Genomic DNA, 120020 nt, shown 5'->3' on the forward strand with positions numbered 1-120020 from the left:
AAATTTCTTCCTGTTTGATTTACTCGCACCGTGAGTTCAATCAGCAGAAACATCACACCAAGACTTCACCTCGGACTATTTTACTTGCTGTGTACACTCACCCAGTCTTCAAAATTAGCATATTTTTACTTCGCAAAAACGTTGATGAGGCCAAACGGCAAAAGTTGAAATTGCCTCGGCAATTGCTGTGAACGTTTATTACAAAAAAATTGTACCAAAACATGTAAAACGAGAAGAGAAAAAAACAATTGAATAGTCTATCACGACCGCACTGTTTGATTTGTTGTGATGTAATAATACCAAAAGTAGCGATCAACGCAACACGCACGCTGTTACGGTGATTCACGTTATAACTCATTGGGGGAGAAAAGTAAATTAATTTTGGGTTGATTCAACGTTCGAGTCAGCACAAATCGATTTAATTTTCCCGGCAAGTTATATCGCGTTTACAACAACAATGTCCAATAAGATATTTACGTTTGTTTTACATTAATTCGACATCTAGCGACGTTAAATTATCATGAAATAACGTTAATTACTCAATCAGGTACCGATAACAAATCAATAACTCCCTGCGAGAAGATTGCCTCGATTTACGTATACAGTACACTAACATAATTTCGGCACAATTAGGATACTGCGAGCAACACAAAGTCTGTTGGATAAAGAACTAGTCAGAGTCGGAATCACCGGAGGATGAGGTTTTCGCGTCGTCACTAGAATACTTGAAGACGCAAAACTGCCCGTTCATGAACGCACGATGCCATATGATCAGAAGCATTACTTTTCTTTACTGCCGAAGAACTATTTATCCAATTTTGTACCACTTTTTATATTCGCAACGACACCGATCAAAAATAAGCATTCGATGAAAGAATAACTTTTGCGTAACAATTAAGCCAGTATATATTTACAAGGTTGCAAACTTTTTACAGTTCACAAGAGCATTGTCAGCGTATAAAATAGCGTGAGTGATGCTCTGGGATACCGCCGTGTGACACATGATGAAGAAGCGCATAAAATTTCGTTTGATTAAAGCATACGGCAATTGCCGCCGCAACCCAAGGTTTGTTGATTTGGCGACGGCAATGTTTTTGCCGTCGTAGATGGAAGCTAATTTCGAGGACTGCATTTTGCATGACATACATGTACAAACTGCCCCAGAAGATGTCGTACAAGAGGAGGCCAATGATGATGGTGATGGCGACGATCCTGTAGAGGCCGTTTCAACCCCAGTAGAAGCCCTGAAGTCAATCAGACAACTAGACCGATACTTCCGAAGTCACGACGATAGCGAGCAAATCCTACATTATTTAGCAAAAGCTGAACGCTATGTGGTAGAGAAATCCGTGTCAAAACCGAAACAGCTGAAGATCAATGCCTTTTTTGCTAATAAACAATGAACTTCTCTACTAGGCTACTGTATCTGTATGTAACGAGCTGTATTGCGCAAATTTCCTGTACCTTTCGCTGTAGGTTATTTTTTCTTAAAAAATTTCTTTGTTTACTGCATTTTCTGCGTGACTTTTGTCAGTTTGATGGTACACAGTAAACCTGACTGGATTATACACCTTTTTCTTTAATCAAAAGACAGTTTTGGAATAGTTTGCGGTAGTTCGTCTATAACGTCATTTTTTGCAATCCCCTAGAGGTGCCGTTATAGGCGAATTCTACTGTAATTGTTTTTGGATGCATTTTTGTTTCTATTGTTTGTATTTTATTATAAATAAAGGGCACCATCAAGCATCAATCCATCATTCCGCAGAATAATTCTGCGAGATCCGGCTAATAAACTGATCCGTAAAAAAATGCACGATAAACAATGCGACAAAAGCAACAACAGTCAAAGGCTATAAAAACATTTCTCGTTATCACATTTCAGCAAATGTTACAGCTCTTCAATGGAAACATGAACGATGAACACAAAATTCAATTCAATTTATTTTTCTTTGTCAGAATGCAAAAGAAATGGTATTGTGAAAAAGAAATAACAGTAACAATAACAGTAACATTCCCTTTTTTCCCCCCCGCGCTTTTTACAAAGTAAGCAGCAAAGATTTTGCTCTCCAGGTCTAAATATATAAATTGGATTAAAGAAAAACTTAGGCCTGGAGAATAGCTAATTCTAGACAAATTAAGAAAGGAATTTAATTGTGGTTATTTCAGTCCAAAAATTTTCGAAATTGGTAAAGAATTTGCATAGACAGAACAATTCAAAGAAACCCATATCAAGAATCCAAGTCTGCGGTTGCCGCATGTACTGTAGCAAACAAGCAATTGACTCGCCAGCCTCAGCTTTGGAAGAATAGAAATGAGGAAAGTAAATGATTATCCAGTGAAGCAATTGAAGTACAGTACGGTAGAAAATTTATCAAACAACGATTAGTAAGCCATGTGGATTAATTGTTTTACATTCTATTGTGTAACATCTTGTTTGCTGCCCATTATCAAATCGGTTCAAAGTTTGTCCTAAAATTTTTTGTTTTAAATTTAGTTGTTTTTTTTAACTTTTCTGCATTAGCGTGTGTTGTATCGGTATAAATCAATTTAATTAAACCAGCGCAAGAGTTTTTAATGATAAATTACTTAGTTTTTGACATAAAAATCGAACGTTGGCCAGCACTCAAGCCTAGTCAGTTTTTAAGCAGAGCTGCCAGACAAGTTTGGATCAATCGCGCTTAGCCTAAATCGACAAAAATTGTTTTTTTTTCTTGCTTTTATTTCAATGCGTTTGATTTTTTTTATTTGAATTTAAATTTTGTTGCTTTATGTCAGTGGAAAAGTGACAAAAAGTGTCATAAATTGTTATTTTGGGCTCAAACTAATATTTTTGGGCTCAAACTGTAATAATACGTCGCCTGGATTTGATTTGTTAAATTTCATCTGAAGAAAACATTATTGACCTATTGTGTTATTCGGTTACACTCAATTATTTCTCATTTACATTCTATTCAATTTGTTTGTCAAATTATACGGCCTACCTTTTTTTAAACTGTGATTATTTTTGTATTGTAATGTTTTTACTCGTAGCCTTGTACTATTTATTGGCTTGAACTTTTCTTGGTTGCACTGAAGTTTAAACGCCCTTGCTACAAGAGTTTATTGATTTCAAAAGTTTTTCCTATTTTTAATCACCTGGAATAAAGTTTATATTTGAATAAAACCACAGGACTTCACTTGAGGATCGCAGCAGCACATGATTTCTTTTTTTTCGTTAATATTACTGAACATCAGCCTATCTTGTTTCAACGTAATTTGCCGATGCTTGACATTTGTCACATTAAGAACTGGGAAGCAGCTGACTCGATGACTGATATAGTCTTTCGCTGCTTCCTGTCTGTTGTGGTATTTAGATAGCTATGGTACTATTTTATTCGTATTGTGTATAATTATACCGTACTATTGTCGCAACAGACAAAATAAAAGGTTTCTCTCTCTCTAACAAAACCAACAAAAGGAAAAGGTGGCAAAACCATAATGGTTTAAGACGTGCATAAAAGGATCTAATATTGCGGTATATGCATCAATAAATATAGTTAAGCACGGCCACCAAACCTGATACATTAAAACAATTAAATGAATTAGTTAAGAATCAGTCGCCTCGTTCCTGAAACAACTGGAGCGCCAATTCTTAAAGCAATGAGAACACGACTGAACCCAACAACATCACAAAAACAAACTAATACACACATACATAATTACATATTATATAATAAAATCGGAAATTATGACTGTCATATGAGAATAGGCAAAAAAAATTAGTATCCGGGTGTGCGCTTGAGCAACGCACGTATAGGGACTGCTCTCCATTCAGGGGCATCTAACTAATGGATGGAATAATTTCCTGACAACAAGATTTCAACAATCGGAAACTTCACTCTGTCAATCTCGGTGACCGGGCCTGCGTCAGTGATTCAAAGCATCTACAAGTATGCGAAACTGCCAGGATTAAGTTCTACAAGAAGCTTTCCCAGTCCGAGGATAAAGATTCAATCAATCACAAAAATAGGTAAGCAGTTTAACAGGATAAATTCAGTCATTGCCAGTAAAACCTCAAGCCAATCAGAAGCTACGTTGTCTGTGACGTAAGAACGTAAATAACGCGCGAAAACCCAAATAGACGGCATTTGCATTATTTAGCTTCATAATCATAATTCATAGCTGGCCGCTGGCATAGGCAGGAAAACGCAAGTAGCCCACATCAATCCATCATGAATGATCATGATGAAACTCAGGTAAGGTTTCAGTTGATTGATTGAGTTGAGTCAGATCTATTCTGAAGTAAACAATAAATTCAATTTATTTTTCTTTGTCAGAATACAAAAGGAAAAGGTGGCAAAACCTTAATGGTTTAAGACAGGGGTGTGCAACCTTTATTACAGGAGGGCCAGATATAAATAACTGAGTAAAACCGCGGGCCGCACGATTATTTAACTTATGATTTTTAGTAGTTGCAGGCACAGAAATGTAGTTTTTGTTTTGTTATTCATGTTATTCTTATGGCATTATTAGGGGTTATCTCCTTGCAGAAATAATAAGTAGGACACATAAATTTCTGAAGAAAACTGCTATTCAATTTTATTGTCACACCGTCTTTCAACGAGTTCAGTGAGAAGTTTGCAGCAGGCTTCTTTTCCCGACGGCTTTTTCCAAATTTACTTTAATAGAAGTGCTCGCAATTCGAAGTCCATTTTCCAAGTGTTTGTCTGTCAGAACCGATCGATAGGGAGATTTCATGATGCCCATTTCAGAAAAAAAATTGTTTGCACAAATACGTTGAGCCAAAAAGAGCCATTTTTGAAGCAATGGATTTCTTCAAATGTGTAAAGTCATCTTGGTTGAGATGTTTTTGGTAAAAATTGCCAAGATTCATTTCTAAATAGGCCCTACTTTGCTTCCAAATCCGTTTTCTCTTGAAGATCAATCAGTTCAAGCTGGATATCAGATAGTGCTTTCAGGGCCTCTGAGAGAAATTTTCACTCCACACAACATTTTACTGCAGAGTTGGACATCTGTGCGCAATAATAGTATCAGGCTGCAATAAAACCATTATTTTGTGTTGTGCATATCATGTGATCTTTCCCTCGCCAATTTGTGTATCCTGCATTGAATTTGTGTGTCATTGTTGATGGTGCTGTTGAGAGGTGTCGCTTGTACAGTGTAGCCTACATCTTTAATGTAAAATTTTTAAATTTATTTTTTTATTTCTCTTAGATGTAGCTTATAATTATTTCTGAAAAGGACACTATGTGGTGTCGAAAACGTTGGATTTAGTAGTTTTGTTTATGTTTTTTTTGTGTGTGTTTTATGTTAAATCCTTTAACGTTCCCGAGTGTTATATGTATCTGGTACAAGCCAAGCTTTTTACCAAGGCTCAAACATAACATTTTGTTAAAACATAATCAAGTTAATCATCTGACCAATCCTAACCTTTCTTTATTAACTTTTGCATTCACCACATGCTCAGCACTAGCAGAGGTGAACGAGAGAAGTCACTTTTTTGACTCTGGCTCCGGTCCTGCTCCGAAAGTATTCTCCGGCTCCTGCTCTAACTCCAAAATTCAATTTGAAGTGAAATAAGCGTGAAACTACTTTTGTCAAATAGTTTTTAAAAACAAAACAAAAATCACCCTGGCCTTTTGCCCGGGTTTTTCTCAAACCTGCTTTTGCTACACTATGCCTCCCCCCCCCCCCCCCCGGACAGGAGAATAACTAACTTTTATGATTTAGTTTATGGTGCTTTTGACAGAACATTTTTGCACGTAAAGCATTAAATTACCACTATGGGCCCCTAATTTGCTCGCAAAGCACTCGATTACCTTTCCGGGCCCTTTTGCTAGATTACGGGCCTCCCAGGACTAAAGAATATCAACTTTTATGCTTGACATCAGTCGTTTAGGATGGTTTTAACTTTTAACTAAACATTTTTGCGCGTAAACTATTAAACCATGATCTTGAGCCAGGCGCGTAACCACTGAGCTAATGGGGCGAACCTAGTGGAAAGTGTATGCTGTGCAAGTGTGCAATCCAGTGGCGTAGCTAGGGAATGTGGCGCCCGGGGCGGATTCAGATTTTGCCGCCCCTTCAAGAAAAAGCATGTGAAAATTAAATTTTTTAATTGACTTAAAGTGGAATTATTGTATGTTTTGAACCAGTAGCGTAGCCAGTAATTTTGAAAGGGGGGTTTTAACTAAGGGCCGGCGGGCGAAGCCCGTCGGCGTCCTCGTCAAAGACGACACCCAGCGGTGGGGGGTCTGGGGGGCCTCCCCCAGAAAATTTTGAAAAATTACTTTGGATTTGGTGCATTCTGAGAGCATTTTCAACAAAAATGTGGGTATAAATCCCCTAGTATAAATATTCCTGTAAAATGGTGCTGTCAGGTGGCATAGCAACAGGATAAGATCATGTTTTCTTTGGCATTTTTCGGTAACTTAATAAAGCTAAGTCTCTATGTTTTCTTGTTACTAATTCCTGGCTGAGATATTTGAATGTTTAGTATTGCCAAAACTCGCTCTTTTAATAGAGTTTCGTTTAAAATTAGGCAAACTTTGTTTTAGAGACATAGAGACTGAAAGCATCATTCTCAATATCGTGATGTCACATGCGTGCCAAAGGAGGGGTTGTAACCCCCAAACCCCTCCTCCCCCTTGGCTACGCCACTGTTTTGAACGTTGCCATTCTGTTTGCTTTTATTTTCCGTGTACTTTTGCATTATCAACAAAAAAAAAAAAAGTCCTGTCTGAAAGAGCCGCCCCCCAGACGTGCCGCCCGGGGCGGTCTGCTCCCCCCCCCGCCCCCCTCTAGCTACGCCACTGGTGCAATCCACTTAATAAAACAATATGCAAAAAAAAATTGTGGTATATACATAACGCAATGAGCCGGTGACAGTAGCAACACTTGAATCATGATAAAAGTACTTCTTGTTGACATATTAACCTACATTTTTATGCCACTTTTTTAAATAAAAAAGTGAATACTTCTAAAAACATTACTTCCAAACCAATAAACAGGTCATGTAGTTGACATAAAAAATATTATGGCCCCCCAACAAATACAGGCCTGGGCCCTAAAGGGTACGCCGTACCCTCCGTACCCCCCTCTCATAGGCCTTGGTGCTTTGTCTGTGTCGAATGACAAAGAGAATATACCAGACAAATATTCATGAGATTTGAAGTCCTTGAAACGAGCCAAAAATTCATACAACAATTTTTCAAATTTAGTTTTCTTCTCAGGATGCATTCCACAGTCTCTCAAAGTTGGAAAGTGGAAAAGATTTAATGTCTGTATGTGAGCTTTCTAAAGTCGTAATTTGTTCATAAAGCCTTTTATGTGACCATACATTTTTACACTCCAAATTATTAAACACAATGGATTAATGGTGGCCGGTGGGAGATTTCTAAAATGGTTAACAGAAGGTGCGAAATCTATAATATAAACACGTTTCACGGGCCACACACAATTGGCACATCTTTGAGAGCCGCACAATTTTTTTTGTGGGCCGCACGTTGCACACCCCTGGTTTAAGACATGCATGAAAGGATCTAATATTGCGGTATATGCATCAATAAATATAGTTAAGCACGGCCACCAAACCTGATACTTTAAAACAAGTTGATGAATTAATTAAGAATCAGTCGCCTCCTCGTTCCTGGAACAACTGGAGCGCAATGAGAACACGACTGAACCCAACAACATCACAAAAACAAACTAATATGCAGTATACAGTTACACACATATATTGAAATTACGTAGCGGACTATCAAAACAAGGACTATTTACAGATATTATACAGAAATAAAGTGTTCGCAGCAACGATATTAAGTAGCATAATTTATATTGCAGAACAAATACACAATATGGCAGCTCATTATCAAGATAAAATAGTTAAAAAAGCTTTGTTTTTTAAATAAATTTCCTGCACATGTAAGAGCATAAGAAGCGTGATGATATAGCAGCGTGTTTTTGGTATTTCTAATAAGAGTTGAATCATCTTTTATAGCGTCAGTGAGGAATGGAGTATTTTTGGTATCGCTAATGAGAGGTGGAGACTCTTTGGTAGTGCCGATGAAGGATGTAGTGTCTGACTTGTTTCAAGCATCTTTTCCAAACCAACCTAAATAATATTCTTACGAAAAGTCAAGCGATCCTCTGAACGAACATAATAGCTTATAATAATCATGGAGTAGTTAGATGCAAGCTGGTAGTAACTTAGTGATATATTCTTATCTGACAAATATTAAATTATGCAATATGGTATTGGTATAGTAGCATAGTAGCAATGCTCCAAAAAGTGCTTATATTTGATTTAGATTGTATTTGAGTACAATATATGGTATATTCTAACAAAAAGTGGTGATGTACTTTGGAGTTCTCATTTAGCCTACTTGTTTTGTCAGCTACATGGCGTGTGGTTGCACTGTGTTTACTTGCCAGTGCATACAATTATTATTATTATTTTTGTAGTGGTTCACTTCTGTGGAAGATGGCATGAAGTCGATTGAAGACTATGCAGAGAAAACAGCAACAAAACTTCTTATTGCACAGAAACGAGCATATGGTGTGAATGTTGTTTGCTACATAACATCCTACAAAATTCATACTGAACTGAGTGTAGAGGTTTACCTTTTTTTACAAATTGTAGGGTCCATGTACTAATTTGCGACCATCGATGTGATTGTGTCCAACTGTCCATTCACAATCAATCATTTTATTTTTCGTCCTTAACGCGTCCGGGACGAAAAAGATACTAACTACAAAAATCGTTTTGACAGTAGAAATTTTTAAGTTTATTTACCTATTAATGTTATCATAACTTGTGTAAATGTTATCTTTTTATGTCAACTACATGACCTGTTTATTGGTTTGGAAGTAACGTTTTTAGAAGTATTCACTTTTTTTATTTAAAAAAGTGGCATAAAAATCTAGGTTAATATGTCAACAAGAAGTGCTTTTATCAAGATTCAAGTGTTGCTACTGTCACCGGCTCACCGCGTTATGTATATACCACAAGTTTTTTTTGCAGATTGTTTTATTAAGTGGATTGCACACTTGCACAGCATCCACTTTCCACTAGGTCCGCCCCGTTAGCTCAGTGGTTACGCGCCTGGCTCAAGATCAGGGTCCACGTCTTTTAGGCGTTGGTCAAATAGGCGCGCACACTGTGGCGCCCGTTCATTTAGGTGCTATTCCTAGTAAAGTATGCAGATTGTATCAGCTCAGTTTTGGCAAAACCTAGTTGGGGTTTTGATGGAAGACTAAATTACTCTTCAGTCTTCACTCAAGCCTACCACCCGCTTGAATATAGGCTACCGTATATTTTTTACTGATGTTTAGTGGTAGTTATTATTTGACTTATATAACTAAAAGTGAACTCAGTCATGTTCAGAAACTTGAATAATTTATTGATAAAGCTTTTGCCGATGCAAACCTGGACTAACAACAAATAAATGCCGAACATGCCCATTAAAAAAAACAATATATTTTTCTGTTCAATATAACATTTTGTGTGAAAAGCATTGGTGGTTTAAGCAGCTTCACGTACCGAAGCCATGACATATTTTTCTGTTCAATACAACATTTTGTGTGAAAAGCATTGCTTGATAAAGCTGCTTCACTAACTGAAGCCATGACTAACAACAAATAAATGCACGCAGTCGCAGATTAACAAAACAACAGATTTTTTTGTTATAACATTGTGTGTGAAAAGCATTGCCCTACCTGCCAAGCTGATACAATCTGCATACTTTACTAGGAATAGCACCTAAATGAACGGGCGCCACAGTGCTCGCACCTAAATATGCAGACGCCACAATGTGCGCGCCTATTTGACCAGTGCCTAACTGTCTGCGCCTAAAAGACTTACTCCCCAAGATCATGGGTCTCTGGTTCGACTCTCGGGGTGTACGCTTGAGCAACGCATTCCAGGACTGCTCTCCATTCAGCGGCACCTAGTGAATGGAATAATTTCCCGGCAACAAGACTTCAACAATCGGAAACTTCACTAGCTGCCAATCTTGGTAACCAGCCCTGCATCAAGAGCCTCTACAAGTATGCGAAACTACCAAAAGATTCAAAAAACCGAATGGAGAGTTGTCCTTTCGATGTGTTGCTCAAGCGCACACCCCGAGAGTCGGATCAGCGCTGTTTGGTTTTGTGTCGGGCGCTTAACCACTGAGCAAATGGGACGGACAGAGATTTGTGGCCATGTTACCTTTTCCTGTCAACATACTGGCATATCGACTATTGCAACTAATAGTATATTTTTCATTATGGACACATCAATGACAAAAAATAACCGGGTGTATTGATATGCAACATTTTGATTATGTATATTGTTTAACACATGTCTAAAATTATTTCAGAAATGTCAAACAGCATGATTTATTGGCGAGAGGATACACCATACATTAAGTTGGAATATGTCCAATTTAAATGTCGACCAAAAGAAGCTGATTCACAGAAAAGAACTCAGGACCAGGTATATACCATAGTATGTACATAGTGTCTCACTACATTTCTTCAGATAAAACCAACTTATCCTATGGTTTTCATAACAGGTCATGGTGACAAATCAGTGCAATGCCAAAGTTAAACTTCTGAAAATTGCTGAATTTCCCCAATATAAGGTAATTTATATTATTGTGTGACGTTACAGGGTCTGCTACTATTCGGTGAGAGCCTTTTTCGGTGAGAGCCCTATTCGGTGATTTTTTTGAAATTTTTTTTGAAAATTGTCGGGTACCGTAGCTTATCATTGCCGTTTTTACATCGTTTTAACGTCGCTAAACATTAAAATAAGACCGTAACCCCTACCCTAATCACTAGGGTCTGCTACTATTCGGTGAGTCCGATTCAGTGAGTTCCTAACCTCTAACCCTTATCCCTAACCCCTAACCCTAAAACGGCAATGATAATTAGGCTACGGTACCCAATAATTTTTAAAAAAAAATTGAAAAAATCCCCCCTTAAGGGATCGGACTCACCGAAACGGGCCATTCCGAACCACTAACCCCTATCCCCTAACCCAGGGGTCACCAAACTACGGCCCGCGGGCCAGAACCGGCCCGCGAACTGATTTCATTCGGCCCGCCACGTGCTGCGGAAATAACAGCTGCACTACAACTGATAAGGAAAAAGTTACCAAACTTTTTGTAAAGGACTGACGTTGCTGTTGAGCTACACTCAACCTGCTAATGATTTTTCCATATTGTTTCTTCTTATGACATCTCAACCTTTGTTGTTTAAAACACTAATGTTTCATCAGTGTAATGTTTTTCAAGAGCACGATTAGTGGTGCCAAAGTAGGGGGGTGGGGGGGATATAGCACCCCCCCCTCAATAGTTTAGAAAAAATTATTTACTATGAAGTTGTACTTCGATTTAGTTGTTTGCAAGCATCTCGAATTGTTGTTGTTTTTTTGTTATTGATGTTTGATCACAGTTCTAAATTGTCTTGGATTTGACGTTATACAATGAAGGACCTTCATTGAAGGTATTAAGGACGAGTTGGACCATGCCACAGCACTGCAGTAATGCTTATGAGGAGACTCATTGTATTATTCTCCTGTGCAGGCCTTGTGTCTCTGGTAGCCTATGCAATGGATTAATCTCCTGCGTTAATTCGCAGCTCGTAACTATAGTGTCAGCTGTTCTACTTTTACGATAATCGCATCAACAACTTTGTCCAGTTGACTTACATGCGTGTTTTGTATCATTCTATGCGCTGCAGTGCTTGATGGAGGCTCAATGGTGCAGATTGGGTGGAGGCTCGATGGCAGCTACTGCAGACACTCAACTGCATTATAAAATACTTTACAATCAGGTCATGGACAGAGTTATCTCTGAACTGACCGAACGGTTTGAAAGTAGCCTGAATTGTGTATAAAAATATGCATCTCCCCTTATGTTCAAAATCGTATAAAATTTGACAAAATGTTGATTTATCCCCCTCAATCCTCAACTAACTTCGGCACCACTGCACGATGCCCTGCAGTGTATCACAATGGAGATTCTAAATTGTTGTATATCTTTTCGCAATTTGCATTCGGCCCGCAGCTGTTAATCTCGCAGCAATCCGGCCCTCAGAGAAAAAGTTTGGTCACCCCGGCCCTAACCCTTAACCCCTAACCCTATAACAGCAATGATAATTAGACTACGGTACCCAATAATTAAAAAAAATCACTGAATAGGGCTCTCACCGAATAGGGAACTCACCGAATCGGACTCAACGAAACGGGCCATTCCGGACTTTACAAGTAGGCTATCTTTAAATCCTTTCATTTCTTGTATCATTATACAGCATCTTCAACCTAAACACTAAATGATAGCCTATTGGTTGACTTTAATCAAACCACTACTACAGTATGACATGGTAGAAACTTTTTTCCGAATTGGATCGTTAATGAATGGAATAAGTTACCCGAGAAAATTGTCACAGCACCTAGTTTAAACAGCTCAAAACAAGACTGGATCACCACTGGCGAAATAGAGAAGTTAAATTTGACCCACTTTGGTAGTCATATTTTACAAGTACTGGCCGCCTCCACCAACGTTGACATTCACTAGCCTACATCTTGTAACTTGTACAGTATGTATATAACGTATATTGCCCACTATTGTATGATGTAGTATTGACTCGTTTTTCTTGGTGTTTGTCTCTTGTTTATGACTTCCTTGTTGGTATTCTATTTCGTTTATTTATTTAATATTGCTACGTAAGTTATGAAGGTGAAAAAGCACTGCTGTGCTGGCAACACCATTATTATTATTATTATTATGGTAGCCTACTTTTCCACAGTTTAAATGATGATAGGCATGCGAAGCCGGAAGCCGAGTAACGTGATCAAGTTTAACATCTTCAAGTTTATTACATATAGAAACACAAAACTACGCAACATATTAATAAGCTGCGCCTTTTTGGGGTAAATTTTTAATTTTAATTGGGGGGATATCTAAATATCTGTGTATGCCTGAAAAATGAAGGCATGCAAAAAAAAAATTTCGGTCAATGTTTAGACCCTGCTGTCGGCCCCGGAACATTTACAGGTTACTGGAATTTTGAAATTCTCATAAAATCTTAATCTTTTGTGCTAGGTACGGCATGTTGGTATTCATTTCTATTGTTTTTGGATAATTAATCCATTTATTAAGTTTACAGACAAATTTAGACATGTTTTAAAATTTTAATTTTTGCAACGATGTCATATTTCCTTGCATTTTAAAAACAATGAAAACTATTAATACTACAAAAAAGTGCTCAATGCTAAGCAAAAAGACAAAGCAGAGTGAAGTAAATCAAATATAGTTATTACTATCTGAAGCCTTTACAAATTGTTTCACCTAACGGATCATCAGAAGGTCTTATTCAAATAGAATCCTATAGATTTAGAATCTATTAGAATCCTAATAGATTCTATTTGAATAAGACCTTCTGATGATCCTTGCACTTTATGTAAATTTTTGTGGTTTCTCTTCTGAGGGTTATGATAGTAGCAAGTTGGATTTACTGGTTCTGGTACATTCTGAAGCAATATAAATAGACTCATTAGTTAAACATTTTAACAAAAACAATGGCTAAGGAAGTCCAGATGAAAAAATAGTATTATATATTCTTATTTATGTAACAAATTACGTCACAGGCATGTAAGTATGTATGCTGTTTCTCCACCCATTAACTTGATTCCGATTTTACCTTCCAGGATACTACAAAATATACCTACCTGACGTATTGTATTGAATGTATTGTATTAGCTGAGTGTAAGAATGGCATAACGATCTTCAATAAAGGATGATCCTTCAGAAATAGGAAAGTATGAGTCACTGAAAACATCCAAACTTCCGCTTCGTTTGAATGTACTCAGACATTTTCTCTATCTCTGTACATTTTAATTTATAAATTCCACAACATCTAGTCAACTGCACAATCAACTCTACGAAGACATCATCAACATATTATATTCATCTGCAATCTGCATCTATACCAGCCGCAAAGTGCAAGAAGACCATCATAGACCAAATAAAAGAACTTGAAACCAAAAGAAAGACTGTGAACAAAAACAGGAATAAGCAGCAGATTCTTAGGTTTCTATGGAATGATATGGTAGAAAGGTACTATATCATGTGATCTGTTTAACACCTTTTGATGCAGTTACCTTTGATTCTCGTGAAGCCTATATCGTTGAGTTTGAGCTAGTCAGAAGTACTGTGCAGTTTTTGTCTTTTCCTGTTTATAGATTTAGTTAACCATTGTATTTTGTTCAGATGTAGTTAAGTTGTATGTATATTATTCCTGAAGAGGTCATCTTGTGATGTCGAAAACATTCGATACCGTACTTAGTTTGTTGCGTAGTTTTGTGTTTCTATATGTAATGAACTTGAAGATGTTAAACTTGATCATGTTACTCGGCTTCGTATGCCTATGGTTCAACAAGACAAACTCTCTACCGAAGCTCTATTAAATGATGATGTTAGCACAAAGGAATTTTTTTTTAAATTTTACCATTCATTTTTTCAGTGTGCTCCATCTCGTTTGCTTTTTTAAGGTATCCACACAAACTTCCACAACCAAAAGGGACATAAACAAACAACTCCGATTGGCTTTAAAAACAAACAAAGCAAGTTTAAGTACGACTGGATGTTGCATCATCTTTCCTAAACTAGATGTACACAACCATCCCTGCCAGGTGAATGTCCACAGTAACTTCAGTAAGGTTAAAGAGCATAGTAAAAAGGTTAAAAAGATATTGTGTCATTACAAATGTTCTTTGTGATTTTCAGAACTCTACAGTAGTAAAGACAAATGATGATACTGAAAGTCGTGCACTAGTACAGGTTTGTGATGTACGGTAGCAGTTGCAATATACTAGGGTCCAACAAGACCTTCAACAGTTCACCAACTAATTTTCAACTGTTTTACTGTTTCCAACTTTACACAATTAGTATTGCAGAACTTGAAAATAGCAAGTAAAAGGTAGCTCGAAGCTGCAGTTTTTTGTCTGACTCATCAGGAGCATTCATCAGAATAAAATAAACCTAAATGTGGTGAAGTACCTATAGACTAGTAAAAGGAAAGAAGAAAAACCGGAGCTTCGAACTATCAGCTACCTTCTACTCGCTAAACTTAGATTTGTTGCATGTATTTACATTTCTTCACTGTAATCTTATGCTACAGCATAAATGCTTTGATTGCTTATGGCAAAAAATGGGTGATGAAGATTTGTCCACTCAAAGCAGGAAATACTACAAAATATTTAACCATTGGTAGTAACTATCCAGGAGTTCATAACAAAAATGGAGAGAAAAATCTTGTCGAATGGTTTTGTAAGCTGCACGGTAGCAACTTTGAGCACGTGCACTCTTCCAATAGCGTAGACATTTCACATTGAATAGATTATTTATTGTTGTAGTGGTTGTCTTCAGTGGAAGATGCCATGAGATCCATTGAAGAGTATGAAGCAAAAGCAGGAACAAAACTTTTTGTTGTTCAGAAACAAGCATACGGTGCCATGTTTATGTTGATTTTTAACATCCTGTCATTGTAATTTACTAGTGTACTAGATGTTGGTATTCATACTGCAATAATAAGCCTTTTCCTAGTTGACAAGGATTCTGATAAGGTTTCTGCAAAGCACAGTGTTTACACCAAAGTGAAGGTTAGGCATCACAAAAGAGGAGACGGTTTACTAACTGCAATAAAAAGAATGCTACAATAATATGCAACTGTGTTTATTTTGTATATATACTGTTTTAACTGCTAAACATGTTACTACGCAGAAGTGTCAAATAGTGTGATTTATTGGCGAGAGGACACACCATACATCAAGTTGGAATATGTCCAGTTCAAATGTCGACCAAAAAAAGCTGCTTCACAGCAAAGCACTCAGGTAAATGCCATAACATCTGTATCTCAACCTTTCTTGGCCCAGGCCCCACTTTTGTTTGGAAAAAATTCAGGCCCAATCTTACGTGTTTCAAAAGCGTTTGTTTTCGCTAAGTCACTGCAATGCTTACTACACGATCTCTCTCTGTAGGTATCATGGCTGATACAGCCCTCGATGTACAATGATGTTCCAGTTTGATCGATCTCGTGCGTCTTGCCAAATTTTAGTAGGGTTTTTGATTTGTGGTTGAAAATTGTGCAAAAATGTGAATCTTTGAGCTCCTCTTGACCGTTTTCTTATTATTTTTCCACTTAAAGATAAATCTTCAAGTTCGCCTTTTCTTATGCTGTGACCCAAGAACTTCAGTTGCAGCATTTCTGTAGATCTCATTATCTGCTGCTCCTGGCCCATCTGTTGGAGAACTGCTCTGTTCTGTACTACACGATATGAACTATAAATGCACAAAGTTGATTGAATTTTGTAGCTATCTATAGGCTACTCAGTAATACCGTTAATTGGAGCTATGTGCTTGATACCAGTTAATTGTTACGTATTTGATTGATACAAAATTCCACTTTAATCAGTTTCAGTCTCAAATCACCACGTTTGGTGGTTGCTAGTCGATTTCTCGTAGCATGCAACATCACTAAACCCACATTCGACTAAATAAGATGACGGAGAATTTATCAGTTCTTGCTTTGCTAAAATACTTGAGTGAGGATTTTTTTGGGGGTTCAGAGATTCAGTCAGCAGCACAAGGCAGAAAAACCCTCTCTCCGTTTAAGAAACGTATTGATCTTGTCTGCAAGTGGTAAGTAAGATAAAATAACACAGCAAAACACGCCCCAACAAAAATGTTGCCATGTCTCGTATTGAGAACTACTGCCATGGAATGCACATTGCAGTCCTCGAAATTAGCGGCGGCACACGGCAATTGCCGTGGTAAATGCCGTCGCAAACGTCATAATGGCCATTCTGCTACGGCAATAAAAATGCCGTCGCAAAATGAGCATTAAATTCGGACAAAAATTGTTTAAAATTTCTTCCTGTTTGATTTACTTGCAGCGTGAGTTTAATCAGCAGAAACATCGCACCAAGACCTCACCTCGGACTATTTTACTTGCTGTGAACACTCACACAGTCTTTAAATTTAGCATATTTCTACTTCGCAAAAACGTTGTCGAGGCCAAACGGCAAAAGTTGAAATTGCCTCGGCAATTGCTGTGAACGTTTATTACAAAAAAATTGTACCAAAACATGTAAAACAAGAAGAGAAAAAAATAATCGAATAGTCTATCACGACCGCACTGTTTGATTTGTTGTGATGTAATAATACCAAAAGTAGCGATCAACGCGATACGCACGCCGCTGTTACGGTGATTCACGTTATAACTCATTGGGGGGGAAAAGTAAGTTAATTTTGGGTTGATTCAACGTTCGAGTCAGCACAAATCGATTTAATTTTCCCAGCGAGTTATATCGCGCAACAACAATGCCCAATAAGAAATTTACGTTTGTTTTACATTAATTCGACATCTAGCGACGTTAAACTATTATGAAATAACGTTAATTGCTCAATCAGGTACCGATAACAAATCAATAGCTCCCTGCGAGAAGATTGCCTCGATTTACGTATACAGTACACTAACATAATTTCGGCACAATTAGGATACTGTGAGCAACACAAAGTCTGTTTGATAAACTAGTCAGAATCGGAATCATCGGAGGATGAGGTTGTCGCGTCGTCACTGGAATACTTAAAGACGTAAAACTGCCCGTTCATGAACGCGCGATGCCACATGATCGGAAGCATTACTTTTCTTTACTGCCGAAGAACCATTTATCCAATTTTGTACCACTTTTTATATTCGCAACGACACCGGTCAAAAATAAGCATTCCCTTCGATGAAAGAATAACTTTTGCGTAACAATTAAGCCAGTATTTATAAGGAACTTGCAAACTTTTTACAGTTCACAAGAGCATTGTCAGCGCATAAAATAGCTTGCGTGATGCTCTTGGCTACCGCCGTGTGACAGACGGTGAAGAAGAAGCGCATAAAATTTCGTTTGATTAAACATTAAAGCATACGGCAATTGCCGCCGCAATCCAAGGTTTGTTGATTTGGCGACGGCACTGTTTTTGCCGTCGTAGATGGAAGCTAATTTCGAGGGCTGCATTGTGTCTCACACACCTACAAACTTTTAGGCTAAAATCAACTTCTATGATTTTCATAACAGGTCATGGTGACGGATCAGTGCAATGCCACAATTAAACTTTGGAAAATTGCTGAATTTCCAGAATATAAGGTAACTTATCACATACCGTATGCAATGGATTGAGTTTCGCTTTTAGCAACATTTATCACAAAGGTAGTGGGATGGCGCAACGGATAAGGCGTTGGCTTTCCAATTATGCAAACCTGGTTCGACTACCGGCTTATACTGGTTGTTGACAAACACCGCTCACCTATACCCAGGGTGTAATAAATTTGGTGGGCGTAGATGCTGAAGTAAAGGCGACTGAGAGAAAGGAACTGGCCACCCTACTCTCGTTAGTGCCGAAGGCTTAGTACAATGAGGACCTTATCTTTTCATCCCCCGATGCTTGAATCAAGTATGGGACCCACCTATTACAATATTGGCAATATTACGCTGTTCATCATTTTCGTTTTAAGCTAATTGCAATTTTCTAAGTATATACATCATCATAATCCATCGTCGGTTTGTTCCCCACTAGTGGGGGTGGCCGATTGTTTCCGCGCAGCAATTGTCTTAATCTCTTTTAATCCCGAGTATGATATAATTATATATCATACTCGGTTTTGACGATATGCATTCATATCACATTTTCTCTGTTTTTGTTAAGGTATCTACACAAACTTCTATGACCAAATGGGACATGAGCAAACAACTGCAAATAGTATTGAAAAGAAATACAACAAGGCTAACCGCGACTGGATGCTGTGTTACCTTTCCTAATCTAAATGAGCACAACCATCCATGTGAGGTGAATGTCCACAGTGAGGTTGAAAAAGAGCGTATCGGAAGATTATTTTGAGTCATCACAACTGCTTTTTATAACTTTCAGAACTCTACAGACGTTAACGGAAGCTACGATACTCCTGAACGTGACACGTTTGTTCGGGTTTGTATTTACAATGATGCATTGTGTACATGAAACTCAATACCATCACAACGTCTTCAAAGTCACTTAGCCAAGCATCTTGTGATTTTGTATTGTTGATCACGTAGCTACTTTAACTGTATGTTGTGTCCACTGTAGGTTAGCATTGCCAATTCCTATTAAATATCTTCCAGCAGAACTTACCTTCGTTTGATGAGGTTCAATCTTCAGTGCTGCAATTTGAAACTTCAACATCCACCAAGTTCATCACATACAGCAAAACTACTTGTGGTAAAGCTTGGCATGAGTGTGTAGTTTTTTTTGTTGGACAGAAAGAAAGCAGTACAATTTACATCACTTTTTCCACATGATTTGTTGTCATATGCGTTTTTTACAACAGTTTCTTTAAATGTTGTGTATGTATTGATAGATATTGCAAAGAGTCGTATTCATTGGGATCTTTCATCTGATACACCGTACATCAATTCCAGAAGTGTTGCATTGATGTGTCAACATGGGAAAGACTACAACAAAGTGCAGAACGATAGAAAAAGAGAGTTGGCCATTTCCCGAGCAGTACGTTACTTTTCTGGATTCTTGTGTTCAATAATTCACTTCAGATGTGGCTTTGCATTAATTAAAGAGAAATAAAGCATCGTAACGTTATTTCCTCATCATTAGGGCTACTATTTTTTTACCTAAAAATTGAAACTTTTGACATTAAAAATATTTTTTTGACAACTTTTGACGTATAAAGAACTCAAGTAGTTAAATTACGCATTATTGTACAAAAAGTTAAAATTTATTGTTGCCCAGTACAACGAGGGATACTTTTCTACATTTTTGACTTACAATCTACCAAAAAATTTACACGTTTTGAGGTGTGTTGAGCATCACACCGTATCAACCTAACTATTTCACCTAATGGTTTATCATTCACAATAAGTAGACAATGGGCCATTCACAACAGTATAAAGTAAGTAACAAGGTGTAAGATGTAAAATGAAAAATCACTGACAGTGCAACCTCTACGACACCACGACAATGCAGTTTGTAAATAATTTTGACTTTTTTTTGACAAGTAGTACAGTAGTACCGGTAGTCCAGTTTTAATCCGGTGATGTCCCCGTTACCGAGAGTGGCCGGATTCACCTCCAAATGCCGCAATCGCCTTCACACCCTGCCTCCACATTGATCTGTCTAACACGCCCTCTCTTGTTAAGCCCACTTTGCTGCTTTCTTCCTCAACTTGCCTTTTCTACGTCTTCTTGGGTCTTGTTTTCTACGACCCTCCACTCGCAACTTCAGCGCTCTCCTCAAAACATGCCCATAACCACCTCACTCCATTCGCTTTCGCCAACTTATCGACATTTTCGTTCAACCCAAGCAAGTTCTTCAGTATTCCTTTTGTCCATCAGCTTGACACCACACATTGCCCTCACCATCGCTCTCTCAGTTCTTAAAATCTCCAATTTGTTTTCCCGTTAGCACCATGTCTCACTTCCGTACAGCATTGAAGATCTCACACAACTCGTATAAATTCTTCTTCTTATTTTCAACGGAAGGTTTCTATCATATAACAACTCTCGACAATCTCTGAATTTCACCCAGCCAAACCTTACGCTTGCAGTCACTTCACAACCACCACTGGCATTCAATCTATCTCCTAGATAGCAAAATGCATTCACTGATTCAACTTCGTCATTCAGCTTTTCAACAGGAGTGGACCAACCATTCTTTTTCAATCTTGCATCTTTCACATTCAAAACCATCTCCGAATCTGCATGTCACTCTCTTCATCTTATCACATCTTCCATGCACCCACTTACTGCATTTCGTGCCCATAACAGAATTATGGGCACGAAATGCAGGAGCAGTTTCACAACCACCACTGGCATTCAAACTATCTCCTAGATAACAAAAGGCATTCACTGATTCAACTTCGTCATTCAGCTTTTCAACAGGAGTGGACCAACTATTCTTTTTCAATCTTCTTGCATCTTTCACATTCAAAACCATCTCCGAATCTGCATGTCACTCTTTTCATTTTCCATACACCCACTTCTTGCATTTCGCACCCATAACAGAATTTGCCATCACTCTTCTTCCACATACACCACAAGGGTCGATTTGCTCATTGTGGTATCCCCCTCCGTTTAACTTATTACGACCTTTGCCTTTTTGATGTTCACACGCATACCTTTACATTGAAGCGACTCCTTCCACATCTCAAACAAGTCAAAAAGTAATCGCCCTACTCATCATTTATTACTTTCCTGTCAAGCTTTATCGTGATTCCTTTATGTATTCTATGGGTTGTTCAACTTAGCAGTGAAAGTAATAACAACTGAGTGGAGAGTTCTTCAAATGTCGTATAAGGATTCTCAGGTTCGTTGAAGTGAGAAAAGTTATGCGATTCATGTTTTCACAGCTACCAGATCACAACATTTCCCGTAGGAAACTGTGCCCGCGAAGTTCAAAGAAGTTCAATTGCTCAGCACGCATTCATGCTAAAGAAGTTACAAAGTTTCCTGAGTTTTCGGTAAGTGACATGATACAGTACGGGTGAGTACTGAGTAGGCTTATCGCACAACAGTGGCGATGCTTATTCTTTTTATAACAATCATTGTTTCCGAAAAAAGATTTTATTTTTGCTTCAGATTTCTTCATTTCCTGTCTCTGCATCACGCCGTGACATTTGTGAACGCATCAAACGTGCGTTAGCCAGTGATGCTCAAAATGTTAAGAAAGAGGTTTACTGGAGCATCAAATTTCCTGGTCGCCATGACCACAGCGGCCATGTTGTCGGAGAGGTTGGTTCACATTCTCCAGAAAGTATTGTACAACCGTCTTTCGAGTTTGCTACCAATGTTGAATCCAGTAACCACGACGCACCTGGACCCAGCAATGCACGACCCACTACAACTTCGACATCTATGAGGGATTTTCGCGCTTGTTTAGACGAGTTGTTTAATGTTGTTTACGATATTGAAGATAACGCATTTGTAAATAATGCAATTGCTCGGATACATGCAATTAAAGCTGAGGCTCTAGCAATCCGTCAAGAGGCTGGGTTGAGAATCCGAAAAGATGACACTCGACCTAAATCTGTGAAAGCAAAGCGAAAGCGTGGAACGGATGGTAAGGTTGCTGGTGACCGACTGCCCCAAAAACGTGCGAAACCGAATGAATGAACACCGAATGCAGATGCAATGAGGGCTTCTTTTGGTGCAACATCTCTGGACGCAATGAGGAAACCAACCACATAGAATTGACTTGTTTGCGATCAAACCAGGTGACAATGAGCGAAGGGCAATCGTGATACCCCCCTATTCAGGGGTAATATGCGTGTCTGTGACCGCAGGGGACCTGGAGCCGAGTTGTTTTGCACGTTGATAACACCATGCAGCTGCAAGCACAGTAATACTGAGCTGACATTTTGAACAATTCTGTGACCTTCACACCAAGTTTTTTTTTTCAGTTGCTAACATGGCCACAAATCACAGCACATAGGCTATGTGTGTTTAACTGTTTGGTGTTAAATAACAGCCTAATGGAAATCTCGGCAACCAGAGAGGGACACATGGATGATTAGGGCTACCATATGTCCTCTTTTAAGAGGGTTTGTCCTCTTTTTTGAAGAAGAATAAATTGTCCTCCGAGTACACCCAAAAATGCTCAAATGTCCTCTTTTTTTACATTTTTAGTTTTCTTGCTCATATTTTCTACAGTATTTCATTGTTATGTGACTTTTTCGCAATTTCCAACCATTTCTGTACCAATGCAACATTCTGATTTTCAAAATAGATTTTCAAATAAACATTGACATGGTATCATACTATTTGATCTGCTGTTCTAAACAATCTTAGACGTTCATTGAAACATACCACATTGCTTTGCGATTGTCTTTGGCAAAGTAGCCAAATAGTGGTCAGCGATGAGTGCGAGTGGAACTGCAAATCCAATGCAACAATTGTGAGGAAATTTCCTCATTTGATTTGATCCTACAATCAAGGGACCTGTGATGAATTTCCATTGTTTTTAACTTTTTACAAAATGTTTAGGAAATAAATTTAGGTTAAACTAGTTCACAATAGTAAAAAAAAGGGAAACTTATGTGATGAAATAATGGATCGCTACAGTGCCGCTGAATGGAGATCAGTCCTGAAATACGTTGCTCAAGCGCACACCTCGAGAATCGAACCAGGGCTACTTGATTTTGCAGCTTCTTCGTTCACAAAGTCACGTGCTAACCAACTGAGCTATGTGGACTGTGGAGGATTAGTTTGTTCAATCGATTAATTCACTCCAAGCGTCAAACCAGTGCCGCTTGATCTTGCAGCTTCTTCGCCCACGAAGTAAAGACCATTGGCATTCTAGTAGAATAATTCTGTGCGATCCGTCTAATAAATTTTCATTTACCGTAAAACCTCTATTTCACCGCCTTGGCGCTCTATTTTTCAACTCTTGTTTAAAAGTGGCGTTCTGTTAGAGGTGACGTTCAATTAGAGGTTGGCGCTCTACTTTTCGACTAGCTGGTCAGAATTTTGAAATAAAGTTTATTTATGAAAAGAAAAAACACCAAACACATTTACCGGTATATACAGGTAATTTTTAGTTTAAAATTCGTTTGTTTTTAGTTTAAAATTGAAGCAACCTGTCAGGCCCCAGGATTGGCAACACGGCAAAGTGGTGTTCTATTGGAGGTGGCGTTCAATTAGAGGGAGGCGCTCTATTTTTCAACCCTTTAAAAGTGGCGTTCAAATAGAGGTGGCGCTCAAATAGAGGTTTTACGGTATGTTATGTTGACAACTTATTTTCCTGAAGATGTGTCGTGACTGTGCCAAATTTGTTTCAAATTAATTACTTATTTCGGTCACAATCACGTTTTAACGTTCGCCTTTTGACCCTTCTACCTTTTTCTTGATCTTTGCTATGTTGATGTGTACTGTGTAGCCTATTGTCTTTGTTGTGATGGTCAGAAAAAAAAAACTGAACTAAAGAAACAGTCAAACTCAAACAAAGTTCATGTAGATAATTGAAAATAATTAAACATTTTGACCAGGTTCAATTAAGCGTCTATAAATACTGTATACTTTTCCAATGTATTTTTCGGAATTTTCTTTATATATTCATTCGTTTTCAGCATTAAATTTCCTGTCCAGTGCTTTCAATCTCATGATGGGGCACACAAAGGAAATGTGAGCAGACTTTTATGATGTCACCAGATGTCATGGTCAGAAAAAAATCTGAGGTCTCTTTCTGTCAGACTTAGACCAGACCAGTTGAGAAATTTCAAAACATATGAATATTACAAGCGCCTTGCCCGAAATAAGCAAAATTCCTTTTCACCACTAGCGGCGCTAGTGTTGTTTCTTAATCTCCCAACCCAAGTCCCAACACTTGTTACAATCAGAGATATAAATACAAGAGATAGGCAATAGAATCCGCGTAGCCTACGCTTTAAACAGGCGGCGATGTTGAAAAGCGGTCACGGTTGACTGGATAGGGATCAAGCGGCAGCTCTCGATTCCGGCAAACTGCAAAACGTGATAATTTCACGCAGTTTACCTAGTCCTAGAGGTTTACAGGTTTAGTGAGGAAGTTCCATGGAATTTGATGATTCCAATTCAGTTTTGTAGAGCTTGCATTGGTAATATTCGTCTATTGGAAAATTAAATATGGTAGATAACTTTATTGTTATCAAGCTAAGTTACCGTAGCCTATGTATTATTGACCAGTCGGCAATAAACCTAGCAGATTACGGTAGCCCTTTTGGATTTATTGATTATTTTGCGAGTATATGTAGGAAGCAACATGCAGGTTTAGAAAGAGTTTCAGTTTTTAAACTAACTGACTAAATACTTAGTCATGGACATGGTAGTTCTTAACGCCATTTGCAAGATTAGGTTATGAATTGTGGTGTATTTTACAGTTATGAATTCTGTTGTTATAATCATTCATATTTGTTTTATAATTTCAGGAATGTTATCATTATGCTATTTATTTGCAGTTATTTATTAGATTATAAATGCCAGCTTCGAATCGTCCAATCCCTCAGTGTCACACGGATAGAAGTAAAAGGTTTTTCTATATTTAAACTGTCAATGTTTATGCGAAAGGGAAGTACAAAGTGTGGCATAATGAAGTTTTGAAGAATGTCATACTTAAGTACAGAGATAACGTGATCAAAGAGATAATATTAAACAAGTTCTTCACAAAGGAAATGCTGGAATTTGTGAGAAACACTTTGATGCAGATGACATAATACTAAATTCCAAAAGTAGCAGTAGGCTAAATCTTTGAAGTTTGGTGCCGTCCCATGCTTTAACTTGCCACGGAGGACCGGTGATAAGCTGCTGTATCCACTATGCGTCTAACACTGGTCCGAGACCGAATTACACCATCAATACATGAAAACATTGGAGATGTCAAGAAATCTTTTAACAGGAGAAAACGAATTGGGTGGCAATTTCAAGAACATGCAGATTATATTTCAATTCAAAAGAATGACCTTGTTCTTATTGTAAATATTTCAACATTACAATACAAATTTAGTGTGTCTAACTTTCATTTTAAGTGTCTGAGGACAGTCAGGACACAATGTTCTGTAACAAGCTTGGTGCCCAAAAGAATTAGAAGCACTTCCAGCAAAAATGTGTCCCGGTATTACAACGAAGCCGGTCATTGGCACTAATTGCATTGTATATTACAAAGCATAGGCTACAATGTTGACTGATTTTCGAAAAATATTTTTTGAAAGTTAACCGTATCTGTTACTGGCGTAGACCTTATGGTCTCGCCCTCTGCTAATTCAACAATTTCACATAGAAGCAGTGACGCTAGAAACCTGAGATTTCTTGGCTTTTACTTTTTTTTCTTGCCCCAACTTTTAATCCCGATTATGTTGGTATCGGATAATTGTGAAGTTCACAATAAACCTTTTGTCACAGCCAGTTATAAAATGCAAGAAATTTCCTGATATTGAATAGCTTGATTGACAGATTACTATTAGCGTGCGGTTTCATTTTGTGTCTGTCAGTCATAACACGACGGCGCTAAAATTCCATTCTCTACCCAGGCAGCAAAATCCGTCATTTTTACATTGATTCAACGTCGATTTTGCTGTCTGGGTAGGGAGTTAATCTTTGACGCGATATGAGTCATTCTTTGCTGGCAGACATCAATTAGGAAGGTAATTTATTATTTGCACAAATTGCTTTGTAGTGCAAAAAGTGCATGGAATACTGTTTGCACAAAAACGGAAAAACAAAGTTGATGAAATTCTGTGTTCTATGCAAGAGGACTTTTAAAATAAAATGTCAACTGAGAAATTTGACCAAGAAATGGCGAAAATAGGTCAAAAACCGAGTCTTTATCACCTTTTCTTCCTAAAATACACAATCACAAATATATTTTGCGAAATAAATTGATTGAAGTGATAGATAAGGCTTTTGACCAACGGCATATTTTTTCCCGTTGTTATTTGATATAAGCCGACGAAGTAATTAGCAATAAGAGAGACGTAGACCTGATGGTCTCGGCCAGTAACTCTTGACGCCAAAAGGAAGCAGTGACAGATACGGTTAACTTGGTTTGGTTTGGTTTTGAATCTTTATCCTCGGACTGACAAAGCCTTGATAGGTTATTCCTGGTACTTGTTCGCATACTTGTAGAGGCACTTGACGCAGGGCCGGTTACCGAGATTGGCAGAGTGAAGTTTTCCGATTGTTGAAGTCTTGTTGCCGAGAAATTATTCCATTCATTAGGTTCCGCTGAATGGAGAGCAGTCCTGAAATGCGTTGCTCAAACGCACACCCCGAGAGTCAAACCAGCGCCGAGTTAATCAAAAGAATTGTAAAACAAAATATCATCCTGAAATTATCCGATTTGCTCTCAGCCTGCAGTTAAAAAGTTCCTCTGCATATGATCAACTCGGATCAACTTCGTGGAGTTTTGCGCTTGCCATCAAAACGTACTTTATTTGATTATCGTCATGTGCATCAAAACCAAACCGGGACATTCAACAATCATATTCTGGATGCATTAAAAAATCAAAGTGATTCATGCAAAGATTTTGAGAAATACCTTTGTATAACGTTTGATGAAATGAAAGTACGATCTATTTTAGTATTCAAACCGGAAACCGAAAAAAACATATTATTCAGCTACTGATGCCAGACTTGAACGATTGCAAGGTGTATTTTTGCCGTATCTTAATAATTGGCATGAACAGATAAATGCAGACACTCAAGTTTTCAGGGCAATTAGAAAAAAGAAATCATATCTGACCAAACCTTTAAAGGAATGAAATTATCAGTTAATGGCATGATTGAAGTTATCGAATGCCTTTTCTTTTGTCAAACAACATGCCGTTTGTTTGTACAAAACGTGTGAGCCAAGACGTATTGGAACATATAAAACTTCCATTTTCCTATAGCCTAAAATATATCGTATGCTTTTAACCTTCGTTTTCAAAACGTGAACTAAGTGAACTCCGAAATCGAAAATACTGTAGGCTACTGAATGCAGGGACTGAATGCCTCGTAGCCTTTCCCGTATCGCTGTTGATCCATATCCACACACCGTGACGGTGACGTCATCATTTTTCAACATCGATTTAGGAATTGGCCACTTTGCCTATCTCTGTATTTATATCTCTGTTACAATCAAGGATGCCAGGTCGGCATTTTTAATACCAAATTTCACAAATTTGGCGTTTTTTATGTTGGTTGGCATGAAAAAATCCTGTTTGACTGTGAATTCCTGTGAATTCATAGATGCGTTCCAAAAAACACTCAATAAACACGCACCTGTAAGGAAATTATCCCGTAAAGAAGTTAAATTGCAAAACAAACCCTGGATCACAAAAGGAATTCTTAAATCCATAAAGACAAAAAATAGACTATATCGAGCGTGCTATAAGCACAAAGATGACATGAAAATAAAGAAATATAAAGCTTATACAATAATCGCTTGGTGCATATAAAAAGAATATCTAAAAGACAACACTACACTTATTTATTTGAAGCAAACAAAGCTGATGCATCGAAAACATGGAAAGTAATTAACGAATTGATCACTAGCAAATCCAAGTCAATGTCATCGCTTCCCACCAATATGAAAATAAATAACATTTTACACAAAACTGAATCAACCCACTTTGCAAACCTATTGAATGAGCACTTCACCAATATTGGTACTAATATGGCAAGTAAAATTAAACCAACTGGCGTATCCTCTTCAGATTTTTTAACAACAACATGCCAATCCAGTTTTTTACTTGAAGACATCAATCCCAGTGAGGTTTCAAACATCATAATGACATTGAAAACAAAAACTTCTCCTGGAATACACGATATCCCGACAAAATTCATCAAACTTGCAAACTGTATTATTTCACCCATTCTTGCTCGATTATACAACAACTGCTTTGCTCAAGAGACCTATCCAGATCCACTGAAGCTGTCTAAAATCATCCCAATACCAAAGGTATCCAATCCCACCGCTTTAACCGATCTCAGGCCAATATCTCTTTTGCCCACTTTCTCTAAAATTCTTGAAAAGCTTTTGTACGAACAAATGATTAAATTTCTGGATAAAAATAATATATTAACTCCCAGTCAACATGGTTTTAGGACAAACGATTCGACAGAACTCAGTATAACTCACATATATGATCATTTACTCAAAAACTTAAATAACAATAACTATACGTGCTCCATTTTTCTTGACCTGAGTAAAGCATTTGACACTGTTGATCATGGAATTTTATTGAACAAATTATATTGTTATGGTTTACGTGGAAAAATATGGAACTTGATGAAGTCTTATTTAACCAACAGACAACAATACACCAAACTTAACTCATTATCATCAAACTTTTCGACGGTCAAATGCGGCATCCCCCAAGGGTCAGTCCTTGGTCCTTTGTTATTTTTATTATATGTGAACGATCTACCTACTGCGTCCTCTTTCATGACCACTCTTTTTGCAGATGACACCAGCCTAAACATGACACACCACAATTTGACTTGCCTAGAACAACAAGCCAATGAAGAAATAAAAAAGATTGATGTATGGATGAGAACCAATAAATTATCGATTAATTACACTAAAACTAATTTTATGATCATTTGTAGAAATCTTCCTGTTGCAAAATCGTTCTCTCTCACCTTAAACGGCCAAAGCATTAACAAAACTGATCAAGTAAAATATCTTGGAGTAACGATGGACCACAGATTGAACTGGAACGCCCATATCTCTGACCTTTGCACAAAATTGAGTAAAGTATGTGGCATTGCTTACAAAATCAGATACTATGTCCCATTATCCACATTACGATTAATTTACTTTTCATTATTTAAATCAAATCTTCAATATTCGATAATTAATTGGGGTAGGGCCAACAAAACGTTAGTACACAAGGTGGAGGTGATTCAGAACAAATTTATTAGAGCGTGTTTGTTTGGTGACAGGAAAACTTCGACGACCTACATGTACAGCAAATTTCAGGTATTAAAAGTGAGTGACCTTGCAAAGCTGGCATATGCACAGTTCATGTTCAAGTACGAAAATAATTTTTTGCCAGCATGTTTCTCTGGCTACTTTGTTAAATTAGACGACAAACATCAACATGATACAAGACATAAGGCTAAAACCAGATTTTTTCTTCCCAGGTTTGAAACAAACTTTGGCAAAAAAACACTCCATTTCTTGTGTGTGCAAGTGTGGAGTGAAATTTCACACGATGTAAAAGATTTACCGTTCCATTGCTTTAAAAAAAATCTCAAAAACCAACTGTTACATGAATATACATGCGTACCTTAAGTGCTCAATACAAAGGATAACTTACCTTTACAGTAGGCCTATATCATCATATCGTAAGTTACTTATTAATATTTGTTCTCTACAGTTATTAGTATCAAATTGCCCTGTTTTTGTATGCTTCACATAAAAATTGTTGCAATTTGGTGGTGGTATCCACGTTTTTCCTCGTTATTTCAGGAAAACTTTTGCAAGTGTTGTAGCCTATTATAGCACACAATCACTAATTATTGGTGGTTGGTCAATTCTTGGTCGTTGCTCGTTGGTTTGAATCTTCATCCTCGGCTTACTCAGTCTGAGAATGCAGATTCAAACCAACAGTAGTTGTTTTTCAATCTCAGTGGCGAACCCTTTTTATTCAATGAAGTAGTGTGCCTGCCTCTGCACACTAGTGTGTATGAATGTGTAGTTAGATTTACTGTGATGGGGTGGTGGCTGACTAGATGACTGCTTATGGTCTTTCGCTACCATCCTGATTGCGCCATAATCTAACCAACAGTTGTACAATGCATTGTTTTGACAATTACATTTTACTCTGATTATTTGTTAATATATGGCGCTGTTAAAACAAAATAAATTGACTTGACTTGACATTTTTTCAAAAAATTTTTTACTGAAGAATACGGTACTTTCAAGAATGAAGATAGGTTGTGCAATAGCAGCAAGTGTAGGCTGAGCTTTGTTGCAGTTCTATCCATTTTTTACCGAATCCATTACGGTACTTATTAATGAAGAAACCTTCGATTTTGCAGCGCTTTGCCTATTTGGCATTTTTTAGGTCATTTGGCATTTTTGACCAGTTGTTTGGCATTTTTTCCATAAATGGACCTGGCAACCCTGGTTACAATTAAAAATACTTCCTACAATTATGCCAAATGTCTAAGTTTTCAATCTAAAAGTTGATTTTCGTTTGTGAGTTATCAGTGACAGTGAGGCATTGGATGAAAGTGTTTTCAGTTGAAATACAGCGTTCAACCATCAGGATCATGGCTTTTGGATTTCTCATGGGAAACAATCTAGGCCTAAGGGGCTAAAAAATTTGAAAACTTCTAAATTTTGAATACCGTAGGTCTAATGTCTGTAGCTAGCAAAAACATACCCTAACAAAAACAAACAGAAGCACAAACAGGTTGTACATATGCAGTGTTAAATAACAGTCCAATGGAAAGTGTCTTGGATTGAATTTGTCAGTTTCAGTATTTATGTAGATAAGCAGTCATCGTAAAAGTAAGATGGAGAAAGTAGGCCTACAGTAGGCTAATCCTGTGTAGTGGTCCAGAAGTTACTGCCTTCCAGGAGTACCCAGAGTTTTCTAACATTATATTATTATTATTTTTAAATAATTAACTTTTTAACACTTCAAAAAGTCACGGCTACAATTTTAAATACTGTTTAATCTTAAATAATAATTATCCATCGCTATGAGACCAACAAATGGACTAAATGCAGTTTCAAAATTTTCACCTTTGTATTGTGTGTGAACGCGCCTGGCAGTTCTTTGACTTCTGGTCGGTCTAGTAACTTATACTGCATTTGCAACTCTGTGCCCTGCGTTAGCAGTCCAGAAGTGACTGCTATTCGAAATTGGTTTAAGAAAACCACGGCAGCTTAACCCTGGAGAAAACTTGCCTATAAGTAGAAAATTATGCAGCTACAACTTCTTTTGCATATTTTAGAAATAGACTATAGTATGGCTGAAAAGTATAGACTATAGTATGGCTGAAAAGGCATCAATTGGCGGATGCAATCTAGTTCGTACCCTGAGCAGTTCGTACCCTGAAAAGATCGAGAGAAAAAATTCAAAAAAGCCGAAGTCGCTGATCGCGGTTTCCGCAAACATTTACAAATTTTCCCTCTGAAAAGATCGAGAGAAAAACTAGCACAAAGCCGAAATCGCTTGTCACAGTTTCTGCAAACAAACAAAAACTCTCAGGATCATTACTGCAAATTTTAAAATGTTTGCGGAAACTCCGATCTCAACCCTAACCTTTTTAAAATGTTTGCGGCATATGCGATCAGCAACTTCGGCAAATCTTAGGATCATTACCGGAAATTTTAAAATGTTTGCGGAAACTGCGATCAGCGACTTCGGCTTTGTTCTATTTTTTTCTATCGATCTTTTCAATTTGTTTGCGGAAACTCCAAACAGCGAATTCGGCTTTTTTGAATTTTTTCTCTCGATCTTTTCAGGGTACAAACTGTTCAGGGTACGAACTAGGTTGCACCCTCAATTGGCAATGCGGAAAAGTTTAAAGCTTTCATATCATGCGCAGTGTATACTGTGCTGTATGTATACTCGTATACTATATATATGTATGTATAATTGAACGGATGCGACCTAATTCGTACCATGAACAATTCGTACCGTCAGTTCGTACTTTGATCGAAAAAAAAAATTAAAAAAGCCGGAGTCAAACATTTTAAAAGGGTTATAGTTGATCGCAGTTTCCGCAAACATTTTAAAATTTTTCGCAAACAAACAAAAACTCTTAGGATCATTACCAGAAATTTTAAAATGTTTGCGGAAACTACGATCAGCGACTTCGGCAAACTCTTAGGATCATTACCGGAAATTTTAAAATGTTTTCGGAAACTGCGGAAAAACGGAAACTGCGATCAGCGACTTTGGCTTTGTTCTATTTTTTCTCTTGATCTTTTCAGTTTGTTTGTTTACGGAAACACCCCAACCCTTTTAAAATGTTTGCGGAAAAACGGAAACTGCGATCAGCGATGTTTTTTTCTCTTGATCTTTTCAGTTTGTGCGTTTGCAGATACCGATACCTAACCGATACTTCGATACCCTAACCCTTTTTAAATGTTTGCGGAAACTGCAATCAGCGACTTCGGCTTTTTTAAATTTTTTCTCTCGATCTTTTTAAGGTACGAACGGTACGAATTGTTCATGGTACAAATTAGGTTGCACCCTAATTGAACAACTAGAGAAACACATATAATTTAGGTAAAGGTTTGTTTTATATTTCAGATTTGGTCATGTTCTTTTCTTTGATTTCTAGACAAATATATCTTACGTATAAGCTAGTTTAAGTTAAGAAAAATTGGTTTCCTGAATTTGTGATATATCTACAAAAACAAAATGTTGAAGCTTTTCAAGCGAGATAGATTTCTGTGTACAAACTTTGAACTATTTTTCAAAAATACTTCATATTATATGTCAAAAATTACTGCACCTGACTACAACAAAGAGAGTAAAATGAAACTTGACAGAATGTGTGACAACGATGAGCCGTGGCGGAAGTGGTGGAAAGGTGGCAGTTTTGGAAAGCACCCAGGAAAGTGCAACTTGCCTGCAATTGCAATGCCTGACCGACTCAATTCTGCTGCTAAACTCTTTCTTAAAGACTGTGATAAAAATGTTACTTTAACTGTGGCACAAAAACTTGAAAACTTCTTATACTCACGTCGAACTTGCAAAGAAAAGAATCGATTTGTTCGTCACAAAGCTTCTTTTTTTGACAAAACTTCTGAGAGATTACCTCGTCCAAGTGCGAAAATTCAAGAACTTATGAATGCACCTCCTTTGTTATTTAAAAGTATTATGAAAGAAGAAACAAAACATGACAGAATTGCAAATCATCAGTTTCAATGGAAACAAGTAGTTTATGACAAATTAAACTCAGCCGCCTACTTGATTAGCCGAAGTCCTGGTTGTTATGCTGCCTCTCTTCGTGTTTTAAATGAAATAAAACAGAACATACCAGATTTCAAACCAACTTCCCTTTTGAATTTTGGTTCTGGGACGGGAATGTGTGTCTGGGCAGTTAATTCTCTTTGGAAGAATAGTATAAAGCAATACTACTGCATTGATTCCTCCACAGAAATGAATCACTTGGCTTTTTTTATGTTCTCTGGTGGAAACTATGATAACGCATTGCCTGGCTTATTTATACGTAAAATTTTACCAGTTTCTTTTCAAAATAATTATGATATTGTAATGTCAGCTTATGCCCTAAGTGAATTACCATCACAAAAAGAAAGACTTATGATTTTAAAATTGTTGTGGGAAAAGACAGGGCGATTTTTAGTTTTGATAGAGAATGGTAATTTTTATGGTTATTACATTATAATGGAAGCGAGAAACTTGCTTCTTCAAGGACTTGAAGGTGCTGACTCAAAAAAAGCCAAAAAATGGTCAAAAGCTAGAAAAAGTGCTTCAGTGTTTGCTCCTTGTCCCCATGAGATGGCTTGTCCAATGTGGAACACCAACTCTTCATGTGTGTTCACTCAGAAGTATTTTGTACCAGAATATGTACAGCCATTTCAAAAGATTCAAATAAAAAAAGAAAAATTTTCATACATTATTTTTGACAAACAGTGTTCTCATGCCAGTCATTCCCCACAGTGGCCTCGTGTTGTTTCTGATCCTCATGTAAATCAATGTGTTACATGTCACATTTGTACACCAGGTGGAACCATTGAGCATATGTCACTATCGAAATCTAAATTTGGTACTGATTTGTGCTACGTTGGTAAAAAGTCCTCACTTGGGGATTCCTTACCATTGTATTCTCGTAATTCAGAAAATGATGCTGATTAATGTTTTTACTATAGGATCACATTTTAAATTTCTATGTATATATATACAACAAAAACATTCTCAGAAAGCAGCTTATGTTCTCATCTCTTGTTGACTGATAGTTAGAGCTCGACCGATATATCGGTCAGCCGATATGTATCGGCCGATATCAGGTGTAGCCGATATATCGTATCGGCTATTTTTCGCCGATAAACATCGGCCAGCAAAAGCAAACTCAAAACCATCCATGCATGCCTTTAGAAGAAACACAAGTTTCTCAAACGTGCTTACATAGCACAAACAATTGCTGTGAAAATAAAATTTCCCGCCCATTCTAGTGCGAGCATCTAGAAAATGTTAATACTGTATCCCTTAGCTTCAATTCAAGCAGGAAAAATTTCGAGTTTTACGTTGCTTCAACGATTGATGACATTGAATCAGTGTAACAAAGGTGAATTTTTCGCTAAGAATCGTTGGGAGTGCGGGTGTACTTCTACACTAACCACGCACAGCTTATTTCAAGTCTTACGTCACAATGCCTGGCTTTGATCTCCGAGTGATATTGATAAGGCAAGATTCGTTACAAAATGAGATCATACGAGTAGGCTATCGCAGCAAGATGCCGCAAAATTTGTCAAGTTTTGGTATTACAGTAAGAAAGAAAAGGTCCAGGGAAAATTAACTTTTGTTCACATGACACGCAAAAATAAACCCGAAGAAAAAATCCTAGTGAAACTTTGCACAGAAGAAAATAGTAGCGTCATTGTAGAAGTTGCAAAAATAAAGAAAAAATCCTGGTGAAACTTTGCACAGAAGAAAATAGTAGCGTCATTGTAGAAGTTGCAAAAATAAGCCCAAAGAAAAAAGCCTAGTGAAACTTTGCACAGAAGAAAATAGTAGCGTCATTATAGAAGTTTTCCGATTCGTGCCCAGAGCATTGTGACGCAAGAAGCCACACGACCTCTTTCGGTGGAAGTTATGCGGCGTAATTAAACAAGCAACCACCCGCGCTGAGTCCCGGGCGGGTGGGCCGCGCCCGCCGGACATTTCAGGAATTAAAAAAAAATTAATTCAATTTTAAGTCCAAAAATTTCTGTAACCATCTGCCACCTTCTAATACTAGCCTACTTACCTTATTCGCAAGGTTTTGTCGCCATATGATAGGCCCTACTAGACCTACTGATTAAGCGATTAGTTTTCGTCAATTATTGCCATGTTACATTCATGCAACGTTAAACAATGTTGATTCGTCGTTAAACGAGCAAAAGTGTCCAGCCGCGCCGTTTGTCTCCACTCTGCCACTCGTAAGCCCAGTGCTATAAATCAAGTAAATTGTGCAAACCTGTGAGGAACTTCCCAGGCGGCAAAATCCGTCATTTTTACATTGCTGTGACGTCTGCGGACATTGAACCAATGTAAAAATGACAGATTTTGCTGTCTGGGTTCATTCGCAGCAAAAGTCTGACCGCAATTTCCACTGCTGTTACATCGTTTTAACATCGCCAGATGTTAAATTCAAAGGAGTATTCAAAGGAGTAATTTTCTTTTCAAAGGAGTAATTCAATTGGAGTTATTTCTATTCAAAGGAGTAATTCAAAGGAGTTATTCAAAGGAGTAATTTTCTCTCAAACGACGTCATCAATTAACTCTGCTGCTAAAATGCTCTATGTTGTCGTCTCAACCATCACAGTTGCGTCTGTTACGTCACTGATATTAAACGGTGCACTACTGAACAGTGCACACGTGTTGGTTTGGCCGGATGAAACCGTTGGTTGTCACTCATTAGTTGCAATTCAGCTCCTTCGTTAACTGTTCTATTGTAGATTCAATGTAAGCTCGGTTCAATAGCGCAGTTTATCGCTAAATATTTGCAATTTATAGTAGTAGGAACTAGGAAGCCTAGATCTTGGACCTTGGTGGCAGGAAAACAACAGTGGAGTTCTACATTATTATTGGTGATCACGACGTGACGTGACAGTATGTGTTCGCCCGCCCAGCTATTTTGAAAACTCGGCGCTTATGACAGCAACCAATGCATAAACTTTCTTGGACTGGTTTGTTGCTTAATAACCTTGTTGGTAACAAATTTTTCGTAATTGATATATATCGGCCGATATATATCGGTATCGGCCTAAAAATTTCATAAATATCGGTATCGGTATCGGCCTGAAAAAGTGATATCGGTCGAGCTCTACTGATAGTATCACTAATTTGTCACTAAGTCTAAATGTTTGGATTTCCACTATGACTTTATCTCATTACATTCATCGTCATCCAAATTCGGTTTTGTCCCCACTAATGGGGCCGGGAGTAGCCAATTCTTTCCTTATAGCGATTACCTTCACTCCTATTCTCCATCTCGTTCTGTGCGTCGCATCTTCTTCCGTTAGTCCAACTTTGTCTGCCTCATTCTGGGAGCAAGTCTTTTAGGCGCTGACAGTTAGGCGCTGGTCTAATAGGCGCGCACACTGTGGCGTCTGGATATTTAGGTGCGGAGCACTGTGGCGCCCGGTCATTTAGGTGCTATTCCTAGTAAAGTCTGTAGATTGTATCAGCTTGCCAGAAAATTATATAATGGCTTCCGTGAGTGAAGCTGCTTAAACCGGCAATGCTTTTCACACAAAATGTTATATTGAACAGAAAAATATATTGTTGTTTTATTGATTTATTATTGTTTTATTTGTTGTTAGTCCAGGTTTGCGTTGGTGAAAGCTTTATCAATAAATTATTCAAGTTTCCGAACATTATTGAGTTCATTTTTAGTTAACTCTTTCGCGACCACGGACGTATACACACGTCTTGGGATTTTTGCCATGATGACCAAGGAAGTATCCCTACGTCCAAGGTTAAAAGGTAGCCTATTTCAAGCAAAAAAAAAATGTAAATGATGGCAGATCCATAGTCTTTGCTTGTTCTTTTTTGGCTAATTAAAAAAAAAATATTTTGGCTGTGCAGTTGATCAGATGAGGACTTCTTAAAGATGGGGACACAGTGGATTTTTTTTTCTTCCACTTGTTGGAATTGGCAGTCAAAACTGGCTAGGCAACCCCTTACTTTGGAATTTCTCGATCAAAAAGACTGTAGGTTAAATTACGTAAACTTTTTGATTAAAATTTTCCAAATTTCTCCATAATCATTCTGCTGTACCTCCTAAAGCATTGCGCTCAGAAACGAAGTAAAATTTCTCTCATGTGCAGAATTGTTTTGGCATTCGATTAAACTACATATATTTTCATATTATTGTATCATGCTAGGGTAGTAAAGATTATAATGAAGTACACTTTTCTGCCAATTTTTATTTTTTTTAGAAATTAGAAAAAATACCGTATGGAAAGTTGCTAGTTGTACATTGAATGTTTTAAATTTTATTGCAAAGCTTTGCATCTTCGGATAGCTGAAGATGTTTGCTTTCATTTGATGTCAAGATTGTGCGTCTACGTCGATCATTGCGTCTATTATCGACTACGACTACGATTATCGACACTCATTTTTTCAAATGTATAGATGAAGCCATCAGCAGCAATTTTTTCACGATTAAGTGGAGTTGAAATAGTCGAAGCTGCCATATCAATCTTTGCTTTATGATGTAGCAAACTTACTAAACTTTTCCGTGCAAATGAAGTGCTCAGATCCAACATCGGCTTATATGCAGGGCAATTAGAGCAGTAGACCACCTGATCTCCACAGGACACGTATACTTCTGGAGTAGAAGTTGCCGGTTTAAAGGCGCAACTTTGTGCAATCTGTTACCTTTAATAATTACTTCTACTTGAGACGAATAGATCGTGTGGAGATGAGGTGCGGGAAAACGCTCTACTACTCTTGATATAAGCGCATCTCTACAGGACATTTGCAATGCATCCTGAACACAAGTTGCAGCCAGATGGAACTTTACTTAATCTGTTATCTTTCGCAATTACTTCTGTTCGGGATGGATTGGCCATGTGACGAGAACGCGTAAGATGCTCTACTACTGTTCACATGAATACATTTCTACAGGGCATATAGGCTACACCTTGGCTACAAGTTGCAAGCATAATGGTGCGACTTCGCTCGTTATTAAACCTAGTCGGGGTTTTGACGGAAAACTAAGTTTTGCTTGTTTGTTTTATTATCTTTATCCTGCATTGCGGGAAAGCGGACTTGAGCGCTATGCATCGGTGTGCGCCTTCCGACGTAGGCACCTGACCCACGCTGCAGCCGACTGCAATGTCTGTTTCCGGTTGTCTACTCTACTTATAACTTAAATTTGGTACTACCCATTACTCGAAATCGATCACTGGGTAGAGGCAATTATCGTAAAGTTTCTTGCCCAGAGAAACAACAGCAAGTGCGGGTGGCTGGAGTCGAACATGCAGGCTCTCGTCTGCGAGCCCAACGCGCTACCCGCTTGAATATAGGCTACGGTACATTTTTTACTGATGTTTAGTGTAGTTATTATTTACTAACTAAAAGTGAACTCATATGTTCGGAAACTAGAATAATTTATTGATAAAGTTTTCGCCGACGCAAACCTGGACTAACAACAAATAAATGCTGAACACGCGCATTAAAAAAACAACATATTTTTCTGTTCAATGTAACATTTTATGTGAAAATCATTGCCGGTTTAAGCAGCTTCACTCACTGAAGCCATGACCAACAACACACACGCATTAACAAAACAATATATTTTTCTGTTCAATATAATATTTTGTGTGAAAATCATTGCCCTACGCCCCTCCCTGCCAAGCTGATACAATCTAGAGACTTCACTAGGAATAGCACCTAAATGACCGGGTGCCACAGTGCTCCGCACCTAAATATCCAGATGCCACAGTGTGCGCGCCTATTAGACCAGCGCCTAACTGTCAGCGCCTAAAAGACGTGGACCCCTCATTCTTCACCTGTTCCTTCCATGATCTTTTTAGTATCCCTGTTTCCTCTTCTTATCTACCTTCAAAGTCAATGCCATTCGAAGAGAACTTTCTTCTTACATTGTCCATGTGTCTTACTCTGTTTGCCCTTGCAAGTTGTTCAATAGTCTTCCTGATCTCCAGCATATCCATCAGTTCTTCAGTCTTTTTCTTCCATGTCGTTTTTAATCCACACATTGCTCTCAGAATTGCCAGTTGACTCTCTCTTAGTATCCATGTTTCGCTGCCGTGTAATATTGCAGGCCGCACACAACTCCAATGACTTTTCCTTTCATTTTTAACAAAAACTTTTTTCATATAACATTTGCCTGCATTCGATGAACTTGCCCAACTCAGCCTTGCCCTTCCAGTCTCAACTTTCATTTATTTGATCAGCCAAATAATAGTTAAAGTTGGTCACTGTTTCAATTCCATAAAATAAATTTTCTTTGCAATCCTCAGCTACATTTTTTTTTATCATATTTCCCACAAATAAAACAGTTTGCCAGTCTTGTGGTAGCTCTCCTCGTATTGACACATCTCACATGTACCCACTTACTCACTACACTCGTTGCATCAAATTTCTCGATCACTCTTTTTCCACATATTGCACATAAGTCGACATTGCTCTTTACCACCTTCTGCTCCATCTGCACCATCAACCTTCTACATCCTTCTGCACTATCACTTTTGTTTTTTCTAGATTTACGTTCTTACCCTTTGTCTCAAATGTTTCCTTCCTAGGCTTCCATATGTTATCGCAATTTTTTCCTAGTCCCTCCATACTACCATTAGTCAAAACCAGGTCATTTGCATACAAAAGTTTGGTCAGCAACCCCTCTCTTACCTCTTCAGTCACAACATCAACCACGCTAGCAAATATGAGAGGTGACAGCACCTTGGGGTAATCTGACTTTCACAAAAAATTCATCTGAATAGGCTACTGACTTAAACCAACTTTTTCTTTTGCTACCGCACTTGCACACACCGACATCACTGCCCTTACTAACACCTTCGGTATCCATCTTCTCATTGCCCAATTTTCAATCCTTTACTTTTCTTCGGACTCTGCCAAGCATCTTCTCTAAGTCATCAAAGCACATGTACCGTACAGTTTTTTCTCCTTTTCCTTGTAAGGTTCTTGCATTGTTGTTGCAAGAAAGCAAGAAGACTGCAGAACATCAATTGTGTTGTAGTAATAGTATCTTTAGCTAGAGTTGGTTAAAAATGTGAAACATAATTATGGTAGTTTTAAGTACATGTGCTATACCACTGGTGTTGAAAAATATATATAGAATATTTTCTATGCGATTAACTACAAAACTGGTTTGTCACCATTGCTGAGTAGTATTGTTTTGTAAAGAAAAATTGTCGAGGTAAACTAAGTATGACTGCATAGCATTGTTTTAACATTTGTACTGAATTGGCAAGATTTCTTCTCTGATTTTATTCTTGATAATATTTGTTTCATTTCGCTCTTGTTTCAGGAATAATATAGGCTTGCTTGTTTGTTTGAGACAAAGTCACAGTGTTCGTAGTCTAATGGAGGACGTTGAAGTGAGTAACTGACACCGATGTCAGTAATTCATTTCATGTTTGCTATTTCATTTATATTTTCATCTAAAGCTTGTGATCAATTTAAAATTATTTCAGGCTGCAGCGTCATATGTTTGGTAGCAGCTACACTTTTTGTTTGTGTATCCACCAGCAGTTCTGGATATACACATGTGTTCTTCTTTACCAGTAGTACATATGCTAAATGTTTGTCTCCTACAAGTTACTATGAATTCTTCCAACTTCCTTTTGTCAGAGCAATACATTCGTTGTATAAAGTGGCTTTGTTGCCTTTATTCTTGGAGTTGAGAAAATTTATCCTTCGTAGTTTTACATAGCTGTAGAATATTGTAACTGCAAGTTATAACTCACAGACACTGTCTCTTAGGCACAGAACCTATGCCATGATCAGTGATACAGGTTCAAAAGGGATTGAAATATGAAACGTCTTACCTCAATAACTTGCAACGTGCTCTACTGTTTGAAAGGTTGAACTATAATAACCTCGTTTACTGTTTATCATTGAAAATGACTTCTGTGAAGAAATACTGCACGCTTTTTGTAGTAACATTTGTAATCTGAATCTTTTCTTTCAGGTTACAATTTTCTTTTTTGCCAAAAGTCGTGACTTGTTGGGCCAGAACAAAGGAGTAGTGAAAGTCCCTCGCGAAACCACGTCATCCAACTTATTCGCATTGATCCACTCAGCTTTTCCCAGGTTAGAACTAGGCTAAGGATGAACAGTTTAGTGAAGATCAAGGAATTAACTTAGTATTAGATGCTGTCTCGGTATATTCTCGCCCAGTAGATCGGTGATATCAATATTCAGTCTGTGTCTCCCAACAAAATAAGCTACATTCTCAACACTGCCGCTAAATGTAAATGTTCTTGTTCCTAAATATAAATTATTTCTTGAAACACTTGCAGATTGAAAGAGCTTCAAGGCTGCTTCGCTCTTTCAGTCAACGAGGAATACGTCAGTGTCAGTGAAGACATCCCTTTGAAGTTCGTGAGCAGCGACACTATCGCCGTCATCCCACCTCTAAGTGGCGGGTAGGACTCCCAGAGAGTTGCAAAGGTGACTACCAGGGTCGGAAACGATGCGAAGGTCAACCAGCTACCGATGAAATTTCGACCGAAACGTTGTCACAGTGACGTATGCATGAGATTGAGCAAGATCGCACATGAATCCAAATTACCACGGCTGCTTCTTTTGTATTGATCTTCTACAATCTAACATGAAGGACAGGATACTAGTCCCCACTCCCTAGGTCTGAATATGGTTGGGAAGGCACTTGGTCAGCTCTTCACATTTGAAGTGGCCGTATTACGAAAGCGGTACCAGCGCACCATCCACCTGCTTATTCACATTTTTCCCAGTGGTGTTCCTTTTTGAAAAGTAGACAATGTTTTACTTGTCATGGTTTGTTATAGAAGAAACATTGTGACATTATTGCCAACCAGAATGACGATTCCGACACGCTTGAGTGCGTCGTATGATGTTTACACAAAATTGAAAGTAATCTGAAAAACAATGAACTGCTCCCACCGCTTTTTTTCAAATTGTTGTTGGTAACTTCTTGCCTGCACCCATATCTAATCGTATTGTATGAATGGTTGTGGAAATAATATAATCCTTAATTGAGACTACGTCTTTGGAGGCTCAATCCTGCCAGTTTCGCATACTTGTAGAGGCTTTGAACCACTGACGCAGGCCCGGTCGCGAAATTTTTTTCTCACTAACTTTTTGTTACTTCGCATAGAGTTTGTATTAATACCGTGTGAATGCAAACATTTTTAATTGGCGCGTTTGGTTCAGTGGTTTCGTCTTTTGCCTTATATTCGTGAGGACATCGGTTCGACGCCCATCGAAGTCAATTTTTTTTCTTTAGGGAACGTTCAAATATTACGTAACGCCTTCGAGGGGGAGGGGGGGGTTTATGCAAAGCGTTACGTTAGCGTCACATCGGGGGAGAGGGGGTTCAAGCAAAACGTTACGTAACGCTTTCGAGTACGGAATGGTGGTTTTTTGTGCTGAATTTGTAGTGAAAAAGCGTTACATGGGGGAGGGGGGATTGAAAAAAGCGTTACATGGGGGAGGGGGGGGGTCAAAAATTCGGAAAAAAAGCGTTACGTAATATTTGAACGTTCCCTTACATTAATTTGTTGCGGTGCACAAAAACTTTTCAAAAAAAAGTAGGGTTGGGATTAATGGGTTCGGGTTAATTCTTAATCCATTTGAAAAATCTTATTTTCAGAGTGACCCGAATCAATTTCTTTTCTCAACTTTTTTAAACTTGACTGGACTAGGTGTGTCTCCAGGCTACATTTTTCTTTCAAGTTCAATGTTTGGATTTGGACCTGGAGGGCGAAAATCGGCTGCTGACTTTCAAAACCGCGCGAAAAAAATGAATTGGTAAAAACAGTTAGCCTACGCGCGGTCTAGTGACAGAAATATGCAAATGAGACAAAAAGTTCGTGGGTACCTTGTTTTTTAGGCTACATGTTTTTTTCCCACGAACAAAAAGTTTGTTGGAAAAAAGTTTTGCGGCCCGGTCACCGAGATTGACAGAGTAGAGTGAGAGTTAGTGTTGTTGTCTGTAAATTATTCCATTTCGGTGGAGAGCAGTCCTTGCAATGCGTTGCTCAAGTGCACACACCCAGTGGCGTAGCCAGAAATTTTTTTTTGGGGGGGCCAAATATTTGATGAATTGAAGAGAACAACAAAGTGTTTGATTTTAAGCCATTTCCACTTGATGTGCAGAGGCGTATCCTGGTGGGTTGAAGCAATAAAACTGGTAGGGGGGTTAGGGCACGCGTATTCTAGGGGGGTCCGGGGGCATGCTCCCCCGGAAAAACTTTTGAAAAATTACACTCAAATAATGGATTATAGCGCTTTCGGAAAACACTTTTAGGGTAATATTTGTATGAAATTTATTAGCAGATAAACAGGTACGGTATTAACTTATTAAAGATAGCTCTTACACACGAATGGGCAAAAACTGCGGCTAAAATTAGAGAACACCAAAAACTCAATAACTACACAAAAACCCAATAGAGTAAGCCATTCTGAAATTGCTTCCACAAATTAGTTCAAAGCAACGTAAATCGCGTAAATTTTGCGCGATTTACGATTTTCAAAATTTATTGGTGTCTTTCTGTGTGTCTAAAACAAGTCCTTGGGGGTATTAATAGCCAGATGTCTTGGAAAACGATATAAATTTCTACCCTGATTTCTACAAACTTTATTATATTTTCAACAAAGGGCTCAACTTCGGAATCCAAACTTGGAAAATTTGGGGGGCCATGGCCCTTTTCGCCCCCCCCCCCCGGCTACGCCTATGCACACACCGAGAGCCGAACCATCGTAGCTATCATGATGTGATCATTCCTTCAATGACATCTGGCGCTTATGCAGCTGAGCTGGAATGGATGGAGTTATCAGATTTTACTTTGCCCAATGACGTGTTGCCAAGTCATGTTGGTGGTTGGTTGGTTTGAATCTTTATCCTCGGACTGACAAAGCCTTGATAGGGGATTCCTGGTAGTTTCGCATACTTGTAGAGGCTCTTGACGCAGAGCCGGTTACCGATTGTTGAAGTGTTGTTGCCGGAGAATTGTTCCATCCACTAGGTGCCGCTGAATGGAGAGCAGTCCTTAAAATGCGTTACGGTACTCAAGCGCACACCCCGAGAGTTGAACCAGCGCGGCTTGGTCTTACAGTTTCCTTGCTCACAAAACCAGCGGTTCGACACCGCTCAAGAGCATACTGCTGTGCCTTTGGCAGGACACCTAAAGACATGCCTGAAGGTGTACACGATGGTTGCCTTCCCGTCCCATAAACTTTCAACTACCGGTCACAAGGTATGGTATGAAAAACAGAGTTTGTAACGCGCTGGAGTATTGGCAATCGGTGCTGTCGAAAGTTTTTAGTTGCCAACCGCGCTGGCCTGACCCAATGATCTAATCACACAACACCAATGTTGCTTGTCGCGTGTTGTTTATTCAGAAACGCGGCTGTTCGAACTTTGTTGCATCATGTTGAAGTTGACGTCATGCACACAACGCGTTGACTTGACAACGTAACGTTGATATTCGATAATCGATAAAAAGAAGTTTGTTGTTGGCAATGAAGTGCAAAACCTTACGAAAGACATAAGTGCAGGTACCTTGCATATTTAAACAATCTAAGAGAAATATCACACCGACTGAGTCGTGCAATACTGACAGTGCTAAGTCATTGTCATGCTATGGACTGTTTGGCACGAAACACAGTGAGTTTAAACTTAAAGTCTTATTCTTCCTCTCCGAACTTAGTGGGCAGAGGCTCCACTAGTATGCTCTCCACATATTCAAAGGCTGTCTGTGGATCTTGGTCAGCGTTGATTCGAACGGCCTGCAAAACAAACTAGAAACGTTCCTTCGGGAGAACGAGAGATGTAGGCTAAAGGGGGAGAAGGGCGCCATCAAGTGTCACGTAGAGTCATTAAAACAACCAATCACCCGACATTGCAGTGGCCAGGTCACACAATTCTCACCCTTTTTCGACACTTTTGTTGTCCCCTATCACTGTTACTGTTTTCACTTCACAAATACACAGTAGGCTAGATACAAACGACTAGATACTGCATCAGGCTAAACAAGTCGATAGTATCTACATTGTGAAGTAAAACATCGATCATGCTGCTAAAATCGAAACTCAATCTATTTTTTTTTTTTTTAGTTTCACATGATCTGGTAATGCAGCACCGCCAAGGTGGGTTGGTACAAGAATATGCCACCGGCGGCCACAAAGGCCAAACAACGACAATAACGTAGGTTACTAAACGTAATGCTGGCAAACAGATCAAATAATTTACAATCACATTTAAACCACGACGTGATTAGGTCAAACAAGTAACTACATCACCACGCACCCCTTCATCTGAGTAGTATTCCTTGAGGTCTTCAGCAAACGCGTGATACGCGTTCAACGCGGCTCGCACAGCGCCCTCACTGTCCATGGGATGTCGGACGCATCTCTGACGCACCCCCTCCGATAGTGGCGGGTTGTAAATGGTGTGGAACCTGAAGCGAAGAAAAATTACTTCCGATGGACAAGTTGAATAGTTTCAAGAAATGCTGGCTGATGACTGAGCAGCCATATTACGGTGAAGTCTGTCTTGGTATATCTTGTCCTGTAGGTATATCAGGCTATATTAGATCTTGGTTGGATTTTTAATCTAATCTTAAATTCGCAACCCAGTCATTGAAACGTCATGTAAGTGTGAAACATTCTTCGTCAGCGCAAGGGGCGAGAAGAGCTGTACCGCCCTTGGCCGGTACGCGAAATTTTTTTCCCACGAGATTTCTGTCTCATTGATTCTAGTCACTAGAGATTTTCAAGTAAGTCACTAGAGATGTCAAGTAAGATTTTCCGAAAGTGTTTTGAGAGATTGGTTGATTCAGATTGCGAAATAACTATTTGCCAATGAAATTCTGCAATGATAATAAAATAAGCTTTCCGTAACTCTACTTTTTTTGAAAAGCTCTTGTGCACCGCAAAAATTAATTTAAAGAAAAAACAAAGTTTGACTTCGACGGGCGTCGAACCCTTGTTCTCACGATCACTAGGCAGAGGATGAAACCACTGAACCAACTGTGCCATCGAGAAAATGTTGCATTCACACGGTTTTAATACAAACTTTTACCAAAATATGTAAATGAGACAGAAATCTCGTGGGAAAAAAATATCGCGCCGGTACAGATGGCAAGTGTTGAGTCGCTATTGTGTTGTTTGGATGTACAAACTTCCAAATGGTTTGAAAGACAAGGAAGGTCTCAATGAGGGAAGTGCCGTGTGACTGAAGCAAATGTCAGGCATCGTTGGTCAAGAAGATCATTGTCCAACTGCCACGTATCGGCATTCAACATGTGACGTGATGCTGCTGAGGTTTCAAAAAAAGTCGCACCGACTATTGGCAACTCCAAGAACTTACCTCTCCCCTGTGAAAGGGTCAGTGAGCCTGTAACACAATCTCTCGATGATGCAATCGTCTGGAATGTCGAGGAAGTAGATTCGGTTTGGTTTGATGCCCGCGTCCACTAATCCCTGAGGAGTGAGGATGTTTTAGTTCGGAAAAGCTACTTTCACAATGCAAGAACTGCCACCAGGTTGGTATTTTGGCGATATCTTATCGTAAAAATGATTAATAGACCTAAAATATGTATTTCTACAGTATACCTTGAGAATCTATACTGTCAAACCTTGCTTGGTTTACAACGCTCCGTTAGCTCAGTGGTTACGCGCCCGGCTCAAGATCACGCGTCGCTAGTTCGACTCTCGGGTGTGCGCTTGAGCAACGCATTCTAAGGACTGCTCTCCATTCAGCGGCACCTAGTGAATGGAATAATTCCCTGGCAACAACATTTCAACAATCGGAAACTTCACTCTGTCAATCTCGGTAACCGGACCTGCGTCAAGAGCCTCTACAAGAATGCAAAACTACCAGGATTAACCAATCAAGGCTTTGTCAGTCCGACGATAAATATTCAAAACCGAACCAACGATCAGCAATTGAACCAGATCGCCGCGAATCAAATCACGACCAGCCACTAACACAAAGAAAAAATCAAGTGTCAGGTTGGTCTGACGCAAAAAGATGCATTGTTAAGTCTTGAAGCCGATAACAACAAAACTTAGTGAATCAACTTATGGTTAGGATAGTTACATCTGCTTGATCCCTGGACAATGGGAATCCATGAAGAACCCATCCTCTTGTGGAGGCATCCAATTCAGTCAACCTGTCCACAATGATCTTGATGGCAATAGTGTCTGGGACCAGGTCCCCCTTCCACACGAACTCCTTCGCTGCTTGGCCAAGTGGCGTCTCGTTCGCAATGTGCTTCTTGATGAGAGCCCCACACGACACTGAACATATCAATATTAGAGGCGAAGGTGAGAGAGAGCATTTATAAGCTCAAATATTTAAAAGCTTGAAATAGACCCAAAAGTGAAAGTTTCTGAACAAACAATATTGCCGGAGTAAGCGAACCTACATTCTCCACTCAATGCACGAATGCAGCGAATTAAAGCTCAACCCCAACGCACAACTCTGCCTGGCAGGAGTTGCAAACCGAGCAAGTAAGACACGAAACGCTGATACGTGGTTCGCTCATGAAGAAACAAAGGTTTATTTTCGAACTGAGATAACTTTTTGGATGTTACATTTTGCACTAGTGGCTATGAAAGGTTGGAACCACAGATCGGTCATTGAAGTTGTCGTTTGGAGTTGCAAATGCCTGGCAGCCCTATTCATACAAACAATTGTTCAAGATCAAACGGATCTCCCAAAGACAAAACATCAAACAATGCAAATTCCTCCGACGATCCATATGACCCAGGTTGTTTATTTTGCAAACACAGACCAGATCTCACACTCTTAACCATTATAAAGAACAGCTGTGTTAGCAAGAGTAGCTACAAGACATTCAAAGGGCACCAGTTCAATACTCAGTGGGTACACGTAGTCGTAGCCAGCTTGGATACATAGGAATGACATGTTTGGAGTTAACGAAAAGATTGGCTTCCTTGCTTTTTATGTTTAATTACAAAGCTAGACGGTTTTGTAAGCCAGCCTACTATAAGGAAGCTCTTTTGATGGTTTAAAAATACAAGCATGGCCGCCATGATGATGTGTAGCCTAGATATATATAAAACAATCTTGTTTTCTCACCATCGACGAGTTTGTACTTTTCTGCGAGTTTTTGAGCGATAGTTGATTTCCCGCTTCCGATTGGTCCAATCAGGATGATTCTTGGAGTGCGTGGAGTCTCAGTGCGCTGATGGGTGTTGATGAAATTGAGCGCCTGAAACAACATCCCATGGTTCGAAATATAATGATGAGAAGAATTACTGCTTATCACGGTCTCTTCCCATGAGATGAGTTGCACGGTTAAACATCCGATCATAACCGCAACTATAACGATCTACCTGAGCGAGTACATCAGCCTTAGGTTGGTCGGCGTTGACTTTCTTGAGTATGGAAGGATAGGAGGAAACGACGCCATGGATGTTGCGAGAGTAGTCCTCCTGTGAAGGAACAATTATGAAGGTTTACGTGAACAATGGGTAGCACGACACATCTACGACCTACTTTGATGGGTTTAGTTGAAATATAAGCAAACTGCCTATGATCAACTCGTGAAGACAATAGCACATGCAATGAACTCGCATATTGTTATGTAGGTTATGTCTTTCTTCATCAATCAACATAGCGTTAAACGTCTATTTATTTGCATTCTTGACTGGTCCTTGATTAACCAGCAAAATGATTTTATGAAATGAATTGGAGCATTAATAGCCTCAACAATCAACATTAACTGTTTGACCCTGCGCAGTCAACTTACAAAATTCGTTGTAAAACAAATTGAGTAAATCTCATGTTTTGAATAGGATCGAAATAGTAGAGGGGTGAGCTTTAAAAAGAGTGAAAAGACCTGACCCTTTCTGTCACCTGATGATCGGTGTTCCAGCCAATCAACTATCCAATACCACTGCCGGTGGGCCAGGATTGTTATGCCTTTAATACTTTCCTTACTTTTTCTTGTTTATGAGGCAAAAACCCAGGAAGTATCCTCTTAATGTTGCAGCCGGTTTAATTTCATTCCTATAACTGATGTTTTAACGTCTGCGTTCTGTCGCTTCTACCTTTTCCAGAGCCCTACTATGTTGTAGCTGATGGAAAGTGATATGTTTCGGTTTGATAGTCGGAAATAAAACAAGAAACCGAATCTCATAAATAATCATCTTGCTTCGTGAATTGTGTGAAAATATTTGCCTTCGATTCTAAACTCACCAACTTCTTTCTCGTCTCAGCCTCTGATATCCCCTCTGGCTCCACCAGCCGGGCCTGCACTGTGGGATCTTGCGGCCACTCGAAGGTGGTGTGGTATACGTCACCGGTGACACGGTCCACACGTTTGCCAGACTGTCGCTCAACCAGAACAGTGTCAGGGGCGTCCAGGACAACTTGTGAAGAAAGTAGATATGTTGAAATTTTATGGTGAAAATTAATTGAAAAACAGCTTTGGCTCGGCTCTGTTCACCCGGTTCAATCGAACCAGGTCTTGAAGTTATCACAAACAGAGGGAACCGGTTGTTAAACAAGTATAGCTTATTGTTAATGGATACGTAGATTCTTATGCATTTAATGATAGTTGCCTATGGGACCGGTTTGAGGTTTAGGAGCGCACCACTGTAAGTAACTAAATGAGCGAGAACATTCCTCGTGAACCGAGCAAGATTGGAAACAGGTTTCTGAGCTATCGAACATTAGACAGGTTTTGCTGGTGACCATTTTAACTTAACTGCAACAAACTACAATTAAGCAAAGTGTGAAACCTGAAAGCAAAATGCATTTTTAAAAACCGTTGTTAGATCTGGTGCATTGGAAACACCAAGTGCTGGTTTACACAAATCAACCAAAGCAGCAGTGGTGCCACGCGGCATGGTGTGAACAATGGTCAAGCAGCAAATCTCCACTTCGTAAATTCAGATCTCAGTCTGAGAACCAGTTGGGTCATGGCCTCTCTAGACTTGCCTCATCAAGGCGTAACCTGCTCACTTGCGTTGAACGTTATGGTGCAGACACGTAGCGTTGAAGCTTGGCAGAGAGTTTTGCCTGTGAGTGTGGTGAAATGGTTTGGTTTTGAATCTTTATCCTTGGACTGACAAAGCCTTGATAGGTTATTCCTGGTAGTTTCGCATACTTGTAGACTTGTAGAGGCTCTTGACACAGGGATGGTTGCCGAGGTTGGCAGAATAAATTTTCCGATTGTTGAAATGTTGTTGCCGTGTTGCCAGGAAATTATTCCATCCACCAAGTACTGCTGAATGGAGAGCAGTCCTGAAAGGCGTTGCTCAAGCGCACACCACGAGAGCCGAACAAGCGCCGCGTGATCTTAAGTCGGGCGCGTAACCATTGAGCTAACGGGGCGACGAAGACAGCCCACTTAATCAAGGATTGCCCACTGTACAGACCACCTCGTGGTATGGAAGACATAGTCTCCATTGAAGATGACACCAGGAAGTGGTTAACCGACGGGTGCCCTGATATATAGCGACATGAGAGAGGAAGAAACTATTCAACAATCTCAACCAACAAAAACCATCCTGCGCATTACCGACGTGACTGAACAAGATTCCTTTCGCTTGGAGTTCGATGGCTTGATGGCGGTTCTGTGGGAAGTCCTCCAATAGATAACCTCGACGCAGACAATCCTTCCGCGTCAGCCTTTCGTGGATCAGTTGAACCTGAAGGTTACATCGCAATATACTTCATGTAAAACGTCACTGTTTCAATCTTTAGGCCACCAGTGTGGCTATAAAAGTGCCACAAAAATATAATTGCCATGACCGCACAAAAGATTTTGTAAATATCATCCGGTATCGCTGAAAACGATAGCTTGCAGCACAACATATTTACAATTCGACCTCATCTCGAAAGAAAGTTTGCTTGTAAATATTCTTTTTCCTGGTTGAGATCAGAACAATAAATTGTAAAAGTTGTCATGAACCTGTAGCGGATACAGTGACAACCCGTTGGAGGGGCTACACAGTACACAGACTCCAGAACCAATCATAAGCGACTTCAGGAAACGTAAAAACGATATACGTAAAGCTCGCAGGAGCTACAAACATATGAGACACAACTTTACCCAAATATCATCTGGGACAAGCTTCTTTTCACCCAGAAGCCTGTTAGCTTCAACTGCGGCACTGGACAACTCATCATCAAGCAGGATCGGTCTGGTGATGTGCACAGTGCGCGTCTTCGCACTCAATGCAGAACTCTGCAGTAAAAATGGTTAAATACATTTATTGTCAAAGAAGATAGGAGATAGGACAAACTAAACAAAATTAATTTTGAAAGTCAGTTTGATCTTGCACTAACAAGGTATTTTGCACTTTCCCTACATCCCTAGCATACAAAGGTGGGTTACTGGGTATCCACTTCTTTGAACGTAGCGCACTCTATTACCAGCCGAGGAAAGTAGCATGCAACCGCTCCCATGTTGCTTCTATGTACTATAACCAAGAATAGTTGGCCTTGGGTCAAGACTTACACTTTGGTCATACATAAGTTGACATTCAAGACAGTAGGGCTGCTTTAGTATCTTGTAGAATCAAAGGGATGATGAAAACAAAGTTGTTTAAAATGCAGTTTCGCAAATAGTTACAGATTATTTCCAAAGCTTTGAAACAAGTAGCTTGTTTAACAACGCCAGTGTTTCACACTAAAAACTGCAAAATTACGATTGAAGCAAAATGTGGCTGTTATGTTACTATAGCTACATTGGAAAAAAGTATTGTCGCTAGTTCAACTGCTACTATCAAGGAAATGCAGTAGCCTACTATTAAAAAGTTAGTTGTCACTTCATAAATCAATCGTAGTGGGGTAACTTGTTTATTCGTCTGTTGTTACAATTTTCTTCATAACCTGTGACATTACTTGACACAAACAGTAGAAACACATTACAACATACCAGTGCACTTTTTCCACTTGCAGTTGGACCAAGAACGGCTATTTTAGGAACTAAAAACAAAACATAAACAACATGTTGCAACCAAAACTATTTAAGGCACATGCTTCAATATTAGAACCACACTTTTAAAACAACATTTCACAAATAGTAACAAAAATAAAATACCATAAAATTGTGATAAAGACTTCTAAACCAAACTTCTTAACCAGCTCAGTAGCCGAGTGGTTATCACGTTCGGCTCTGGTGCTGGTAGATCTGAGATCGATTCAAAGTCGGGTCAAACCAAAGACTTTAAAAATGGTATCGATTGTGTTCTTTCTTGCATAACGCAGTGAAAATAAGTCAGGTAATAATGTGATGACATCATAAACTTGACGTGTAATTAAAAAAGAGCCCTGTCGCTCAAAGACCTTAGCAGTTAAAGAGCGACAAGAAATAAAATCATAACATTATTAGTATGAGTTGTAACTTCAGAATGGTTGTTTTTGTTTAGTTTAACATTTGCAGAAGTGTTGTTAGTTAACCTTATTGTGTTATTAGGTTATCCAAATAACCTAAATTATTTTTGTAAGTATATGAGTGGTGCAACAATGTCTCGTGACAAATGCACATTGTGAGTCGCACATGTTATCACATATATCTGCAGTCTGCACATTTATTCTGATGATACATCTATTAACAATGATCCAAATAGATCGTTGGAGGTTTTTCTTGTCACCTTCCAGCAATAATGATTACTAAAATACATGCATGTTGGTTGTTAGTTGGAAACATACCATACTGGTGCTGAACTAGCAGTTCTATAATCTGCGGTTATCCTTTTTCTGCCTATTTTGAACAATCTACTCTTTGCTATACTTTAGGAAGGAGTAGGCTAAACTGTCTTGGCATGATAAGCCAAATACAGTGCATGTTTTATAAAGTAGCTTTCTGTTTATCAATTTCTTTAATGATCATTAACTTGAAACCACATTAGTTAAGACGGTAATTTTTAACTGGTGTTCCATGGAACAGTAGGCAGTGCAGTGAGACAGTGTTTTGTAAAAGATTGACAGGTGTTTCACGAGAAATTTATTAGTTGACTTTGACCAGTGTTCAATGGAACACCGGTCGAAAATTATATACAAGAGCTTTGCGTTTGTCTTTCTGCTATTCCTGCCCGAATGATAACTTTGTGCTCATCCAATTGACTTAGATATCGCTCTGAGAAAAACTGAAAGTGAATAAATTGTTGTTGTGTTGTTTATTTTATTGCATCCTTATATAAAATTTTGTTGGGTGTTCCGCAAGATTGTTTTAAAGCAAAAGTGTTCTGTGGCTCAAGAAAGGTTGAAAACACTGCTCGGTAAGATAATGAAGATTACCATATATATTATATATGTCAAAGAAAAAATAGTACCAAACCTTATCATAATTTAATTAAGTGGATCCGCTCATTACGATTATTCAGAAAGTCTAGATAAAATGCACAGAAACCTTACCTTTGTTGCTATCTTTCTTCAGCCAATCAATGGCATATTGAATGGCGTCCTTAGGCTTGTCTATAATTAGTTGACTCAGCAAGCGCTGTAAAAAATAGTAAATGATTAATATATGGAAAGTGGTTTACCAACAATATTTCTATGATTAGTGCGCTACAACATGGGCAAGATTAAGTCTAATGAATTAATTTTATTTACCTTATACATGTCAAATATGCCATGTTCTTCAGCATATACAGAAAAGTCTGGAGGAATTCTCAGTGGCTTCTTTGTAGCATCCATTATATTGGAAGTTAAAACGTTGCTTTCATTCAACAAATTATTTGCAGTAGCTTGAACCTATTACAAATTATTCTATTCTATGCTCAACTAATAAAAATAGAACTTGTTGATCAATTTGGACCATGGTGATAGGCATGATAAAAGTTACATTTGTACTTAGTGTTAATTTTTTATCATGTAAAATCTCTTTATAAAAGTAACAATCTTGAAAGATAAATCCCAAAAGTGTTTCAAGATGAAAACATAAAAAACTAAGCAAAAAATTTTTCATGCTTAGACTAGTCACTAAACCTTCACTAAAGTTGACTGTTTTCATTATATATATTTTTTGGAAGTGGCTATTTTTCCACACTTGTTGACATGGTTACAATCAGGTGTTGCCAAAGTTAGGATTAAAAGTAAGGAAGGGTTAAGGTAAGGGTTAGAGTTAGGTATAAGGTTAAAGCTTTGATCTTTGCTCAGGACTAAAAAAAATTCCAAAATACAAGTTTTTTGTTTTCAACAACTTTAAACTTTTCTCAAGTTAGGGCAGAATTCCTTATCTGGCAACACTATTAAGGCTATTATTACTCTATATAGTGTAAATATAGCCACAGCCATGCTTTTTATGTTTTTTTTGGGGGGGGAGTTGTGGCTGTGCTAGCTACAGACTTATACCTACTACGTAAACTACTATTCAGACATGTCTTAAACCTTTCAAGGTTTTGTCACATTTTCCTGTTCATGGGTCACGTGGTGGTATTTCGACTATTGTAGCTAGTAGTATCTTTTTTTTGTTCCAGATCAATTAATGATAAAAAATAAAATAATTATAAAATTGAAATAAGACTTTTGTTGCCTGCTAAGTATTCCATGTGCATAAAGTGATTATTTTTATTACCACTTGTCATTTCTTAATTTATTATTCAAGCTTTAAGATCAAGCGGCGCTGGTTTGACTCTCTGGGTGTGCGCTTGAGCAACTCACGTTAAGGACTGCTCTCCATTCAGCGGCATCTAATTGATAGAATAATTCCCGGGCAATAAAACTTTAACAATTGAATACCTGAAAATCAGAAGGGCCCCAAGTCCACATTTTTGGCAAAATGAGTTATACCCACCATCGTAATACTAACGCCTAGCGCTATCTTATGAGCAAATGAAAGATCCAAATCCAGACTTTGAAACGTGTTAAAATCGAAGGCAAATAAATTTGTAAGATTAGCAGAATGGCCCAAGTCCAGGACTTCGGCCATTCATTCATAATAAATTTTTTTATATCTTACATTCTTAGGCCATATACATTCTTATTCTTAGGCCATTCTTTTATAAATTGACGTTTCAAAGAATACGATGGGACTCGTTCGAACTAAATTTCGGATCCTTAAGCCTAACGCTCTTCCTACCTTAGAAGCTAGTCAGTGCTATACTAGCCAAGTACCGATTAAGGCTGCGAAGAAGCAAGATTTTATCAAACTGAAAAAATACTTGCGCCAAGAAACAAGAGATAGACCAACTCGTTACAACGGAAGATGCATTAGTGCATTACAAATTTGTGAGGTCCTGAATATAAGAAGGGTCCAAATCCAGTGAGTTTGACGATCCTCACCGCATAAACTATAACACACAGCAACACACAATACAGCTTTTTTGTTGTCTATTCCCATGAGTAACTACCCACATTAACCAGGCTTTGATATCTTTAAAAAAAAAAAAATTGTGAAGTTTTTTTTGATTTTCTCGAAATAGTATCACTTGGACTTGGGCCATTCTCATATTCAGGTATTCAATTGGAAACTTCGCTCTGGTAATCTCAGTGACCGGGCCTGCGTTAATGATTCAAAGCCTCTACAAGTATGCAAAACTGCCAGGATTAAGCTCTGCAAGAAGCTTCCCACTCCGAGGATAAAAATTCAATCAATCAATTATACACACTTAAGGATATTCTCACAGTCAATTAGCAGATCTAAAATAAGAAGCTGACAAGATGACTGCCAGGTTTCTTTAAGAAAAACATACCAACTTTTTTTGCAATACATACCAAATCTAAATATAACAATGAAAAAAAACACAATTTGAGTCCCATGGGGTCGGGACATCAACAGACAGCAATAAAACAAAACGTATTCACACCAGTTGTACACGCTATCAACATGCTATACAATGCACAGGCGGCAAATGGCGCACTCGGAATCAATACATGTCTGTTTTAAACCTGGCCAACATTTCTTTTATGATTACCAGATCTTTACAGCATTTGTTCTATGTCATCAAAGAGGTGCAAATTCTTGTTACTGCTTCAAGCATTTTGATTCCCATACGACTTCGATTATCAGTCTTGATAGCATTGATTGGCATGCTCTTCACTAACAATAGCCTGCTGTTATATGATTATGAAAATAATCTGAAAAAAGCACACTTGGTATGTTTTGCTACATGTACTCAGCTTCCCAACTACAACAGCTCAGCTGACAGCTGTTGCTAAGCTCCCACAGCCATGTTACCAGACGTACATTATAAATTTTCAAGCATCACAACAAAATTTTTTCCATTCTAGTAAAACTTTTATTTAATTTATACACACGTCCTTTAAAGGATAAAACAATAACATTTTGAGTATAAATAAAGTTGTTTTAAAAATCGTTTTCAATTGTTTTGAACGATAAAAATGGGACCAATTTTTTTTAGAATTAGAGAAAAATGCTGTTTCATCATAACTTTTTATTTGGCAACACTATCAGAAAAACCTGTCAAAAAATCATAAATATGGTAACCTGACAAAAAAGACTTAAGATGATTCGAAGTTTATTTGTGACCATGAAAAGGTGAAAACACTTCTCTATCAATGTGAAAAAGAAAACTTTGTCAAAAAAATTTTGGAAATAAAATTAATTGCTTCAAAACGAAGCAGATTTAATTTGCTTTTTGAGTTGAATCAAAGGGTTATTTAATTTTTTAATTTCTACTGAGGTGTTGCAACTGTGCCATATTTTTAATGATTGTCCTGCTTTGGCATCATGCACATTATAACGTTTGCGTTTTGTCGCTTCTACTTTTTTCTAGACTTCTGCTACATGTTGCAAATATTTTTTTTCGTTGTGGTGGTCTGAAATAAAAACAAACTGAACTGAACAATGTTGCAATAAAACGATAGTAATATTTTAAGAAAATAACAATAACAATGTAGTTGGGAGAGTTTTCTTTCTCGTAGCCTACCAAAGACAGACAAGACACAACAATAAAACAGGGTTGAGCATTAGAATATATACAGTAGAATTCGCCTATAGTGACACCTGAAGGGACCGCGGAAAAAGTGTCACTATAAGCGAAGTGTCACTATAGACGAATGATGACGTTGTTGATAACTTCACTTGTGCAGTATCTGCGCATGCGCATCCCATGTTGGTTTAATTCAAACCCAGTCAGCAAATCAATCCTTTATGGTTCAACCTCTGCATACGTTAAATCAATGTAAAAAGATGGATTTGCTGGCTGGGAACTGGCGAATGCTGATAAGGACAAAATATGATTCCAACTTAAACTGGAAATACACCGTAAAGTGTCCTTATACGGAAATTTTTGATCCCAAGGGACAGAAATGTGGTGTCACTGTAAGCAAAGTGTTCTTATGCACGAAGTCACTATAGGCGAAGTCATTTCTATGCAAAACATATGGTTTGCAAACGGGACTTTGCAACAGGTGTCACTATAGGCGAAGTGTCACTATAGCCAAAGTCACTATAGACGAATTCTACTGTATTTATAACAATTTAAAAACATACCTGTAGCGGACGTTGTAGTCAACACGCGCGCTCATATATAGCCGTCAATGAGGACGGCGACATTCCTGGACAAAACTGGCGAGGAATGACCGGGACACGAAGTCGTCTTCTCTATAGCCTACTGCCTTGTTTATCGACTGAAGTTAACAGAATAATGCTTGATCACAAGTAGAGTTCTTCAAGACTGCGTTATTTATTGACTCGACTTCTAACTTCCAAAGAACAGAATCCAAACACACCAAAAGGGAAACACCGAACGACTAATAACTCCACCACCAAAACTTAGTTCAGCACACTGGCGTAGCCTACTCCATCATTAACTTAATTCAAAGGAAAGAACTTTAACTTCGGAATTGAAGAACTTCGTTTTCACTTTCATTTACAATTGCATCTTGATTACAAACAGAATTTTACATATTACATCTGGAATCCTAGTTTCATAGTTACGTTTTACAAGTTACATCTTACAAGTTAGCCTACGTTTTACAGGTTACATTAGAAATCATAGTTTCAGTTTCCCAAAAAGAACTCTGGTTTTGATTGGAAGGCGCAGCCACAAGCATCGCAAACTCTACACGCGACCATATAACGCAACACAACGGTAGACCTAAGTTACGTGTCGATGAAGTACAGTAGGAATGCGATTCAGCTTCAGGCATAATGCAAAAATTGATTACAAGACTGCATTCCGAGAGAGAGAGAGAGAGAAGTTCTTTTATTTGCATCAACAGCACATGTGGAAAAAACAATACAAGATTACAATGTGAACTAGGTTGTTTTAATGTTTGCTGACGATGATGGGAGTGGCAGAAGGACCGAACTGGTCATCAAGTCTGCCACACCCGTGTGGTGTCATAGCTTATTTGACATGGAACGGTGTCGGAGTTGAACGCAAATATATATTGTATACATTACAAAATAAAAAACAATACACACACGAAATTTAACAGTACAATATAAAACAGGAATACAAGAAGCGATGCAGAAATACAAAATGGCATAGGCTATACCATACAACACAGCATAGGATACTGGTAAGGAAAAAGCGAATATACAGTAATTAGCGAGATACGGTGAGAATAAGTAAAAACAGTTTGATGGCACTATATCAGTTACTTAATTTATACCCAGACATTAAGTGCAGTTTTAATTTTTTAGAAAACATACTAATTGTTTGAATTTTTCTTCGCTGTTCCGGTAATTTGTTCCAAGTGTTTGTTCCAAGAAATTTAATTGAGCGTTGACCAAGCTTTGTATGCATTCTTGGTTTAAAAAGTATATCTTTCTTAGCACCTCTGGTATTATAGTTATGAGTTTCATTACAAGGACGAAAGTACTCAGAAAAAATTGCTGGTAGATGTCCTTTATTGCTTTTATAAACAAACTTACATACTTCTATTAAAAACATGTCTTCGACTTGTAGCAAGTTGCTTTTATTGAACAGAGATTTGGTGGGAATTCTGTCCTTAATCTTGGTGAAGTTTAAACAGCGAATTATGCGATTGTGTACCAGATTTAAAGGATACAGTTCCGTTTTAGAAGCACGACCCCAACAGATGATACCATACATTAGGTGGGAGTGAACTAGAGCATAGTAAACTGCTTTTAATGTCTGGGAATTTACGCACTTTCTTAATCGATATAGAGCACCACAGCTTTGAGAAAGTTTTGTTGAGATTATATTGATGTGCAGTTTCCATGATAACGACTCATCAAATGTTATTCCTAAGTAGCCTATTTGTAGGTGTTTGTGCGTTGCAAACTGGTATTTTGAAAATTTATTTCTAGATTTAAATTTTCTCGAACAAACTTTGACCCAAACAACATGTATTTGGTTTTGCTTACATTAATTGTTAACTTGTTTGTATGCATCCAGTTTTGAATCATTAGGAGGTTAGAATTCACTTTTTCTTGCAATCTAGTAGGGCTTTTATCCTTAATACATAGTAGTGTATCATCAGCAAACAAACGAGTCTCAAATTCAGAAGCGTGATTAAGGTCATTAATGTAGATAATGAACAACAGTGGACCAAGAACTGAGCCTTGGGGTACACCACATTTGATTTCTTCATATTTAGAATTTGTAGTACCAATCTGCACAAACTGGTAACGGTGATTTAAGTAAGACTTTAATAAATTATAGGCATTTCCTCTAATGCCATAATAATCCAGTTTCCTTAAAAGGATTTCATGGTCAACAGTGTCAAATGCTTTGGCAAGGTCAATAAAGATACTACATGTAGTAAAACCATCATCGCAATTTTGTAGTAATTGTTCATAAATATCCGTAGCAGCTAATGTGGTTGAATGTCCACCTCTGAAACCAAACTGTTGTTGGGACAAAACATTGAATTTTTCAAAAAAATTTACTAACCTTTTATGAATGATTTTTTCAAAGATTTTGGAGAAACATGTTAAGATGGAAATAGGCCTGAATTGATTAACTTTGTTTTTTACTCCCCCTTTGTGAAGGGGTATCACCCTTGCAATTTTATAGCTATCAGGGAATTTACCAATTGTCATAGATTCATTTATTATAGAAGCTAAGATTGGGCTTATGACATACTTCAATCTTTTTATTGTTTTAATAGTGATGCCATCTGGACCAGTTGCTTTTTTGTTATCTAAGCTGTTGACAATGCTTAAAATTTCCATTTCATCAGTATTTGCTAGGTGCAGGGAATTGAGAAGTCTGCCTCTCATCAGGGACAATGGATTAGAAGTGGTTTTTGGAACTTTGGCTGCAAGTGAAGGTCCCACTTGAGTAAAATATGTGTTAAATGTATTACTTATTTGCACCGGGTCGGTTGTAACTTCATGACCATTACTTAATGAAAAGTTGGTTGCGTATTGTATATTATGTTTTTTGTTTGTACGGCCAGTAATTTCATTTATTATTTTCCATGTGTTGCTAGAGTTGTTTCTTTCTTTGTTTATTGAGGTTTTATAATAATTAGACTTCGATTTCTCTTTCACATGAGTAAGCAGATTTCTATATTTTTTGTACTTGGTGTATAAATCATTACTCTTAAAGTTAGTTTTACATAGTTGCTTGAACATTTTATTCCTCGTTTTGATGGAGGATAGAATACCTCTTGACAACCATGGCCTCAGATAGATTTGGCAACATCATTTACAAACTGGTTTTCATTAAAGCTCATTATCAAGACAAAATAGTTAAAAAAGTTTTGTGTTTAAATTAATTTCCTGCACATGTAAGAGCATGTGATTGTGAAACTACCAGGAATGACCCACTAAGGCTTTGTCCACTGTCCAGTCTGAGAATAAAAATTCAAAACCAACTTCCAGATTTGGCTTGTATTTCATATCCGTATAGTGGCGCTCTTGTGCGGTTGGTAAAAGATCTTTACCTTTTTCCCTGAGTGACAGCGTCATCAGAATTTACTGCCATTTGTTTATCAGCTCTCAGCTGGGTTACCATTCTTTCATCGTTGCGCAGCAAAGGCGGTAATGCAGCATAATATCACACCGTGATATTTAGCCGATATACAGAAAGAAGTGAAGCCGTAAGCATGTAAGCAATTTCAGGAAACGCCGTACAAATGTTGACTCTCCGACACTACAGGAAGTAGAGCAAACTGTTCACGTGAAATCGCAATTTATAATTACGACTTTAACAACAATCTAAACTACTTGGCTACTTTGTAGCTTCTCTATTTGCTGTTGTTGATGAAGGCAACTCCATACCCAGTGGCGTACGCAGGATTTTCTCAAGGGGGGGGCCATTGACGGTAGCGTAGCCAGGAATTTTAAAAGGGGGAAGGTTGACGTCCGGCGGGCGAAGCCCGACAGCGTTTAAACCTAAGACGACACCCAGCGGCGGGGGGTCTGGGGGGCCTCCCCCAGAAAATTTTGAAAAATTACTTTGAATTTGGTGCATTCTGAGAGCATTTTCAACAAAAATGTGGGTATAAATATTCCTGTAAAATGGTGCTCTCAAGTGGCATAGCAAAAGGATAAGATCATGTTTTCTTCGGCATGTTTCGGGAATAAATCTAAGTGTCTGTGTTTTCTTGTTGCTAATTCCTTGCTGAGTTGTTTGAATGTTTGGTATTGGCAAAACTCGCTCGTTTGATGCAGTTTTGTTTAAAATTAAGCAAGTTTTTTTTTAGACTGAAAGCATCATTCCCTAGTATAAAGAGACTGCAAGCATCATTCTCAATATCGTGACGTCACACGCGTGCCAAATGAGGTGTTGTAACCCCCAACCTCCCTGGCTACGCCACTGGCCATTGACATCCCAGACGTCTTCATGATATCCCAGTATGGTTTTAGTTTAGACTTTATCCATTTCTTTTTCACTATAATAGGCTTACAGAACACTATGTAATTTGGAAATACCTGGGGTGGGGTAGGTGGATTGGGCTATGTATTTCGTATTGGCTTAACCTATAGAACAACATTGTTAATTGCTTTGACAGTGCAATCCAAAACATATTAAATGCTTTAATCTACGTCGTTAACTACTAAAACATTTTTGAGGGGGGGGGCATGGCCCAATGCCCCCCCCCCCCTGCGTACGCTAGTGTCCATACCTAATGCACTTTATAAATAAAGCTTGAAGGTCTAGCCTAATTACAAACATATAGGCTAAGGCAGGCTAAAAATATTTTCTATTTTGATGAATCGCAAACTTGTAATGTTTTAAATTGATTCATTAGAATTTTTAAATTTTTTTGACTTATATTTTTATTTATTTATTTATTTGCATCAGACTCAAGATGGTCCATATTACACAATCACACATAGCCTAGAAAGTAGAAACAAAGCAGATACTCAACTCCGAAGAGCTGAGTCGTAATGAACCAAATACAAAGATTGATAATAACAGTCCGTTCGCATGAGTTCATAAATCCATTGATTGGAAGACAAGTTACATCGGGTTATAAACTGATGTAATCTTTTGCGAATGAGAGCTTGAAAGGTTGTGGTATTGTTAATAACGAATGCAGAGGTGATGCTGCATCGTCTCTGCAGATTAAACAACATTCTGTAACAGTTATTGTATCCAACACGTAAGCGATTACTACTAGATGAAAGATAGTTGCACCATAGTTGACATAGTTTGTCCACATAGGCCTATGCATTTTCATGTCATATCTTTCTATTTTTAATCCCACCTTTTCCACAACGAAAAGGCAGTGGTATACTAGCAGCTGCTACAATAATCAATTTACCAGCAGTAGCAGCATATCAATGAACAGGGAAAGGCTGCAAAATCTTGAAATCTTTTAAGAGAGTTCACCCCAACTGCGTTGTTTAAAGTCGACCTGTTTCAGCCTTCTGCAGTCTGCTACGGGTTCGCTGTCGTAATATCGATATGGTTTTTCACAAGCTTTTGGTTCCCTAGTTATGACGAGTGGTGCTGGAGTCGAATTATCGTCGTTGTATAAGGGATGTTTTCTTCGGCTTTAGATTGTTGTCATGATTGCCGTGTGTTGAGTTTTTATGTTGTTAAAGCGTGATTGTAATTTGTCGAATTAGTTGATTAACTACCTCAAGTCTCGGCACAGGAGATAACTCACTCACCAAAGTCACGTCACAGAGCTGCTAATCATCACAGACAGGCACGACAATCCAAACAGCAATTTAACTGTTTTTTTTTTACATTGAGTCGACGTATGCAGACTTTTAATCAATGTAAAAAGAGATAGATTTGCTATCTAGGAACTTACCTGCAGGCAACGCTTCATAATCGCTGTAGCGACTTGACAACTTGGCTCTCTAAAATCATGCGAACAACGCAATGGAGCCATTCAGGCATTGTGTGGAGTGCGGACATGAAATACCGCAGCAATACACTCCCGCAAACTTTTGTTATCTTACATTTTGACAGTTCAATCTGAGAATACTGTTGATTGTGACTTTATAGGCCCAGTCTGTGATGGAATAATTGTCGATTGGGCGAAAGTTGCACGATGATTAGCCAGGAAAGGGGAAGATACGTCTTGTGCTTCTCGTGTTCTGCGCATCACGCAGTTTTATTGAAGTCCAAACTTCTACGCATAATGCCAACTTTTTAAGCTCATTTAAAATCTAGTCATACCTTGAATACCTAGTTCTTGACTGTAGAACTGTAGGCTACAAAGTCACCTAGCTTACATTGTGTAGTCACATTATCTTTTTTCAAAAATGTACAAACTGTTTGTAATTGTTTCATTGTGTTCTGCTAGAAAGTCGATTTTCAACTACCACGTCTTCATGCCAGTATACCTTTTTAATTTTCTATTTAAAATATATTCAGTATTACGTTTCGTAGCCTACATTACATAAATCGTCAACCGCAAAGCATTGACATATTCCAAGTGTGTAGGATTTGTTTGAGCTCTACAATGTTTGCTAAAATTGTTATTGCTGTCGTTGTGTTGGTTTTGTGCAATGACGTCATTTCTCATCAATTCAAGCCATCCACTATCAGGGATGTTTCAGGTAGGAATGTGATCATTTGAAGTCGCTATGTATATTGATTTACAACTCCGTGTGCTTGTTTTATCAAAAGACCACTTGTAAGTAATTTTTATCAATATATGATTTACTGATTTTATGATGATTTTAATATCATCAGAGCAATATTCGATGAAGAGCAAATAATTATTTATACGCCATTAAGATTTAGTGCATTTAGAAATCTGCAGCTCCACGATAGCCGACATGTCAGGTTAATCTTGTATTTGCAATTTAAATGAAAACTTCTTATCCATTATTTATATTCGTTTAAGAAGCTATTACTTTCAATATCACAAATTCATCCTTTTTACGTTGATTCAACAACTACAGAGGAAGCAACATAAAAAGCATATTTTTCCAGCTGGGCTCATAGTACACTAGCCTATATCTTGGCTCCAGTGATCCATTCTTTCTTCTCACCTGGAAGACATCAGCTGATTCGAGCAATAGTAGGCAGTCACGTGATCACAATAGCGCGGCTACTGTGAATGCGGGGCTGTGGAATCGGCCAGTTATAAATCGAGGAGACGGATTCGTATATTTTTGCGCGACTCCACATTCCTGCTAAAATGTAGAAATAGCATAGCTTCATTCATTACTTAGACTAATTGAGGATGTGAATGTATAGTATATTCATGTAATTGTATTGTCATAGACAATGCCTATTGTTGGTAATAAATACGTCCTGTGTGTGATATAATGAATTGTATACTTTTAAGTTATTTTGGCAGCCGATTGTAGCATCGAATAGACAGCGATAGACACGTGTTTCGCCCATGAGGCTGGGCTCATCAGTATCGCACCGTATTTGTGTTAAACTGTTTTATTTGCATCAACAGCGCACGGGTACAAATAATTGACACGACGAGAGAGCACAAACAAACATAGCCAGGTCGAAGACTTTAAGAAACCGGCCTGCCACACCCCGCGGCGGCGGGGAGCGGCGTGATTTATGGGGTGACGATGCACCCGGAGGGTTAAGTCCACCAGCTTAGGTCGCGAGGGCCAGGCTGGGGAGTCGAGGTACCTGTGGAGGGAGAGTGTGGATCGAAAAACTATATGGCCCGTCCGCAAATTTAGAATGGCGGAGCGGGCCAGGGAGACAGGCTCTTTCTGCATAGCCCAGAAAGAAGCCCTGCGACGAACCGGGCGACCCGTCGTGTGTGGACGCTGGAACCGGCAGTAATTGACCGCCGGGCAGCGCCCACGTCTCCTTCACGCGTCCTCGCGCAGGTACTTTGACTCTTATACCCGGTCTGCCAGTAGGCAGAGCGGATAAAATTGGGGTCTCCCACGAGGAAGAGAGTCGAACCATTTAAGGATAATTTGGCTCTCGTGGCAGACGAATATTCAATAAAAATGTGGAGCAGAGGCTCGATGAATCAATATACTGTAATCAAAAAAAAAATATATATATATATATATATAGGTGGGAGTGTAATTAATACTCACTGGAGAAGAGTAAGCTTTCATTCGGCGAGCACGGATGTGCACTGGCCAGACGTTGAGGCAGGTTCGCCCAGCTGGGTCGGGGAGGCTAGCGATCGAAACCAGAGGCACTGATAGGCTGCATTACCGGTAAAAATAGAAAATTGGGGTAGAAGTTTTGAGGCTGCATCGAGTTGATCAGGGGATCGTGTTGATCAATGCATTGAAAGCGGAGCGATGTTGATCCGAGCGGGCAAGAACAGCGTTACAAGGCGAAAGCAGCGTATGACAGTTCGAAACAATTGATTGATTAGTACATAGAGAATCTAGTGAGGATTGAAATTGCTTAATTGCTATTAAACCAGTCTCAAGTCACAATGTACATGAGGTATTTTATTTCCTTCCTTTTTACTTTAGAATGGTTGTTTTTGAAGAGACTGGAGTATCATATAAAAGAAATGGCGCAGGTTTATAGAAATAAGGTGATGACATAAGGTGATCAATTTTAAGCCAATATTGTTATAAGGTTATAACGTCTAAACGGTTTGCTGTCTTGCGCGCCCGGATACTTACTGCAACGTTATTGGGGAATAAGTTTCTGATCGCTGATGTCGTCTTTTCTATGACGTAGCCCCTCCACAAGTGAGCCCGGCGTTCCAAGCTTTCCAGACGCGGAAGGATCCTTTGATTGAGAGGGAAGCCACTTTTCTAGCCACCTCTGCTACCCCACGAGTAGGAACGCCCAAGGCCGTCAGAGCTCGAGAGCTCATCGGGGCATAGCTCCCGAGGGAGCCTACGACGAACGGAAGTGACAGGACGTCCCTGCAAGGGCGCTTCCTGTCTTCCTTTATGTTGACACATAACTCGCCGTACTTGTCGTGTTTCCTGTCGGCGGCTTTTCGAAGAGAATCCGCGCCGTTGTCGAACGGACATGTGACGTCACATACGACCGTGACACCGTCAGGGCGTTGCAGGACGATGTCAGGACGCAGATCGGCACCGCCCGCTTCCACGTGCTGTGGAACCGTACTATCTATGGAAAGCCCGGGTTGCCATTCGGCAGGCACATGCCCCACGATCTCCCTTAATACCGAATTGTGTCGTTCCGTGATGACAGTCATCACGGTAGGGCAGTGATTCAATATGTGGGGGAGAGTCTCTTCCGCTTTCCCACACGCACGACACATGGAAGGTAGGTAACGGCGGCCATGGCTTGGTTTTGATTCAAGTGGCATTAGATTCAATCTAGCTTTGTACGCAAATACTCGGTCCGCGTGATCCAGGAGCTCCGGGTGCCGGGTCCAGGAATTTGAAAATCCGGACAGGCAGTGGGCACTGACCGTCTTGCCTTGGTCAGGTTTGGATTCCCACTGTCTCCTCCACCACAAGTCATTGTGTTGATGGAGGGTCGGCACCACTTTTTTCCTTATAGGAGGGGTGATTGTGGAGCTCCCCGCGGCCAACTCAAGGCCGCCATCCGGGCGGGCGGACCAACGTACGTTCAGGCGACGGGTGGCCGCCGGGACACGGCCCCACAGGCTCTCGCCTGTAGGGCACGGTTTAGGACGGGCGCCGTCAGGAGGGGGGTCACTATTCAGATAACTGGCCAGGTGGTCAGTCGTGGGATCTGGAGTGCCGAACCTCAGACAGGCATGACGCCTAAGCTGCCCGAGAGCGACGGCAGAGACAATGCTGTCAGGTGACGTCAGCATCTTGAAAGCATGAGCTAGCGAAAGCGTGTCACTTTCGCGACACAAGTTCGTCATGCCCAAACCTCCCAATGCAGGCTTACAGTAAAAGAACGCGCTGCAGGCCCACTTGGGAAGACGCCACGCCACCTTCAAACACCGCAAAACCAGTCGGTCAAGCTTCAGAAGCTCATACTGTCTAAAGCGCCGCACTCGCAGATGGTATGACGCGGACGGGAGAATGATGGAAGTGAGTGCCAGAAGTTTCTGGCTTGGGGTAAGAAAGGATTTCATCAATAAGGAAATGTGCTTCTCCAGAGTGGAGATGAAGGGTTGGGTTAGGGATGCGTCCGAGGCGTAACCGGTTCGAGCGCCGAGGTATTTATACGTCTCGCCTTTGGGGATGACTCGAATTTTCTCCCCGGCAAGGGAGAAAGGTTTCGGGTCGACCCGCAGACGGGACGCCGACACTTTCCCATAGGAAAGGGTGCCACACTTGCGTGGGTTGAACCGTAGCCCGGACCAGGAAGAGAAGGGTTCAGTAGCAGATAGAAGAGAGATCATCTGCTCGCGATCGGAAGAAACGAGACAGATGTCGTCCGCATAAGCCATACAACGCACTTTGATGTCGTCTTCTTTGGCAGGAAGGTTGTAGCCGCAATCCGTTTTGTCACGGACGCCCCTGAGGAGCACCTCGATGACCAAATTGAATAGCAGCCCAGACAACGGGCAGCCCTGACGGACTCCCCGCCCCACAGGGATACGGTCGGTTTCACCATTGCCGCAGCGGACGGTGCAGGTGTTGTCGACGTATATGTCGGAGATGCACTCAATAAGGTCTGTGGGGGCGTCGAAATGACGCAGGACCTCGGCTATGCATTCGTGCCGGACACTGCCAAAGGCGTTTCGAATGTCCAGAAACGCAACCGACACAGGCCTTTTGCGTGACTGTGCATCCGAGAGGATGGTGTCGAGCATGAACACATGCTCATAGACGCCCTCTGTGGGCATGAATCCCTTTTGCTCTCGGCTGATAACATTCCCCTCCACCGCCCATCGCTGCAGGCGCCGGGCCAATACGGCGGCGTAGATTTTATAAATGTTTCGGCAGATGGAGATGGGCCGCCAGTTGCTGACGTCGTGCAGGTCACCCTCAGGGTCTTTACATATGAGTGTGATCCTGCTGGTTCTCCACTGGTCCGGTACACGACGGTTGATCCGGCAGGTCTCGAAAAGGCTGGCCAAGAGTCCCCCTCTTGGATCCAGGGTCTTCCAGAAACCGTAGGACAATCCGTCAGAACCAGGGGCGGAACCGACATCAAGCGACTGGAGGACCGCCTCCACCTCCCGCGCCGTAATGGGACCTTCACCGTCATCGACGGGGAAGAGGTTCACACTATCATGCTCGTAACGGTGGGAGTTCATCCACTCGGGCATCTGCGAGCAACTCCCAGCTTCAGGAGCGGTCATGTCGCGTCGAAATCTCTCCTCAATTTCTTGAGGTGGGATTTCGCAACGACGGTCACTGTTTTTTCCTTCAACGATCCGGCGGACTGTTCCCTTCGCGTCCCGTGAGAAGGCGGCTCGCAACCCCACGCCCCTACAATATCGGGCTCCGTTCCCGCGCGAACCCCCGCCGTCCGACCGAGGAGAACCCCCGTTCGAACGACGGCGAGCCGCGCGAGCCCGGGCGCCACGATTGAAGCGTGGTTTGCGAGGACGTGTCCTCTTGGGCGGCGAAGTGCCAGCGGTCCACTCTTCCAATTCAATGCAGAACCGGTCGAAATTTATGCCACCCGCTAAAGTAAGGTTCACTAAACTGCAAAGAGCCCGCCTGGAGCTTTTCGTCTTACTTTCCCTGACTGGTTCAACAGGGTCTTGGATGGATCGTTGAATGTTGGGTGAGATGGACATCCCTGGGGTAGTCTGTGGGAGTCCGGAGTCAATCGTGGCTTGGTTGCATGTCATGGTGTCACTTCGGGGTTGAGTCAAGGTTTGGGAAGAGATAGTTGGCAGGAATTTAGAGTGGGTGGTTTGGGTAGGTGGGATAAAAGGTTGGGCTTCAGCAGACAGCGTCGAGGTACAAGGTTGTATAGGACAGATGGGAGCAGGATTAAAGGGTAAGGAGGAGTGAGATGAATAGCGCTGAAGAGAATTAGGAGAAAAGGTTTGCATGGGCGGCTTGGAGGAGCTGATGGGGTCCCCAGCTTCAGCTCCGGTGGTAGCCGTCAGAGGCAGAGAAGAAGAAGGGCGCGAAGCCGGCTTGGATAAACCGAGCGAGTCCACTGCCACGGCTCCGGTGGAGGTCGGCTTGCGCAGAGGTACATGTAGAAAATGGTTCGCGCTAACAGTAGGGCCGTAACAGTCCGTGGTCGGGCTATCGGGCAAAGAATTGGAGGAAGAGGAAAAAGATTCACTGTTCGACGAGTCAGACGAGTCGGAAGAGTCCCCACTTTCCGACCCAGGTCCGGCCGAAGACAGATGAGGAAGAAACAACACATCTAGGTCAGGCAAGCTGTCAGTGTCAGCAGGGCTGAGCGAAGTCTTGCCTGGATGAGATAGAACAGTACGGAAAAGTTCAGGCATAAAGTCAGGTGGGGGGGGCAAAGTGGGAGTGCTGTCTAGGCCTTGGCGCCAGAAGACTTGAGAACGGATGACAGAAGAAGGGGGAAGAGGGGATGACCCCTCGACCGATGCGCCTGCAGTCGAGGGCCGGCGCCTTCCACGCCTGACAACAGAGGTGTAGGAAAGCCCAGGCTTGGTCATCATAGGGGGTCTGGTTTGGCTCTCCGAGGGTGTCGGGTCATTGCTCAGCCAGGGAAGGCAGGTTGGCAATTGAAGGCCCTCGGGGCAGGATCGCCAATGCTCTTGGGCCCCATCCAGCTTGTAAGCTCGAAGGAGAACACGGCAGCACCTGCTGCAGGTGATCAGGAACTCGGCGCGCGAACCATGAAATGCTCGAATATGGTCCTGATACGCCTGCACATCTCGGTAAGGTTGAGATGCCCTCCTGCAAGTGGAGAAAGGACAGAGAAGGGGGAATAGATTGGGGAGGGTGAGGCGAATAGGGCAGACGGACTGCAGTCTATTCGACCTCGGGAAGGGTGATTCGAAATGGGTGGGGTAGCCACGATGTGGTGCGGAATTGCGGATCGGACACTCGTCACCGTGACGAAGTGACGAGTTCGCAAAAAGCAGTGAGTCTACCGGGGAGGCTTCACCATCTGGGTTGAATGAGTGACCACTCACAGGAACCTGCTTCCTCGTCGGCGAGCCTAAGCTAGTGGACTGAGAAGATGGAAGGGAGAAACCAACACCGGCCAGGTTATCTCTAAAAGTCTTCAAACCTGCACTACTTGAAAAGCGAGACATAATTCAAATGAAATAATTATAAAAAGCTGGTTATTACAAAGATTTAAAGTTTACGGCGACGTTTCTAAATTTAGAGATTTAAAAGTGACGATATAAGAACTGGTAGCAGATTGTGATGAAATTGAATTTAAAAACCAACGATTTACTAAAGATTTGGCTGATAAAAAGCAATTTACGTTGATTTAACGTTACAGGATAATATTATAATGTAAAAATGTTAGTGACAGATAAATAAACTAAAAAAAAAAAATTTTAATTACGAATTGGTGGGAGGAATAAGAGGAAAATGATAAAGCTTTAAGAGCAATTGAATGAATGTACAATTGTGACGTCAGTTCGTAAACTTTACTCCAGCTAGCAGAGTGACCCTGCGACGATTAATAAAATACAACAATTAAATATAATATAATACGCCAATAGTCGTTACAATTGATTGGAAATAAATCAGTTAAATGGTTTCGGATCAACGATTAAGGATTCAGAATAAAACAATTAAAAGCGACACGTAATTCAAGCTTAAAAAGAGAGAATATGGAATTGAATTTGGGGAGCACTGGCAACACTAGGTTTTTTTTTTTAAATTGATGCTAAAAAGCTATGAAGAAAATAATCAAAATGGGTGGAATTTGGGTAATTAAATGGGCAAAATAACTTATTTTTACAAAAATTTGAAGACACAACAGGCTGGTTATACAAATTAACTAAAATTATTGAAATTGGTAAAAATTGAGAGACAATATTGGTACAGAGAAGATCAAAAATTAGGCTAGGATTTTTTTTTTTTAAATATTGCAACTGTTTTTGTTTTTAAATTTACAAATCAAGGTGGAAATAAAATTAAAATAAAACACAAATAATTACGGTTTTTAAAGTCTTTTTGTCCTTTCTTCTTAAGCTAAAAATACTGTCTTCGGGGTAAAGATGGAGAGTAACAAGACCGGGCTGGAATTGCGAATCCCGGTGCTTGTTAAGGGTGGGAAAGGTTAACAAGGGTAGAGGTTGGGTACTGAAGTCTTTTCCGTTGATTGGGTAGGGGTTGATTATTAAGCTAGTCTTCTTGGTTGATTGCAGATGAATTTTTCTTGAGCTTTTTTTTTTAGTCTTTAATTTTTCCGAATGGCTGAAGACTGTGTAGGCTACTTTTGTACTTGTACTGGCAATTTTCTTTATCCAAAACTGTCTACTTTCCTGGCCAAGTTTGTTTTGCTTAATCGGCGTAAGCCAAAGAGCCTATCCTTATTATGGAAAGAAAGAGCCAACAAAACCTTTGTTGGCTCTTTCTTTCAAAAAGAGCCAACAAAACCAACAAAACCAATTACTTTGTTGGCTCTTTCTTTCCACAAAGATAAGAGTTAAACTGACTGGTAAAGCGGCGGTCGATTACTCAAGTGGCAAGAATACGGTGCGATACTGATGAGCCCAGCCTCATGGGCGAAACACGTGTCTATCGCTGTCTATTCGATGCTACAATCGGCTGCCAAAATAACTTAAACGTTTAATTGGAGGTCTTTATGGCTAGCGTGGAAGCTACACCGTTCTGGTTAGCGAAGCGTTACTGCTGCTCGCTGTGCTAGTGAGTAATCAGCCTTGTGCTGATAGCCGGGAAGAACGCCTTTCTTCACAGAATTGTATACTGTTAGTCTGTTACCTCTCTTCTAGATTCCAATAATGCGAATATCATAGCAATGGGTGATTGGGGAGGACTTCCAATCTATCCCTACTACTCTCCTTTTGAGTACGCGACAGCAAAACGCATCATGAAAGTAGCAGCTCTAGAAAATAGCGATTTTCTTTTGGCTCTTGGAGACAACTTTTACTACGATGGCGTCACAAATGAATTTGATTCCAGATTCAAGGCAAGAATATTAATATTTTCGTCAATGATATCACTTAAATATTAACACGATAACTTGGGTCATGCACCAATCAGAGACCCGGCCTCTTTAAACACTAAACTTCTAAAGACTTCTAAAGACATTTCAGAAATAGTTGGTTTTTTATTTTTTATTGTGAAATCTGCTTTTAGAAAGTTTTGTGTAGGTGAGATTCTGGAAACTCTTTTGACTTGTTGACCAGAAGAATGAGTTCTTGTGATGTAATATTACCCTAGTCTCTGGAAGCTTCTGGTAGCAAACCTGTTAAAATTAGCCGCGTGATTTGATTACAGTTATTATTAGAGTTGTGTTGAGAGTTGTACTTGTACATCATGAGGATTAGAAGTTGTAGTGAAAAGTATACTGAAGACGATTGTGATGTAGAGTTCAGCCGATTTTAAATAGAATGGAAAAGTTGAAGTTATTGCCAATTGTAAAGTAGCGGTTGCAAGTAGTAGCGTATATTTATTTTGAAATCGATGAAGATGTTTTCTGTTCAAAATTTGATTTCTTTATGTATATACTTAAAATGGCGAACCATTCCTCAGTTTCAATTTTTTTTTCATTTATCATCTCACAAGTAGAACCACTGACGGCTCATGTAATGACGCTGTGGTGCTGCATCATTTCTTTGACTCATTCTGTCCGTGATAACTCATGTAAAATTCGTCGTTTTAGCGCTGTCTGGAGCAGTGCGCCTAAGGTTGCCATATTGGCAATTTTATCGCCAAATTAAAAAAAAAAATAAATACAATACACTACGTCATCTTCCACGGTCTCTTTACCTGTAAGAACTAGAAAGAATTGCGACAAAACTGTATCAGTTCATTTACGGGTTGGTACGCGTCTCACTTCAAAGCATTTTATTGTTTAGGCAACATTTGAAAACGTTTTTGGGGATCCGTCATTTCTCCATGTACCTTGGTACGTGGTTGGTGGCAACCACGATCACAATGGAAACATGACTGGACAGATTGAATATTCCAAACATTCCACAAGGTGGAAGTTCCCCAACCTTTGGTAAGTGACGAGCTCTAAGCTTTGCAAACTGCTTTGGTGATACGCCACGCGAAACAGATCATGAAATGAACTAATAAGCCAAATTCATAAATTACGTGTTTTAGCCAGGTGTAAATGTAACACCATTATTTTTATGTTTCTCGGCAGCCGATTTGTAGCAAGAATTGACAGCGATAGACACGTGTTTCGCCCATGAGGCTGGGCTCATCAGTATCGCACCGTATTCTGCCACAAATTTATTCGACCACCGCTTTACCAGTCAGTTTAACTCTTATCTTTGTGGAAACAAAGAAAGAGCCAACAAAACCAGCAGGCGCCAGGGCAGAGGACATGTGAAGAGAGGGGCGTTCTTCCGCCTTGGGGCGTTCTTCCGGCCGTTCTATCAGCCTTGTGCTGATAGCCGGGAAGAACGCCCCTCTCTTCACACCATTATTTTTACATTTTATTTGTGATTATGTAATCGTGTGTCCATAGGCTACAACGAATTAATTCTTGAAAAGGTAGATTGAGTTTTCAGATTTTATTTTCCAACACCCACCGGCAAATGCTAACGAGACCTATCTTGTGATTGATCGATTTTGATGAATGATTCAGTGGATAGATCAGCAAACTCAATGAATGGAGTTATTCGTCTCTGAGTTAATAAACATGGGTTCGATACCCTGTGCTGTCACACCAAAGTTCTCGCAAATATGGCACTGAATCTTGTTCCTACTTTGCACTCAACCCAGTGGTAATAGATTTATGAAAATAATTTACTCGATTGCGCCTCTGCGTGGTTGTCCTGACACAGTTTGCTTTGTAAACCATTAAAAGCAAATCTGCGATGAAAACGGCCAGTAGCGTTGGCAAGAGGGGTTCCAGGGGCTACTTTTAGACTCGGGCCTAAGATTGTTTTAAGGGCTCGTAATCTTTCAAAAAGGGACGGAAATTTGACAAAAACCACAACGTACATCTTTGGATATCGTGTTTTTTTTCTTAGAAGGGCCTTGATTTGAGGACCGAAGATCTCATGGTACCGGCTCAAATTATACCTCAATTCTGGATACAGCGCTGGATTCAGATAAAACATTCTACTGTTGTTGCATTAACCAGGTACGCCATTGAGGTGAGTCGTTCCAACTTCAACATGACAATAGTCATGATAGACACAGTCTCTCTGTGCGGGAATACCCTCCACGACGACTTGGGCGGCCAACCTGATGGGAAGGTCCATCAGCCTCATGTTGTAGACCAGTTGGCCTTCATAGAAAGCAAACTGAAGGGAAATATGTAAGTTGAAGTCAACAACTCTTTCGCCCTCAAGAACGTGCAATCGTTTGTTGTTTTTATATAGCTACAGTTTTATCGCTGTCACGATTTCTTTCTATCTCTTACCAGGAAAAAAGACTTGGAAAGATTCAATGACGTAGTTTAATGGGTTATAACCGAAAAGCAGTCAATTAAATTCACGGATAGTTCTACTGGTGAGATGATATATAAAAACGCTTGAAGGACTCCAACGAATGGTTCACCACTTCCAACAATTAATCAAAGTAACAGTAAACGGCAATAGATTCCAATGCTTGCGACTATTGATCAAGTTTAACGTAATCCACTCGCAGCTTCTCATACGATTCTAATTTCAATCAGAAATTATATTAGCGTCAACTTGCTTTACTCGTATGCAATACTTCAACTTTTGATCAACAATAATCTTTGCTTTTATTACCAACTGCTACTATTTCAGCAATGATCTCTCATAACCAACTCATCATAATAATCAACTCATCATAATATAACTCCCATAATAATAATCTCAGAATAATCAGAAATACAAACTACACCACTATTTATAGTTGGCTGTTCAGTCCAGTAACTTCGAGAAGGTTACATCATAAAGAACCATCGTTCGGTCACGTAGCATTTAAAAGGTAAACAACAGAAATCTCTAGAAGGTCACGTTCGCAAGAAGATTCTTACATAATAACGATTTCGTAATCAGAGGTCCATTCGTAAACAACCTTGTGACATCATGACAAACGATATTGGCAATTGTGAAAACAACAGAACGTTCCAGATACAGAATAATCTAGAATTACGTTGCAGAACAACGACTTCACAATTAGAGGTTACTACTGGTCATTGACCGATAATAACACAACGCACCAGAATTCCATAATGAAAATAGCACATTCGTTGAAGATACAAAGCAAGCCATCGCGAGGCATTTGCACCTTGATTGTGACATACGCCCCCCCTTAGAATATTGTTGCAAACAATATAACAACACAATCAATACAAAACACACCACAAAACAATTAATTACTCAATAATCAGTTCTCATAAGTCTATCGTTGCATGATCTACCAACGATAGCTTTTCTCAAAACAATAGTCACGTTTTCTGCGAAAGTCTCCAACGTCCTCAACATTTTCAGTGCATCGGCGAGCGAGATGACCCATCTTCCTACATCGGAAACATCTCCTCTCCGGACAGTCCTTGGCGAGATGACCTTCTTTACGACAATTGTAGCAAGCCTTTTCATCAAAAGGGCAGCTCCTGGCTATGTGTCCAATCTCCCCACATCGGTAGCAGTGGTTGTCACGGCAACGTCTATTTTCCGAATGTCCGCCGTCAGCAACGCACTCCCTGGTGAAGTGTCCGCGTCTACCGCATCTATAGCAAACTCCAAATGGTCGTCGCCTGCCTCTTCTCCTCGGTTCTTCGCGCTCGTAATATCCGTCATCGTGAGATCGTTGCTGATTATCTGCAGAACAATCTCGAGCAAAGTGACCATTCTTGCCACAAGAATAACAAGTAACTTCAGAATTTCTCTCAATAGCATTTCCGATTATCAGATCAACTAAAGAGTTTTGTAAACATAACGCTTTCACAGTCCCACTACAATACGGAGTTTCGATAGATATCATCGCTAACGGTCCTTGGATTGAAGTGGTATCTATTTTTGTCACATGGCCAGTTTTTCCCGTTAATTGACTGTCTTTAACCAAATCTCTCCTCACTATTATACCAGTAGAACCAGAATCACGTAAAACTTTTACCTTTTTGTCTCCAACTTTTCCATCCACTACTGGCAGGTGATCTTCAGGTATTATTTTTCCGCAAACATCTTCATCCGGATTCTCCTCGTCAAGCGTGGGTTTAGGAATCATTAACGCACAACCGCATCGATAAACGTCCGTGTCTTCATCTTTTCTAGACTGATTGGATCGGGACAACGACTTGTCCTTGCATTCCTTCGCTTCGTGTCCTTGCCTATTGCAACGATTGCACCACTTCCTCGATTCCTGGTGATTTCTGTTAGTCTTTCTCCGGCAGTTAACAGACTTATGACCTAAGCCATTACAATTAAAACAACGTACTTCTCTTGGAACAGCACCTCCTTTAGAATTATTTGTTTGCTCCTCGTCATTATCGCATGACAACGTTTCTTCAGTCGACAACTTCTCATCATGAGCAACTAAGTACTGTTCTGCCACACTGGCTATTTCTTCTAGATTCTTTGGACTTCTCTCCATTAAATAAACAGACAGATCTTTTGAACATGAATCTGTGAATTGTTCCTTAACTATAAGGTTTGCCAATCCGTCCAATGATTGTTCGGCCCCCGAAAGTTCAAACCACTTTAACAAAAGGTTTCTCAAACGTTCAATAAATTGACCTGGACTTTCGTGTCGTTCAGGCTTTGCCTCACGGAATCTTTGACGGTATCCATGCTCGGTAAAATTGTATCGCTTTAACAGAGCTAACTTCAATCTGTCGTAATTCATGGCTTCTTCTTGTGAAAGTCTTGAATATACATCAAGAGCTTGTCCCGATAATAACATGCTTAGCTGGGTAGCCCACGTCGACTTCTCTAATTTGGCTATTGTAGCATATCTTTCAAATCTTAACAAGTAACTATCCAACTCATCTTTTTCTTCAACAAATGATGGCAAATCTGGACGTCTAACTTGCGCCACAATAACATCTCGAGCATTATCATTAGTAGAATTAGATCGCTCACCAATGTCCAGCTTTTGTCTTTCTAATTCAAGTTTTAACTTTTCCAATTCATATTGCGCTCTTCTTTCTTCAGCTTCTACTTCGTACTGCCGTTGAGCACGTTTTTCTTCAGCTTCAGCTTCGCGCTGCGCCCGCTTCTCCTCTGCTTCGCGCTGCGCCCGCTTCTCCTCTGCTTCAGCTTCAAGTTGTGCTCGCTTTTCCTCAGCTTCAAGTTCTGCTTTCCGTATTTCACGAGCAGCTCTTCTATCTTCTCTTTCGTCAGCTTCTCGCTGAGCTTTTTGGTCCATTATCTTGTGATACTCTTCCATCACAAACTGAGACTTTTCATTACCAGTCAACCCCATTCGTTCAGCCATGCTCCCTAAGTCTTCAATCATCTCATGTTTGACAGTATCCGCCATCTTGACATTAATTTATTATTCTTTCAATAAATCTTCGGTATTCTTCGGTTTTTCGGTTAATTCTTTTCGGTTTATTCCCGGACGAGCCCCCAGACTGTCACGATTTCTTTCTATCTCTTACCAGGAAAAAAGACTTGGAAAGATTCAATGACGTAGTTTAATGGGTTATAACCGAAAAGCAGTCAATTAAATTCACGGATAGTTCTACTGGTGAGATGATATATAAAAACGCTTGAAGGACTCCAACGAATGGTTCACCACTTCCAACAATTAATCAAAGTAACAGTAAACGGCAATAGATTCCAATGCTTGCGACTATTGATCAAGTTTAACGTAATCCACTCGCAGCTTCTCATACGATTCTAATTTCAATCAGAAATTATATTAGCGTCAACTTGCTTTACTCGTATGCAATACTTCAACTTTTGATCAACAATAATCTTTGCTTTTATTACCAACTGCTACTATTTCAGCAATGATCTCTCATAACCAACTCATCATAATAATCAACTCATCATAATATAACTCCCATAATAATAATCTCAGAATAATCAGAAATACAAACTACACCACTATTTATAGTTGGCTGTTCAGTCCAGTAACTTCGAGAAGGTTACATCATAAAGAACCATCGTTCGGTCACGTAGCATTTAAAAGGTAAACAACAGAAATCTCTAGAAGGTCACGTTCGCAAGAAGATTCTTACATAATAACGATTTCGTAATCAGAGGTCCATTCGTAAACAACCTTGTGACATCATGACAAACGATATTGGCAATTGTGAAAACAACAGAACGTTCCAGATACAGAATAATCTAGAATTACGTTGCAGAACAACGACTTCACAATTAGAGGTTACTACTGGTCATTGACCGATAATAACACAACGCACCAGAATTCCATAATGAAAATAGCACATTCGTTGAAGATACAAAGCAAGCCATCGCGAGGCATTTGCACCTTGATTGTGACAATCGCAGACAAAAAGTATCCACAGCCAAAACATAAAAAAGGCAAAATAACTAGTGACTGTGACACAGAGTCTAGTGATAATATCTAAGTAATCTGATCTGTAACGAGGGCCTGGTGTTTTCAAGGACGTTATCAGGCTGTTCCTAACGTTATTATAACGCTTTAGAATTAGAGTTGATTGGTGATACGGAACTTAACAATTGCTCGTAGAAGGTGCTTATGGCAGCTCGAGCTGCAGGTTTTCGTCTTCAGGAACAATTGTCTGAATAAAATAAGCCTAGAAGTGGTGAAGTATAAAAAGAACGAAATGTAAATTTGGCTGATCAGAATAATTCAAAATTAACAAAGAAGTTTTAAGGCATAAACGAATTCGTTTATTTCAATTGAAGACTGCATCACTACGATGGAAATGATAATATCATTAGTTTTTTTAAACATGTGTTCAAATATTTTAACGACCTATGTCCAGTGTTTCTACTTCTGACAATTGATAAATCCTTTTCAGTTTCCTTTCTTGTCCTGAAAAATTCCTTTTTTTTTCAGTCGGAAATCCTTCAAAATTTCCTTCATAAGCGAGGTTATTTTTGACGTTATTTAAGTTTAAAAAGGTGCCAGTACAACTTTAAAGCTATTTTAATCTTGATTTTTTTCAGTAGCACAGTTATGTCAAAGCAACGTTGTTTTATTAGAACAGTAGGCTGCACAAAAGCAGCACATATTTTACAATAACATGGTTTACTTCCTTTGTTCACTGTCCAGCCAAAAAACTGCTTGTCAGTTAGTCGTTTCTGGGACATTTATCACCTGGAGTCCTGGACATCTTTACCAATTACCACTCTCATCTTTCCCACCCGGACTCCTAAACCTATCCCTAACACTGAAAATGTACAGGTGGTAAATGTCCAGTAACGAAATATCCATTCATTACAAATTTATTTTTGTCTTTAGTTCGGTTTTCCTTGATGCGCTAACCTGATCATAATGTTCAATTTTATAGGCTAGGCTATCTCTTTTTTCTCCTTGTCAGTAACGTCTTCACAATCATTTGAGAACTTTTGAAAAATAATAATAATAAATTTTTCTTTAAAATTGCCAAAAACAACAATTCCCTGCTTAAGACAAAATTTCCTTGTAAAATTGTTAAAAATCCTTAAAAAATCCTTCCTATCTTCATTTCCTTTTTTTATCCTTCGAAACGTTGAAAAACCCCGATTTCGGGATAAAATCCTTCAAAGTGGAAGCACTGCCTACAGTGGCGTAGCAGCCACTTGGCGGTTCTGGCTCTGCGCCAGGGGCGGCAGGCTGCAAGGAGGCGGAAAAATGAGGCTGCACCGTGTACACAGCACGAGAAATGAAGTAATGCAAAAAGAAATAGGCGAAAGCTCGAAAAGTTCAATTTTGAGGCGGCTATTGATCTTTTATTTGCCTAATAGCCTACATTTGTTGTCCATTTTTTGTCTTTTATTTTTGGCCTTAACGCTGAGACAGTGAGGCTTCTTTCTCAAGCATTATAGAACTTCTGAGACGCGGCACATTATTTGTAATTATTTTTATTGAAAAGATTGCTTGACCATGAAACTATTTCAAATTTGCTGCAGTCTACTTAGGGCGGCATTTTCAACAACAGCCAGGGGCGGCAGCATATGCTCCTACGCCACTGACTGCCTATGTCGTTTGTGAACACAATTTGCGATTGTTTGGTCACATGAGCACTCTTGTGGCGTCATATTGCGCTGTCATTAATGTTGTGTGCTTTGTTGCTTCAACAAACAATAGTCCAAAGATGCATTTGTCAGCAAAATATTGCACAGACATCACCTGTGATTGTTGTCACATTGTGATATTGTCAGAATGTCACATTGTGATAATGACAATAGACCCTTATTAGGTCACAATAGCAAATTTAAAACATGGCTAAAACACTTTAGATACGATACTGTGCTTTTTAACTTCATCACGTACTAATAGAATTGTTTATCTCTTTATTATGATCAGTGGCGTTGACAGGGGAAGTCCAGGGGGTGCCTTTGGACCCTGGCGCGGATGATTTTAGAGGCCCGTAACTTTTTCAAGGGGGCTCGGTAACTTAAAAAAAACCACCGCTTATTCTTTGGATAGAGTCTGTTTTAGGAAGTGTCAATTTGTGCCCTAAGGATCTCATTCCCAAATTATCCACGACGCTGATTATGATCAAATAATTCGTTGTTCTTCAGAAACCATTACGTGTTGGTGGCTGGCCACTTTCCCGTGTGGTCCATAGCAGAACATGGACCCACTCAGTGTCTCATTGAGAAGCTCCGACCGATGTTGGAGAAATACAAAGTCACCGCTTACCTCGGTGGCCACGACCACGATCTACAGGTAGGCGGGTCTTTGCCTTCTTATTGTTGCCATGAATGAAGAAAAGAACAGTAGCGAGTGTCCACAGTCAAGGCCTATGAGAGGAGGGTACGGCGTACCCTTGAGGGCCCAGGAATGTGATTGTTGGGTGGCCCGAAATTGTGATTTTATAGTTTAGGCCTACACGCAAAATGTTTGGTTAAAACCATCCCAAACGACTAAGTTCAAGCATAAAAGTTGTTATTCTTTAGTTCCGGGGGGCCCATAATGTAGAAAATGGGCCCGGAAAGGCAATTAAAAAAGCCGGAGTAAAAAAAAGACGTGACTTCGTTCACCTCTGCTAGGCAAGTGGTGAATGCAAAGGTTAATGAAGAAAGGTATTGGTCAGATGATTAATTTGATTATATTTTAACAAGATGTTATATTTGAGCCTTGATAGAGAGCTTGACTTGTTGTAGGCTACCAGATACATACAACACTCGATCAGTAGCCTAACGTTAACGGATTTAACATTTTTTATTTAACACACAAAAAAACTGCTAAATCCAACGTTTTCGACACCACATAGTGTTCTCATTTGGAATAATTATAGGCTACAGCTAAGAGAAATAAATAAGTGAATTTGAAAATTTTACATTAAAGCTGTAGCCTACAAGCGACACCTCTCAACAGCACTATCAACAACTGACACACGAATTCAATGGAGGATACACAAATTGGCGAGGGACAGATCACATGATATGCACATTGCACAACACAAAGCACTAAATAATAGTTTTATTGCAGCCTGATACTACTATTGCGCACAGATGTCCAATTCTGCAGTAAAATGTTGTATGGTGTGCAATACGCCTAAGCAAACATCACGCGTTTTGCCCATGAAAAAGGAGGTCCGGAGTGAGAGGGGGGCCCGGAATGACTTCGCACCCTTAGTGAAAATTTCTCTCAGAGGCCCTGTCCACAGTTGTATTTGCCGATTAATTGGGGGATTATGCCATTATCCAGACAGCAAAATCGTTATTTCTGCATTAATTCAACAATTACATTGCTTTGCATTGTTTCTAAAACTAAGGTAGAGCAGGCCTGACCTACAATGAAGTGTTGAACAACTGCACAAAGAGGATAATACTAACAAAGGATTTCGCGTTGCCTATTGTTCCAAGAAGGCGTAAGTGCTGGCAATCTAACTAGTGCTTGCTAATGTAATGCCATGCGTACGCTACTCTTCATTCAACCTTTGATCGAACTATGTTTGCTTAGCGTTGCAGTGCAACCTATAACTCGAGTTTACTTTGTGGCTAAAATCACATCTGCTCAACACAGGTCGTAACTGCAAGTCAATATAAAGACTCTTTTACTTCATGCTAATTGATGAAACAGATTAATGGTTCAAAGCCTCTACAATGCGAAACTACCAGGATTAAGCTTGCAAAGAAGCTTTTCCAGTCCGAGGATAAAGATTCTCACCACCAATCAAGTTACAAGCAACGACACCACGTTTGTGTTTGCCATTGTGATGGCGCTATCGTTACCTCAATCTCATTTGTACTCTTCCGCCAACAGCACATTCGGGAAAGTAACTCAAGCGTCGAGTACTTCGTGACTGGAGCCGTCGATGTTGTTGATCCCAATACCAAACACAAGGGTTCGATACCTCCCAACTCCCTCCAGTTCCACTGGGGCGATCTCTTGGGGCTTGGAGGGTTTGCCACAATGAACGCAACAGCGGAATCGTTAGTCCTCAAGTTTCACAGCGCGACAGGAAGTCTCTTATACAAGCACGCGATCCCGCCGCGAAAGTGATTGTCTAAGTGTTGCCATTTGTATACCAGCCTTTTTATAATCTGTTAGGTTGATGTTACAAGTGGAATCGGTGAAATCTTCACAGTGTATTATCCTGACGGACGGTTTTCATATTTTTATGTTGATTTATCGTTTTCTTTACGTCCCTCCGTATGCAACTGTGCTGACAATCTGTGACTGCAGCCTAATTAGTTTTCATTTTTAAATTGTTTTTACTCCTATCGTGCTTATCATATCTTTCTGGATTGCCAGTGTTGCCGGTATTTTATTGGGTACTGTGATCACTAATAAGATAAAAAAATGCCATGAAATGCTGGTTTAATTGAGGTTACATTCACTGTTCGACTATTTCAATTAAATCAATACGTGCTGGGTGCCTAAACATTCGTTAAGTTATTGTATTTTATTATGTTTAATCATTGTGATTAAAATATGTCGCAATCAATGCCGATATGAGGATAATCTTGAACCGGTATCAATGTGAGGACCATCCAATCAGTCCACATCGGGTCTTGCGCTTACGTCATGATGACGTGTACCGACTTTTTCACGAAAAATTTTGCCGGCTTTTGGCCTTGCCATGGGCTTGTAAACTCATGTGAAACTATTTCAAATAGCAGATCTTGTACTTCAAACTGTAAATCAGCCTCTTTTCTCAACGTATTCAGGCCTTCAATCAATGTAAAACGACTTTTTTAAAAACCAGTTGTTAACACAAGTTTTTCCCGCTTTTGAAACTCCTTCAAGGCATGTGAACTTTTGTGGAACGAATTCAGCTCAGCAGGCATCCAGTAATCAGCTTCTTTTTCATGCATTCAACGTGTCCAGGCCTTGAATCAATGTGAAAAGACTCATTAAATAGCCAGTTTGAACAGACTTTTCTCAAAACTGCTTGTAAGCAGACCTGCTTTGTTGAACCATAGACAAACAAAACAAAGTTACTTTAGCGGGTTTAACTTGTTTTATTACAAAGAGATATAACATAATTGAAAGTACATACTTTTCAGTCCTGAGTGTCGTTACGGACTACAGTCATTATATAGCGCACAGTCAGATTTATGTTATAATATGTAAGTATATTGCAGATTTGAGTTATTCCTTATGAGAAGAGATACGTTGCAACATGTACGTTTTTAGCACTAGTTGCAACGTTCATCTGATGAAAGTAAAAGTACTTTCACTTTCATCACATGAACGTTGCAACTAGTGCTAGAAACGATAATTGTCCTGATGAACACCCAAACTTTTTCAGTATTCAACACATGTACGTGTCGAAAACGTTTGAGTTGATTTTTTTTTTAAATTTGTTATATCTCTTTGTAATAAAACATGTTAAACCCGCTAAAGTTACTTTGTTTTGTCTGTCTATAGTTCAACAAAGCAAACTCTCTACCAAAGCTATATCAGACCTGCTTTTCGCTGAGAAAGCAGACCCTAACGATGATTTATTGAAGCCATTCTGGACTCAGAATGATTTAAGGGGCGACCTGAAACCTTTTCAAGGGAGTTCGGAAACCTCAAGAAAACACCAAGTATTTCTCAGCTATAATTGCATCTTGTTCATGTATTTTTGTCGACAGCTCTCACTGTTTGGGGAAAACTTCCTCTCTTCTCATATGTTTACTGCGTTCGTTCATCAATTATTATTTTATGAAAATGTGTCATGTTATGAGAGCCTGAGGGTCTCATTGGTGCTTAGATAAATTTCTTCTCTCAATGGTCACAACGTACTGTACGTGTGCTGTGCCATTCTTAGTTGTTCTCGTGGGACTAAGTCGTTTCATATAGCATGGAAAACATTTGAGAATTCAAAATTTCACCATAACTGTAAAAATGTGTTACTGTTTACACATTACTTCATTTCATCAAAAACATGCATAACTAAAATGATTGTTTTGATTGTTTTTATTCTGTACAATTGTCTTCTCCTCCCTTTACGCTGACTGGACTTTCATGTAGACCTGTTCGTGTTGTTTTGCAACCAATCCCTCAATACGCCAAGGAATTTGTGTATAATCTCGTCATTATATAATTACAGCTTATCTACCTGAATACTAGCTGGATAACTAATTCGGCGTGATGACTTAGTGTAGGCTTTTGTGGATAGTGACTTTTGGTAAAATTTTGCTCTATTAGCCTTCCAGTGTGGTCCACTAGTTCGGGAACATCATGGATCTGAGGTGGTAATATGATGAACCAACGGCCCCAAAGGCTCAAAAGAAGAAGACGCTTTTGTACACTGCTTGGAGATCCTTATAACTTTATGCCCCAAGCGTTTTTGAAAAAAGCTGTTTTCTATTGTTAGTAGAGTTAAACAATCGTTATTAGAAACATCAAGTGCAAACTGATAAACAAATCGCGATCAACAGCGCAGCTAAGCGTAGGGGACAAATTTGTTTGGAAAAAATTGCTGGTGGGCGGTTGAGACAGTTTCGTGACAGTTACTCCCTCCTCCCTGATAACGTCATTGCAATAAACTAACTGTCCATGTTCACTTGATTATGACCTAAAGCATCAAACAATAAGTTACTTGATGACGCCATAAATTCACAATGCTCTGCTGTTAGCAAACACAACCACATTGATTTTATGCATCATTAAAGATGTATTTCATAAATTAGCTTGAAAATGCAACCGGGGAACTTCATTAAATTATCGAGGACACAAAGAAATATTGACAGTTTGAAGACCGCATCTATCATCTTCCATGCGATGTAGTCGCGCACTCCTCTGCATCTCGCGTCAACACCGAAGGCTTGCTTCTTTTCAAACAGGTTGCTTTCCTTGTTTTGGGAGGATATGGAATGTAATTGCGAATTGGAGGAATTTGTGACTCGAACTGTAAGATACGGAGCTTTGTTGGCAGACCAGGAAAAAAATTGAACTTATGGTAGCCTATATGTAGATATATCTAGTTATAGAAAAAACAATGAAAACTATTAACACTACAAAAAGTGCTCAATGTTAAGCAAAAAAGCAAAGCAGAGCGAATTAAATCAAATATAGTTATTACTATCTGAAGCCTTTACAAATTGTTTCACCTAACGGATCATCAGAAGGTCTTATTCAAATAGAATCTATTTTCTATTTTAATAATTTATTCTCGTCGTCGTCGGCTACAGCTCGTGTCCGAGCATTGGTTTTGTCTTCAATTTGGTTTTGGATGGTGATGTCGTATGTGGCTTTGGAGGCCCAGTCTATGATGGAAAAGGCGTGGGCAAAAGTCACATTGTATGGAGGGTGGGGGACGTGGTAGTTTTAACTTTTCTTTTCTAGTGTTTTGTTTTTCTTGGGCTTTTTGTATCCTGTTTTTTTCAAAAATTTCCGTGCCTTCCCTAATTCTTGATCTGTCGCTAGCAAGTAGTTCCCATGAATCCAGATCAATATTTGCATGGTTGAGGGAGACTTTTAGCTGATCTTTGTATCTCATTTTTGGTCTTCCGGGGGGTCTCTTTCCTGTCTCTAGTTCACCATAAAGCATTATTCGTGGAAGCCTCGTTGGGTCCATTCGTATGACATGCCCTGTCCAGCGATATATTGCAATATGGTGGCTTCTAAACTGGGCAACCTAGCGCGATCAAGGATTGCATCGTTAGTAAAACAATCTTCCCAACGAGTACCTAGCATTTGCCTTAGTTTCCTCTGCTGGAAATTCTCAAGACGTTTGATGTCACGGCGGTATAATGTCCAGGTTTCACAAGCATAGACACGGGTCTTGCTACCGGAACCCAATGTCACCATAATTCATTGGGAGACGATCATCATAGATCCGCCGCCAATGTGTGAGACCGGGCTGGAGGCTTCCAACTCTACCAAGCCTGCCCCCGTTACCCGTAATATCATCGCCATTGGACTTTGTTTCGGTCCTGGTCCAAATTGAGACAAAGGCCATTCGCTTGTGTGGTTGTTTAAGGTGGTCGTGACTACGCGAGGGCTACGCACACACTCTTGGCCAGCTCCATGTCCACTGCGGTCCAATAAGATCGGAACGTGCAGATTAAGGGGAACCGGTTGCAACGGGCTGCCGGGTGCTCTGTTCGTTGAGGCCCGCCTTACAGGATGCCTGCCCGTCAGACACTGCCCTCTTCCGCCAAAAAGAGATTGTCGTTGGGGACTTTTACGTGTGTCTATTAGCCCCAGGAGTTTCTATGAGTGAGCCTAGTGTTCAGCCTGGGTTCACCTCTACACCACGTTGAGGCATCTCCATAAGATGGGGGCTGAACAAAGTCAGCTCCCTAGACACTCCGATTTTAATAATTTATTCTATTTGAATAAGAACCTTCTGATGATCCGTTAAAGGTGAAACGGGCTGTTAAGGATTCAGATAATAGTAACTATATTTGATCTAAGCTTAGTTATAGAATATATCAAATATAGTTTTTAATTTTCAAAACCTCTACAACTTGTTTCACCCTAAAAGGGAGATCAACAGACTGTAGAGGTTTTAGAGAGTAATAACTATATTTGATTTAATTCGCTCTGCTTAGTTTTTTGCTTGGCATTAAGCACTTTTTGTAGTGTTAGGCCTAATAGTATTTATTGTTTAATTTATACACTTCTGTGTGTTTTGAAATTTAGCGCTTTCACGTTTCCATAAGTGAAATCTGTCTGATCAAGGCATAATTAAAGTTAGTTTCATATTAGTCAAATCTTGGGCACGTCATAGAAGGGTTCCATACAAACCACCCACCGGAACGAGAGGTTGCGGGCCGGCGCACATCTGCTTCCTGGAGGAATGATGCAATCGCTTGCTGAGGTAATCTCGCGTCCCTTTCGTCCAATGAAACTAAATCAATGAATTATTATATGGTAATACTAACTGATTCTAGAATCAAGTTATAACAATGAGTTCTCTAGAATAACTGATTGTTGACACTTGCTGTCACTGTTCAATCAAACCAATTCAAGTGTGACAACATTGACTATTTTAGAAACCAAAATATTTCAATAATTATTATGAAGTTTCTTCCTTCAATTAAACTTTGATGACTAGGAGCCTTCTGCTAGTGCCAAAAAATACCGGTTGCTGAATTGAATTGTACAATTGACAAAACAAACCTTATTTCTGATTATGACCAGCAATTATGATGGTTTATGATGTTATATTAATGTATTATGAATATGATGTTGTAATCCATAATTATGATGTTGTAATCGATGATTATGATGTTGTAATCGATGATTATGATGCTGTAATCTATGATTATGATGCTGTAATCGATGATTATGATGTTGTAATCGATGATTATGATGTTGCAGTTGTATTCTTGTCTTTGACAAAATTACTGTTACCTTGTTGATAGCGTCATCCAGTGTCTGTCCTGCCTTGTAGCTTGGGGACGTAATCATGAGATTTTTGAAGCGGTTCAGCAAATACACTCTGCTGGTGTTGACTGGCCTTTGAAAGACAAGTAAATTAAGCAACTATTGTGAAAACTGACAGTATATACTAACAAATACAAACAATGAAAACATTGACAATACTAAACACTCGGCATATCCTTTAATGAGCTCATAGTATAACTCTTTCACACCTTAATTCAGTTGTACCACTGAAACGTATCTAGTTCAATTGTACCAGAGGCTGCATTTTAAGAAATAAACGACCACATTTAAATAAAAGCTGAGTTTCACACTAATTTAATAAATTTAGCTTTCGCTTTTCTTTTCTTTTTAAATAAAGCTTTAGCCACACAAGTGCTAGCTTCGTCAGAACATACCATTCTTATTCAAATAGAATTGCAATGCTAATGCATAATTGGCGGTAATTAAACTTTGCAATGGAATGCGAAGCTTGGGTTAAATAAATTGTTTAAGCTGCTAACTTGCTGCAATCTTTTTTGAAAAAATATTTTCTTCCTTTTTTATTAAACTTTATGCAACCTCTTGACCCCTATACCCATACCTGACGTTGTTCACCTTTAAAATGGGGTTGATCACCCAGGGACCAGAGTAGGGGGCGGTGTTGCAAATTAGAAGTGGAACTTTGGGATAATAATAAACAAATGATTGGCACATTTCTTCAGACGTGGCAAGTCCACCCTGAGAGGTACAAAGTTCAAAAATTATAATAGATTCATCAATAAATACTCAGAAGTTTGATTGAAAGTTTTTGAAGATAGCCAGCTTTGTTATGTTCTCGAGTGTCATCTTTTTCCAGCACAGCAGAGATCATTGGTTAAAGTATATTTAGACTTCATGGGCTTGTAGACTACTATAGGTCATTGTTGCATAGCTACAAAACAACCACCGACTGCACTTTGAACTATTGTTTCTTAATTGTTTCAATTCTTTATTGATTGCTCTAAATACATCAAGAACACTCAATGAAAATGACAATACAAAAGACGACATCATACCTCGCTTGTTAAACGAAAGCTTGTATTCGCAATACCACGACAGTGTGTTGCAGTTAATATATGAAGTATAACAAAATTAGTCAGTTTGAGTATTGAGTCTTCCACTTTGTTGATAGCGGGGTTTCGCGTCCCGTTAATTATTTAACGTTTAACTTTCAATAGGCTACCAATCTCACTTCAATCATAGTTTTCCTTCCTTTGCTGGAGTAAGTACATACAACTTCCAGCCTGTCTCCTTTGAGAACTTCTCTTGGAGGATGTACCTCTCTAGTCTCCTGATAATGGAAGTCGTAAGCATCATCTGAAACCACCGGAGGAAGCTCTATACTGTTCCTGAGAGAACAATAAGAAGACACTTAAGATGTAGGTAGGCTCTTGGTAGAACTACAGCACAAATGATTCTACGAGCTACAGATGAAAGCTAAGCAGCTTGAAAAGAAAAAAAAGTCACTTGAGCTAAATACTTATTTTTGAATTAGACTAATTTTTCTAAGAGAGTAATTTTATAAAGAATATTATTTTACTGTCCTGCAAACATAAAACTTTAAATTGTCATAAAAACAATGCCATTGCTGAAGAATACAAGGAGTCATTTGAACAGGGTGCTTGTTGATTAAAACCAAGAGGTATGTTTTTTATTCATTAACACAAAAATTCAAATAATATTTATAAAAACGACAAAATTTTATATCATTATTCAAAAACATATTTTACTATTGGCCAACATAAAAATGTCCCTGATCATTGCAACGACATAATCAACTCACCGGATGTGACACAATATGGCCCTGGTCATTACAACGACATGATCAACTCACCGGATGTGACGCAATGATACCTTTTTCCCCGCAAGATGAGTGTGGAGAAACAGAGCAAAGATTTTGATGGACTCGACTCCTCCAGCCTGAAGAGCCTGCAAAAGATGGTTCGGTATTGGATAGGATCAGAATCTTTATGTAACTTATGTAATCTTTATATCTCTGTCCTTGTGTATTAAAGGTTTACATTAAATTCTTCATTGTATTATTCACCATTATATTAGTGAATGCAGGTTCGATGACCCGGTCCAAGGTTAAAAAGACACTGGTGATGTTGCAGTTTGAACTGGAAACTTTATGAAGATCTTCTTTGATCAGTAAATGTAAACAAATATGTTTGGTGACTAAATAAATATTTTCGTAGAGTTTGTGACGTCATAAAGGCAGCTTTATCAGTACTCTTATTCAAATAGAATTTACACCTGCCATTCTTCAAACATTGAGAAGGCAAAGCGAAGGTTTAGAGATATCAGAATCACTTTATTGCTCTTTCTTGATCAATTTAAATATTAAACGTTATTTCTACAAGAAAAAAGTTTGTCCAAACTGTTGTTCGGATACTTGTGAATAACTTATATGTTAAATTTTGTTTACATAAACATACTTACAATTTTCTTTAGTTAATAAATTTTAATTATTTTGTTTGCATTACATACTTACAAGTTACATACAATTAATTTTCCACTCATAAGTGTTGCCCACAACTAAGTAGTAAATTTGACTCTTTCAAAGATTAACTTTGTAGGATACTAACTCCTGTGAGACAAGATGAATCGCATCCTCCGTAAACATCAAACGAGTCTGTGTTAGGAGGAACAACTAGATTGTATCCCGCAAGATAATGACCTGTCACCATCATGCCTGCGTCATGCTGACGTAGCTGTGACGTGTATGTGAACTTAAACCCGGAGTGATCTGAAATCTCTGAAAAATAAGAATTAAGAATAAATCAATTAAAACAAACTTTTGAAAAATAATTATGCAAAATGTATTTGATTCGTGAACAATGCGCATCCTAAAATCACAAGAAAAAGAAATTTTTAATTTTTTGCTTTTGGTAATGTTTTAAGGTACATACAATACCAACTGTGTCCACAAACTCGAATTGTGCCTTTTAAACCCAACTGTGCTTACCGGCTTACCAAACCCAACTGTGCCCACTCAAACAACTGGATTTACCAAACCCAACTCATCCCACTAAACCCAATTGAATCTACCAAAATCTAACTGAGCCCACTAAACCCAACTTTCCCCACTACCCAACTGAGCTCACTAAACCCAACTTAGGCCACCAAACCCAATTGATCCCACTATACCCAACTGAATCTACTAAAATTCAACTGTGCCCACTAAACCCAACTGAATCTACTAAAATTTAACTGTGCCCACTAAACCCAACTGAAGACAGGCAAGACACAACAATACCACAGGGTTGAGCATTACAACAGTATGTATTTTACATATTTACAAAATAGTTTAACATTCGAACGTTTTCGGCTTAACCTAAGCCCTTATCAGGAATCTGAAAATATTGATAAAATGCAATAAATTTCAACTTCTTGAAGGTAACTAGCTTACTAATTGTAAGCATCAAGAACTGAGCCCAGTAAACCCAACGTAACCCACCAAACCCAACTGATCTCACTAAACCCAACTAAATCTACTAAAACCCAACTGAGCCCATGAAACCCAACTTAGCCCACCAAACCTAACTGAGACCACCAAATTCCATTGAACTCACCAAACCCAAATGTGCCCACTAAACCCAACGGAGCCCACTAAACCCAACTGATCTCACTAAACCCAACTGATCTCACTAAACCCAACTGATCTCACTAAACCCAACTGATCTCACTAAACCCAACTGATCTCACTAAACCCAACTGATCTCACTAAACCCAACTGATCTCACTAAACCCAACTGAGTCCACTAAACCCAACTGATCTCACTAAACCCAACTGAGCCCACTAAACCCAACTGATCTCACTAAACCCAACTGATCTCACTAAACCCAACGGAGCCCACTAAACCCAACGGAGCCCACTAAATCCAACTGAGCCCACTAAACCCAACTGAGCCCACTAAATCCAACTGAGCCCACTAAACCCAACTGATCTCACTAAACCCAACTGATCTCACTAAACCCAACTGATCTCACTAAACCCAACTGATCTCACTAAACCCAACTGATCTCACTAAACCCAACTGATCCCACTAAACCCAACTGATCTCACTAAACCCAACTGATCTCACTAAACCCAACTGATCTCACTAAACCCAACTGATCTCACTAAACCCAACTGATCCCACTAAACCCAACGGAGCCCACTAAACCCAACTGTCCTTCTTAAATTCTATAATTTTCCAACCTTCATAATCTGGATTGTCATAATGGATTTCCAATTTTAGGTATCTACTTTCTCCAGGAATTCCAATCGGAAAGCCAACATCTTCAGGAAAGACCATCGCCTGAAATTCAATTAATGTGGAAATTTGAAATGTTTCTCCACATAATTTATGTTACAACACACTAAATGCTGTATAGAACGTGTTGTAATATTTATGCCTTTTTTGTTTAATTTAACAACGTAAAAACAAATAAAATCCAACACTTGACATGAAAAAGATCTTGAACATCATTTTGTATTGATTCTACTTAAAAACGACGATGTACTGACGAATACACACGTGGGTGGCGAAAGCTCTACTGTAGGCCTACAACAAAACTAAATTAATTATTCACCGCCATATTTTTTGCTATTGAAAGATATTTTCTGTTTAAGAAAAACACAACTTTTTGTTTAGTGTTAAATTTACATTTTCATTGAAAAAAAAAAAGATTGTTTAAAACAAACAGAATGTTCCTCTTACCCTTCCTCCTGCTCCCCATCCGGACATCACGGTGATGCAGAATCGATAGTCCTGGATCGTTCCCGCATAACAATTTTCTCCTCTTCCCAAGTCTTCAGGACGCTGGACAATAAAGTGTTTCCATTAAAAGATGACATTGCATTGTGACGTCATTTCATCAATCGTGCATGCATCTCGATTAAGAAGCAGTAATTGTCGACGAACAGTTTCCATCTGACTTTCCAGACAAGAATGCGTTTGCCAGATAAGTTACAATGAAAATCTTTGGTACACTTTTAACTTAAAGCAAATCTATAAAATAGCTCATTCCAATCTTAACTTGTGAAAAGTTAACTGCACAAGTTATTTGTAAACATTCTTATTCAATGAAAAGTAGAAAATAGAATGTTTTGAAAAGCTTTTGTTTGCTTATTTGTCTTTCTTACTTCAAACTTCAAATGTTTTACTTCAAATACATCAATGTGAAGTTTTTTTGGGTGTCATAAGGCATTATTTTCCCACATTTCCAATGCAACATTCATCATCAGTCGTTATCTCCGCCTGCGCAGATTGCGCATCAACATGGCTTATTTGCTTCCAAGAGTGGCGATTTTGAGCCAACTCGCCCAGTGTCGTCAAGTGGAGTCCGGTCCATGATTGAATGTTGTCTTGCCATCGTTTTGGTTGTCTGCCACGTTTTCTTTTTCCTTCTACTTTGCCTTCTGTGCAAACTTTGCTGATTCCGAATTGTGATCTTTTAGTGTGGCCGAACAGTTTTAAAACTTTTGATTTTATTATTGCTGCAATTGGATGTAGTTTTGTCATAGTTAGAAGATCTTCTATTTTTGTGTGAGGCCAGACAAAACGTAGTCCCTCGACCAGGGCAGGAGAGCCCTCTAGTCCAGTAAGACTATCTCCTAGTGATGGTGTCACAAAATCAAACCACTCTCTTCCAACCTGCAATGAGCCAGCATGGAAGCAGTACGGCTCGTGAAATCACATGGAATAATATGCAACATTATGCTCGCACAAAACCATCAGCAACTGACCTGCAACACTGGAGGGCACCTGAGAATTGCCATGTGGTGGACGTGGCGTCGATTCTTCTCTTCAATCACAGGATCGATCTTAGTACAAACAGATTACAAAAAAAACTAAAAAATCTTAAGGTGCAGATGTTCGTTGTATCCAAGTTAACGTCAGGTGATCGAAGATTTAGATCAAAATGAAAAAAAAAATTGCACGCGAATTATTATTGCACGCGAATTATTATATAATAAAAGCTGCAAATGTTGTAGTGATATCTGATATTTATCATGCTTGAATGCGCCGCTAACGAATTATTGCCAAACAATAACCACTCGAAAAGAAGACAACACAGAATGCGTTGGTACCCCTAGCCTACCTTTATGATGTGGTGCTTGGAGGACAATGAAGGCATCTCGAGGATGATGCAGCGGTAGTGAGTAGAGGAGTTCGGTAGGAGAGATCCATCGTTTACAATCGAGAAGCTCTGAAGAGGTTCGTTCTTAGGCAATTGCTGCGTCATAGAACTAAGGAGGAGGATGCTTTTTGATCCTGAAACAAGTTATTATTTTAAACCTTTTCAAACGCTAACTCTTGTTTAGAGGAGAAGGAGCGATCTTCCTGGCGTCAGCACTACCTGACTACTCACTATAGAACAGCGAGCATTGTGTTTTGCTAACCATACCGGTGTGGCCTCCACACTAGCCATCAAGACTTTTCCAAAAACATGTGTTTCTCGGCAGTCGAGTGTAGCAGGAATTGACAGCGATAGACAGATGTTTCGCCCATGAGGCTGGGCTCATCAGTATCGCACCACTAGTAGTCAGATACTGCTAACGCCAGGAAGATCGCTCCTTCTCAACTGTGCATATCCTTGGCGACAGTTAGTTTAGTTGTTTTCTTTTCAAAACGGATAGGATTCAATTGACTGACAAAAGCAGCGCTTGAGAACTATGTGGCATGAATCAGTGATGCGATACCGATAAGCCCATCTTCATGGGCGAAACACCTGTCTATCGCTGTCAATTCTTGCTACACTCGACTGCCGAGAAACGCTAATTGTTTTTTAGTTACAATTAATGATTCTGGTAATAATTATCAAAAATATCAAAATAAATTTAACGATAATAACCTTCCATATTTTGTTTGGGTAGGAATTGGTTTACCCACTGCAGAAGAAATGTTGCTTAGTGTGACTGTGCCTTTTGTTTCCAGCTACTATATCTAGTGAGACTTTGGAGTGCTGTTTAAATCAAAACACGTTCACGCTGATTTTTGTTTCATCTGACCGATAGAAATGTTCTCTTGCCAGAATAGACCAACGGCATGCTCACAGGGTTTTCAAGCCTGTTATTCCTGTTTCATTGATATTGTTTGTTTGTTTATCTTTATCCTGCATTGCGGCAAAGCGGACTTGAGCGCTATGCATCGGTGTACGCCTTCCGACATACACCTGACCCATGCTGCAGCCGACTGCAATGTCTGTTTCCGGTTGTCTACTCTACTTATGACTAAAATTTGATACTACCCATTACTCGAAATCGATCACTAGGTGGAGGCAATTATCGTAAAGTTTCTTGCCTAGAGAAACAACAGCAAGTGCGTGTGGCTGGAGTCGAACATGCAGGCTCTCGACTGCGAGCCCAACGCGCTAACCACTCGGCCATTGCTGCCAAACCTAAATTACTATCGTAAAAATTTGAAGTAAAAGTTGATCATGATCTGGAACTAAGACTTGGAAAGGTGTTTCGATGTCAAAACTCTTGTATATCAGATAATTTCTCTAAAATTTGTTGTTTTTAAAGTTATAACGTAGCAAGTTAACGAGCTTCAGTACCTCTGACGTCATGGTAGTCCGTTCTCCTCAGTACGTCATCAATTGGATCAGTGTTGCTGTAGGCGTAGATGATCCGAGTGGTGTCTTCCTGGTAGACATTATGAAACAACAAAGGGTGGTTTGTTAAAAGAATATTTTGTTTTTAGTTTACCTGCAACTTCATTAAGTACAATAGCTTATAAAGACAATTCACAGCGTCTCAAGAACAACTTGTCCGCCTCCTTGACTCAGTGTTATGCGCCTGACGTAAGATTAAGCGGCGCCGGTTCGGCTCTCGGGGTGTTCGCTTGAACAACGCATTTCAGGACTGCTCTCCATTTAGCCGTCAGCGACACCTAGTGGATGGAATAATTTCTGGCAACAACAATCGGAAACTTCATTCTGCCAATCTCGGTAACCGGCCCTGCGTCAAGAGCCTCTACAAGTATGCGAAACTACCAGGAATAACCAATCAAGGCTTTGTCAGTTCGAAGATAAAGATTCAAAACCAACCAAACCATACGTCCATAGATTGCCACAGACAATCGACATCAAGCTGTGATTTATCTTATTTTTCTTGGTTGGCATCAAGCCGCAGTGACTTGAAATATGTTTTAAAACATTGTCAAAAACTCACAGTGATTGCTTTGTCTTTCTCTTGTTTGCAAACTTCGAGTCGTCGCACAAACTCAATTGTTGTCACACCATCGCATTCCCACCCTCCAAGAAGAACAATGTCCTGTTTGGAATCCAGCGGAGGGAATCCGTTTCGTTTCGTTCCATATCTGTCCTGGAATCGCAAGGTTAAATCATGGAAAGAACTGGATCAAATTTCCGCCAATCCGAGTCCTAACCGCCTGAAGCAAACATTGTCACCAATAGTTTATAGCTCAAGTTTTGTTTATCACCTCAATTAACATCGTTATTGCGGTTGACGTACAAAAGCTGACCAGTCAAAGGAAAATACAACAAAGTGCCACAAACGTTTTGTCTTGTTTTGAATAAAATTTTATATAAATACAGTAAACAAAACGTTTGTTCAGTGAAGAATTTTAAAATATTTTTTAATTGTTTAATAATTTCCTTATTACTGTAATTTGCACCATTCTCTCCACAATATCACTTCTACACTCAACAAAGTACAGTAGCATGTACTTCTTTAAGCGATGTGGGTTCCAAATGTGTAGATTACCTTTGGCGTATGAGTTTGCTTGTTGATGCTGTTTATACTAAGCAAGCACGACCACTTGTTCAAGCCGTTTTTATAATTTTGGTCTTGTTTCTTGTTATGTTTATACGTAGCACAGGAGTGTTGCCATGGGTTCTGTAACTTGTTTTTTGTAGGCACTACGCAACAATATTTGTCATGTTTGCAGTGAAATAGGGAACAATGTGGAAAAATGTGCAGAGATGTGCTGGTATACTCGGCCTTGTACTAATAGCCTAGAAGAGAAGCTCCCTTCTTCACAATGTCCTTCTCTGGCGCTTGTTGGTTTTGTTGGCTCTTTTCTTTCCACAAAAAAAATAGTTAAAATGACTGGTAAAGGCGGTGGTCTCTGTATTTTCTTGTTAATTCCTTTGTTGAATTCACTTGTTGAATTTTTCCATTGGAAATGACAAAATTACTGCATTTTCTGAGTAAATTGCGGGCCTCCTAATTAGCGGGCCCTGTACGATCGCACGGTTTGCACACTCCAAAGACTGGCACTGCTACACCGTTATGGTTAGCGAATCGCAATTGCTCGCTGTACTAGTGAGTGCTCAGCTTTGTGCTGATAGTCAGGAAGAAAGCTCCTTTCTTCACAATTATTATATAATGTCTTATTCAATAAAAACTTAAGTAGCTTATACCCTGCACATTCTTTGTAAAGCAAAAATATTATAAAGTCATAGGAGATTAACATACGTAGGAGAATTAAAATATTTTTTGCTTCGGTGAAATCAGAATTAGACTTTTCGAACATTTTAGAATCTACGAATCAGGGGTTCCCAACCTGGGGGCCATGAAAAAATTTAAAAAACATTGATTTTTTAAATTTAATATCTTTAAGTCCACTCCAACACTAATCATGTTTATTGTATTTATATCATTTTAACTACCGGTTACTGTATAAACAAGTTTTTTAATTAAAATGACGTTTCTTAATTTTTTCAAAAGGTTGAAAAAAATAAGGGGCCATTGATTTTTCAAAATTTTCAAAGGAGGCCATGGTGTAAAAAAGTTAGGAACCCCTGATCTACGTCAAACATAATCATCGATCTTGTACATGTACAATGTTGATCAACTGTCTTCAATTTCTTGAAGTTTCGTTTTTTTTTTAAATTCTCAGAAACAGATTAGTCTTGGAAGATAAGAGCTTATCCAGTCAGCAAATCAGTTCTTCCTACATTGGTTGAACAGACGTTGAATTAACATAAGATTGGACTGATTAGCTGACTGGTGCAATGCTCAGTTTAATTGTTTTGTTTGTCGTATCCAGGCTTACGCCCGGTGGTTGAAGGTTTAGATTAAGTGGACGGGAAGGCAAGGAAGCCAATCTTCGTGTCCACCTTCAGGCATGCTTTTAAATCTCCTGCCAAAGACACAGCTGCATGCTCTTGAGCTGTGTCGAACCGGCGCCCTTTCGAGTGCCGTTCCAGGGCTCTCACCACTCGGCTATGCAGCCGACGGAGTTTAATAATGTTTTATCATATTTTCTTCGCTTGTAATCTCAATGTGGTTTGTAGCATGTTTAGCTTGAATCCTATAACTGTCTCTTCATTTCATCCATCCAACCACAAAGAATGTTTGAACTCATGGAAAGTATTTTCCTTGAAACGGACTACTCGGAATGGAACGGATATCGTCAAATTAAGCTGCTCAAGAAATGTTACAAATATTTTATTTCAACAACTCAGCCGCATGTTTTCTTATTTTTAACTTAATTTTTCGCAAATTTTTGGTCTTGATTGCTTTCTTTGACGTCATGGGGCAACTTTTTAAGTTTGAGAGGAACCTTATTCGAATCCCTACCAAGTCAAATCGTTTTTTTGCATAACCTAATATCCAGCACTAAAATAAACTCAAAAATGAAGTAAGCGTATCATTGATAGATGGAGCGCGGGTATCTCCCTCTTTCACCCAGTTTATCCATCAGCACTCACAGTGATATGCGCCGTCCCATTGTTGACCCAACCGACGACAATATCCGCGTTTATCATGTTTCCATTGTCAGAAAATCCAATTCCAACCCAACCTGTAGTGTTGACACGGAGCTAGATTTGAAGAAAGAAAATAATTTTCATAATCAGTTAAGCCCAAATTGTTTAACAATTATGATTTATCTCGCTTAACAACATTAAAAAAACGTGAAGCAGAAAGTAATCGTCACATAGAGAACAGTTTGACGTATTGGTGTAAGTCCAAAATGTGTAAAAAAAAAAGAAAAATACCTTTTTTCTGTATGTGCTTTCAGATATACAAAATTTATTTCTTATTTTCGTTACCTTGAACTGAATGTGGGTTTCGTTAAAGTTCCAACTAATGTGGAAGTTTCTTCCAGGATCGAGGAATTCTGTTTTGTCCAACTCCACAATCGGGGCAGCCACAGCAACGGACCACGCGATAGAACAAACAGCCGCCTGTAGCGTCAGGAGACGAAACATTATGACGTGTGAAATAATTGATTGGACAAATTTAAAGAAAACCCTTGATAGGAACAAAAAGCTGTGAACAGGAACAAGAAGCTGTGAACAGGAAGAAAAACTAAAACGAAATGTTTGTATAACCAGTCTTCAAATGCACTCTTGGTCAAACGGGTTTGAGTGGTTGTGGTTAGATTTAGACTAATGATTGTGAGTCCAAAAGAATATTGTTGGTCAAAATAACTGAAAAGTTATGTTGTTTTGAAGTTATTTCTTGTCATCCTGAACTTTTAATCCTTTCCACTAGCTTTCCATTTAGCGGCACCTGGCGGATGAAATAGTTTACAGACAAAGGCACTTCAACAAGCAGAGACTCTACTCTGTCTTCTTGATGACCAAGCCTACGTCAATGGTTCAAAGACTTTGCAAATTTTCAAAACTGCCAAGATTATACTTTTACAGTTCGAAAGTGAAGATTTTCTCAGAAAATTTAATTAACGCTTAATTTCAGTAAAAAATCAAACGTCTTCCCAATATAGTTTCACAGACCGACTGAAGTATCACAGAGTTAAGTTTGTTTCTTACTCAAGAAAACTTTTCTCATCAAGACTGTTGTTGGCATTCGCCAGATATCAAGTATAAAACAATTTTATTAAATTTGATGTTGACTTTTTAAAACTGAATCACATTCAATCAAAAGTCAATTTTTAAAGTCCCTGGCAACACCGGATCGACATTTTCAGCCCAAGGTCTTTCGAATTATCGCTCGACTTGCTGCGGTGTCAATCCAGAAGTAAAGTAGCTTTGTAGCGCGGCTGGTATTTATACCGAGGCACACGCCCGACCTCTTTGTGACCCGGCGATGAAGTTGAATTAAAATTATTTCGAGATTCATTTGAAAAACAATAAGACATTTCGTGACAAAAAAAGTTTTAATACTTCACAACTGAGTGAAAATAATTAAAGTTTAGACTTAATTCCGAAGTGGTAAAACAACGTTACATAGATTAGACATAGACAGCAACACATTAAATATTTCATCTTCCGGAAAAGAAAATAATCATGCGTAGTCGTTGTACTGCGCATGACTGTAACCATTTAACAAAAGTATTGTGGTGCAAAAAATGGTAAGAACGTTGTGTCCATCCATGTACATCTTCACAGCAGAAGATGGTCGTAAAGGGATCCTCATGTTATAGCACAACCTCCGGAAGCGCGGTTTTAAATTTCAAGTGTTATGCTTGTGACGTCATTGACGATCCATTACTTCCGATTTATTTATATTATGACGTGTTATGACGGATGAATATTGATTATTATGATGCCTATAGAACGTCATAAGGGACAATAAGTCGGGAAGATTGTTTCGATGATTGCAACTGAACATCAGCGTCAGTCTCCTCTTTACTGCAGACTGTACCAACATAGTTGTGCGTTCGTGAGTTCATTCCACGCAAGTTCGTTCGGTGTCGTCCGATTGGGTGTGGTCCTTGTATGAATATTTTCTTACCATGGATTTGATAAGCCAACTGTTGAATTACTTTTAACACTCAACATATTTATGATAAAAGATTTCCTTTATTATTAGTTGGCTCAATTGAGCGAGTAAAGTGGAGCAGCACTAACAAATTCGACAATGTCGTTAAATTTTAAGCAATAAAATGATGGGTTTTTGTCTTTGAGATGATGGGATTTTGTGGCCCCATCAGTCCGAGCTGCTTTAGCGGCGACAATTTGTCGGAGATGGCTTTAATATCAAGTTTGAATTACATCTGACGTCATCACAAAAGCGCGATCATGTCGTGACAACTGTGGACGCTCGCACGCGAGTGCCTCTAAATCGGCTTCTTTTCCATGAAACCTTAAACCTGCGCGGCGACAAGGCTTTAATTAAACAATTATAAAAAATAATTGCTTTGCCCATCCGCCGTAAAACAACGTTGATCGTTCAAATAATATTTGCACCAGAAAAACTATTCCAAGAACAATCTTCATCTTTGCACTAAGAGAAAGGTGAAACAGTGAATTGAAAGAGTGAAATTCCAACCAAAGATGACCACGAACTGTCAGCAGGTTTATACATTGAAACAAAACGTGATGAACTTTTTGGACTCGGTTAGCCTGAGGACTCGCACATCGTTGCTAGTCAATCCTTCGAAACTCACCTGATCTGAGCGAGGTATGCGTCACAACAAGGGGCCAGCATTGTGATGCTTTTGTTTTGAGAGCTGTGCAATAAGAACTTCAGGAACAAAATTTCAACCTTAAACCGTCTTGACCTGGTGTCAAACTCAGATCTACCGTTTCAAAGACAAACGTTCCATCAGCAACCACAGGGTCAATCCCACAAAGCCGAAGAAGAGTTATTTGATTATCAAATTAATGAATATTAATTCTAATGTGAAATCCAAGTAAGTTTTTCAATTGCATTTACTGATGGAACATTCAAGTGACTTTCTAATTAATATATATCCGTAATGAAAAGTACATTACAGTGTATGGACAAAACACATTTAAATTGTTGATTTTTGTGCGGTCAGTGGAGTGTGCTTCGTGTAAATACCGAGCGTGGATATTTGTAGTTTAAATTGTTGATGCTTCCTGAATGATTATGTTAGAAGTGGGACGAGTGTTTAACTTGTGAAGTTTTTCATTTATCTGATTTTGTCTAAAAATGAAATGATAAAGCGATATCACATTAATAGTCACCGTTCTATAATTAGCCCTGGTAAAGCTCATATTTGTCGGAACCATTTCTCTAATTAGAGGGCAAGTAGGCCACAAGTTCACATCATGGCCTGCCGACCTTTCCATGAACGTCTGCATGCTGCTCGCAGTCATGGCAAGCTTGCTTCGACAGGAGGCCAATCCCAGACAACAAAGTTGGTTATCTTATATTGGGTCAACGTCGGCAGACGTTGAATCAATGTAAAAATGCAGGATTATGTTGTCTGGGATAGACATCAGGTGAGTTGTCCGCAAGCGCGCGATTAAATTCTTTGTCATCTTTGTCGCAGGACAATGCGGTAACCGCGCCCGCGCTCAAAGGCGCGCTAATGATTTCATGAAAGGTTGAATGAAATTTGTTGGATTTCACCTCTTAATTTTAATCCAAGAAACATTTTTTGCTTGACTGCGCGCTTTTATTTAGTGGAAATCTTTTAGTAACAACATGGTTAGCAGAAAAAATTATGATCCAAATTTAACAAAAAATATATGGAAATATTTTTACATCAAATAAAAATGGACATGTTTCAATTCAATCCGAAGCTTCACATTTTTAAATCTTGAGCAGATGCAATTATTGAATGCGGAAATGATTTCATTCGATTTTCTTCAACAGTTTGTGGTTTTTGTTGTTATAAAAATATAATTTAAAAAAAGATGTTTTTACATTGTTTCTTTCGCTTTTTTTCCCATCAAAAGCTTTAAGTGACGTCATAGTCACTGATAGATAAGACAACGAGAGATTTGGTGATGTTTAAAAAGGACATTGTTGACAAAGCAATGAACAAAGTAGGTCGGCAATCAAATAAATCTCATAGTTTGAATGGGTTTCTATAAATAAAACACACGCCTCGTGCTTTGCTGCAATTCATAAATATCGAGAATATTGTGCTGCCTGCTGACCAACGCAAAACTTTAATTGCATTTTTGCGACAATTTCTGAGAAAACATCAAAATTATAATGCTGCAGTTATTTCTCAACACGTCGTGTTGCCACCGAGAAAATCAAAGCGCTTAAAAATAAAACGCGCTCCCACGAAGTCGCACATAGCCTACTGTATATAGCTTCTTTAGTTAGGGTCAATCTAAGTTAATTCCATGCCATTGTGATGTGACAACAGAAGTGTTGTTCTATGAAATCGTATTGTGGGTCAAAAGTCGGGCTTGGCCGAAGAACGACCCAAGAACTCGGTTTTAATATTCAAAATGGATAAACGTTTTTCAAAAACAAATTAAATCCATCTAAGAATAGACAGTGTGGGGATATTAACATGTCGTCTGAAAATATGAATATTAAACTATATGCACAATACACTTCACCTCTGTTGTGGGGCGCACAGTGTTGGTTTAATTAATCCAGCCACTCTCTCACCACTAGACAACGTGTATTGTTATCGAACAATTAGAGAGGCCCTCACGACCGGAAGGGCGCTCCACGTGACGCAATACTTGATCAAAATAAATTTTTGTTCGCGATTAAGTTTCAGTTCATTTGAAACTAATTGTTTTCAATTTGAAATGATAGTTTGTGGCAAATTACAATTCATGTTCAATTTCCTGCGTAAAGTCTGCGCCGCGTCACTGGGAATTCCAATGTGGAATAGTTCCTCCAACAACACGGCATGCAATGCATCTGGCAGCACGGTTATGCTGGTTGTCAAACCTCACCGTTCAGCTGCATCTAGTGGAAGGAAAGAAGTTACGTCATTTGAACAAATAAATGAGGTTTACTAAGTGACATCAACACATTGACGAAACAATTGCGTGGGTCGGCTTCGTTTGTTTGCAATTGATAACGTCACGATGGGAGAAAGCGGCGACACGATGCATCGACAACTTTTTACAAATAACCTTCGTGTTTTGATAAACAAGAGAGAAGATACAGAGGAGCCTGAATGTTTTCCAGGATATTTTAAAACGAATAAATTACAGTATTTTCTTCGGAGTCTCATTTCGGAGTCTCTTCGGAGTCTTCTTTATCGGTCTCTTGTTTGTAGACTCCCAGGTCTCTCATTTTGCATAAGATATTAACCTGTAAAGTGTGTTTGTTGTTACATTATTGTGGTGGAAGTTTGAAATTTTCCCACATAGCAACATGTTCGGCCGTGTTCTAGTAGGTCGTGAGCAAACTTTTCTTTCAAGTAAGCAAACCCATCTCCGTGTGAATCTATAGTTGTTATAAATTCTTTGGTAACACGACAATTCAAAGCAGACAATTTAAAGCCAACAATTCAAAGCCGAAAATTCAAAGCCGGCAATTCAAAGCCGATGATTCAAAGACGAAAGGTTAAGGTTATGGTTAGAGTTAGGGTACTAGAGTCCCCATGGGTTAGGGTAATGGTTAGAGTTAGTGTTAGGGTTAGGGCTATTGTCTTTATCGTGAGTAAATTATCGGCTTTGAATTGATCTCTTTGAATCGACCGCTTTGAATTTACCGCTTTGAATTTCCGGCTTTGAATTGACGCATAACCAAATTCTTTTCATCAAGCCAACCTCAATAAGAATCGAAGGCAGGTATACAATTTCTGGATCAATTGTAGGCTACATGCAGCTTGCTCTTCCACCCAATTGTAGAATTTTCCTTAGTGGCCAAACTTTTAATGCATTGTAAAACTCGCCGGTTTATCAATGAATAAGAACTCTCCATCTCTAGATGGAAGATGTTCAATAGCTTTCTCAGAACAATGGATAGAGGGCGAAGAATTAACAGACAAGCTGGATGTTCAACTTTAGACTTTTATTTGCTCAAAAATCTTACATTTTTGTCATGCAAAAGCAACTAATCTTAGCGATAGTACTTTACTCACGCTACACCAGTGACAGAGCAGAAGATTTGCCTTCCTTTTACCGTCAAGCTACAACAGAAGGTCTGTGTTACCTACAGCAATATTATAGAGTGTGGCTTTTGATTTGATCAGCAGCTTCATATCCAAAGTATTGCTTGCAGGCTAGCTTGTGCCTGGTGAATAGCTTCGCAGAATCGGAAGGGGTAGGCCTACTCTATCCGGATATGAAGTAAGAATATAGTTGAATGTTCAATTAATCTTATCTTGAGCTACTTCTCATACTTGTCGCAGTCGCTCTTGCCAGCTGTGCTCATAATAAAAATACAGCAACTTGAAAACTGTAGCCTACCTTGTACAGCTTAAGCTTTCCATAACAATACGAATTTTAACCAAGCAAAGCACTGGCTGCGTATAGGTATTGCTACAGCACAAGCATGGCAATAACCTTAAAGACAGACAAGGTTGCCAGATTTTTTAGAAATTTTTAGCCCAATTTCCATTAAAAACTAGCCCAATTACTTCGTGCTAAAAGTAGTCCAAAAAAGGAATATTTGCTGATTAGCACAAATTTTGAATTAAAAATGACAGCTCAGTTACTGTAGTTAAGGGCTTGACTTCACAAATGAAGAATCTTCAGGATCAAGCGGCGCTGGTTCAACTTTCGGGGAATGCGTTTGAGCAATGTATTTCAACGACTACTCTCCATTTAGCGGCACCAAGGGGATGAAATAATTTTCAGACAACACTTCAACTTCAATCGGAAAATTCACTCTGTCAATCTCGGTGATCGACCCTGCGTCAGTGGTTCAAAGCCTCTACAAGTATGCGAAACAGCCAGGATCAAGCTCTAAAAAGAAGCTTTCCCAATCCGAGGATAAAGATTCAATCAAACAACCAGAAAACTTCTTTCAGCCTGTAACAATTGCCAATTTGTGAATTCAGATTCGAGCTCAGCTCACCAGAATTACTTGGAAATGATTAGCCTACTAGTTTGTCTTGCAAAAATTTCTTGTTGACCAGTGATAGTTGGCAGACTTGTGCATAGCTTTCTTTCGTAAAGCATTTCAAGCGGGTTAATAGATGTGTTCTCGATGAGCAAAAGACTTGACGGGAAGTAATTCCTTTGCTGTTATCCAGTCTCATCACTCATAAGCCTACGTGCGTCTGCAGACGTTGAATCAATGTAAAATGACTGATTCTGTTGTTTGAGCAGTCACCAGTCACCACTAACGTTTATATGACTTAAGGATATACCAAACCTTACGTTGAAATATCTGTTTCATATTGAGCTGTGATATCTTGCACGATGTTCCTAATTTTAACGAAGTAAACTCGCTTGCATTGTGACGTATTTGGTTGAGCAAAACGAAAAGTATGTGCAGGGACAATACTTACAATATGAAACCAAAGAAATCTTGTTTCTGAACAGTTTTTGTTTTGAATACACTAAGCAAACTTAGTGGTGGAGCTATCACTGATGATTTTTTGAAAAAATATAAAATTACGAGACAAGCAAACACAGACGCAAAGCGTCTGACGTTACCCAATACATTCGTTCTGATGATGCTCGCCACGTACATCTTCTAAGAATGATACAAATAGATCATTGGAGGTTTTTCTTATCACTAGGGCCGCAAAAGTCAATAAAGTCAAAATTTTTTAAGGACCTCGTTTATCCATGAATCAAAGAATAAAGTTGGTTTCAGTACCTAGGGGACTGTTTCTAAGAAGTTTATAGGTCGAAATAAAGTCAAAATTGATAATAAAGTCTAAACTTTTCAAATTATGGCTTTTGACAAACTTTTTGTGTTTCTTGAGAGTAAGTTTTGTCAAAATCCTCGAGGAAGCTTTGGAAATCAGGAACTGCGACGCAATAAAACCATATTAACCCATTCAAGCAGGAAATATGTCACAATGCCCACTTGGATCAGCAGTAGCTTTTTTCGCAAATTGTTGCTTGTTTATTCATTGTTACGTATTTAAATAATAATTTTTATAAAACACTTCCTCTTCACAAACGTGGTCTTTTCGAAGATCAACAGTTTGGATTTTAGGAATAGCCTACTGACATTCTGTAATACAAAAATGCCTAAGCAAGCTAAATCGTCTTCAGCAAAAGTTAGACAGATTTGTCGAGATTTTCTAATCGCCAAAAAACACGACGCATTTTTTATAATCCATGAAACAACTTGGCTTTTCAACAAAATATTACATTTGGGTTTGAAATCGACATAAGATTATGTTTGGGTAATTGGTATCAATTCAAGGATTAACTGTGCCCTCTACAAATAAGCAATTTCGTTAAGTCAAATTAAAGTCAAAATTTGATAAAAACAAAGTCAAAGATTTTTTTGTAGGTCAAAACAAAAATGGCCCTTTTTATCACCTTCCAGCAAAATTGACTAAGATGAGACTGGCACCTCGCATGCTCTTCATTGCTGTTTTAACGTTTTACCATGAGGCTGGTCACGTGGTAGAGGTCGGGCAATAGAAGCATCGTAGAAGAAGAAGGACAGAGATAAACCAGAGACCTAGCCTCGATTAGGAGGGAGCTTTGGAAAGCAATCGCATATCTTAAAGTGCAACTGCACGATCGAATTAACATTGGCTAGAATCCATTGCCAAGACATCCGGTACCTGTTGAAAAACTCACTTCCTTGCAATTGAAGCCCACAGCCGAGAAACCGACCCTTTTCCCACGCTCTCTAGCGCTTCTCTCTCACGCTACCTGGAAGTGGCAAACTCGTCAACGCCACCAAGTGATATGACGTCAGTCGGAGTCGAGCTTAGTGGAAACCAAACTAGCCGAGATAGGCTTGGTTGCTAGTGAATGCGCAAATTTATAAGGCATCCATAATGAAGACGCATTTTTCGGCCAGCATTCTACAAATTTACAGTAGTTGTTCATGCCTGTGTGCCAGGAGTGGTTTGCGAAGCCCATCGCCGAAGGATAGTTTCGTAGATTACAACAGGCAAAGTTGGTTATATCGAAAACATTTTGTACTGTATTATAGGACATAGTACAGTCGACTATCATGCGATAACGCTTTAGCATTCATTGGGACTGTCTTCGGCAGTGTTGACATCTAGATTTTTTAAAAATAATCTAGCTGAAGCTAAAAAAAGACCAGAAGAAACCAAATTGAAGCAGAAATAAACTAAAAAATAAACCAACATACAATACTGATGAAAAATCGGATTACGACACACTAATCGAAAACAAACCAAAAAAAAACACCAAGTCGAAAAAAAATAAACCAAACGGTTGCAAATAAACCAGATTTGGTTTTAAAAAGACTAAAATGGTAACACTGGTCTTCGGAACCCAGCATAATCTCTATCGTCGCTGGGGTACTTAATACTTTCTGCGGATGAAAGAGACAATGCAGGATGGCAGCACGACTCTGTTCGACTTGCCCAGAACTTCTCCATCCAACAGCCACTCCAGCACGTGCCTACAAGCGACCAACCTGAATTGCCTGGGAGATATAACAGCTTCGTTTAATAATGAATGGAACAATTACGCAACCAGCTCTTAAAAAGCTGTTGAACAGTAAACAAGCTCAAGTAAACTCACTCATTTGACAACTTTCCATCGCGTCCTCTGGACTTGCCATCTTTTTCCCAACTCTTCCTATCAACCCTGAAGAAGGTTTGTAGGACTGCTGGATTGACCATTGCATGGAAGTCGTCCAACACAGTGATGCAAGAGGTGCTCTCCGCCATGCCGTTAAGCACCCTTACACACTGCTCGATTTCGTGGTTTGAATGTCACATAACATTGGTTAAGACGTACCGTACCTTACCTCGCATGGGCCCATGACAGCTTTGGTCTGTCACTTAACCTACAATTTCAATGGATACGTCAACAGACCTGGCTTATGTTTTTCAAACTCGAGATTGCAAAGAGCCTATAGGCTACTACCTTCCTTCACATAAAAAGCACGCGCAACAAGATCAAAGCAGCGAAAAAAAACCTCCTTCCTCTAGAGTCTAGACAGTGGTGGGCAACCTGCGGCTCCGTAGCAGCATGCGGCTCTTTAGCTCCTCTGAAGCGGCCCCCTCCAGATTTGACATGATTTGGTATAGCCTATGCGTTCAACTGTGATAATGAAAAAAAAAACGTCATCAAAACGTTGTTTACTAGTTGTGCAAGATGATGCAGCAATGAGCCAACTCTGATCGAGTGATACTCTGTCAGAAAATAATATACTTTTTTTTATAAGTTTGTTCTTCAAGTTTTGACTTTATCAGGTCAGTTTATAGCTTTTGGCGTGAACACTGAACAGCATAACCTTTTTTATTAGTAGCCATGCACATTGCACAAACAAAAAAGAGAAGAGTTTTAGGCGAAAACAGAGATGTTACTCAGCATGGGCAATTGGACATAAGCATAAACTTTGCATTCAATGCAAATGATGGTGGCATATCTGCATGCTTAATAGTCTATGTGGGAAAAAATCCCAAAATAAATGACTTCAAAAGGCACTGTCAGAACAGCCATAGAGCATTAATTTTGCTGCACATTATCCCATTTTGGAGATGAGTTAAAGTAGGCAGTATTGGAGCTTATGCAAAGATCGGAGCAGAGTAAGGAAGCTTTCAATTTTGTGGCAGCTCAATAGATTGTTAAGCGAGGAAAGCTGTAGCCTACATAGATAGAGATGACGGCATAAAAAATAATTGTTCGGTAGCAAAGAAACTGTGGTCAGATCTACTTGAAACACATATACTACGTTTTGTGGCTCTCAGCTGGTCATATCTGCCAAAATATCTAACAGAATCGTTCTTTTGTTAAAAAAGGTTGCCGACCACTGCTCTAGAACAAACACAACTAAAGAACTTGCAAAAGCGGTTGTCGCTTCTGTCTGACTCCAACTGACGTCATAATCCGCGTGTTGCGCAATGCAATCCGCCATTACAGGAACGTGGCCAAAATACAAGCGCGTGGAAAACCACGGTTTTGATAACTTTTATTGAGATAAATATAGCCTTAAAAAGTAAGGGCGAGGTTGGTATTTATAGATTGAAACATGTTCTTTCAGATAAAGTGCAGTCAAAGTCATCGTGCAGTTGCACTTTAACTCTCAAAAAATTATTATAAAAACCTATTCAGCATAACGTTATAATAATGACACTGTATTTCAGTTGTAAAATTTCATGTTGAATGAAGTTTTGTAAAAAAGACTAAGAGTATGTTTCTATTCATCTTGGAGTAGAAACTCAACCTCAGCGTAACTCCTATAATTTTTTCCTGGTTTCATTTACAATTATTGTAGCGTTATTTTGTCACAAAGAGCTTTTTGTCTTATTTATTTACTTGTGGAATAGCATGCAGTTTCCCCAAAAACCACAGTCACGAAAACATAATAGCTACTGTAGCTAAAAGCTATTTTGTGGTAAAAGCTTTGTCTGCTTTGCACTTGTTTGGTGTTTTTCAGTGTTTGATCGCAGTGTGTTTGTGCAGATAAGTAGGCTATGTGTTCTGCTTTCGAAGTTTAAGTGTTTAAAAGGGTGTTTAAGGGTTGGATGCACCAACACCAATTAACTTAAACAATGATTAAAGGTAATGTTTAGTTAATCATTGATTTAGTTAATGATACTGTTTAGTTAATCATTGATTAACTAAACAGTGATTACAACTAATTCGTTGTTGGTATGCACCAACAAAATTTTGTTCATGATTAGTTGATCAATGATTTAATCAGACTGTTGATGGTTTTTGCTAACTCATAACTGTAGCAATGAATGAGTATTTCTATGATTTGTTATGGGGTTCAGTACAGTTCAGTGGTAGAAAAAGGTACATAGGCTACATTATTTGTTCATGGCAATGGCAAAAAGCGTTATATTTGCTAATAATTTGTTTGGTAGAAAAGTAGGCTGAAGACCGGTACTCACAAATTTGCTCGAAATGATGTCTGGTGTAATATGTGAGCCAGGTACTAAGCAGCCCTTTTGTCAGGTGCCAATGAAGCACCTTTTTAGAGTGCCCCCTGGTTTTAACTACTGAAGTTGGTGTACCGTAACTTTGACGACGTTGTAGAAGCAGCCTGAAATCAGATGAGTTTAGCAAATGCGGTTAGGCTACAAGGTTGTTCATTAGAAATTTGAAAGTGAATCTTTGAGACAATTTCACTTAGAACAGTGTTTTCTAACCTGGGGTGGGAGAGGTGTTATGAAAGTTTAATATCAAGAAAACCATTTCTCATGCTTTTTAAGAAGTTGTGAAAGGGCATTTCAAGTGTCAGCGACGGTTGTGCAAAGTCGTTTTGCGCGTTTGCTTTTCAAAGCTTTGGGGGCCCGGATGTTTGCTTGGTACCGGGCCTGAAATGTTCTCACAACGGCTCTGATAGAAACCGTCGCATTTTCAGAGAGGTTTATCTTGTTTTATCAAGGGTGCTGGTAAGCTACTGAACATATTGCAATATAACAATTTCTGCTATTCGCTTTTAGCCTAATTAGAATCTTTCATTTTTGCCCCAAAATAACATTCAGGGCACAAAATTCTGTAACACAGTAGGTTACATCATCAGGGCCCGATTAACCATGAGGCACAGGGTTCAGGCCCCCTGGTTTTGGGGGCCCCCAATTTTTTTACATTAGTGCCGTAGGCGTAAGTAGGCTAGTGAAAGTTGTTATGCCAGTGTGTGCACAGTTGTTATTTTTGAGAAACGATTTCAAATTGTGAAACGATTGCTGAATAGAATAACGATTTCGAATTGTCACGCTTCGGCGAAGTTCGCTTCAATGCGTTCGTTTCGCTTGAAGTCTTGAACGCGATCAAGCGAAGGATTGAAGTCAATGGTGCCACAGCTTGTGTTTTAGCACAAGATCTTGTGTTTTCACTTTTGTTCTTGTGCTTTCCGATCGATTTTTTGCTAAACCTTGTGTTTTTTGAACAAAATCAAATTAATCGTTGTTACCAGTGGAGTTTGGTAGATAATTAAGGACTGGTTTTGACTAAAAGGTTTTGGACTATCTGCGTTTCTGGCACTTAGGGCATATTGACCAATTTTACACATTGAGTTATAATGCCTTACAAGATTAGCTAAAAAATTGATCTGAAGAGAGTAGGCTACGGTATGTGCTCGTCGTCAGACTCAGAGGTTGTGTTGCTAGATAACAAAAGCAGCGAAAAGAATACATCAGCACCAAATAATGACAACCATTCACCAACTTCTAAAAAGAAAAAGTGGTATACTGTAAAACAGCCTTTTAATCGTCAATGGTAGAATGATCCTGACTTTAAAAGTTGGATACAAGAAGACAAAACTGATCGATTATGTACCCTTATTTAATAAAGTGTAAATCTTTTTAATTGATAGAACTAATAATATTGTATTTACGGTACTTTACTTCTTCGTCTACTTATTACAGTAGTCTACATAATTGCGTTTAAAAAGAGAACAAGGATTCAGGCCCGGATTTAGGGGGGGCAGAGGGGGCAGTTGCCCCGGGCCCCCCGACTTTTGAAGGGCCCCCCTATGCGGTTAAAATGTGATTTTGTGTTATTTTTTTTCCTTTTGGCGTTTAAAGTTTCTGCAAAATGCTGTACAGTACTGGACTGATGCTACTGTAGACCTAGAGATGGTTTTTCGCGCCGTAGGCGCAAAAAATTTTTTTGCATGGGGGCCCCCCGATCTAAAAGTGCCCCGGGCCCCCCATCAGCTAAATCCGGCCCTGCAGGGATTAGTAAGCATGTATCTTCTCTAAATTGTTGATTTCAGAGTCATGTTATTCTTCAAATTGGCGGAAAATGGGTCGCAAAGGTTCAATTTTGCAATCTTGTGCTGTTGTATCCAAATCTTGTGCTTTTCTATGAAAAATCTTGTGCTTTTTCTGAATTTGCTGTGGCAGCATTGATTGTAGTAGCCTACCAAATAACAAGACAGGAGGAATCGCAGCTGGTAGGCACTTTGGCAGAGCCTAGACGTTATGAATGACGAATGCCACTATTCAGCTTGTTACTACTGTTACATTATACTTGCATAGTCTTGGGAATATTTTCTGCTTGGAAAGTTCCTTACTATGCTAAGCTTCAGCTGAGATCTGCATCGAAGCAATTGCCAATAGGGGCCCATAAACTTAGCTGTGCTTCGGGCCCCCGTGAGCCTTAATCAGGCCCTGTACATCATTATAACATAGCATGATGCGGATGCCCTTCTTTGCATACCGGACACTTGATAGTATCATTACTCGATAGTAAACTGATAGATGAGCATTATCGATATAGGCCTATATATGTTAAATTTTTTAAAAAACTGGCCTTTCAGCAACAAAATTGCCCCTTTTTCATAATCCTGATCCCCCCCAGTCAAAAAGCGCCCCTGACTGCAATAGCCAAATTTTGGTAAGCAACCCATAGCCTCAACTATGGTACAAATTTAAATCAGTTGCTGTCCATGTAAAGAAGCTGTTTTACGACATTTCAGCTACGGAACAAATTGCGATGTTGTTTGTAAATCAAAAATGATAAGCAAAGTTTTGCTTCATTTATTAGTTCTGTTTGAAAATACTTTTTATATCAAACATCAAAATATTTGCCCCCCCCCCCAAAAAAGTTATTTTTACTTCTCTAAAATTTTCTTTTCTGCTACGTCACTGAGAAAAACACTCCAATTTCGATGAAGCCCATACGCGCACTCGTTCTATATGCGCACGAGCAGGTTGTTCTTTACAATTTCAAAAAGTTTCAGAATCTACCCAAAAGTCTCTCAAAGAATTTGTTTGAAAACAATCACTCGTTTCAACCAACTGTGTGATCAGGCGGAACAGTTGTTAAAAGAACCTACCGAAAAAATTCTGATTGCCTGAGTGCCTGACTCCATACGTGGAGTGTCATTAGAGTTTGACGTACCGACGTATTTTCTCTTATGACGTCATAATGTAAGACGTGTTGAAGCCCTCATCATTGCTCAACGCTCTACTCGACTTTTCGAGCTATAAAGTTGTACTGCTGTAGTTGTGTCGCCTGTCGGTGATTGTGCCAGAGAATCTAGAAGCGACTTGATTTTGATACTTTCGTTACAAGCTGGCGAGGCGAGTGCTATCAACTTTGTATTCAATTTCAATTTTATTTTTCTTTGTCGGAAAACAACAGCAATGATGAAGTTACAAATAGTGAACGGGAACAAAACCAACAAAAGGAAAAGGTGGCAAAACTACAAAAGTTTAAAACGTGCATGCGATGCAAATTTAAAGGTTAGTCTATCACAGGGGCGTGCAACTGTTTATCGCAATGGGCCACAACGTACAATTATAAATGATGCTGAGGGCCAGTCTATCGAATAACACATGAATATATATGAACAATTTATTTAATGGAAAAGTACGCACAATCAAGTTACACAAGTTTCAGATATCTTGAAGCTCAGTTTTGTAACAAGCTCAATGTCTTTCTTGTAACCGTGAAATACCTCTTGCTGTTTGCTCAAAGATTTTTTCAACTGCTGCATTTTGTCAACCGTAATTGACCCACAATGCTATCATCATAATTAGCAGAGTGTTTTGCACAGTAGTGTCGCTTGATATTGTGCTCTTTCATTACTGCTATAGTGTTTTGACAAATCAGGCAAACAACATCTTGATTGTGTTGAACAACGAAGTAATTTATTCACCACTCATTGTTGAACTTCCGCCTTTCATAATCAACCTTCCTTTTCTTACTTGTAGACATTTTTACTATGCTAAGCTTTTTGTAGAATAAATATTAATATATTCACCACACTGCACCCATAAAGTAAGATTTATGTTACTGAATCATTGCCAGAAGAACAAGGCGGTTTTCTACGACGCTTACTAATGACGCAACAATAATGCTAATGATGTAATAATGCTAAAAGTCAATAATGCTAATGATGACGTTACAAATAACAACACCCTCCGATCTAACAGTGAAAAGTATTTAAAAATAATGGGCTACTTGATGAAGAATGTGCGGGCCACGTAAATGGGTACCGCGGGCCGTGCTCTGGCCCGCGGGCCGTATGTTGCACGCCTCTGGCCTATCACGTACACGAAAGTAAATTAAGCACGGCCACCAAACCTAACAGTTTAAAGTAGATGAATTAGTTGGAAGAACCAGTTGGCTCCACACACCTAAAGCAACTGGAGGTGTGCCAGTTGATGAAACCATGCGGGGACGACTGAACCTCACAACAAATATAAAAAAGAAAAATCAACAACACGAGCATTTAAGAATAAACAATGAACATACGGCATATTATTACATATTAAACATATTACATATTAGAAAGCTAAAACCTCAATTGCTAAGGTAACAGGGATCAGTTGTCAGTAGATGTTACAGAAAATATATTTCGCACTTATTCAGTGCATCGTCAGTTCTGATAAAGGGCAGTTAAAACCTACAAGTAATGTTTTAAACAACATTACAGTGACGCAATAATGCCAAAACATGAGCGTAAAAAATTGAAAAAGCAAAAGCGTAAATACTGAAAAAATGCTGAATGAAAACTAAACCAAGCCGGCAGTAAAGTAAATTACGTATCAAATATAAATTATAAACTAGAAATGATGAAAGAGCGATGAGCAAAGCCTGCAAATGTAGCGTTGTGACAAATTACGGCAAAGAAAATAAATTATATGCGGAACACGGCAGTCAAAGGCAGTGATAAACAAACTAAGTACAGCGATAAATAATTAAATGGAGCGTCTTGGAAAACACAAAACGTAGCGTTGTGGAAAAAAGAGTAGGCAAAGACGGCAGTGAATAATAAGGCAGTAAAATATTGAAAAAATACCAAAAATGTAGTGGAGCGTCAAAAAATTAAACTTGTGGCAGAAATAATTTTTGGATATTTATTTTGGCATGTATCCTATGTATCCACTTATCTTCACAAGCATCTAGATTATCAATATTGGGTTGTTCAACAAATGTGACATTGTAGCATTGGGAAAGTTGTGGTTCAGTACTTAGATCATGAAATACAGCAAAATGTTTTAATAACGCAGCCCTGTCATTATTAGAGGAAAAATCGAAAGTGTTCCAAGTTGCACGATGGCCTGACCAGCGAACCGAAAATTTATTAACCGTCTGTCCAACATATTGTTCATGGCAAAGTAAACATGTTGCTACATAAATCCCATAATTGCTGCAATTGAGTTCCTGTTTTAACTTAAAAAGTCTTTGCGGAGTGCTCAATGTCGTTGTACGTGAAACCATTGACAAACGATGATGACCATGGTTACCACACAACGCACAGCGACCACAAGGGGCAGAATAACCTCTTTGTAGAGCAGAAGATTGGATTTTTTTTGATAGATCTTTGTAGTTTGTAACATAATTTCCAATTGTTTTTGGCCTTGTGTATGTGATCATGACATCAGGTTTAAGTTCCTTTTCTTTTTCACTCATTTTTAATAAAGCTGGGAAAGCAGTAGCCCACACAGTCTTGCTGTTTTTCTTTTGAGGTTTTGGTGGCCTAAGTCTGTCAGTCCAAGTTGAAGCAATTCCAATCATGTCATTTGTCATCGCGATAGGGAAATCTGACCTAGTAGCTTTTTCTTTGAGTCTTGACAAGCTGGAAATATAATGTTCATGGCACTCATTCAGAAGACGCATTCGAATGGCTTCTCCGTATAATATGGATTTGAAGGTGGAAATAGGGTGGTGCGACTTTCCATTTATGAAGCAACGATCTTTTGCTGTAGCTTTGACGAAATCTTCAGTGGTAAATTTAAACTTGTTACCATGGGTGATGCAATGATTGACATCTAAAAATTCCACTGCGCCTGTCTCTTGAGAAGTATCAACCTGTCTGAATGTTAATTCAAGTCCAAATTTGGCGAAATTATCAATAAGCGCTAATTTTATATTATTAGTTGTTTCGAGTCCAAATGAAAGCCAAATGATGTCGTCGATGAATCTTTTGAAAATGCATGCTTGGTTAATAACTGTACACAGAGATTGCAGAATGAAATGCATAGTTATATTAGCAAGTGAAACTGAGTTGTTATCTCCAGTTATAATACCATCAGTTTGAGTGGAAAAATGCTCTTGATATTGAGTCACAACATTGTTCATACAGAAATTATTTAAATCAACAATTGTTTTCTTAGCTTCAGCAGAAAATGTGGTGTGTGTATTCAAAGCACTATACAAGGCAACATCAACGACTGAACGTTTAAGAGAAGGATAAAGTGATTTCACATCCGCCGCTACAATGTATAAGGGCGATTTCTTCAAAACGTTATCAATTGTACTTGAATTTGTACTCTGCCAGGACAATAGCTCCTCAATATAGTTTCTGCTATCCCTGCAGTATTCGTTCGGATTGGATTGGCAAAATTTGATGCTGATGGGTGCCAATAGTTTTTCAAGGAAAGCGGTGATGCAGGATGTAGTAATCATTCCAGCAGATTGAAGTAGACGTACTGGAATGTCTTTGACATTGACAGCGGATAAATTTTCCGAAATCAGTTTGTGCGTTTTGAAGAGAGGGTAACAGTAGGCTGGTTGATTATCCCGAAAATGTTTGGCATTTTTACCTGTCTCTCGATGGTAGGATGAACCTTTTAGTTTAAATCCGGTTGTATGGTATAGCAGATTATCGTCAACGACACCCAATTTATGCAATCTCAAGACAAAATCCTCGCAGTGCTTTCTAATTTGATCCATGTGTTTGTTGATGGTGGTGGGATTGTAGGGCAACGTTTGAAACTGCTTAAGTTGTTCTTGCAAAATTTGGTCATAATCCTGGTAATCAAGTAAAACAATTTTGCCGTCTTTGTCTGATTTGCAAATCACAATTTTTTTCTCAGACACCAATTTTCGAATTTTGTTAAGGCTGTTGCGCTGTGCAGTAGTCAGGTTATTGTGTTTGCGATAGCCTTGTTTGACCGCTGTTCCCAAATTTCTAAGTTTACTAAATGCCATGTTTACATACACTTTGGTTTTCTGGTGAATTTGATCTAACTGAGGTCTGGAAGTTTTAGTTATTTTGAGTTTTTTCGGTATAGCTGTTTGTTCAGTACTATCATCAAAGAAAACGTCTTTCCACTCAACCCGCCTGATGTGTTGGTAGGCATTATACCATTCAGTGTTTTCAACTGTCTCTGTCCAGTTTGGGGTCGGTGCAAAATTTAAACCATTCATAAGTAAAAGTTTATCTTGATCATCTAGGCTAAGAGACGATTTATTCAAGATCAGATGATTGGCTCTATTCATGGCTTCCTGCATTGCCTTAAATTTGCGACGTGCACGCTATCTCTTTCTGTCATTGGCATTCTTGGAACTTTTAGTTTTTCTCACACTATTCCAGGTCAAAGCTATTTTGTTTAGACACCAACCAGTTGAATTTACGAATAAAACGATTCTTTTCTTTGAGACGTTTCTCATTGATTAGTAAGCGCTGGGATTCCGATAATGCACTCCATAAGCCTATGTCGCTTTTAGCCTGTATTTTAAGGGTTGCAAGCTCTTTAGAAAATTTTCGATTTTGCTGCTGTATTAAAAGATCAAAATCCATACCTTGACGGTGGTTCGACGGAAGTAAAACATTACGGCTTGCACATCTCTTCAAAAATCGAAATCTGAAGAAATCGCCCTTATACATTGTAGCGGCGGATGTGAAATCACTTTATCCTTCTCTTAAACGTTCAGTCGTTGATGTTGCCTTGTATAGTGCTTTGAATACACACACCATATTTTCTGCTGAAGCTAAGAAAACAATTGTTGATTTAAATAATTTCTGTATGAACAATGTTGTGACTCAATATCAAGAGCATTTTTTCACTCAAACTGATGGTATTATAACTGGAGATAACAACTCAGTTTCACTTGCTAATATAACTATGCATTTCATTCTGCAATCTCTGTGTACAGTTATTAACCAAGCATGCATTTTCAAAAGATTCATCGACGACATCATTTGGCTTTCATTTGGACTCGAAACAACTAATAATATAAAATTAGCGCTTATTGATAATTTCGCCAAATTTGGACTTGAATTAACATTCACAGGCCTCGAAATTCACGGCGGACACGGCGGACATGTCCGCCGTCACAGCATGTGATGTCCGCGGGAAGTACCCTCTAGATCGGTCATATTTGTCCGCCGAGAAATATCGCAGAAACTAGCGATACAAATCGTCATTGCATAGCACGAACAACTGTTGCAAGAATATAATTTGCGCTGGGAATGCGAAATTATCGCATTCCAAGCGCGCATCTAGAAAAAGTTAATACTGTATCTTTTAGCTTCCATTCAAGCAGAAAAACTTTCGAATTTTACGTTGCTTTAACGATTGATGACATTGAATCAGCGTAACAAAGGTGAATTTTTTGCTAAGAATCGATGGGAGTACCGGTACTTCTACACTAATCACGCGCAACTTAGTTCAAGTCTTACGTCACAATGTCTGGCTTTGATCTCCGAGTAATATTGATAAGGCAAGGTTGGTTACAAAGTTAGATTATAAGAGTAGGCTACTACAGCAAGATGCAGCAAAACTTAAGTTTTGGTATTACAGTAAGAAAGAAAAGGCCCAGGGAAAATTCTGAAAGTGAGAATGAGGGCGATGAACCTACTACTAGGAAATTTAGTGGTGATAGACGCATATATTAAATGAACAACGAATGTAAGGATTAGCTTTGTCCAAGATCACAACATATCGTTTACCCCAAGCCATCAATTTCCGATCATCAAGGCCATCAACTATATGAGTGACAACGAAAAAAATCAAAAGAGGTTGTTTGAAATCGCATATTTCATCGCTAAAGAAGAGCTCGCATTTACGTTTTTCCCTCAACTAG

The 120020-nt window shown here is 39.1% G+C and overlaps 7 protein-coding genes across 8 annotated transcripts; 5 read left to right on the forward strand and 2 right to left on the reverse strand.

Annotated features, from left to right (window-relative positions):
- The first annotated feature begins 4171 nt into the window (after nt 1-4171).
- LOC145777283 (uncharacterized) lies at nt 4172-15870 on the forward strand. Its single transcript, XM_082588629.1, has 7 exons — nt 4172-4235; nt 8464-8557; nt 10362-10477; nt 10557-10625; nt 14540-14680; nt 14775-14828; nt 15771-15870. Exons 1-7 carry the CDS (start codon nt 4212-4214, stop codon nt 15786-15788), a joined length of 516 nt encoding a protein of 171 aa, XP_082444755.1. The 5' UTR covers nt 4172-4211; the 3' UTR covers nt 15789-15870.
- Nucleotides 15179-22821, forward strand: LOC145777282 (uncharacterized). 2 transcript variants are annotated; one of them, XM_082588627.1, is made up of 8 exons: nt 15179-15880; nt 18116-18184; nt 18744-18884; nt 18966-19022; nt 19196-19292; nt 19432-19577; nt 21433-21543; nt 21662-22821. In XM_082588627.1, exons 2-8 carry the CDS (start codon nt 18119-18121, stop codon nt 22193-22195), a joined length of 1152 nt encoding a protein of 383 aa, XP_082444753.1. In that variant the 5' UTR covers nt 15179-15880; nt 18116-18118; the 3' UTR covers nt 22196-22821. The 2 variants fall into 2 exon arrangements, with proteins under 2 accessions (XP_082444753.1, XP_082444754.1); XM_082588628.1 differs by having other exon boundaries at nt 19199-19292.
- Nucleotides 22822-32831: 10010 nt separating this feature from the next.
- LOC145777581 (ribosome assembly protein METTL17, mitochondrial-like) lies at nt 32832-36649 on the forward strand. Its single transcript, XM_082588997.1, has 2 exons — nt 32832-34477; nt 36558-36649. The coding sequence occupies exon 1, from the start codon at nt 32923-32925 to the stop codon at nt 34381-34383; it is 1461 nt and encodes a 486-aa protein (XP_082445123.1). The 5' UTR covers nt 32832-32922; the 3' UTR covers nt 34384-34477; nt 36558-36649.
- A 2039-nt stretch (nt 36650-38688) lies between these two features.
- On the forward strand, nt 38689-42582 carry LOC145777278 (uncharacterized). The gene is made up of 3 exons (XM_082588624.1): nt 38689-40814; nt 41408-41529; nt 41739-42582. Exons 1-3 carry the CDS (start codon nt 40800-40802, stop codon nt 41866-41868), a joined length of 267 nt encoding a protein of 88 aa, XP_082444750.1. The 5' UTR covers nt 38689-40799; the 3' UTR covers nt 41869-42582.
- A 2195-nt stretch (nt 42583-44777) lies between these two features.
- On the reverse strand, nt 44778-54186 carry LOC145777198 (adenylate kinase 8-like). Its single transcript, XM_082588518.1, has 12 exons — nt 54017-54186; nt 53819-53903; nt 52338-52387; nt 51510-51644; nt 50976-51105; nt 49649-49821; nt 48784-48882; nt 48527-48659; nt 47522-47721; nt 46790-46902; nt 45728-45878; nt 44778-45207 (listed from the first exon to the last, which is right to left on the reverse strand). Exons 1-12 carry the CDS (start codon nt 54098-54100, stop codon nt 45106-45108), a joined length of 1455 nt encoding a protein of 484 aa, XP_082444644.1. The 5' UTR covers nt 54101-54186; the 3' UTR covers nt 44778-45105.
- Nucleotides 54187-64201: 10015 nt separating this feature from the next.
- On the forward strand, nt 64202-83778 carry LOC145777257 (tartrate-resistant acid phosphatase type 5-like). Its single transcript, XM_082588593.1, has 6 exons — nt 64202-64310; nt 72476-72672; nt 73565-73710; nt 74806-74982; nt 81305-81452; nt 82995-83778. Exons 1-6 carry the CDS (start codon nt 64214-64216, stop codon nt 83232-83234), a joined length of 1005 nt encoding a protein of 334 aa, XP_082444719.1. The 5' UTR covers nt 64202-64213; the 3' UTR covers nt 83235-83778.
- Nucleotides 83779-85879: 2101 nt separating this feature from the next.
- Nucleotides 85880-99749, reverse strand: LOC145776888 (DBH-like monooxygenase protein 2 homolog). Its single transcript, XM_082588106.1, has 15 exons — nt 99591-99749; nt 99249-99359; nt 96742-96894; nt 96126-96213; nt 94668-94840; nt 94312-94389; nt 93284-93385; nt 92782-92881; nt 91166-91335; nt 90412-90506; nt 89770-89926; nt 89140-89276; nt 88527-88632; nt 87925-88020; nt 85880-86073 (listed from the first exon to the last, which is right to left on the reverse strand). The coding sequence occupies exons 1-15, from the start codon at nt 99747-99749 to the stop codon at nt 85933-85935; spliced, it is 1866 nt and encodes a 621-aa protein (XP_082444232.1). The 3' UTR covers nt 85880-85932.
- Nucleotides 99750-120020: the final 20271 nt, after the last annotated feature.

This window comes from Aplidium turbinatum, chromosome 9, assembly GCF_918807975.1.
Source record: "Aplidium turbinatum chromosome 9, kaAplTurb1.1, whole genome shotgun sequence".
Lineage (NCBI taxonomy): Eukaryota > Metazoa > Chordata > Ascidiacea > Aplousobranchia > Polyclinidae > Aplidium > Aplidium turbinatum.

Excerpts from the sequence above, each read along its gene's own strand:
- LOC145776888 (XM_082588106.1), bottom strand. The coding sequence starts at position 99,749 with ATGTTTCGTCTCCTGACGCTACAGGCGGCTGTTTGTTCTATCGCGTGG. Across the intron at positions 99,360-99,590 it reads AAACCCACATTCAGTTCAAG|CTCCGTGTCAACACTACAGG; the intron begins GTAACGAAAATA and ends CTTCAAATCTAG. Across the intron at positions 88,633-89,139 it reads TTAAAGGTGAACAACGTCAG|GCCAGTCAACACCAGCAGAG; the intron begins GTATGGGTATAG and ends TGTCTTTCAAAG.
- LOC145777282 (XM_082588627.1), top strand. The coding sequence starts at position 18,119 with ATGGTGACGGATCAGTGCAATGCCACAATTAAACTTTGGAAAATTGCT. Across the intron at positions 19,293-19,431 it reads ATACAGCAAAACTACTTGTG|ATATTGCAAAGAGTCGTATT; the intron begins GTAAAGCTTGGC and ends ATGTATTGATAG. Across the intron at positions 19,578-21,432 it reads AGTTGGCCATTTCCCGAGCA|CTACCAGATCACAACATTTC; the intron begins GTACGTTACTTT and ends ATGTTTTCACAG.
- LOC145777257 (XM_082588593.1), top strand. The coding sequence starts at position 64,214 with ATGTTTGCTAAAATTGTTATTGCTGTCGTTGTGTTGGTTTTGTGCAAT. Across the intron at positions 73,711-74,805 it reads TGGAAGTTCCCCAACCTTTG|GTACGCCATTGAGGTGAGTC; the intron begins GTAAGTGACGAG and ends TGCATTAACCAG. Across the intron at positions 74,983-81,304 it reads AGCAAACTGAAGGGAAATAT|AAACCATTACGTGTTGGTGG; the intron begins GTAAGTTGAAGT and ends GTTGTTCTTCAG.
- LOC145777581 (XM_082588997.1), top strand. The coding sequence starts at position 32,923 with ATGTTGAAGCTTTTCAAGCGAGATAGATTTCTGTGTACAAACTTTGAA.
- LOC145777283 (XM_082588629.1), top strand. The coding sequence starts at position 4,212 with ATGAATGATCATGATGAAACTCAG. Across the intron at positions 4,236-8,463 it reads ATGATCATGATGAAACTCAG|TGGTTCACTTCTGTGGAAGA; the intron begins GTAAGGTTTCAG and ends TTATTTTTGTAG. Across the intron at positions 8,558-10,361 it reads TGCACAGAAACGAGCATATG|AAATGTCAAACAGCATGATT; the intron begins GTGTGAATGTTG and ends AAATTATTTCAG.
- LOC145777198 (XM_082588518.1), bottom strand. The coding sequence starts at position 54,100 with ATGGATGCTACAAAGAAGCCACTGAGAATTCCTCCAGACTTTTCTGTA. Across the intron at positions 53,904-54,016 it reads GCATATTTGACATGTATAAG|CGCTTGCTGAGTCAACTAAT; the intron begins GTAAATAAAATT and ends TATTTTTTACAG. Across the intron at positions 51,106-51,509 it reads TTGTCCCAGATGATATTTGG|GTTCAACTGATCCACGAAAG; the intron begins GTAAAGTTGTGT and ends TGTAACCTTCAG.
- LOC145777278 (XM_082588624.1), top strand. Across the intron at positions 41,530-41,738 it reads ATCCACTCAGCTTTTCCCAG|ATTGAAAGAGCTTCAAGGCT; the intron begins GTTAGAACTAGG and ends AAACACTTGCAG.